General features: G+C 42.3%; 2 protein-coding genes across 4 annotated transcripts in view; both read left to right on the top strand.

The window, feature by feature from the left end:
* gxylt2 (glucoside xylosyltransferase 2) overlaps positions 1–15410 on the top strand; it is a 65799-nt gene extending 50389 nt beyond the window's left edge. Inside the window, exon 7 of the mRNA XM_068051502.1 lies at positions 445–15410. Within this exon, the coding sequence (XP_067907603.1) occupies positions 445–609 (165 nt within the window). The 3' untranslated portion in view covers positions 610–15410. The remainder of the gene's footprint in view (positions 1–444) is intronic.
* Positions 15411–25971: 10561 nt separating this feature from the next.
* Positions 25972–92650, top strand: LOC137380020 (serine/threonine-protein phosphatase 4 regulatory subunit 2-like). 3 transcript variants are annotated; one of them, XM_068051499.1, is made up of 9 exons: positions 25973–26117; positions 26265–26346; positions 58899–59069; positions 84165–84258; positions 86260–86297; positions 86396–86476; positions 88143–88283; positions 89075–89328; positions 91168–92650. In XM_068051499.1, exons 1-9 carry the CDS (start codon positions 26084–26086, stop codon positions 91458–91460), a joined length of 1188 nt encoding a protein of 395 aa, XP_067907600.1. In that variant the 5' UTR covers positions 25973–26083; the 3' UTR covers positions 91461–92650. The 3 variants fall into 3 exon arrangements, with proteins under 3 accessions (XP_067907602.1, XP_067907600.1, XP_067907601.1); XM_068051500.1 differs by having other exon boundaries at positions 25994–26117; positions 26265–26350; XM_068051501.1 differs by lacking the exon at positions 58899–59069 and having other exon boundaries at positions 25972–26117.
* The last annotated feature ends 51529 nt before the right edge of the window (positions 92651–144179 follow it).

Below are 144179 nucleotides of genomic sequence, written 5' to 3'. Positions count from 1 at the left end.
GCTGAAAATGAATAATTCAGAGCACTTGACAGTTGGAGCTATCGCTTAACTGTCAGCATTACACACTGTGCACAAGAGCAGTCAAAGGTGCATAATTAATATTGTGTTGTCAGTATGGCATTCGTGCGTGAAAGAACAATCATGGTATATTTCTTGTTTGTCTTTTCACAAGAATGAGGATATTGTCGTCATGCTCCTTTCATGTCAGAATGTTCAATTTCTGTTTCTGAAAAAAAAACAACTGAACAATTAACTAAGTTTGCAGAAGACAGGTGGTCAAAATTAGGAAGCCAATGCACTGTGATGCTGATGTGTTGGCCTTCCTCATGTATGATGTAAAATGATGTACAGTTCCATTGATAAATGTGTAGTGCTGTTCTGGAACTATTCAAATTTACATTAAAGCAAAAAAGTTGATCAAAACCTTTTTTTTTTGTCTTTCAGTTTCCCTTTGAAGAAAATTTGTTTCATTCTCTATATTTCCCACTCCAAAACAGCTTTTTGAAAACTGTACACACTTTATGTGGGAGACTTCCACAAGTGTTCCTTAAACAGATTGAACAAGCCATGAGAAAAGCGTATGAGCTACGTGTCATTCATGTAGGATAACAACTGAAAGTGGAAGATATTTTTGTGTTCCCTGCACGGTAACTCAAAGGGAATTCTTAGATTTGTATTTTCCAGTTTTATTTTGCCTGGATTTTTGTTTCTGTTCTATTATTGTACAAGTTTTATACAGCAAAAGCCCCACATGATTTCTACTTTTGACCCGTGATGCACTTTTTAATCATGCAGAAGAGCTGTCCTGTCATTGGTGTCCAGATGCGAGGTTGCACATGTCACTTGGCTTGTGATGCACCCTTATATCATTCTATACATTTGGTTAACTGTGAAGCCAGGAAGTATATAATGAATCCAGCCAAGTGCATCAAAACATCAGGCTGGCATTTACGGTTTTGAACACCTGTTGTGTGGGTGATGGTATCCAGCACCATTTTAGGCTGTAGTTGTTAAATGCATGAATCCTCTGGACACCAAGGAGGATTCTGAGGTTGAAGAAATAGTGAGTGTTGTCGACTGTGTGGGCATTGAATGTGGTAGGTTTGTACTTTTGTTTCCCCTTTTACCCCTTGTAGAAACCAACAATGGGTATTTAAAATCTGTTTGAGAACTCATAATATGCTTAAGTTCTTTATCAAATAAGTTGTTGGTATTCAAACCAGTGCTCTTTGTACTGCAAAAACATTCCATGGGGCAGATGCTGTGAGGTACTTATCAGCACGACTGAATATTCTCTGAGCAGCTCCCCTATCATGTCATAGGTAAAGGTGGTACCTGAGGAAAATCTAAGCTATACAGAGCAGAAGGTTGCAGGTTTGATTCCTGGTCTGTGCTGAGGTTAGCTGGTGTGCCAGTGGGGGCCACAGTTGGCCTCAGTGCCCTTGTGCCTTTTCAAGGGAAGGAAAAGCAAATCGGGTTCTCCTGATCCGACTGGAAATCCACATGCATGGATGTTGGATTAGAACTGGACTGCTAATAGCCACTGTGGTTAAATAGCCTACTGACAGAAAATGTTCAGATAGTGGAGGTACCATAGAATTGTACCCCAGCATGAGTTGGCACTTTTAAGGAGAGGTAGAAAATTGCAAGGGGGTGGGGAAGGGAGGGTTATGTGGTACCAAAAATATTGAGTTGAAAATGAACCTTTACACAAATAGGAATTTTCCTTTACTCTAGAAATGAAAATATTGACTACAATTATCCAGATACTGATCAGCAACGGTATAAGTCAACAGGGTCATTTTGCTATTGTGACTCTCGTCTTAATACATCAGTTTAGTTTCTGTGAGCAAATCAGCTTAGGAGTAGGAGCTTGAGTGATAATATTGTGTCCTGAACCTGGTTCACGTAGTTTAGTTTAGAGATACAGCACTGAAACAGGCCCTTCGGCCCACCGAGTCTGTGCCAACCATCAACCACCCATTTATACTAATCCTACACTAATTCCATATTCCTACCACATCCCCACCTATCCCTATATTTCCCTACCACCTACCTATACTAGGGGCAATTTATAATGGCCAATTTACCTATCAACCTGCAAGTCTTTGGCATGTGGGAGGAAACCGGAGCACCCGGAGGAAACCCACGCAGACAGAGGGAGAACTTGCAAACTCCACACAGGCAGTACCCAGAATTGAACCCGGATCGCTGGAGCTGTGAGGCTGCGGTGCTAACCACTGTGCTGTTAAAAAGCTTGAATCCACCAGACCAACTAAAGGTTTGCAGACATTCTTTCCTTTTAAAATAATCTAAAACTGAAGGGACTGTAGTATAAGGGTCTGAAAGGGTTAATCTTGAGATAGTGTAAAGAACACCTCCAACTATAATGATGTGAGATCACATATGAGAGAGACTCGAGAATAGATGCAGTATGGCTTTTGGAGGAGTCACACAGGCTAGTGTGGAGTGTAAATAGTAATAACGAAATAAAGATTATTGTTTATCTACTACAGACAAAGAATCTCTCTTGCTAGGCTAAATAACGTTGCAGTATACCGAACCAACATATAACATGATGGCAGCGCTGGGATCGAGAACAACATAAGTTCTTGCCATCCTACACCCAGAAGAAAAATTTGAAGCAACTAGCTGAAAAGGTCTGACCTGGAGAAAAGCACCAAAAAACTGCAGATCTCGAGAAGAGGCTGAGTAAAGCTCCGGCGCTGTGGTGAAAGACAGGCTACTCCACAGAACAGAAGTATGGTTGCCTGCAAATTATAACATCGAGCGGATGAGTTAAAGTGCCGACAGTCAAGGAATCACATTCAAGGGATTTGAAGGGCTTAAAGTAATTTTATGAGCTGTGGTTATCCACACACTTCCTGCAACTGACAGAAACTCAGTTACATGGCCCAGGAGCGGTTGAACGTGAAGTAAAGGGGAAGTTACAGGCAACACTTCAGTACAAGGGAAGGCATATATTAGAAACACTGTCCTCAGAAATCAGGAGTTCTCACTCTTAAGTACAAGAGCTTGTACTGACCTTCATCTAAAAGAGAAAGAAGTTGTTCAACAACAAGAATCCAGGAATCACTTTCAGGAGGAATTCCTGATATTATTACATACCAAACATACATATGAACACATGAATTAGGAGCAGGAGTAGGCCACTCGGCCCTTCGAGCCTGCTCTGCCATTCAATAGGTTCATCGCTGAAGTGATTACTCCACGTTTCCACCTACCCCCGATAACCTTCCACCCCCTTGCTTATCAAGAATCTATCGACCTCTGCCTTAAAAATATTCCAAGACTCCTCTTCCTCTAAAAGCGGTGGAAGCAAATTCCAAAGACTCATGACCCTCAGAAAAAATTTCTCCTCATCTCTGTCTTAAATGGGTGACTCTTATTTTTAAACAGTGACCCCTAGTTTAGATTCTCCCACAAGTGGAAACATCCTTTCGACATCTACCCAGTCAAGGCCCCTCAGGATCTTATGTTTCAATCAAGCCGCCTCTTACTCTTCTTAATTCCAGCGGATACAAGCCTAGCCTGTGCAATGTTTCCGCGTAAGACAGCCGCCCATTTCAGTTATTAGTCTAGTTTTCTGGTCTAGGGAGACTGAGCCAGGACAGAGGGAGAGCCCCCTACCCCGACCGGAGAACTGCAAAGAGTCCAGACTCAGCCAGACAGCCCGCCCAATGGGAAAGAGAACCCGCACAGCACAGCATGCCATGCTGCCCAAAGACTACCTGAGTGAGAAAGGGAAATGCAGCAAGTTCCTACAGGAGTGCTACACGGACAGAGAACTCAAAGAAGCAAGTCCAACAAATTCGTCAGGCGCAGAGGCAAGATGAAGATTCATTCTATATCTGCCAAAATTGCGAGCAAGGTTGGCCACAACAGAGTCCCAATGGTAAGAGGATGAAAATCTTCTCCGAGCATAGAAGACACTTTACCATAGTGGATAATTTGCTGGTATGTGACAAGAGACTGATGATTCCAGAGTCATTCAGAGTAGATAGCTTGGAGGGTGTTAAATATTCCTGGATAAGGAGAGCATTGCAGTGCTGGAGAAAAAGAATGTCCCAGAGGGGTAGAGGTCAGAATCAATTTGGCTAGAGCGAAGGAACAAAAAAGGTGCAGTTACATTGCCCGGCGCTGTCTATCGGCCACCAGCTAGTGGGAAGGACGTGGAGGAACAAATTTGCAAGGAAATTACAGAGAGGTGCAAAAATTATAAGGTAGTTATAATGGGGGACTTCAATTATCCAAACATAGACTGGGATAATAATAGTGTGAAGGGCAAGAGTTCCCACAGTGTGTTCAGGAAAATTTTCTACAATATGTTGCAAGTCCAACAAGAAAGGAGGCACTGCTGGACCTGGTTCTTGGGAATGAGGTGGGCCAAGTGGATCAGTTATTAGTAGGAGAGCATTTCGGGGATAGTGATCATATTGTATCATAAGGTTTAGGCTGACTATGGAAAAGGACAAACAGCAATCTGCGGTAAGAATAATTAACTGGGGGAAGGGCAACTTCAATGGGGTAAGAATGGAGCTGGGGCAAATAAATTGGAGTCAAAAACCGGTAGATGAACAATGGACTATCTTCAAAGAAGAGAGAGTTCGGGCACAGTCAAGGTATGTTCCCTCAAAGGGGAAAAGTAGAGCAAACAAACCCAGATAAAGAAGAAAAAGTGTGCTTATGACATACCAGGTAGAAAATACTATTGAGAACTGGCTAAATATAGAAGGTCCAGAGGGGAAGTGAAAAAGCAAATAAGAGAAGTCGAGAGAGAGCCGGAAAAGAGACTGGCAGCTAGCATTAAAAGAAATCTCAAAGTTTTCTATAGGCATATAAATAGTAAAAGGAGGAGTGGGGGCGATTAGAGACCAGAAAGGGGATTTACACATGGAGGCAGAGGACATAGCATAGGTATTAAATGAATACTTTGCATCTGTCTTTATCAAGGAAGAAGATGCAACCCAGGCAATGTTGAAAGAAGAGGGAAGTCAGACACTAGAGGGGTTTAAAATTGATAGAGGAAGTATTAGATAGGCTGTCTGAACTTAGTGGATAAAGCACTAGGACCAGATGAGATGCATCCAAGGATACTGAGGGAGGTGAGGGTGGAAATCGCGAGACACTGGCCATAATTTTTCAGTCTTCCTTAGACTAGGGGTGGGGGGGGGGATGCCAGAGGTGTGGAGAATTTCAAACTAGTCCGTTGTTCAAAAAAGGGTGTAAAGATAAACCCAGCAACTACAGGCCAGACAGTTTAACTTCAGTGGTGGGAAACTTGTAGAAAAAAATAATTCAGACAAAATCAACAGTCACAACGACAAATGCAAGTTTATTAAGGAAAGCCAGCATGGATTTCTTAAGGGAAAATTATGTTTAATTAACTTGCTAGATCTTTTGAGGAGGTAACAGAGAGTTGATGAGGGCAATGCTGTTGATGTATTGTACATAGACTTTCAAAAGGCGTTTGATACAGTGCCACACAACAGACTTGTGAGCAAACTTGCAGCTCATGGAATAAAAGGGACAGTAGCAACATGGATACGAAAATGGCTGAGTGACAGGAAACAAAGAGTAGTGATTAATGGATGCTTTTCGGGCTGGAGGAAGGATTGTAGTGGAGTTCCCCAGGGATCAGTGTTGGGACCCTTGCTTTTCCTGATAAAAAATAAATAAACAAATGGGGAGAAGCAAAAGTGACACAAGGAAAAACTTTTTCACGCAGCGAGTGGTTAAGGTCAGGAATGCGCTGCCTGAGAAAGTGGTGGAGGCAGGTTCAATTGAAGCATTCAAAAGGGAATTATACAGTTATATGAAAAGGAAGAATTTGCAGGATTATGGGGAAAAGCTAGGGGAATGGGATTGAGGTAATTACTCTTTGAGAGCCAGTGCGGACATGATGGGCTGAATGGCCTCCTTCTGCGCTATAACGATTCTGTGAAAATACACCAGGGTCATATGGGCATAACTAAATGTAAAGCATGGGCTCAGGCGTCCATGTGGTGGCCAAGAATCTCGAAGGATATCGAAGAACTGATTCTGAATTGTGATGTATGTGCAGTTCACAGACAGGATCAGAGAGAACCTCTGGTTTCAACCCAATTTCCAACTAGACCATGGGAACGGAGGTGATGCATTTATTCATCTTTGATGGAAGATCCTATCTAATTATAATTGATTACTTCTCAAGATGGATCGGGTTTGAACAGATGTACACAACAACTGAAATAGACATCAGAGTTTTCCAAGAGGTTTTCGCAACACATGGTATACCTGACCAGATAGTATCTGATAATGAACCGCAATTTGCAAATGATTACTTCACGCACTTTGCGGAAAATGTACATTTGTTTATCTAACAGGTTTTCCTAGGTATCCACAACCAAATGGAGAAGCTGAGCGAACAGTCAGAACCATTAAAGCTATGTTGAAGAAAAATCAAGATTTCCAATTAGCACTACTATTCCACTATTCAGATTAGCACCATCCGAACTCTTAATGGGGCAAAAAAACTCCAAACGCAACTTCAAATTCTACCCATGAAATTACTTCCAGAGTTACAAAGCAAGGATTATCACTGAGTACAAGACAAAGTCTTACCTAAAGAAACAAGCATATAATTATAACAGGAAATACCGTACCTGAAACCTACTGACATTGTCAGAAGGGCAGAAGGTATGGGTACGAGACCAAAACAGAAGGTGTAATTCTCCAGAAAGAAGAGAATCAACAGCGATCTTATGAACTAAGAACTTCAGAAGGTACTATAAGAACAAATAGAAATTTTATTCCTTTACATCAAAGACGTCAATTGGTCATACATTTGGACGAATCAGATGTTGAACCGGAAATTCAGAAAGCACCGAATACTACAAACCTCAACGAAGGCCATCCAAGTCAAGAGACGAGTTCAGAGAAAGACTACCAATCTTCCGCATTAGATTAGATTAGAGATACAGCACTGAAACAGGCCCTTCGGCCCACCGAGTCTGTGTCGAACATCAACCACCCATTTATACTAATCCTACACTAATCCCATATTCCTACCAAACATCCCCACCTGTTCCTATATTTCCTGACCACCTACCTATACTAGTGACAATTTATAATGGCCAATTTACCTATCAACCTGTAAGTCTTTTGGCTTGTGGGAGGAAACCGGAGCACCCGGAGAAAACCCACGCAGACACCGGGAGAACTTGCAAACTCCACACAGGCAGTACCAGGAATCGAACCCGGGTCCCTGGAGCTGTGAGGCTGCGGTGCATCTGACGACAACAAGATCAGGGAGAATTGTGAAGCCTCCTGATAGATTCAATCTATGAAGTCAGAGTCTTGGAGGGAGATGGGGTAGTATGTAAATAAAAATAAAGTAAATGTATTTAAATATATATTTGGATAAAGACTTGGGCGGGGGGGGGGGGGGTGGTGGGAGATGTAGTATGAAGAACTGAAAGTGTTAATCTTGAGAGAGTGTAAAAAATAACTCCTACCATGATGATGTAAGAGATCACATGTGAGAGACTCGAGAATAGATGCAGCATGGCTTTTGGCGGAATCAGACAGGCTAGTGAGGAGTGTCAGTAGTTACAAGGAAATAAAGATTAATGTTTAACTACTACAGACTAAGAATCTCTCTGGCGAGACTAAATAAGGTGGCAACATACCAAACAAACATAACAGGGACCATGTTTGGAGAACAGTTTTTGACCTGTTGGGGATCTTGGATGTATTGCAGAATATCTTGCTTTTTTGAAAGTGAGGTTTTATGTCTTTGACTTTTAGTATATACTTTTAAAATTATGTAATATGCTCAAATTGTTGCAATACTTGAATATCAGCACTTTACAGAAAACAGTAAGGTATGTGAAGCTGGCAATATCATTCCAGATCATTAGAATCATCCTATGGTATCCATGAAGATGATCATTTTTTGGGTCTATTGCTCAATGCATGATGTAGGTAGTACCAAAAGAAAACAAAAAATTAATACTCTTCCAAAGATTTCTACCATAACCATGAATTGGTTCTCAGAGCAGTTGTATTTCAGGTACAAATTATTTTTTTGTAATGTGACACATAATTCCCAATACTTAAACATGTTTTGAATAAAAGGCAATATTTTGTGAATAGAAATGTTTGAATAAAATGGGGTCGTCTCTCTGGTGTGTGTCCAGTTGGCGATTCCAGTGCAAATTATGCCCATTTTGAAAAGTAATTTTCTTTCTCTGCGATTTTGCTCAAATTCCTTTGCATATTGCCGAATGTAAAATCTGCCCTGAACCAGTGCAATCGGGCAATGTTTTAAAATGTAATTTTCAAAAATATTGTTTACTTTAAAATATTTCTTGATAATATTTGAGAGATAATTAGGAAAAGCTTGATTGATACAGCTGAAAATGGATTTACTACAAAAAATAAACATTTTAAATCACATGTCAATCCACCATCTGTGAGTTACCCGATTTTAAATTACTGAAAATGACTTTTGTTTATATATACTAAACAATTTCTAGTTTGATTGGGGTATTAAACCTATACAGGTGGTCAGTAAATTTAACTCAAAATTTAAAACCTTACAAAACATACCTATTGGTGTCTTTGCACCCTAAAGTTAAAGCTTAATTTTTTAATCCTTGAAGGCCTGCAAATAAGTGCCATTAGTAGAAACTCCCATAGGTGATTAATGTGCCTGGGGGCACGGCCAGTTTTGTGGGTGGGGCCTGCTTCTCACAAGATGTTTTTAAGATGAGGGCAAAAGATCGGAGAAACCCGCATTCTGAAGGAAGGTCATTAACCTGAAACATTGGGCAGAATTTATGATTCCTGTCACACGGGCTCGGAGGCAAGAAGGCCCGAAAATTGGATTCAGTGTGTGGCATACCAAGTTGCCAGCAAATTCCCGCCCTTGTGCCATTTTCCTTCGGGGAGGAGCGGGGGGTGCGGCGGCGGCGGTCACTGACACTATATACAAAGAGAGCAGGTCGAGTGAGCATGTGGCTTTCCCATGGAGTAAGATAATATTGGCTGCATGCATGTTGCTTTGTAGGTACTGGGTGTAAATTCGGAAATGAATCACAACTGCTAAAGCTTCCACTCCCTCAGTGTCCAGCTTGTGTGAGACCTTAGTGCATCATTCAGGTCAGTGTCCGATATCCTGGAAGCAGCCTTGATACCTTTATTCTGTGCTAGTCCATTAACCTATCGATATTTGAGCCTCCATAAGAAACCAGCGAATGGCTACTGGGTAACAAGGGCTATTTGTTGACCACCTGGTTCATGACTCCATTGTGCTGCCCACAGACAGGGGAGCATGCATATAATGAGAGCCATGCTACCACACAAAATAGCATCGAGCAGACCATTGAGGTACGTAAGCAATGCTTCCGCTGCCTGGACCACTTCGAAGGAGCTCTGGAGTACTCAGCAGAGCTTGTGTCGTGGTCTGCTGCCTCCTTTGGCAGCAACTTCCAAACCTGTGACCTCTACCACATAGAAGGACAAAGGCAGCAAATGCATGGGAACACCACCTCTGCAAGTTCCCCTCCAAGCCACACACCACACTGACTTGGAATTATATCACTGTTCCTTAACTGTCGCTGGATCTAAAACCTGCAACTCCCTTTCTAATAGCACTGTGGGTGTACCTACCCCACATGGAGTGCCGTGGTTCAAGAAGGCAGCTCACCAGAACCTTTTCAAGGGCAATTAGGGATGTGCAACAAATGCTGGCCTAGTCAGCGACACCCACACCCCATAAAGAATAGAAAAAAGTCTTGCACAACCTCGTCATCATGAGGGCACAGCCATTGATACTGGTGTATGGCAAGCAGCTGAGGAGGAAGAGAGGAGGCAATCAACACATAACCTTTCCAGCCGAGCTGTCCATCATCAGCTCATCCGACTGCAGTACCAGTGAGCACAACCCCAATTTCCTGTTCAACAGTCCCACACCCTCCCTTCCCTTCATTACTGACCATCACAGTGGGAGGTAGTGGTATCGTAGTAATGTCTTTCGGCTAGTAATCCAGAAGGCCAGTCTAATTGCCTGGGGACATGGGTTCAAATCCCACCATGGCAGCTGGTAGGATTTAAATTCAATTACTTAATAAAGTTAATTAATTTTTTAAAAATATGGAATTGAAAGCTAGTTTCGGTATGGTGCCATGAAACTATCGTCGATTGTTGTAAAAACCCATTGGGGAGGCGGTGGTGTAGTGGTAATGTCACTAGACTAGTAATCCAGAAAGCCAGGCTAATTGCCTGGGGACATGGGTTTGAATCCTATCACAGCAGATGGTGGAATTAAAAGCTAGTCTAAAGGTGACTTTGCTGATTGTTGTAAAAACCCATGTAGTTCACTAATGTCCTTCCTTTAGGGAAGGAATTCTGCCTACATGTGACTCCAGACCCACAGTAATGTGGTTGACTCTTAAAATGCTCTCTGAATTAGCCTAGCAAGCCACTCAGTTCAAGGGCAATTAGGGATGGGCAATAAATGCTGGCAAAGTCAGTGACGCTTCCCACAAAACAGAATAGAAAAAAAATATAATAGGTAACAAATGCTGGCCTTGTCAGTGATGCTCACATTCCATGAAAGAATAAAAAAAAGAATTAATTACAATTTAAATTTTCTTGGAAGCATTGTGAACTGTGAGGGCGATAGTGTCAAACTGCAAAAGGACATAGACAAGTTTGTGGAATGGGCGGATACGTGACAGATGAAGTTCATGCAGAGAAATGTGAAGTGATTCATTTTGGTAGGAAGGACATGGGGAGAATATAAAATAAAGGGTACAATTCTAAAGAGGGGACAGCAGCAGAGGAACCTGGGTATATATGTGCATAAGTCATTGAAGGTGGCAGGACAGGTTCAGAGAGCGGTTAATAAAGCATACAGTATCCTGGGCTTTATTAATAGGGGCATAAAGTACAAGAGCAAGGAAGTTATGTTGAACTTATATAAGGTTTGGAACTCTCCCACAAACAGCAGTTGAAGCTAGAACAGTTGTTAATTTTAAATCTGAGATCGATAGATTTTTGTTAAGCAAAGATATTAAGGGATATGGGCCAAAGGCAGGTATATAGAGTTAGACCGCAGATCAGCCATGATCTCATTGAATGGTGGGACAGGCTCGAGAGACTGAATGGCCTACTCCTGTTCCTATGTTTTCCTTGGAGAAGAGGAGGCTGAGAGGTGATTTGATAGAGGTGTTCAAAATCATGAGGGGTCTGGGGAGTGGTTCAGTTGCAAAGATATGGCATTTGAAGATGCATTCACTCAACTCGACCACTCATGTGAGATCACTGAACTTTTTGTGGCACTGCATCCAGGTGCTTCAGGCTACACTGCTGGCATTGAGCATGACAGCTATCTGTCCCACTGCCTTTGCAGTATCTGTCTGCCGGGCCTCCTGTGCCTCCAGAGGATTGAGGTTCTCTCTCCTCCTGTCCACTGCCTGCGCCAAGGCCTCCAGTGCTGCGTCACAGAATCTTCTAGCATGCTTTCTGCCCTGTTACACAATTTCAAGTGTTCTTCCTGCTCAGACACTCGTTCCCAGCAACTTCCAGCACCTGCTCCAGTCAAAATGCACCTCCCCTTTAAGTGGTACAAGCTGGCTTTAAATAGTGCAAACGAGCTTTAAGTGGTGCTAGTTTGTCATGATTTTGCACCCTGTGCTCAGACATGGAGCTACTCAACAGTGCTGGTTACACACTACAATCATGGCAATGAGCTGACGGCATGAAGTTTGTGTCCTACCTGCATCAGAAGGAATGTCTGACTGTTAATTGCACGTTGTGATCCCCACACCTGTTTTTTAGGCCTTATCGAATTTCATGGCAGTTCTGTTTGAGATAGGTTTGTCAGTTCTGGAGAACTGGACCAAAGGGTCCGCTGTTTTCTGCTGGGGAGTTGGAAGAGAGTTGTGAATGGATTTAGTAGGTACTTCATGACAGGATTTCTGGAACATTAAAAAAATGTTTTGAAAACATGAAATGTAACTTTACAAATGTATGTATAGGGATTGGTAAATTGGTTCAATGTTTGTACAACCATCTGTGCAAAGATTGAGTATCTGGCCCCATTGAAGAAGTGCTCACCTTTTACGCATATATTATGAAAGGTATTTGTAATTACTGCTTCTATGAAAAGTGCACTTGGCAACATTGTGTATTTCTAGGTATTATTGGAAATGCCAATCATATTCTTAATGTCTGAATAAATTATTTGGGGCTTAGTTCTTCAGGTTTTGCAATGAGCTAGTATTGTGAACATTGTACATTCTTTTACTTGTATTGTGGAGTTTACTCTTAGTAAGTGGTTACAGTGACTGTTTTAGTTTCCTGTTCCTTCATACGAACATTCAAAATTGATGGGCAGGAAAATACCAGCTGACCCATCAAGCCTGCACCACACTCATGGTGGCTGGATCCATGATGCAGCGATTCAGAAGATAAATTGTTGTTTGAACAAATGCTGGTAAAAATTAAGGGGGAAAAAAGGTTGTAAAGAAAGATATAGCATCTTTCACAAGCTCAGGATGTCCCAAAGCACTTTACAGCCAATTAAATATTTTTCAAGTGTAGTTACTGTTGTCATGTAGGAAACACAACAGCCAAATTGTACACAGCAAAGCCACATCACCCAAACACATTGCACCACACTCTCACACTTCCCTCTCTTGCAGGTCAAGGACACTTGGATAATAATGATCTAATTGGGCATAGTCAACATGGATTTTTGAATGAGAAATCATGTTTGATGAACCTGTTGGAGTTTTTGAGGATGTTACTAACAGAATTGATAAAAGCAGAGTCATTGAACGTAGTATACTTGGATTTTCAGAAGGCTTTTGATAAAGTCCTCCGTAGGAGGTTGGTTAGCAAAATTAAAGCACATAGGATAGAGATTATATGCTGGCACGGATTAAGAATTGGTTAACAGGCAGAAAACAGAGAGTAGGAATAAATGGGTCATTCTCACATTGGCAGGTGTGACTGGTGGGGTACCACAAGGATCAGTATTTGGGCCCCAGCTGTTCACAATATATATCAATGATTTGGATGTGGTGACCAAATGTAATATTTCCAAGTTTGCAGATGGCATGAAACTAGGTGGGAATGTGTGTTGTGAAGAAGATACAAAGTGGCTTCAAAGGGATTTGGACAGAGTTGGTGAGTGGGCAAGAACGTGGCAGATGAAATATAATGTGGAAAAATGTGAGGTTATCCTCTTTGGTAGGAGGAATAGATGTGCAGAGTATTTCTTAGATTGTCAGAGATTAGAAAGTGTAGATGTACAAAAGGATCTGGGTGTCGTCGATAAGTCACTGAAAGCTAACAAGCAGGTGCAGCAAGCAATTAGGAAGGCTAATGGTATGTTAGCTTTTATTGCAAGAGGATTTGAATACAGGAGTAATGAAGTCTTGCTTCAATTGTATAGAACCTTGGTTAGACTGTACCTGGAGTACTGTGTGCAGTTTTGGTCCCCTTACCTTAGGAAGGATATTATTGCCATAGAGGAAGTGCAATGAAGGTTCATCAGACTTGTTCCCAGGTTGGTAGGACTGTCCTATGAAGAGAGATTGGGGAAACTGGGTCTGTATTCTCTCGAGTTTCCAAGAATGAGAGATGATCTAATTGAAACCTACAAAATACTTAAAGGAATAGACTGGGTAGATGCAGCTAAGATGTTTCCCCTGGTTGGGGAATCTCGAACCATGGGACACAATTTCAAAATAAGGGGGAGAAATTTCTTTACTCAGAGGGTTGTGAATCTTTGGAATTCTTTACCCCAGAGGGCTGTGGAAGCTCAGCCATTGAGTATGTTTAAAGTTGAGATTGACAGATTTCTAAATACCAATGACATAAAGGAATATGGGGATAGTGTGGGAAAAAGGCATTGAAGTGGATGATCAGCCCTGATCGTATTGAATGGTGGAACAGGCTCGATGGGCTGAATGGCCTACTCGTGCTCCTATGTTCCGCACAAACAGCAATGTGATGATGACCAAATAATCTGTTTTAGTGATGTTGGTTGAGGGAAAAGTATTATTCGGGTCACTGGAGAGCACTCCTCTGCTTTTCGTTGAAAAGTATTGAAATGGGATCTTTTACATCCACCTGAGAAGGTTGACAGAGCCTAGGTTGAACGTTTCATCCAAAATCAGCACATCTGAGTGCAGCACTCCCTCAGTACTGCACTGGAATTCCAGTTTAGATTTTGTGCTCTAGTCTCTGGAATGTGACTTCAACCCACAACATTCTGATTTAGAGGTGTGAGTGCTATTAACTAAGCCAAGGATGACACCCTAACCTGCATTTATTAAGTATCTTTAACACTGAAAAGGCCCATGGAGATTCATAAATCAATATAAGAATGGGAAACAGACATCAAGCCAAGAAAGGAGAAATTGTGAGCAGTGACCAGACGCTTGGTTGAAAAGGTATGTTTTTAAAGCTTGAGAGAGGTGAAGAGTTTTAGGGAAGAAGTTCCATAGGGAAAGGTGAGGCAACTGATAGCTCTGCCACCAGTGATACTCCTCTGTTTTATGTGAATATCCCCATTAATCCATACATTTTTAAAAGCATAACAGCTGTTAATAAAGTGTAAAAAGGAATATCATACTAATCGATAAATAGAGTGTTCAAACCAATTGCTCATATGCCCAACAGTAATTTCTGGGCTTTCGTTTTAAAATGAATCACTTAGAATAGTATCCTTCAGTTAGTAACCCTTACACTCGAAGAGCATTGAAATCAATGTCAAATGGTTTATCAGCAGTGTCTATTATTCCAGATTTGTCCCCCATAACCTCTCTCAACCTGTTATGACAAGCACATCTAAAGGACCTAGCATTTCCTCGGCCTAATAATGGGTACAGTCATAGGAGATTTCGGAGTAATGTAAAAAGAATCTTCTCATTGTTGTAACTTTCAGAGAGTCCGACAGTCACCATTAGAAGACGGCTGCTGTTTTGTATATGTTGCAACCAGGACCTAATTTACTATTTTTGGATCCCATTGTTGTGTGACTTTTCATGGAAATTTGATAAAAGTGTTGTCATAGGTCCTTAAGTGGCCCATAGTCAAACTTAAATCCAGTTAAGTATCCCATTTGGGATGTGTGTTTGTATAATGCATTTATCTGTAAATTGGTAAGTCCCATTTTTCATCAGCTGTGTGAGCATCTAATACAATTTTCACATTTGATTGAATTACAGTGTGATTGTTACTTGTTACTGGGCTGCAGTCATTGCCATTTATAAAACACCAGTCATTAGAGCAGAGGAAGACATGATGAGATAAGCATAGTGGTGCAAAAATATTTATACCTCTTCACATACACATTTATTTTAAAGGAGCAAGTAATTCCATACCCAAAAGGTTTTCAATTTGAATTTGTTCCGATTCACATTTCTCATGATTCATCAGCACATGTGAAGCTGCCTCGTAAAGTATGTACTTTACAGACTGATTATTTCAGTGCTGTAGAGGGGTTTATCTTCACCATAGTCCAGGGATGTGAAGGCCCGAAGAAAAAAAAAGACTAACAGCTTAATAAACTGAGAGAGTTAAACCCTCAACCTATATTATTTAACAACAACGTGCTTTTGTAATGTGCCTGTAATGTAGAAAAAATATCTCAAGGTGCTTCACAGAGGCGCAATTGGAAACCATTGACATCAATGGAAATAAAAGTCGGGAAAGATGTAAAAGGGACTGCCAATTCATAATGCTGTCATCTGTTTCACAATCTAGTGTAAAAATACTTGTTTGGAGGAGGGCCAATTTTAGTGTGTTGAGAATGGACCTGCCCTGGGTAAATTGGAATAAAAGATTGGCAGGCAAAATTGTAACAGAACAATGGGTTGCCTTTAAAGTGGAGATGGTTCGGGTACATTCCCATGAGAAGCAAAGGTATGGCAAATAAAATCAGAGCTCCCTGGATGAGGAACAAGACACAGAGTAAGATTAATCAGAAAAGTGGGTGGGAGGGGGTGCGTATGACAGATGTCAGGTTGATAATTCAAGTGAGAACCAGGTTGAATATAGAAAGTTTAGAGAGGAGGTGAAGAGAGTAGAAAAAGAGATTTGCAGTTAACATAAAAGGGAATCCAAAAGCCTTCTACAAGCATATAAATAGTTAAAAGGTAGTAAGAGGAGGGGTGGGGGCAATTAGGGGCCAAAAAGGGGATCTGAATATGCATGGAGGCAGAGGACATGGCTGAAGTACGAAATGAGTATTTTGCATCTGTCTTTACCAAGGAAGATGATACTGCCAGAGTCAGAGTAAACGAGGAGATAGCCAAGATACTGGATGGGCTAAAAACTGATAAAGAGGAGGTATTAGAAAGGCTGGCTGTCCTCAAAGTTAATAAGTCATCAAGACCAGATGGGATGCATTTGAGGATGCTGAAGGAAGTATAGGTGGAAATTGTGGAGGTACTGGCTATAATCTTCCAGTGCTTCTTGGATACAAGGGGTGGTGCCAATGGACTGGTGAATTGCAAATGTTATAACCTTGTTCAAATAAGGGTGCAAGGATAAAGCCAGCAACTACAGGCCAATCAGTTTAACTTCAGTGGTGGGAAAGCCTTTAGAAACGATGCTCCAGGACAAAATTAACAGTCACTTGGACAAATGTGGATTAATTAAGGAAAGCCAGTACAGATTTGTTAAAGGCAACTTGACTGAGTTTTTGATGAGGAAACAGAGGGTTGATGAGGGTAATGTGGTTGATGTGCGGGGAACATGGGCTTCCAAAAGGCGTTTGAAAAAGTGCCACATAACAGGCCTGCCAGCAATGTTGAAGTCCAGGGAATTAAAGGGACAGTGGCAGCAGGATTACAGAATTGGCTGAGTGACAGGGAACAGACAGTAGTGGTGAATGGTTGTTTTTTGGACTGGAGGAAGGTATACAGTTGTGTTCCCCAGGGGTCAGTACTCAGACCATTGTTTTTCTTGATATATATTAATGACTTAGACTTGGGGCACAATTTCAAAATATGCACAAGACTTGGAAGTATTGTGTACTGTGAGGAGGATAGTGATAGACTTCAAGAAGATGTGGGCTGGTGGAATCGGTGGACACATGGCAGAATGAAATTTAATGCAGAGACTTGTGAAGTGATATATTTTGGTAGGAAGAATGAAGAGAGGTAATATAAGCTAAAGGGTGCAATTCTAAAGGGGGTGCAGGAGCAAAGAGACCTGGGGCATATGTGTACAAACTGTTGAAGGTGGCAGGCAAGTTGAGAATGTCGTTAAAAAGGCAGACAGGATCCTGGGCTTTATTATTAAAGGCATAGAGTACAAGAGCAAGGAAGTTATGGCGAACCTTTATAAAACACTGTTTCAGCCTCGACTATAGTATTGCCAATTCTGGGCACCGCACTTTAGGAAGGATGTGAAGTTTTAGAGGGTGCAGAAAAGATTTACAAGAATAGTTCCAGGGATGAGGGACATCAATTACATGGATAGATTGGAGAAGCTGGGGTTGTTCTTCTGAGAGAAGAGAAGGTTGAGAGGAGATTTGTTAGAGGCGTTCAAAATCATAAGGGGTCTAGAAAGAGCAGACAGAGAGAAATTGTTCCCATTGGTGGACTTGTCGAGAAGCAGAGGACACCAATTTAAGATTGGCAAAAGAACCAAAGGCAACATAAGGAAAAACTTTTGTTTGGTTGTTTCCACCAAATACTATGGGCTGCATTCTCCTGCCACAATTGGTGTCTCAGTTTTACTTCTCCCGACGCCTCAGCCTGTGCTACATAATAACATAAGAAATAGGTGCAGGGGTAGGCCATTCAGCCCTTCAAGCCTGCTCCGCATTCAATGAGATCATGGCTGATCCTCTACTTCACTATCCCCGTATCCCTTGATGTTTTTAATATGTAGAAATCTATCAATCTCAGTCTTGAATATAATCAACGACTGAGCCTCCACAGCCTTCTGGAGCAGAGAATTCCAAACATTCAGCACCCTCTGAGTGAAGAAATTCCTCCTCATCTCAGGCTTAAATGGCCTGCCCCTTATTCTGAGACTGTGTTCCCTGGTTCTAGACTCCCCAGCCAGAGGAAACAAGCTTCCTGCATCTACCCTGTCGAGCTCTGTAAGAATTTTGCATGTTTCAATGAGATCACTTCTCTTACTTCTAAACTCCAGAGAATAAAGACACAGTCTATTTAATCTTTCCTCACAGGACAATCCCTCCATCCCACGAATTAGTTTGGTGAACCTTTGTTGCATTCCCTCAATGGCAAGTACATCTTTCCTTAGGGAAGGAGACCAAAACTGCACACAATACTCCAGGTGCAGTCTCACCAAGGCTCTATAACTGCAGAGAAACTCCTATGCTCTAAACAATGCTACTCCTCTACTTGACAAACTGTAATAGATTTTGCTATTTAACTAGAATTACTATTTGTTCTCCTGTAAACTAAAGAATATAGTCTCTTTCTTACCTATCTCTGCTCTCTGCATGTTGATGTTCTTCTCTCTATCTCACCTCTCCTAACCATGAGTTGTTCAGATCTGGAATGGACTTCCTGAGAGTGTGATAAAGGCAGATTCAATTCCTTTTAGAAGGAAATTTGATAAGCACCTGAAGAGAAAATAATTGCAGGGCCATGGGGAAAGGGCAGGGAGTGGAACTAGCTAAACTGCTCTTGTAGAAATAAAAACAAGAAATGCTGGAAATATTCAGCAGGTCTGGTAGCATCTGTGGAGAGAGAAGCAGAGTTAACGTGTCAGGTCAGTGACTCTTCATCAGAATTCTTGCAGAGAGCTGGCATGGACTCAACAGGCCAAATGGCCTCCTTCAGTGCTGTAACCATTCTATGATTCTGTGATTCAACAATATCACACAAAGTCAAGATCTACCCCATTGAATCAAACAGGTAGGAAGAAAAGGTGAAGGACAAAAATTGAGAGTGGGGATGTGTGTCTCATCTCTCTCCACTTAACTTTGCGGAGAGAGAGCAGAAGTAGATGGAGGGTTAAGGGTGAAGTGAGTGACAACAGATTAAGGAAAAGGTAGGATATAGGAATTGAGTGAGCAGTTCCAAGGGGAAGACCTTGGCATAGTGATGGGAATGAGAGGGTTGAGGGAGGGTGAGGGGATAAGGGGACACAATGGGAGTGACAGGGTGGAAGAAGCACAAGTGATTGGGGGCTGGGGCTAATGAGAAGGAAACCAACATGGACTACAATTTCTTCACAAACCCAATCACAAATGCAGCCTGCAACCTCTAGTGGCCCCACCTGAAAGCAAAGTGAAGAGTATAAGAGGGCAGAAGGAAAATAAAAAATGATTTAAAGAGAGGGAAGCAGAAGAGAAGAGAGAGAGGAATATCAACAAACTGAGAGCCGAGAAGAAAGAGAGAAGTAAGAGAGAAACTATATTCTTCAACTCACAGGAGCACAAGTAGTAATTCTAGTTAAATAACAAAACCTATTGCAGTTTGGGAAGTAGAGGAGTAGCATTGTTTGGAGCATAGGAGTTTCTGTGCAGCACAGGCTGAGGTGTCAGGAGAAGTAAAACGGAGGTATTAAAGTACCAATGGCGGCAGGAGAATGCAGCACATAGTATTTGATGGAAACAAGTATGTAGTTTGTATCCAAATCTTCATTTTGTTTAACTGAAGTAAAACTGAGCTTAGTATATTTGTCCAGCCTCACTCAATTTTCTTTTGGACTAAAAATGTTGGAGTAAAGGAAAGTACAAACTACCCCTCCTGTGGTGTGAGAATGGAGGATAAATTCTTATTTGATCAACATTTAATACTGATCCCTTCTGGATTTTTTTTTTGAGGTCATAACTAACAGCGATAATTGCAGATTGACTGAAAATATTGTGTATAAGGATTTATATCTTTCTTAGAAGTATCGAATAATGTTTTATTGTAAAGTATTAAATAATGTCTCAACATAAATAAAGATCTGAAGAGGTGATGAAAAAAAAAAACTGCTGGGATGTTGTAGATGCTCTCTCCCTGGCTTACTGTCTGCAGCTGAAACAGACTGTTTGTGACCTTGGCGTGCTAATTGAGCCTGAGCTAAGCATCCGACCCCATATCCTCTCCATCACCAAGATGGTGTACTTCCAGCTCCTGTCTCCGCTCCGGCTTCAGCTCATCTGCTGTTGAAACCCTCATCTCTGGCTTTATTACCTCTAAACCCGACTGTTCCAATGTTCTCCTAGCCAGCCTCCCATCTTGCCACCTCAGTAAACTTTAGCTCATCCAAAACTCTGCTGCCCGTACCTTAACCTGCATCGGTTCCTGTTCATCCATCGCCTCTGTGCGCTCTAACCTATATTGGTTCCCAGTCCAGTAACACATCAATTTTTAAATTCTCATCCTTGTTTTTAAGTCTTTTGCTATCTCTATAACCTCCCCCAGACCTACAACCTTTCGAGAACTCTGTGCTCCTCCAATTCTGTCCTCTTGTGCATCCCTGATTTTTGTTTCTTCACTGTTGTTGGCTGTGTCTTCAGTTGCTTATGCCCTCCGCTCCGGAATTTCCTCCCTAAACCTCTTGCCTTTCTTCCTCTCTCTCTTCCTTTAAGATGCTTCTTAAAACCTCCCTCCATGACCAAGCCTTTGATAACCTGTCCTAATATCTCCTTACATTGCCCAGTGTCAAATTTTGTTTGATAATGCTCCTCGGAAGCATTTTACTACTTTAAAGGCACTATATAAATGCAAGATGTTGTTGCTATTGTTTGTTTCTGAGACTCTGTTGTCTGACTGCACAGTTCCAGCCCACCCTCTCCCATCTTTTCACTCTCCTGCACTGTCACCTGCAGAATGCCCCAGGATCTCCTGTTGCTCCCCGCCTCTTCTCCATCTGCATGCTGCTAGTCAGTGACAGAAGTCATTGACAAAACTGATGAAAGGTTATTGACCGGAAATGTTAACTCTGTTTCTCTCTCCACAGTTGCTGCCTTACCTGCTGAGTATTTCCTGACTGTTCATAACTTTGGTGTCATATTTGACCACGAGATGATCTTCCAACCACATATCTGTGCCATCACTAGGACTGCCTATTTCCATCTTTGTAACATCGACCAACACCAACTCCACCCCTGCCTCAGCTCATCAGCTGCTGAAACCCTCATCCATGCCTTTGTTACCTGTAGACTTGATATTCTAATGTAGTCCTGGCCGGCCTCCCATGTTCTTCTTGAGAGTATCCAAAACTCTGGTACCTGTGTCCCAACTCGCACAAAATCACAAGTCACCCATCACCCTGTGCTCACTGACCTACACAGGCTCCTGGTTAAGCAATGCCTTGATTTCAAAATTCTCATCCTTGTTTTCAAATCCCTCCATGGTCTCGTCCCTTTTTACCTCTGTTTTCTCCTCTAGCACCATAACCCTCTGAGATTTCTGCACTCATCTATTTCTGGCCTCTTCCCTCCACGGTTTTAATGACTCCACCATTGGTGGTTGTGCTTCAGCTGCCTGGGCCCCATATTCTGAATTCCCCACCTTAAAACTTTCCACCTTTCTATCTCACTTTCATCCAATAAGACATTCCTTAAAAGGTCGGCACAATGGCGCAGCGGTTGGGCGGCACAGTGGCTAGCACCGCAGCCTCACAGCTCCAGCGACCCGGGTTCAGTTCTGGGTACTGCCTATGCGGATTTGCAAGTTCTCCCTGTGATTGCGTGGGTTTCTGCCGGGTGCTCCAGTTTTCTCCAACAGCCAAAAGCCTTGCAGGTTGATAGGTAAATTGGTCATTGTAAATTGCCCCTAGTGTAGGTGGGTGGTAGGAGAATGGTGGGGATGTGGCAGGGAATATGGGATTAATGTAGGATTAGTATAAATGGGTGGTTGTTGGTCAGCACAGACTCGGTGGGATGAAGGGTCTGTTTCAGTGCTATATCGCGAATTAAATAAATAAAAATAAAAACATCTCTTTGACAAAGCTGTTGGTCATATGTTTAATATCTCCCGTTGTGGTTTGATTTCATACTTTGCTTGATAATGCGCATGTGAAGTGCCCTGGGACATTTTATTACATTAAAAGTATGATATAAATGAATGTTCTATGAAGAACTCCATAATATCATTAGTAGCATCCCCAATACTGAACATCTGTTCCTGCTGGGGGACTTTAATGCCAGGGTTGGGGCCGACCATGTCTCATGGCCCTCCTGCCTTGGGCGCTATGGCATTGGAAGGATGAATAAGAATGGACAGAGACTGCTTGAGATGTGTACCTATCATAACCTCTGCATCACCAATTCGTTCTTTCATACTAAACCCTGTCACCGGGTTTCTTGGAGGCACCCAAGATCATGTCATTGGCACTAGCTGGACCTCATCGTCACAAGGCGAGCCTCTTTAAACAGCGTTCAAATCACACGCAGCTTCCACAGTGCAGACTGCGACACTGACCACTCCCTAGTGTGCAGCAAGGTTAGACTCAAACCAAAGAAGCTGCAGCACTCCAAGCAGAAGGGCCGCCCGCGCATCAACACTAGCAGAATTTCTTATCCATATGTTACATAAGTTTCTAAATTCACTTGAAAAAGCCCTTCAAAACACTCCTACAGGGGATGCAGAGACCAAATGGGCCCACATCAGCCATCTATGACTCAGCAATGACGACCTATGGCAAACGTGTGAAGCAGAATGCAGCCTGGTTTCAATCTCACTTTGAAGAGCTGGAACCTGTCATAGCCGCTAAGCGCATTGCACTGTTGAACTACAAGAAAGCCCCGAGCGAGTTAACATCCGTAGCACTTAAAGCAGCCAGAAGCGCTGCACAAAGAACAGCCAGGTGCTGCGCAAATGACTACTGGAAACACCTATGCAGTCATATTCAGCTGGCCTCCGACACCGGAAACATCAGAGGAATGTATGATGGCATTAAGAGAGCTTTTGGGCCAACCATCAAGAAGATCGCCCCCCTCAATTCTAAATCAGGGGACACAATCACTGACCAACGCAAGCAAATGGACCGTTGGGTGGAGCACGACCTAGAACTGTACTCCAGGGAAAATGTTGTCACTGAGACCACCCTCAATGCAGCCCAGTCTCTGCCAGTCATGGCTGAACTGGACGTACAGCCAACAAAATCGAAACTCAGTGATGCCATTGATTCTTTAGACAGCGGAAAAGCCCCTGGGAAGGACGGCATTACCTGTGAAATAATCAAGAGTGCCAAGCCTGCTATAATTTCAGCACTGTACGAACTGCTTTGCCTGTGTTGGGACGAGGGAGCAATACCACAGGACATGCACGATGCCAGTATCATCACCCTCGATAAGAACAAGGGTGACCGCAGTGACTGCAACAACTATCGTGGAATCTCCCTGCTCAGCATAGTGGGGAAAGTCTTCGCTCGAGTCGCTTTAAACAGGCTCCAGAAGCTAGCTGAGCGTGTCTACCCTGAGGCACAGTGTGTCTTTCGAGCAGAGAGATCCACCATTGACCTGCTGTTCTCCCTTCGCCAGCTACAGGAGAAATGCCGTGAACAACAGATGCCCCTCTACGTTGCTTTCATTGTTCTCACCAAAGCCTTTGACCTCGTCAGCAGACGTGGTCTCTTCAGACTACGAGAAAAGATCGGATGTCCACCAAAGCTACTAAGTATCATCACCTCATTCCATGACAATATGAAAGGCACAATTCAACATGGTGGCTCCTCATCAGAGCCCTTTCCTATCCTGAGTGGTGTGAAACAGGGCTGTGTTCTCGCACCTACATTTTTGGAATCTTCTTCTTCCTGCTGCTCTCACATGTGTTCAAGTCTTCAGAAGAAGGAATTTTCCTCCACACAAGATCAGGTGGCAGGTTGTTCAACCTTGCCCGTCTAAGAGCGAAGACCAAAGTACAGAAAGTCCTCACCAGGGAACTCCTCTTTGCTGACGATGCTGCTTTAACATCTCACACTGAAGAGTGTCTGCAGAGACTCATCAACAGGATTGCGACTGCCTGCAACGCATTTCGCCTAACCATCAGCCTCAAGAAAACAAACATCATGGGACAAGATGTCAGAAATGCTCTATCCATCAATATCGGTGACCACGCTCTGGAAGTGGTTCAAGAGTTTACCTATCTAGGCTCAACTATCACCAGTAACCTGTCTCTCGATGCAGAAATCAATAAGCGCACGGGAAAGGCTTCCACGGATATGTCCAGACTGGCCAAGAGAGTGTGGGAAAATGGCGCACTGGAATGGAACACAAAAGTCCGAGTGTATCAAGCCTGTGTCCTCAGTACCTTGCTCGACGGCAGCGAGGCCTGGACAACGTATGACAACCAAGAGTGACGTCTCAATTCATTCCATCTTCGCTGCCTCCGGAGAATCCTTGGCATCAGGTGGCAGGAACGTATCTCCAACACAGAAGTACTCGAGGCGGCCAACATCCCCAGCATATACACCCTACTGAGCCAGCGGCACTTGAGATGGCTTGACCATGTGAGCCGCATGGAAGATGGCAGGATCCCCAACGACATATTGTACAGCGAGCTCGTCACTGGTATCAGACCCAGCGGCTATCCATGTCTCTGCTTTAAAGACGTCTGGAAACGCGACATGAAGTCCTGTGACATTGACCACAAGTCTTGGGAGTCAATTGCCAGCGATCGCCAGAGCTGGTGGGCAGCCATAAAGGCGGGGCTAAAGTGAGGCGAGTCGAAGAGACTTAGCAGTTAGCAGGAAAAAAGACAGAAGCGCAAGGGGAGAGCCAACTGTGTAACAGCCCTGACAACCAATTTTATCTGCAGCACCTGTGGAAGAGTCTGTCACTCTAGAATTGGCCTTTTAGCCACTCCAGGCGCTGCTTCACAAACCATTGACCAGCTCCAGGCGCTTACCCATTGTCTCGCGAGACAAGGAGGCCAAAGAAGAAGATGATAAATGAATGTTGTTGAAGCCGTCTAAATCTATGTGCAAGGATTGCTCATTTTTGCATGTATAATTATAATAATTGTGTGGATGTGCATGCGTTAGAAGCATGACAAAGCATCGTTGCAGCAAAAGTATTGGTTAGATGAACATGGTTCTGATATAAAACTGTACAGTAAGAAATATATTTTTGCCACTTTTGCATAAGCCTATTTTTGTTGTGATAGCAGGAAGACAGAAAAAACACACGACTCAGTACATTCCTAAGTCACGCAGATCAATGGAAATGATAAGGATGGCTTCCTCCGTGTCACACCCGATCCGTACAACATTGGAGAAGTGTGACTCTGTCTAAAACCACGACTGGAGCAGCACCACAAATATAGCTAACGCAGACAATAATATTACTGCCGGGAACTCGGGATGTGAGTTAGTTGAACATGAATTATTTTAAAGTCAAAAACAAACAAGTCTGAATTGAATAGCAGTGGCGAAGGTTCACACGTTGAATCGCTTGTGTGTATGAAACTTTTCCTTGGAAAGAGAAGCAGAGTTAACGTTTCGGGTCAGTGACCCTTCGAAATATACATTCGATTGTGCCAAATCTGTGGCTTGGTACACCAGTACAATTTCTCAAAGTCTTTCCACTCTGGATCAAATTTTAGAAGTTTCACATCAAAGCTATGCTAATCGAACCAATATTTTTTGCCGCCCTTATGCTTTATCGTGCTTCTAACTCAAGCGCACCCGCACAATTACGATTATAATTATGCAAGCAAAACATAACGAGAAATATGTGTCCTTGTGACAGTTGTCTTCAGCTGCATTTTTGTTATTATGGCATATAGAAAAAATAATTAAAAACCTATTTTCTAATGACGCCTTCTGTATCAAAATACACATTGATGCACGCATTGCTTCTTTAATTCATGGTCAGGGCACAGGTTGAGTTGACTGCACTGAAGTTTACTCATGTCACTGTTCCCAGTGTTTGCAGCGTGCGCGCCGCTGTCTGCCGACCTTGAGTCTCGCGGCCCGGTTTGGGCGGGGCGGGGCTGACGTCAGCGGATGGCGCCATGTTGTGCGTCTCACTCAGTGCCGGACCCACTGACTGGCGCGGGGGGGAACTTTATCTGGCGGTACTCTAGTTCCCGCTAACTGGCGCGGGGGGGACGGTTTCAGTTGCACCTCTAAGATGGAGCCCGAAAGCGTTTTGGAAGCTTTGGCAGGTCAGTGGCTTCGGACGATTAGTTATTGGTGATTTCTGCCTGCACCGGGCAGTAATCTGCTGTTGACAGTGGGCTGGAAAACCTCGGCTTCCCCTTACCCGCGCCCCCCCTTGATAACTGGCGCTCTGTCTGTTTCCCCACCAGCAGATTTCGAGAAGAAATCCAAGAAGGAAGTGTCGTCGCTGTTGGACCAGTTCCTTTGTCATGTCGCAAAGACGGGAGAAACCCTGTGAGTGAGTGTGTGGGGTATGCGGGGGAGGGGGGAGTTGGGCAGGGAACTGAGGCCAACTCTCAGTCCGAGTACTGGGCTCGGGTTTGAATCTCTGCGGGATGTGCTTGGCCTGACTTCGCCCTGTCGAGCAGTTTGGGTTGGAGGAAGGCAGCGCGAGTGTTATAAGCGGCAGGATTACTTTCAGTTTAGCTCAGGACCTGAGAGTCTCGGGTTTGAATTCCACTCGGAAATCTCATTTTCCCAGGTAAATAACAAGGGCATGATATCATGGGATGGTGGGAAAGGGGGTGGGTGGAGGGGAAGTTTGGTGGACCGAGGTGTGTGTGTGGGGGTTGGGGGTTGAAGGTTGGTGGGGCGGGGGTGGAAAGGTTGGTGGCCTGAGGGGCGGGGTGTGTGTGTGTGGTGTTGGGGGGGTGGGGGGTGGTGGTGGAAAGGTTGGTGGCCTGAGGGGCAGGAAGGGGGCTTGGGACGGTGTGGTGGGGGGGGGGGGGGGGGGGAAACGGACCTGGCCCGAGGGGCAACCAACAGAGAGAGGGGGTGGTGGCTCGAGGGTCAGGGCAGGTGGTGAGGCCCAAGGGGCGGAGGGAGGGAGAGGTGGCACAAGGGGCGTAGGTTACCCAGCGGCTGGGAGGGGGGGGGGGGTTGAAGAGTGACAGAAGGGGCATGGGACGGAGTTGGTGGCCGGTGGTGGGGCAGGATGGGCAAGGGGTGGAGGGGAGGGCGCGGTGGCCCGTGGGGTGGAGGGCGGCTTAGCTGGTGGCAGGGTCGGTGGCCCGAGGGGCAGGGGTCGGGGGGATGGGGTAGGCCGAGGGGCTTGGGTTGATGAGGGGGGTCGGTTGAGTCCCGGTTGTCATTTTAATCTGTATAGACTTTAGCCTCTACTGGCTGTTTGATAGGGGAACAATAACTATCATCCAATGCAAACAGATGAGATTTGCGCTTAAAGCCGACTACCAGTCTTTGTGGAAAAATTCCCTTTTCGGCTGATTCTTATTCCCCACATAAGAGAATCAACTGGCAGCCTTGGTGTAGCAGGATGCACTGAAACACTTGTCAACAGGAGACGTTTCCAGAATCGAGAATTGTGTCCAATTGTGGAGCAGAAACGTGAAACATATTTTGAAATATAAAGAGTTTGTGTTGATGGCCTTTTAAGTGGGTTAAGAAGTTAGTTTCCCAAAGGGGTTAAATCAGCTCGGGCTTCCCCGTCCCAAGTTATAAATATTTTAAGTGAGAACCCCAAATCAGTGTGTTTTTTTTTAAACTGGCTTTGTGTCTTCAGTCTGGTTATAAATTACACAGGAAATGGAGGTCAATGGGAAGCCTTTGAACTTTATTTCTCTTTCTCTCGCCTCCCTCGGTCCTCGGGGCCCGCCTGAAGCTTGAACTATTTGAGGGGAAACCTGTAAAACAAACTTGATGGATGGTTGAATGATTTAAACTTGAATTCATTACTCCCTCCCCGGGGACTCTACTCGTTGAACCAAATAGGGGCCTCAGCGAGCGGGTTAGACGCTGGGATGAAATGCCCGGGCCGGGCTGTTCCGCCCCCCCCCCCGGGCCGGATTTGCCTGAACTTTTTCCCGAGGATGCCGTGGGCTTCGGCTCCTTTCGTTGGGCCGCTGTTGCTGGGCCCGGTTGCTGGGAGGGAAAGCGCTCTCTGTCTCTCTCTTTCTCTTGTCTCCGCTCTCAGCGCCACCGTTTGTGTCACACAGGATTCCGGGCCTAAAGCGAGGCCTGAAACTAGTATTTACATTTTAAAATGCGACGGAAACTGCGGCTTCTGCTCCCATGTAAACTCCCGGTCTGTGCCGGGGCCGTGTGAGGTGAAGGCCACAGCAGGAGGGAGGAAGCCATGGGCCGCGACTTCTGGGCACATTGACGGAGACCGAACCGCAGCCCGGGCTCCGGCTCCCCTTGCCCCGGGTTTGGGTTCAGGCCGGATACCCAGCCCTTGTTGAACGGGGTGGCCCGGTGCCGCATTGCGCAAACGCCCCGATTTCTAAACCCGCCAGAAAATGTTCCGCGCTGGTCAGCTGCATGTGGCTTCACTGTTGGTAATTTTCTAAGTTCAGTATCCATGCTTCCTTCACTGGCAACATCTCAAACACATTCCGGATGGACAGGGGCACAAGATGGCCTTACCGCCGAGTTGTTTTGAAAGATTGTGCGATACTGTATTTTATAGATTCACAGCAAATCTAGGGTTTGTTAGGTTATTTTCGCTCTTCTATCGAGAAGCAATAAAATATATATATATTTTTTTGTTTCCTGAGTGTTTTGAGTTGGAAGCTTCAATTTGTATATTAAAGATTTGGGTATCTTTAGGATTCATTTGGTCTCTGCAGGAAATCTGGCATGTATTTGCTAATCATTTTTTGTTTACATTTAAATTAACTTTGTTAGTTTTAAAAGTGCAGACCATGTTGTGTGGACACCATTGGAGGGATTGTTGACCTCATGTGAGGAAGCAGGATTATCGATTCAAGTAGGAGCTCTAATAGTTTGATCAGAACAATCTAACTATTGATAATTAATCTTTCTCACTGGCTCAGATATATGCCTAACTTTCTTACTGTTCGCAATACAGCGTGTTTTCATGAAACCTGGCAAATATTTCATGGATGAATTTGTATTCTTTTGCCTTAAAACAACTGAAGTCTGCTAACTCGGAAGCAATGCAGCATAAGAGTAAAATGGGTACATTATTTTCTACGTTGTTTTTGTCAGTGTAGGTGAGGAAAGATTAGGGTAAGTTGCCTACAGGGGTGATGGTGAGCAGTAATAATCATTTATTAGATATTTGGGTTTTAGGTATTGAGTCGGTAACCCTGTTTTCTGATCAGGACTTGAAGTGCTTTGTGCCTCTGACCCAGGGTGGATGTGGATCCAGTTCACTTTAGAGCTTGGTAGATTGTTGGACTTGTTACAAAAAATTACGTTCGATTTGCCTTGGATTTTAAACACGTCCCATGTCTTTTTGTGGAACAAAGCTGGTGGTTAATGTTGCTTGGTTTTCAATTATTTGGTGTCATCTTGTTGCAGTTGATAACCCTTTGGTCTATTAAATCTGAAGTTTGCCAATTGTAATCCCACTGTAGCATTTGACATCTTGGTTAACATGCTGTACATAAAATGAAGTGTCATAGTGACACCTGTCAGTCTAAGTGGACATTGAAGATCCCATGACACTTTTTTTCAGGAAGAACAGTGAGATCTGTGTTGTGGCCAAACATTCTTTCTCAACCAAAATAGATTAGCTGTATTGTAGTAAGATGTCATACTTGATTTCTGACTTAGTTGATTTCACCTGTACATTGGTCCAAGTGCAAGTGTCCGCTTCAGTGCAGTCTGAACAGCAGTCGAGGGAAAATTGACCTGGAACCTCACTCCTAATTGCTATCCAGTAAGCCATCCTGCAAAGTGTGCATTTTAGGAAAGACAGGATTAGGCTTATCTGCTAATGGTGTCTGTAAACCTCTCCGGGAGAGCAAGGTGAGGAGAGGAGGTTAGCACCTGCTTTATTGGCAGACTTAAGGGACATTTGAGAGTTCTTGTAAGGCAGTTAAAGACATTGTTTTGAACATAGTAAACACCAATATTCAGGTATTCCCACATGCTAACATGTCTCCGGAGAGTTTCAGCTTTGCACCTGAGCAATTACACTGCTATTTCATAGAATCACTGAAAGAATCAACACAGGAGGAGACCATTCAGCTCATCGTGCCTGTGCCAGCTATTTGCAAGAGCTATCCAACTAATTCCATTCCTCTGTTCTTTCCACATAGCCCTGTAAATGTTTTCCCTTCAAATATTTATCAAATTAATGCCTCTGTTGAAAAGTTTCCTCATGTTACCTTTAGTTCTTTTGCCAATTTCCTTAAATTTTTGTCCTTTGGTTACTGATCCTTGTAACCCTGGAAACAGTTTCTCCTTTGCTCTGTCAAAACCATTCATTATTTTGAACATCTCTGTTAAATCCTGCCCTTAACCTTCCCTGCCTTTAAGGAGAACAGCCACAGATTGTACAGTCTATCCTCATAACAAAGGTCCCTCATCCCTGGTTCCATTCTAGTAAATCTCTTGTGCACCCTCAAGTTTTGACGCCCTTCTTAAAATATGGTGCCCAGAATTGAACACCGTACTCCAGCTGGAGCCTAACAAGTCTTTTATAAAACTTTAGCATAACTTCCTTGCTTTTGTACTGTTTGTTTAACAGCCTTCTCAATTTGTCGCACCACCTTGAAAGGTTGGTCCGTATACACCCCAGGTGTCTCGGTTCTTGCACCCTTTAAAATTATACAATTAAGTTCATGTTGCCTCTCCTCATTCTTCCCACCAAAATGCGTCACTTCACACTACTGCTTGAATTTTCATCTGCCATGTGTCTGCACATTTTCAGTATAGTCCTCCTGAAGTCTGTTATCTTCATTGTTTACTACACTTCCAATTTTGAAATTATACACCCAACTTTGTATACATAAGTCCAGGTCAGTAATATATTAAAAAGAGCAGTGGTCTTAATATTGACCCCTGTGGCACACGACTGTAAACTCCGTTTCGTCTGAAAAGCAATCATTTTCCAAGACTCTTGTTTTTCGTCCCTTAGTCAAATGTGTATACATGCTGCCACTGATCTATTAATCTTATGGGTTTTAGTTTCGCTAAGAAGTCTATTTAGGGCAACTTCATCAAAGTCCTTTTGAAAGTCCGTATACACAACATTAACCACATTACAGCCATCATCCCTTTCTATTACTTGCTCAAAGAATTGGATCGTGAGTCAAACATGATTTGCCTTTAACAAATCTGTGCTGACTGTCACTCATTCGCCCCCATTTCTCCAAATCCCTTTTAGTCTGTCCTGGATTATTGTCTCTAAAGTTTCTTCACCACCGTTATTAGGCCGATTGACCTGAAGTTGCCAAGTTTATCCCTTTTCCTCTTTTAAATAGTGATGTCACATTTGCAGTCCTCTGGTCCCACATCCAAGGAGGATTGGAAGATTGTGGTCAGAGCCGCCTCAATTTTTACCCAGACCACCCTCAATGAACAAAGAACAGTACAGCACAGGAACAGGCCATTCGGCCCTCCAAGCCTGCGCCAATCTTGATGCCTGCCTAAACTAAAACCTTCTGCACTTCCGGGGTCCGTATCCCTCTATTCCCATCCTATTCATGTATTTGTCAAGATGCCTCTTAAACGTCTCTATGGTACCTGCTTCCACCATCTCGCCCGGCAACAAGTTCCAGGCATTCACCACCCTCTGTGTAAAGAACTTGCCTCGCACATCCCCTCTAAACTTTGCCCCTCTCACCTTAAACCTATGTCCCCTAGCAACTGACTCTTCCACCCTGGGAAAAAGCTTCTGACTATCCACTCTGTCCATGCCGCTCATAATTTTGTAAACCTCTACCATGTCGCCCCTCCACCTCCGTCGTTCCAATGAAAACAATCCGAGTTTATCCAACCTCTCCTCATAGCTAATGCCCTCCAGACCAGGCAACATCCTGGTAAACCTCTTCTGTACCCTCTCCAAAGCCTCCACGTCCTTCTGGTAGTGTGGCGACCAGAATTGCACGCAATATTCCAAGTGTGGCCTAACTAAGTTTCTGTACAGCTGCAACATGACTTGCCAATTTTTATACTCTATGCCCCGACCGATGAAGGCAAGCATGCCGTATGCCTTCTTGACTACCTTAACCACCTGCGTTGCCACTTTCAGTGACCTGTGGACCTGTACGCCCAGATCTCTCTGCCTGTCAATACTCCTAAGGGTTCTGCCATTTACTGTATACTTCCCACCTGCATTAAACCTTCCAAAATGCATTACCTCACATTTGTCCGGATTAAACTCCATCTGCCATTTCTCCGCCCAAGTCTCCAACCGATCCTGCTGTATCCTCTGACTATCCTCATCACTGTCTGCAACTCCACCAACCTTTGTGTCATCCGCAAACTTACTAATCAGACCAGCTACATTTTCCTCCAAATCATTTATATATACTACAAACAGCAAAGGTCCCAACACTGATCCCTGCGGAACACCACTAGTCGCATCCCTCCATTCAGAAAAGCACCCTTCCACTGCTTCCTTCTGTCTTCTATGACCGAGCCAGTTCTGTATCCATCTTGCCAGCTCCCCTCTGATCCAATGTGACTTCACCTTTTGTATCAGTCTGCCATGAGGGACCTTGTCAAAGGCTTTACTGAAGTCCATATAGATAACATCCACTGCCCTTCTTTCATCAATCATCTTTGTCACTTCCTCAAAAAACTCAATCAAATTAGTGAGACACGACCTCCCCTTCACAAAACCATGCTGCCTCTCGCTAATAAGTCCATTTGTTTCCAAATGGGAGTGAATCCTCTTCAGTAATTTCCCCACCACTGACGTAAGGCTCACCGGCCTATAATTTCCTGGATTATCCTTGCTACCCTTCTTAAACAAAGGAACAACATTGGCTATTCTCCAGTCCTCTGGCACCTCACCTGTAGCCAATGAGGATGCAAAGATTTCTGTCAAGGCCCCAGCAATTTCTTCCCTTGCCTCCCTCAGTATTCTGGGGTAGATCCCATCAGGCCCTGGGGACCTATCTACTTTAATGCTTTGCAAGACACCCAACACCTCCTCCTTTTTGATAATGAGATGACTGAGACTATCTGCAGTCCCTTCCCGAGGTTCATCATCCACCAAGTCCTTCTCCTTGGTGAATACTGATGCAAAGTACTCACTTAGTACCTCGCCCATTTCCTCTGGCTCCACACATAGATTCCCATCTCTGTCCTTGAGTGGGCCAACCCTTTCCCTGGTTACCCTCTTGCTCTTTATATACGTATAAAAAGCCTTGGGATTTTCCTTAATCCTGTTTGCCAATGACTTCTCATAACCCCTTTTAGCCCTCCTGACTCCTTGCTTAAGTTCCTTCCTGCTGTCTTTATATTCCTCAAGGGATTCGTCTGTTCCTAGCCTTCCAGCCCTTACGAATGCTTCCTTTTTCTTTTTGACGAGGCTCGCAATATCCCGCGTTATCCAAGGTTCCCGAAACTTGCCAAAGTTATCCTCCTTCCTCAGGAACATGCTGGTCCTGGATTCTAATCAACTGACGTTTGAAAGACTCCTACATGTCAGATGTTGATTTACCCTCAAACAGCCACCCCCAATCTAAATTCTTCAGTTCCTGCCTACTATTGTTATAATTAGCCTTCCCCCAATTTAGCACCTTCACCCGAGGACGACGATTATCCTTATCCACAAGTGCCTTAAAACTTATGGAATTATGGTCACTGTTCCCGGAATGCTCCCCTACCGAAACTTCGACCACCTGGCCGGTCTCATTCCCCAATACCAGGTCCAGAATGGCCCCATCCCTAGTTGGACTATCTACGTATTGTTTCAAGAAGCCCTCCAAGATGCTCCTTACAAATTCTGCCCCATCCAAGCCCCGAGCACTAAGTGAGTCCCAGTCAATTAGGGGAAGTTAAAATCACCCACCACTACAACCCTGTTACCTTTACATCTTTCCAAAATCTGTCTACATATCTGCTCCTCTACCTCCCGCTGGCTGTTGGGAGGCCTGTAGAAAACCCCCAACATCGTGACTGCACCCTTCCTATTCCTGAGCTCCACCCATATTGCCTTGCTGCACGACCCCTCCGAGGTGTCCTCCCGCAGTACAGCTGTGATATTCTCCTTAACCAGTAATGCAACTCCCCCACCCCTTTTACATACCCCTCTATCCCGCCTGAAGCTTCTAAATCCTGGAACATTTAGCTGCCAATCCTGTCCTTCCATCAACCAAGTCTCTGTAATCGCAACAACATATTTCCAAGTACTAATCCAAGCTCTAAGTTCATCTGCCTTACCTGTTATACTTCTTGCATTGAAACAATTGCACTTCAGACCACCAGTCCTGCTGTGCTCCACAACATCTCCCTGCCTGCTCTTCCTCTTAGTCTTACTGGCCTTATTTACTAGTTCCCCCTCATTTATTTCACTTGCTGTCCTCCTGCTCTGGTTCCCACCCCCCTGCCACACTAGTTTAAATCCTCCCGAGTGACGCTAGCAAACCTTGCAGCCAGGATATTCGTGCCCCTCCAGTTTAGATGCAACCCGTCCTTCTTGTGCAGTGACTGAAGATGCATCCCATCCAGACTGGGTGACTTTTCTATTGTGAGGACTGCTAACTTTTTAATTACATCCTCTTTATCTATTTTTTACTGTATCCAGTATTGCTCCTGCAAGTTATTTATTTACATTGATGCTTCATTTCTTCACTAAGATTTTGCTTTGAGCAATGTTTGTAAGAAACAGACGGGATGATACATTATAGCGAAATGTACAATACAAGACAGAGCATTTGGCAATATTAGCCATAAAAATAGCTTTTTAGCATTCATGCTTTAGCAAGTGTCAAACTAAATATCAATCACCATACGATTACACTGGTCCAATAAACTATTTTGTTTTTGGGGCTTTGACTTATCCTGTTATTCTGCTTAAGCATCCATGTAACTTTTAAATTCAGTTTTCTAATTGTGCTATTTTTGTCACAGGCAGGTAATATTTTGGCTTGTTACTGACCATTTCAGTAACTTTCTCATTCTGTGATCTAAACCCAACCTGTAATAACTTGTGTTAGCTATGCCATCTTTAAACTAGCATTTGGGCAGGTCTGAAGTGAATCACATGACCTACATTATAAGCATAATCCCTGGGTGTGACGAGAAACCTGCAATCTTGTGAATAGAATGTAAAGTGGATCATTTAAGGAAGACATTGACTTTGTTTGATAAATGGTAGGTATATTTCATGATTAATTAGTTCTCTTAGGCTCATTGCATGACTTGCTAGGTAAATACACTATGTTGCAATGGAATTGGACACCAGCAAAGTCCCAAATTCTTTTCTGTATGCTGCCCACTGTAGCTCCCAGCAGAACTTTGTCGGCATTTCACCGATATGATCTGTTTCAAAGTGCATATTTATTTACTGAGAGCAGCTTTGATTGTCATGAAGAGTTGGCTCACAGCCTTTTTTTAGCCAGATGGTCATGGCCATTACTAGCTGTTTACTGAAATGACAAGGAAATGTAGGAGTTGCACGTATGAAGTTAATTTTGATGTTTCTTTGCTCCACCCGTGAGTGCAAAATGGAATATATAGTCTCCTTAATAATTCTACTTTAAAACTTCCCCCATGTTGCCCATAATTTTCTTCTGTATTTGGCCAGATAAATGATATCTGGTGATGAATGCTGCTGCTGATTTCTCTCAGTAAGTACAGACTGAGTGGATGGTGAGAAAAATAAGCTGTTGCTTGGAGCTAGATTTTTTTTTTTAAGTTTCCCTTTTTAAGTGTGGTCTTTTAGACAAATGTCATTTTCTTTCAGTCAATTTATAGACACCAGTTCTTGCGTTAGTAAATGGTCAAACTTTCAATGTCGCCTAAAGGAGAAGGTCAACTCAAGTTTCCTACCTTGTATGTTTTTTTAATCAGCTTCTGTGATGAATGTGTTTGGCGTGCTAGCTGCTAATTAATGCATTGGATCCCTGTAGAGTTGCACCGATAAGTGGACCCCAGTCTTGCCCACTACTGTTGATTGCAACCTGCTACTTGTGTGATTTTAGCTAATTGCCTAGCTAGTTTAACACCTGCCCTATAATACTGTGTCATCTTTGTTAAGAGCCATAAATGTTACATTTTATCAAATGCATTTTATAAGAACTCCATCAAATTACTGATGCAGGGTTACATTTCAAGCCATGTCAGGTATCCTAATAGTTGATGACTCAATGATACCTCCCAGTCAGTGTTTTCCAACTATGTGCCAACTACCAATTAGAAATTTAGCTTTTCTGACTTAGAAAAAAAATTCATTCGTAGGATGTGGGCATCATTGGCAAGGCCAGCATTTCCTGCCCAACCATAATTGCCTTTGAAGGTGGTGGTGAGCTGCTGCCTTGAACCACTACAATCCATGTTGCATAGGTACACCCACAGTGTTGTTAGGGAGGGAGTTCTGGATTTTCTTCCAAAGAAGGAATGACTGTTTCCAAGTCAGCATGGTCTGTGACTTGGAGGGGAGCTTGCAGGTGGCGCTGTTCCCTTGCGCTGGCTGCCCATGTTCGTTTAGGTGTTAGAGGTTGCAGCTTTAGAAGGAGCCCTGTCAAGTTGCTGCAGTGCATCTTGCAGATGGTACACACTGCTGCCACTGTGTACTGGTCGTGGAGGAAGTCAGTGTTTTAAGGTGGTGGATTGGATGCCAATCAAATGGGCTTTTCTGTCCCGGGTGGCGTTGAGCTTATTGAACGTTGGAGCTGCACTCTTCGAGGCAAGTGGAGAGTATCCCAACACATGCTTCACTTGCACCTTTATAGATGGTGGACAGGCTTTGGGTAGTCAGGAGGTGAGTTATTCATCACAGAATTCCCAGCCTCTGACCTGCTCTTGTAGTGACTGTATTATGGCTCGTCCAGTTCAGTTTCTGGTCGGTGGTAGCCCCCGGAATTTTGCCAATGGTGAGGGATTCAGCAATGGTAAAGCAGTTGAATGTCAAGGGAGATGGTTTGATTCTGTCTTTTTGAAGGTCGTTATTGCCTGCCACTTCAGTGGCGCAAATGTTCGTTGCCACTTATTAGCCCAAGCCTGAATGTTGTCCAGATCTTGCTGCATGTAGGCACGGACTGCTTCAGTATCTGAGGAGTTGTGAATGGATCTGAACGCTCTGTAATCATCAGCAAACATCCTCACTTCTGACCTTATGGGCAGAAGGTCATTGATGAAGCTATGCAGATGATTGGGCCTAGGACACTACCCGGAGAAACTACTGCAATGATGTCCTGGGGTTGAGATGTTTGGCCTCCAACAACCACCACCATGTTCCTTTGTGCTAGCTATGACAGCAGCTAGTGGAGCATTCTCCCACCATCCCCCAACCCCGATTGCCATTGACTTCAATTTTACTCTGACTCCTTGATGCCACGCTTTGTCAAATACTGTCTTGCTGTCAAGGGCAGTCACTCTCCCCTCTGGAATTCAGCTCTTTTGTCCATGTTTCAACCATTCCCTTAATCAGATCTCGAGCCAAGTGGCCCCACTGGAACTCAAATTGATAACGGGGAGTGAAACTACGTAAATTGCTCTATTGGAGAGCCGGCACAGACACAACTGGCTGAATGGCCTCCTGTGCTTTGGCAATTCTGTGATTCAGTTGAGTACATTGTCAACAGTATTCGGTTGCCTCTGCAACTGAAGTCCAGCAACGCAGTCGTTACTATTTTCCAAGTTCTTCCATCACCATCTTGCTGCTGAACAGACTTGTGTTTTTGGGGAAAAGTGGGTCATTAGTTGAAGCAGAGGAAGCTGTCTTGCTATGAGGACATACGAACATACAAATTGGAGCAGGAGTAGGCCACTCGGCCCCTCGATCCTGCTCCGCCATTCAATAAGATCATGGCTGATCTGATTGTAACCTCAACACCACATTCTTGCCTACCCCCAATAACCTTTCACCCCCTTGCTTATCAAAAAGCTATCTACCTCTGCCTTAAAAATATTCCAAGATTCTGTTTCCACCACTTTTAGAGGAAGAGAATTCCAAAGACTCACGACCGTCAGAGAAGAAAATTCTATCATCTGTCTTAAATAGGTGACCCCTCATTTTTAAACAGTGACCCCTAGTTCTAGATTCTCCCACAAGGGGCAGTGTCCTTTCCACATCCACCCTGTCGAGACCCCTCAGGATCTTGTATGATTCAATCAAGTCGCCTCTTGCTCTTCTAAATTCCAGTGGATACAAACCTAGCATGTCCAATCTTTCTTAGTAAGACAGGCCACCTATTCCAGTTATTAGTCTAGTAAACCTTTTCTGTACTGCCTCCAACGCATTTACATCCTTCCTTAAATGAGACCAGTACTGTACACAGTATTCCAGATGCGGGTCTCACTAATGCCCTGTATAGCTGAAGCATAACCTCCAACTTTTGTATTCAATTCCCCTTGCGAAGTGACAATGAACTAGTGGGATTAGTTTAAGATTGCAGTTTAAATGAGTTAGCATGGACACAATTGGTAGAATGGCAGCCTCTTGTGCTCTAAACCTTCTTGGTTTTAAGTGCGAAATCTAATGAATTATCTTCCTTTTATATCCTTGCATTAAATAAGAAATTGATCATTTTCCATATTAAATAATTCAGTCTTTCCTTCTGTACTTGACTACCCCATTTGGTATTACAAAAAAGCTCATGAAAATTCCTCACAATTCAACACTTTGTCTCTACTTTCTTTGAAGTTTCCTGTCATGTTCCATCTGGTACCCTAGTGGATCAAATTTGCACCAACCTCATGTTCCAGGAGCACCAAAATTGTGACTGGACCTATCTTTTTGAAATATTGTTATAACTTCTTAAATGCAGTTCTATCCACTGCTGTTATCTAACCAGGTTTCAGAGATAAAAGCAAAATACTGCAAATGCTGGACATCTTAAATAAAAACCAAAGTGCTGGATATTCTCAGCAGGCCAGGGAACATCTGTAGAGAGAGAAGCAGAAATAACACTAATCTGAAATGGTAACTTTCAGGTTCTGATGAAAGGTCAGAGACCTGAAATGTTAACTCTGCTTCTCTCTTCACAAATGCTGCCTGACCACCTGATCTCCAGCACTTTGTTTTTATTTTAGGTTTAAGAGTTGTCAGTTGTATCTAAATGTTCTATGAAAGTACATGCCTGTGGTAATTCTAACATAAAATGAAGAAATTCCATGCATGCCTTGTGCTTCATATCTCTGATTTGACTTTCCTAAGAACATAAGAAATAGGTGCTTGAGTAAGCCTTTGAGCTTGCTCCACCATTCAGCAAGAACGTGGAAGCCTTCCTATACTATATATTCCTGTGTCCCTTAATTCCCTTAGTATCCCAAAATCTTTCGACCTCTGTCTTGAATATATTCAACTAGCATCCACAGCTCTCTGGGGTAAAGAACTCCAAAGCTGCGTGATCCTTTGAGTGAAGAAATTTCTCCTCGTCTCGGTCCTAACCGGCCGACCCCTTATTCTGAGATTGTCACCCCATGTTCTAGGTTCCCCAGCCAGGGTTAACATTTTCTCAGCATCTACTCTGTCAAGCTCCTTAAGAGTTTTATATGCTTTAGTTAGATCACTTCTAATTTTTCTAATGTTACAACCGATCTCTCCAGTCAAAGCCCCCAATCAAAATATACGATTTTAATTGTGGTGGGAGCGACGCACTGATAATTCAATCCCGTTGCTCCAAGGATCGCCTGACATATCGTTTAAAACTTGCCAAATTCAAAGACCCAGCCAAATTGTACAGTCTATTAATCCCCGAATGAGGCTAACCAAACCAGGTGTCTTTAAATCAACAAATTAACTTTGTTTAAGAATTTAGTTCTTTTAATTATTCTCATTTTTCTATTTTTAAATGTTCAGAGTCCTTGCAGATTTACAGTCCAAAGTTGTTCCAAGTCCTTGCAGAATGTCAACAAGACTTGCAAACGCTTTCAATGGAATCAAGCTGATTTGAGCTTTTGAGGGATAAAAGATTGTCATGGTCTAACTTCCCTTTCTTCAATTTAAATTACAAGAGATCACTGTCTTGGCTTGACTTTTTGAATTTTGAGAGCTAATAATTAAACAGACAAAAATCCTATTTCCTTCAGTTTAAATGGTTGAGAGCTCTTTTTCAGTGCTGACACCGCAGCTGTCTGTGTCTTGTCTCTGTGTTCAGTTAGGGCAAATTGTTTTCCACTGCCAGTTCAAAACTGTATTGTAACAAATGTATCACATCAGGCTCACTCCCAGTGGCTGTTTCCATGGTATTGAGCATACACCCTTTGAATCGCAGTCTCCAAATGGCTGTTTCTAAGACAATGAAAATGCACCTTCCTATAACTCCTAAGGCTTGCTGGCTCTTAAAGCAATGCTGATGCCTTGCAAGCCTTAAAGGCAAACTGCATGTTTTGGAAAAAAAAGTACAGGATCATGACACTAAACTCCAGGGAATATAGGCTCAATCGCTCCTCATAGGACAATCCTCTCATCCAAAGAACTAGTAGAGTCAACCTTTGTGGTAAAAGGGAGTGTTGGCCCATTAAAGATGAATGCAGACAAGACAATAGTTAGTAAGGAAATGACTGAATTTTTAGTGATTATCGCTTCTTTGCCTCCCAGTCACAAATCACTTAGTCCAAAACCTCCCAGTATATTATTTCAGCTGTAAATTAGAACTGTACTAAAAATAGTATTCTCAGGATGTTAATTCCAAGATTCTGCTTCAGGTTGAGCATTTTTCTCATAGTTGCTACCTATCCCAGGTTGTTTCAAGTTCGAGCACAATCTAAAATTATTTATTTTTGAAGTAGTTGCGGATCACCGTTCCCATTTTTCATTGAGAAAGCTTAAAAGGAATTCTGCGTTGACATCAGATTAGACGCCATGACATTTTTGTTTATTTTCTATTTTTCTTTCCTCTGAAAGAATTAACTCACTGGAGTATTGTTCTATAAGTGCAAATTTATCTCTGGTACCTAATCCAAATATTTATTCCTAGTACTGATAGGCTTTTGGATTGTGGAAGTCACATTGGATACCAATCTTTGATTCACTGGATGTTGGTGGAAACTATTTCTCAGCAGAATTCCCTGGATAATGGTCAGGAGTATGAACCAGGGCTAATTAAATTTATCATTACCCAGTTGGAAGTTTGGCTGAAATCAGCGAAGTGAGCACAGACTGAGGATCTGTACCACACCAGATAGTGCATTATCTCATTGGAAAAGTTAGAGTCCCTTATTTAGCCCATGCGATAAACATTTTCTAGCCATATGTGTCTGAAGTGTGTGCTTCCAAGCTTGCTTCGATTAATATTGACCAAGTCCTCATTTTTGATTTCCACCCAACTCGAGGGGAGGTGAGAGTGACCGCCCTTGACATCAAGACAGCATTTGACTGAGTCTGGCATCAAGGAGCCCAAGCAAAACTGGAGTCAATGGGAATTGGGGGGAAAAGTCTCCACTGGTTTGTGCGAGATAAGACTCCAAGGAAGATGGTTGTGGTTGTTGGAGGTCAGTCATCTCAGCCCCAGGACATCACTGCAGGAGTTCCTCAGGGTAGTGTCCTCGGCCCAACCATCCTCAGCTGCTTCATCAGTGACCTTCCCTCCATCATTAGGTCAGAAGTGGGGATGTTCTTTGCACAATGTTCAGCACCATTTGCGATTCCTGAGATACTGAGGCAGTTTGTGCCTATATGCAGCGAGACCTGGGCGACATTCAGGCTTGGGCTGATCAGTGGTAACTAACATTTGTGCCACAGAAGTGGCAGGCAATGACCATCTCCAACAAGAGAGAATCTATCCATCTCCCCTTGACATTCATTGGCATTAATGATCGCTGAATTCTTCGCTACCAACATCCTGGGGGGGCGGTACCATTGACTAGAAACTGAACTGGACAAGCCATACAAGTACTGTGGCTACAAGAACAGGTCAGAGGCTGGGAATGCTGTGGCAACTAACTCTCTTCGACTCCCAAAGGCTGTCGACCATCTACAAGGCACAGGTCAGGAGTGTGATGCAGTACTCTACATGCCTGGATGAGTGCAGCTCCAACAACACTCATGAAGCTCAACGCCATCCAGGGTAAAGCAGCCCGCTTGATTGGCACCCCATCCACCACATTCAACTTTCATTCTCTCCAACACTGACGCACAGTAGCAGCACTGTGTACTATATACAAGATGCACTGCAGCAACTCACCAAGGCTCGCTCGACCATACCTTCCAAAGCTCTACCATCTGGAAGGGCGAGCAGCAGGTGCATGGGAAGACCACTACCTGCAAGTTCCCCTTCAAGCCACACACCATCCTGACTTGGAGCTATTTTGCCGTTCCTTTACTGTCGCTGGGTCAAAATCCTGAATCTCCCTTCCTAACAACACTGTGGGTGTACCTACACCACATGGACTGCAGTGTTCAAGAATGCAGCTCACCACCATCTTCTTGAGGGCAATTAGGGATGGGCGATAAATGCTGACCTAGCCATCGATGCCCACCTCTCTCGAAATAATTTTTTTTAAAAACCTTGTGTTTGTGTTCTCCCAAAGCAATGTAAACTGATAAGCTAATGGGTGTGCAAGAGAACAGTATTTGACTGTTTTGATCTCTTTAATGAAAAGGCGTCACATCAGAAAAATTTGGTTTTCAGAGAAATTTGAAACTGTTAATGTAGAGTTTCAGCTGCTAATCTGCTCTGACTGTGCACCATATGGTGACATGAGTCCCGAAATAACTTTTTTTTTTACACTTTCTGTTGACTTTTGTCTTTTTAAAACAAGTGGATCACAATTTTATAGGTGTCAATCCATAACTGATTCTTACCCCTTCCTGGTGAGGTAATTAAACATTTTCAATTTGAAATGAATCTCAATTGAAGAACCATCAATTTCTCAACTTGAAATTTATATGTGCACAATGCTAAGATGGTGAGTTGAATTTGAATATTCTGAATATAGCTTTGTAATATGAAGAGAAAATGCTGGAAAAACTCAGGTCCGGCAACAGCTATGGAGGGAGAAACAGAATCATGTTACAGGTTGATGACCTTTCATCATAATGGTAAAATGCTGTTACCTTTTCACCAATGACTGAAGGAGAGACCTGAGTTTGAGTTCTGTTACTGCGGAAAGTAAAAACTGGGTATGAGAAACTATTATGCATGAAGAGCATTGGGTGAAGGATATTTGGCATATGATGCAAGACCAACATCATTGTTTCAAGTATCATGTCTCTTTCTCTCTTGAAATGTTTCTCTCCATTGTGCTATTGCTGTCTTTCCATTGATCTATTTTTCTATATATGTATATGGAGGATGAAGGCATGGAAAATCATTACAGCAGTAGTGAGGAAGATATTTGAATAGAAGTAAGTGATAATTCAAATTTAGGAATAAACAGTCTTAGCAATAGACCGAGGGGTTTGCAGCTTTGTTCAGGTTGCGCAGGATGTTTTGTTCAAGTTGAGCAAACACTTGGTGTGAGGACATAATTTTTATTTCTCCAACAGAAAAAAACAGTTTCCAAAGCTCTTTTTTTTTTCAAAATGACTGCTGTCTAAAGTACGCTAACTGTTAACTTGGGAATCATTGAATTGTTCCATCAGTATTCCTGCTTCATTGTAAAATCAACATGCATTAATAGATTGTGAAATTGCAATCGAGGAAGAATAGTTATTGCCAGCAAGCTTGCCAATGTGGGGTGGTGAGCTGCCTATTGGTGGTTGGGACAGCTGTAGACACTTTGAAGTGTGCAGCAAATGAATATGACCCTTTTTTTCCTTTATTCGTTCAGGGGATGTGGGCGTCATTGGCTAAATTTTCAAAACATTTATTTCATTGGCTTTTTATGTGTGTATATATAAATATATTAAACGCCCATGGATTTTTAAAATTGGTGTATTTCAGAAGAGTGAGGAATTGTCGAAGTTCTTTTGATCAAGGGTTTTTTCTTCAACTGTATTGGCATCTAGTACCTTGTTGGTACTCGTGTATAAAATTTGACAGTTAGTGTTAGTTTCCATAGCTAATGGTATTCCATCACATCTGAGCTAGATCCTGTTCTTACTAGACAGCTATGCACGGCCACTTCTGGTCGTAATGCAATTCCATTAGAAATGGGAACTCAATTTTTCCCATCCAACCTAGGGACATTGAGGCCAGTCAGAATATTACAGTTAAAACCGACCTTTGGTTGGACCATGAATCTCACCTAAGATTTTCCTAAACTGTATATCTGAGCTGTTCAGGTAAAAAACACTTTGGGGGAAAATGCTGACAAAAGCTACTTCAAATGTAAAACTACTGTATATCCTGGTTGGTACCAAGCATTATGGCACAAACAGATTGTTGTAATAGCTGTAACAACTTCACTTGGAAATATGTTTTTAATGATGTAGATTAGTGATTTTAAAAACTGGTGTTCGGACTGTAATTATTGTCCCAACTTCTGAAGAAGATTGGCACCACCCAAAGGAGGACATTGCTGGCAAATACAGAAGGTAATGACAAATGGGTAGCAATGAGGATCCTTTCTCTTAGCTCTTCAGGCCCAGGGATTCTAGGATGAAAGCCATTGATCTCAATTGAATTAGAGCTGCGAGTCCGAAGCTATGATTTGGAATATTTTGAGAATTGAAACTTTCTTTTCACTGGGGCATAGAACTAAGTTATTAGAGCACTATAATCTCAATGGGAAATTTCAGCAATCTCATTGGAACTTGGCTTTTTTTAAATGTGGCACAAAATCCATTATTTTAAACTTGCTTGCCATACTCTTTGCCTGCAGCAGGCCAGTTTGTAAGTTCTTGGGGATTCCAGTGAATTTTTGTCATATCTATGATATCTCCAAAATAAACTTTCTCCCCTGCTCAGTATTGGGAACTTTGCTCAAATAGCATGCTACTCTTGTTTTAAATGGACACTCAGACTCTAGCACAAGCATGCAATATAATTTAAGCAGGAGACCTTGAATGCAATTTTTTGGTTTAGTGCTGCAGTTGTGCCTATGCCAGATCCTCCTCATGGCTGAGGCACTTGCATCTTAATTTAGGGACATTTTAATACTTCACCACCCCACCCCACCATTAACTTTCAAAGCAGTATATACAGGTTTTACTTGTGTTGACTTGTATTGGGTTTATGAAATCGTCTGGCCTTTATCCTATTTAGGATCAAGTAATTGATTCAATTCCTAAGCCAGACAAATCCAATTTGTTTTTTTTTTACCCTCCCATCTAGTCCCAATGATGTGTCTTGGCTGACTGGGTTCTAAAACATAGACCTTTTTTACAGTAATTTTGTCTTTAATTGACATTTTTCAGTTTAATATTTCGGCAGTAAGTGACCAGTGGAGAGTCCTATTTTTTTGGCCTTTTCCTCGGATGCCAGCATCAACATAAATTGACAAGCAATAATTGCTGCACCTCTTCATCTGAAGCATAATTCTTGTGTTCTTGCATTTGGCTAATTGGTTAGTCTGTATGTTCCATTCAGGCATTCGTCAGCTGGTGCCTGGGAGGTGATCTATGCTTTCTAAGCCTTTGCTCAATTACAAAGGCAGAGCTGGACTCCTAAAAGGATCTTGTGTTTTGTTGCAGTGTAGTTATATACTATCCACGCACAGCGTGCTCCTGTCTAGATGCAGTCTTGTGGTGCTCAGATCGAGTGTACCCCTCTTCCCCACCCAAAAGGCTCCCCTTCAGAGAAACACAGCCAATGTTTTTCTATGGATATTGGGGTCTGTGGCAGCTGTCAATTGGTGGTTTGCCCATTAAAGCCCAAAATTACATTTGCTGAGGTGTTGATCAGGTGGTGGTATCTCGTTCAGGCTGTCAGCATTAGATTTCTCGGGGACATGGGACAAAGCTTTACAAGGGATTCTTCAGTCATAGTCATCTCCCTCTCAGTTCATAATGTCAGGATGGGGTTTTCAATTCTGAGAAAAATGAGTAAGAGGCAATTGACATTCCTTCCATTTACGTGATGCTCCTTGTGGCTTGCAAATTCTTGCTGTTTGCTGGTGTGATAGTTTTTTATTCATATCTTCTCGGGAACAATGCTGTGCTTCTTGACCATGCATTGCATTAACAAATGGAGACTCATGTCTTTATTGTCTTGGGACATGATGTGGCTAATATGGTAACTAGCACAAGGGATATCTGTCTCAGACTTGATTTGGACGTAGACTGTCCCAGTGGAAGATCCATCATCAGATGGTTTGAGTAATACTTCACATCTGGTGTGCCCAGTGATCAAAATGATTACACTTCCAGATAATCAGCAGCTCTTCTGCTGCACGAGCATAGCTTCTCTCCTGAAAAACAGTTAAGTATTGGTATGTTTTCTTCCCATTTCTCCTGATCCCTTTAATGCTGCAGAAGTCGGATGCAGGCCATCTGAAATTTACCTGGCACTATCATAGTCAGCCATGGTTCTGTGATTTTGGTAGTTTACAGGGCTATTACTTTGTCCTGCATGAGGAGTGCATCGCTTTCTTCATCCAGAGTTAAAAAACTGGTGGCATGGTTATTTTGTGGAGTCAGCTTCTTGAAAGCCCATAACTGTTTGTGGCTGTAGTGGTGACCTCAAACTATGAGCTTCATGTATGGTTGTCATCGCTTCCTGTCTTGTGTGAGTTATACAGAAGCAGCATCTAAGTGTTTAGTTCATCATGAGACCTTAAACAGTGGGTACTTCTTGTGATTTCAAGTGTCTTACATGGAAGACAGAATAAGTAGTACCCTTTTTTTTTGTGTTGACTGAACTCGGGACTTTACAAAATTTCAACAAATATTCATGTGTAGAATGGAGATCTTTGATAAACTGAGAAAACAGCGTGCAGTAAAATGACTAATAGTATCATCTCTGTTTTATCATTCAGCCATTAAATGTCCAAGGTCCTGTTCAGGGCCATTAATCTTGTCCCACGGTTACTACCTGGACTTATTTTGATTAGGTTTCCATTAACTGTGCCTTTAAAGACAGCTACATGGAATACCCTTCACAAATTTGCCAGATATGACTGCTAACAAATATGGGAAACATCTGATATGCTTACAGTGAATCATTTTTGCTACTGTGGCTCGGACTACCTTGGTTATGGCCTCCCTACTTCTAAATTGCATGAGTTCGTATGGCTTCTGTGGTATATTAGGGATGTCTGAATCATTAAAAAAAAAGTCACATAACTTGTACGGTGTTCATTCTTCGAATGATAGTGTCATCACTCACCACAATCCCTCCTGGCCCATTCTCTCGTGTTGGGGTTGTTGTAGTTTTATGGTTGGGCAGTTTTGAAACAGTTTTTGCAATGATGGACATCAAAAAAAGTAGGCTATCTGTCAGCTCTGAGGGCTCAACAAAAGTTGGCAGCAGGAACTCGTGTGGAAGCAGTCCTTAAAATATTTGGACAAAAAATAATTCAGAACCAGTTAAAATTGAATAAGTTCCAACACTTGCACCTTTAAAACTGTAGGAAGAGTGATTTAATATCCAACAAGATGGACAATACTTGCTTAAGTGAGTTGGAATTTGAGCAGTCAATACAGTATTTTAGTGACCTGTTTGGTACAGTCTGCATCTCTGATTATTTGGACAGTTTTAAGCATGAGTGATATTTGGGAAGAAGTGAAAATTGTTTCATGAACATGTTGAAATAATTTTACTGTAGCACACACTAAAGTTGTTAGTATTTTTGCATATTAAATAGTACGCTACAAATTAACTTGCACCACCAGTACAGTATCCAAGTAAGGCATTAAGTATGGAATATCCACCAATCCAAACAGCAGGACTAAACTGTGCTTAAGTTTGGGTGTTTTTCTATTTCCCCCATGAAAGCAGGATAATGTGCTTGATGGTTTATATTCAGTTTATTGGCTTTGCATTGATGTCTGCTGAAATAATTACACCCGGTAAATTGAAACTCATCAGAACAGTTTATACAAGAAACTTGAATTGTACGGACGGCCATCTTTTCCTTTTCATTTTGTTGTATTTCATTTATCATGGGTGTCCTGATGCAACTTTGGGTTGTGTTATAGAAATGCTCAGAAGTTGCAACATTTGATGCCCAGCTAGTCCATGTCAGCGTGGTCTTAAAAATTAGCCTTACCTCCAATTTTGGTATCATTTGCAAATCTTGACCCCACGTCCTGTAGGCATATAACCAAATCAGTGATCGAAACAGTGAACAGAACCTTGAAGGGCACTAATACCCACTTCCAAACCTAAATTGTGGCGAGTCGAAGAGACTTAGTAGTTGGCAGGAAAAAAGACAGAGGCGCAAGGGGAGAGCCAACTGTGCAACAGCCCCAACAAACAAATTTCTCTGCAGCACCTGTGGAAGAGCCTGTCACTCCAGAATTGGCCTTTATAGCCACTCCAGGCGCTGCTTCACAAACCACTGACCACCTCCAGGCGCGTATCCATTGTCTCTCGAGATAAGGAGGCCCAAAAGAAAACACTCAGTGATGAGCTCCTACACTGTTTTGTCCCCCTAATTAAAACCTGGTCATTTCCTTATTTAGCTGAGTTGCTGGGCCAGTATTGTTAGCTGTCGCCATGCAGATTGTGTTTTGGTTTTTTAATTAAATATTTGCCATTTGTGTTTTGATTAAGAATGGGGTTCCACATCTGTCTGTCTAGAAATATCACCATTACAAACAGGAGGAAACTATAAGTTCTGTCTCTTGCACCCACCTTCAAATAAATTTGTTCAAAATTGGGATAAGGCTTCTCTCATCATTGCAAATTGCAATGAGAGAACTAGAGTACAGTTTTGGAAGGGAGTGTCAGGATAATAGCAGTCGCAGGCAGTCTACTCCTGTTTGGCTTTGCTGTTAATTCAGCCCTTGGAGCTTGTCAGTATCGAGTGGCAGCAACTGGGTTATTTGTAATAAATAAAAGCCACCAGACATGTGGGTTTTGTTTGAAATTGATTAAATCTGACATTTATTGTATACAGCAGCTACAGCATCTTTTTTTAAGACTACAACAGAGTTGTGGAAGCAAGTGTAATAAAATTGTAAATCGTGAATTGCATCAATTTTATTTTTCCCTTAAAGGAAGCTTAAATACCAATTGTTCAGTGTGTTTTTACTGAATGAAAATACGACTGCATTTTCTGTCATGGACCTATTGCTATGTCATATAGACATTTATCAAGGAATTATGGAGGAGCTTCGTTCAACCTTGCTTTCCTTCCAAATGACAGAATTCTACTCCCAGTAGCACTATGCAACAGGCCAGAAATAACCTGGAACAGCAAGGAAGCTTTAATTAACTGGAACCTTGCAAAACATCAATTTACAGGCTTTAGCTGTGCCAGTGCCATATAATTTTGAAGTGCAGAGATTATGCTGCTATTTTCCTGTATGTATTTTTGTGCAGCATTTTAACAATTGCACAAATTATATGTTTGATGAGTGAATAGCTAAGTTACAAATTTATAGTAATAAATCAAAATACTACGGATGCTGGAAATCTCAAATAAAAACCAAGTCCTGGAAATACTCAGCAGGTCAGGCAGCATCTGTGGAAAGAGAAGCAGAGTTAACGTTTCAGGTCAGTGACCTTTAATCAGAAATGTGGGGGTGGGGGAAAAGAAGAAAAGGGAAGGTGTGTGATTAACTGACCAGGAGACCATGGGGCAAAGTGTGTTGAACGACAAAGCATTAGTGCAGAGAGAGTGTTAATGACAGAATAATGAGCAGTTCTAGCCAAAAGCACAAATATGGAAAAAAAAATGGCTGACACGTGGTAAACAAAATAAAAAAAGTGCCAGTTATGCTCTGAAATTATTGAACACAAGGTTCAGTCCGGTAGGCTGTAGTGTGCCTAATCAGAAAATGAGGTGCTGTTCCTCGAGCTTGCGTTGATTTTCACTGGAACACTGCAGTTGGCCCAGAACGGGGATGTCTGAATGAGAGCAGGGGGCGAGTGTTGAAATGACAAGCGACCGGAAACTCGTGGTCATGTTTTCGGACTGAGTGGAGGTATTCCTCAAAGCGGTCACCCAATCTGTGTTTCTCCTCCCCAGTGTAGATGAGACCACATTGTGAGCAGAGAATGCAGTATGCTAAATTGAAAGTACAAGTAAATTGCTGCTTCACCTAAAAGGAGTGTTTGGGCCTTGGATAGTGAGGAGAGAGGAGGTAAAAGGACAGGTATCACACCTCCTGTGATTGCATGGGAAGGGGACGAGGTGTCGGGGGTAATGGAGGAGTGGACCAGGGTGTTGCGGAGGGACTGATACCTTCTGCATGCTGACGGGAGGGGAAGATGCGTTTGGTGGCATCACGCTGGAGGTGGTGGAAATGGCGACAAATGATCCTTTGGATGTGTAGACTAGTGTCGTGGAAAGTGAGGACAAGGGGAACCCTGTCACGGTTCTGGGGGGGAGGCGAAGGGGTGACTGCACAAGTGCGGGAAATGGATCGGACATGATTGAGGCCCTGGTCAACCATGGTGGTGGGGGGAATCCTCAGTTGAGAAAGGTAAACCTATCCGAAGCGCTGTTGGAGAAGGTTGCATCATCAGAGTAGATGTGTCGGAGACAGAGGAATTGGGAGAATGGAATGGAGTCCTTAAAGGAAGCCGGGTGTGAGGAAGTGTATTCGAGGTTGCTGTGGGAATCGTGGGCTTAAAGTTCTGGGCATGAGCAGGAAACTGCACCGATGTAGTCATCAATGTACCAGAAAAGGAGTTTGGGTAGGCGGCCTAAGTAGGAATGAAACAAGGAATGTTCAACACACCCCACAACAAGACGGATATAACTAGGACCCATACGGGTACCCATAGCAACACCTTTTTATTTGAAGGCAGTGAGTGGAGTTGAAGGAGAAGTTGTTCAAATGTGAGCAAGTTCAGCTAGGCAGAGGAGGGTGGTGGTGGATGGCGACTGGTTGGGCCTTTGTTCAAGGAAGAAGCAGAGAACCCTCCGACCGTCCTGGTGGGAGATGGAGGTGTAGAGAGATTGGACTTCCATAGTGAAGAGGAGGCTGTTGGGGCCAGCAAACTGGAAATTGTCAAAATGACATAGGGCATCAGAAGAGTCCTGGACGTAGGTGGCAAGAGGCTGGACTGGGGAGAAAAGATAGTTAATATAGGAAGAAAGAAGTCCTGTGGGGCAGGAACAGGCTGAAACGATGGGTCTACCAAGACAGTCTTGTTGGTGGATTTTGGAAGGAAGTAGAAGCGGGCTGTCCAGGGTTGTGGGACTGAGGTTGGAAGCTGTCGAGGGAAAATCTCCAGAGGAGATGAGGTCAGTGACAGTCCTGTGGACAGTAGCTTGATATTTTGTGGTGGGGTCATGGTCCAGGGGGAGGTAGGAAGAAATGTCGGAGTTTGTGCTCTGCCTCTGCAAGGTAGAGGTTGGTGTGCCAGATGACAACAACAGCACCACCCTTGTCTGCAGGTTTGATCACAAAGTCAGGGTTAGACCTGAGAGAGCAGAGGGAGACAGGTTAGAGTGAGTGAGGGGAGCGGAGAAATTGAAACGGCCGATGTCTCACTAACCGTTATCAATGAAAAGATCAAGAGCGGGTAAGAGGCCAGAGGGAGGGGTCCAGGTGGAGGGAAAATGCTGCAGGTGGGTGAATGGGTCTGTTCGTCGGGCGGGGGGAGGACTCCTGGTCAAAGAAGTGAGCCCAAAGGAGAACTCAACGTCATGCCGAGAGTGCAATTCATTGAGGTGGAGGCATAAGGGGATAACTGTACTCCTTTGATAACTGTACTCACTTACTTCAACTGTACATCCCCTAAGGGGATGCAGAAGTAATTCAGTCTCCATTTTAAAGTCAGACAATTTGTCAGTTATATAATTGGATTTGGCAATTTTCACAGCAACATAGCAAAATTTAAGGCAAACTTGAATTGATTAGAAAGTTAGAGTTTCTCTACAATACGAATGGAAGCGTGGTGGGGATGGGTGGGGTACAAAGGTCAAGTGCTCCTGTATCACCATTTGCAAAAGGGTGTAATTACAGCATGGCAAATTTATGTCAGTAGTTGCTAGTATAAATGTGGCCATAGGAATTTATAATGGAGGTGATGTGTCAAACAGAACAATCGGAAATCAGGATTTTTGGAATAGAATGTGAATGCAAACAAATTTTTGACGATAGATGGCATGCCTGGTTACTTTCTTGGAAAAAATGGGTGTGCTGTTTCTCAGACGACTACTACAGGTAACAATTTTTTTTAAATTGCAAAGCCGCATGCCAATTGGGAAGCGAACGAAAGTTTGATTTTAGATTTTGAGTTTGGAATATTTAGGTTGGATTTATCTGTGCTAAATTGCGAACTCCGCTGGAATTCAGTTTGATTTTAGCTTTAGGTTTTGGAGACTAGACCTAATGAGTACTTTTTTCTGGGATGTGGGCATTGCTAGCAGGATAAGCATTTGTTGTCTATCCCTAATTACCCTTGAGTAGGCGGTGGTGCACTGTCTTGACATGCTGCAGTCTGTGTGGTGAAGCTGTTCCCACAGTGCAGTTCGGTCAGCAATTAGATTTTGATGAACGAGCAGTGATACAGTTACAGGTCAGGATGGTGTGTGACTTGGAGGGGAACATGCATGTTGTGGTCTCCTCATGTGCCTGCTGCCCTTCTCCATCCAGGCAGTAGAGGTTGTGAATTTTGGAAGTGGCATCAAAGAAATTGTCAATGGAACATGCTGCCACAGTGCCCAGGTGTTGGAGAGAGTGAATGTTTAAGTTGGTGAATGGGGTGCCAATCAAGCAGGCTGCTTTGTCCTGGATGGTGTGGAGCTTCTTGAATGTTGCTGGAGTTGTACTCATCCAGGTAAGTGGGTGCATCACACTCCTGATTTGTGCCTTTTTAAGATGGCGGAGAGGCTTTGGAGATTCAGTTGCTTCAATCGCTGCAGAATAGCCACAGTATTTTGTGGCTGGTCCAGTTCAAGATTCTGGTCAGTGGTGACCCCAGGATATTATTGGTGGGGAATTCAAAGATGATCGTGCCGTTGAATCAAGAGAAGGTGGGTAGACTCTCTTGTTGGAATTGGTCATTGCCTGGCAGTTGTCTGGTGCACATATTACTTGCCAGTTATCAGTCTAAGCCTGAATGTTGCATGAGGGGCAGAAGCTGAGGAGTTGCAAATGAAAGTGAACACTGCAATCATCAGACATCCCCAGTTCTGACCTTAGGATGGTAGGTGGGTAATTGCTGAAATTGCTCGATAGTTTGAGGACACTGCCCTGAGGGACTCATGCAGTGATATTCTGAGTCTGAGATGATCAGCCTCCAACAGCCATGACATTCTTTCTTTGTGTTAGTTGAGACTCCAGCCAGTGGAGGGTTTTTCCCTCTGATTCCCGTGGACTTCAATTTTACTAAGACTCTTTGATGCCTCACTTGGTGAAATGCTGCCTTGATGTAAATGGCAGTCATTCTCACCTCACAGCTCTTGTGTTCATGTTTGGACCAAGGCTGTAATGAGTTCTGGAGTTGTGGTCCTGGTGGAACCCGAATTGAGGTACAGTTAGTCGGCTATTGTTGAGTAAGTGCCACTTAATATAACTGTCAGTGAGGCCCTCCATCACTTTGAGGATTAAATGTGGGCAAATTTGTGGGTGGCGCAGTGATTAGCACTGCAGCCTCACAGCTCCAGCGACCCGGGTTCAATTCTGGGTACTGCCTGTGTGGAGTTTGCAAGTTCTCCCTGTGACCGCATGGGTTTCCGCCAGGTGCTCCAGTTTCCTCCCATAGCCAAAGACTTGCAGGTTGATGGGTAAATTGGCCATTGTAAATTGTCCCTAGTGTAGGTAGGTGGTAGGAGAATGGTGGGAAAGTGGGGATGTGGTAGGGAATATGGGATTAATGTAGGATTAGTATAAATGGGTGGTTGATGGTCAGCACAGACTTGGTGGGCTGAAGAGCTTGTTTCATTGCTGTATCTCTGACTCTAATGGGACAGCAATTGGTTGGGTTGGGTTTGTCTTTTTGTGGGCACAACTTAACTGGGAAATTTCCCATTTTGTTGGGTAGATGCCAGTATTGTAGCTGTATTGGAACAGGTTGGAGGTGAGGCTTGTTCTGGAGCACGTCTTCACTACAGCTGGGCTATTGTCGAGGCCAATAGCCTTTGCTGTAACCAGTGCGCTCAGCCATTTTTTGCTATTGTTAGGTATGAGTTGAATTATCTGAAGACTGGCTTTTGTAATGGTGGGACCTCAAGATGAGGCCAAGAGGGATCATCCACTCAGCACTTGCGGCTGAAGATGGTTACAAACACTTCAGCCTTGTCTATTGTGCTCGTGCTGTGCTCAGCTGTCATTTGCGGATCGGGATGTTTATGGAATTTTCACCTTTTGGTTAGTTTTCAAACTGACGACCATCTTTGATGCCTGGATATGGCAGGACTGTAGAGCTTTGATCAGATCTGTTTCTCCTTTCATCTTTTGTGCTCGGTATGACTCCATCCAGTTAATATTTTTTCCTGATTCCCATTGACAACAATTATACTAGTCTTGATGCCACACTCTATCAAATACTGTCTTGAAGCTTGATGCTTCTTCTGGCATACGCTTCTGCAGTCCTATTGAACCAACTTGGTCTCCTGCCTTGATGTTAATAGCAGAATGAGGGATATGCCGAGCCAAGAGGTTACAGATTGTGGTGGGAAACAATTCTTCCGATGTCCACAGTGCCTCATGGATGCCCAGTTTTGAGCTGCTGGATCTGTTCTGAATCGATAAAGTAAAGAGTGCAGTTCTAAAGGGGATGAAGGAGCAGAGGGACCTGGTGTATATGTGCATAAATCATTGAAGGTGGCAGGATAGGTTCAGAGAGCATTCTAGCCTTTGTTTATAGGGGCCTAGAGTACAAAAGCAACAAAGTTATGTTAAATCTCTATAGAACACAGTTTCAGCCTCAACTAGAGTATTGTGTCCAGTTCTGGGCACCACAGTGGCGCAGTGGTTAGCATCGCAGCCTCACAGCTCCAGGGACCCGGGTTCAATTCTGGGTACTGCCTGTGCGGAGTTTGCAAGTTCTCCCTGTGTCTGCGTGAGTTTCCTCCGGGTGCTCCGGTTTCCTCCCACATGCCAAAGACTTGCAGGTTGATAGGTTAATTGGCCATTATAAATTGCCCCTAGTATAGGTAGGTGGTAGGGAAATATATAGGGACAGGTGGGGATGTGGTAGGAATATGGGATTAGTGTAGGATTAGTATAAATGGGTGGTTGATGGTCGGCACAGACTCAGTGGGCCGAAGGGCCTGTTTCAGTGCTGTATCTCTTATTAAAAAAAAACACTTCAGGAAAGATGTGAAGACATTAGAATGCAGACAAGATTCCAGGGATGATGAACTTCATTGAGGTAGATCGATTTAGAGAAGTTGGGACTGTTTTCCTTGGAGTAGAGAAGTTTGAGGGGAGATTTAATTAAGGTATTCAAAATTGCGAGGGGTCTGGACAGAGTATCCAGAACAAGCGGGGAAAGATTTAAGGTAATTGGCAAAAAACAGCAATGGCAGCAGGAAAATTTTTTTCATGCAGCGAGTGGTTAGGATTCAGAATGCACTGCCTGGGTGTAGTGGAGGCACGTTCTCAGTTTATTCAAGCGGGAATTGGATTGTTATCTGAAGAACGTGCAGGGCTGTGGGGAGAAGGTGGTGGAGTGTCACCAAGTAAATAACTCCTTCAGAGAGCCAGCATTAACATTTTTTTATTCCATCACGGGATGTGGCCCTCGCTGGCGAGGCCACCATTTATTGCCCATCCCTAATTGCCTTTGAGAAGGTAGTGGTGAGCTGCCTTCTTGAACCGCTGCATTCCATGTGGGCTAGGTACACCAACAGTGCTGTTAGGAAGGGAGTTCCAGTATTTTGATCCAGTGACAGTCAAGGAACGGCGAATAGTTCCAAGTCAGGATGGTGTGTTACTTGGAGGGGGACCTGCAGGTGGTGGTGTTCCCATGCATTTGCTGCCCTTGTCCTTCTAGTTGGTAGAGGTTGCGGGTTTGGAAGGTGCTGTCGAAGCAGCCTTGGTGCGTTGCTGCAGTGCATCTTGTAGATGGTACATACTGCTGTCACTGTGCGTTGGTGGTGGAGGGAGTGAATATTTGTGGACAGGGTGCCAATCAAGCGGGCTGCTTTGTTTTGGGTGGTGGAGCTTCTCGAGTGTTGGAGCTGCACCCATCCAGGCAAGTGGAGAGTATTCCATCACATTCCGGACTTGTTCCTTGTAGATGGTGGACAGGCTTTGGTGAGTCAGGAGGTAAGTTACTTGCCGCAGGATTCCTCGCCTCTGAAATGCTCTTGTAACCACGGTATTAATATGGCTACTCCAGTTCAGTTTCTGGTCCATGGTAGCTCCTAGGATGTTGACAGTGTGGGCTTCAGCGATGGTAATGCCATTGAATGTCAAGGTGAGATGGTTAGATTCTCGTTGGAGATGGTCATTGCCTAGCACTTAAGTGGCAAGTAACATTTGCACCACACAACAGCCCAAACCTGGATATTGTCCCGATCTTGGTGCACTTCTACACGGACTACTTAAGTATCTGAGGAGTCGCAAATGGTGCTGAACATTGTGCAATCATCAGCGAGCATCCCCACTTTTGACCTTATGATTGAAGGTAGGTCATTGAAGAAGCAGCTGAAGATGGTTGGGCCTAGGACACGACTCTGAGGAACTTCTGCAGTGATGTCCTGGAGCTGAGATAATTGACATCCAACAACCACAACCATCTTCCTTTGCACTCGTTATGACTGCAACCAGCCGAGAGTTTTCCTCCTAATTCCCATTGACTTCTGTTTTGTTAGGGCTCCTTGATGCCATACTTGGTCAAATGCTGCCTTGATGTCCAGGGCAGTCACTCACCTCACCTCGATTTCAGCTTTTTTGTTGATGTTTGAATCAAGGCTGTAATGAAGTCAGGAGCTGAGTGGCCCTGGCAGAACCCAAACTGAGTGCTGAGCAGGTTGTTGCTGAGCAAGTGGCACTTGATGGCGCTGTTGATGACAGCTTCCATCACTTTACTGATGATCGAGAGTAGGCTGATGGGGCGGTAATTGGCTGGGTTGGACTTGTCCTGCTATTTGTGGACAAGACCTACCTGGACAATTTTCCACATTGCTGGGTAGATGCCAGTGTTGTAGCTGTACTGGAACAGCTTGGCTAGGGGCGTGGCAAGTTCTGGAGCACAGGTCTTCAGTACTATTGCTGGAATATTGTCAGGGCCCATAGCCTTTTCAGTATCCAGTGCCTTCAGTCGTTTCTTGATATCACGTGGAGTGAATCGAATTGGCTGAAGTCTGGCATCTGTGGTGCTGGGAACTTCAGGAGGAGGCAGAGATGGATCATCAACTTGGCACTTCTGGCTGAAGATTGTTGCAAACGGTTCAGCCTTATCTTTTGCACTGATGTGCTGGGCTCCCCCATCATTGAGGATGGGGATATTTGTGGAGCCACCTCTTCCAGTTAGTTGTTTAATTGTCCACCACTATTCACGGCTGGATGTGGCAGGCCTGCAGAGCTCAGATCTGATTCGTTGGTTATGGAACCGCTTAGCTCTGTCTATCTCGTCACTCCTACCAATACTGTCAAGGGCCGATGCATCAGTGGTGGGCAGATTGGTGAGGACGAGGTCAAGTATGTTTTTCCCTCTTGGTTCCCTCACCAACTGCCACATACCCAGTCTAGCAGCTATGTCCTTTAGGACGTAGTCAGCTCGGTCAGTAGTGGTGCTACCGAGCCACTTTTGGTGATGGACATTGAAGTCCCCCACCCAGAGTACATTCTGGGCTCTTGCCACCCTCAGTGCTTCCTCCAAATGGTGTTCAACATGGAGGAGTACTGACTCATCAGCTGAGGGAGGGCGGTAGGTGGTAATCAGCAGGAGGTCTCCTTGCTCATGTTTGACCTCATGACATGAGGCCTCATGGGGTCTGGAGTTGGTGTTGAGGACTTGAAGGGCAAGTGCCTCCTGACTGTATACCACTGTGCTGCCACCTCTGCTGGCTATGTCCTGCTGGTGGGACAGGTCATACCCAGGGATGGTGATGGCAGTGTCTGGGACATTGTCTGTAAGGTATGATTCCGTGAGTATGACTATGTCAGGCTGTTGCTTAACTAGTCTGTGGGACAGCTCTCCCAACTTTGGCACAAGCCCCCAGATGTTAGTAAGGAGGACTTTTCAGGGTCAACGGGGCTTACTTTGCCGTAGTCGTTTCAGGTGCCGAGGTGGATGCCGGATGGTCTCGGTTTCATTTTTTTTTTATTGACTTCGTAGTGGTTAGATGCAACTGAGTGGCTTGCTAGGCCATGTGAGAGGGCATGCAAGAGTCAACCACATTGTTGTGGGTCTAGAGTCACGTGTAGGCCAGACCAGGTAAGGATAGCAGAGCAAAACCCTGGGTATCTGGATTACTAGTTCAGAGACAATACCACTATGACACAGGCATATGGGCTGAATAGCCTCCTTTTATGAATGTAATGATGAGTTTACAGAGTTGGCTGGCCAGGTCTGCTTTTGTCATATCTGGGTCTTGGGTGGTCCAACTGGTTTTTTTAGTTTTTCACAGTAGTTTGATACAACTGACTAAATTCAGCGGCAGTTAAGTCAGCCGCATTGCCTGCCAGGAGTCACATCTTTGCTCGGAAGGTAAGAGTGGCAAATTTCCTTCCGTAAAGGACATTAGTGAACCAGATGGGATTATACGATGATCCAATGGTTTCACGTCACCGTTGCTGATAGCTGTTTGTTCCGGATTTGTTTACTTAACAGAATTTAAATTTCTCCAGCTGCCATGGTGGAATTTGAACTCATGCCTCTGGATCACTAGCTCAGGTCTCTGGATTACTAGTCCAGTAGCATTACCACTTTGCTACTGTACTTGTCAAGAGTATGTCTGAAGGTATTCTGTTGTCCAGTCTAATTTAAGATAAATTATTCTTAATTTAGCCCACACATATTTTGTACACTAATTTACCTCCTGGGTTGTAATTTCAGGATTCCTTGGTCACAGTTTAAAAGCTACTTTGTATTCAAATTGGAGAAAGTCATGGATGACTTCAGAGCCTCAGCCCCTGAACCCAGAGCTCCGCCCAATCCAAATGTGGAATATGTTCCCTATGAAGAAATGAAGAACCGAATTCTTAAAATCGTTAATGGGTTTACGGGGTAAGTTGGTCACTGATTTTTAACAAATTTTTGCTAATTAATTCATATTTCATTTAAAATGTAGGAACAACTCAAAGTTGCAGAAATACTTGTGCGTCAGTTATGCTACCATTCTAGAGTTGAATCAAAGATACTATTACCTCTGATTCCTTTAAGTAATCTCTGCACCCAAATTAATTGTTTCCAGGGACTTTTTTTCCAATTGTGGGGTTACTTCTAATAAAGCAGCTCAACGCTACTTTCCAAAATTGTACAATTTATTGCATTTGTATTTATATTCCAAAGAATGCTGAATTTAACTAATTTTAGGCTGTAAAATGTCAGTCAAGTTTTATTGAACGGCTGTTTGCTGTTGAATAAAATGCAACTGATGGTCCTTTTATTGGATACCTGCTTCCTATTGGTTCACAACTTCATTCAATTGTGTTGCTATTGCAGGTATTTTCAGCAACAGCTCAGTTGACTTTAAAACAGTTTTGCATTTATAAATGGTGCATTTGTTTCGCACTCAATGAAATAATTTCCTTACTTTGCTAACACTTTTTTGTCTTGTCAAATCAGAAACTGATAGGGATGAACAGCTGCCATTATGAGGAGAGACTTGAGATACTAGGGTTATTTCCACTGGATCAGAGAATTTTGACAAGATTTCAGGGTTTTAAAATAATTAATAGCTTTCATTGAGAGACTGTTTCTTGTAGTTAGTGTTAAGGTGTCATCCATCTATTATAAATTTTCTGCTATTGTGAGGAGAGAGGTTGAGAATTAGCACTGTAAACTGAGTTTTTGGTGCATGGAATGTTTTGTCAAAGGGAATGATTGAGGCATGAATTATTAAATCTTTTAAGAGAAAAGTAGATGCATATTTGAAACTGAGGAAGATGGCAATCTATGGGGAGAGTGGGGTTTTTGGATTAATTATGGATTGCCATTCCAGTGAGCTAGTATGCATGCAAAGGGCCAAATCTCCTTGTTTCTGTGAGGTAAAACTTGTATGGTTCTATGAACATTTAGTAAACTGTTACGGTCAAGTGAGGAGGGGTTGAAGGATTTCCCTCTTTCCTTCTCCTTGATTGACCACAACAGGTTTAATTCTTAAAGTGGATGTAGTGGCCAATTCAGTCGGTGTTTGATTACTTGCATCTTAAGAAAACCTGTACAATTGGTTCTTGAGTTTAACGAAGAAAAAGCTAACATTATTGTACCTAAACCGTTATAATAATAAAAAATGTGCCAACTTTCATTCTGTCACACACTGGAGATTTACACATGCACAGATAGGTTACAGAGTGGGGAAAGGTAGGTTGGTTGAGTTATAGTCCATTTAAAAAAAAAGGTACACAATCTGTGGTGGTGGTTCGGCTGCCTTCTAGCTGCATTTGGTGGTCCTGAGGTTTTGAGTTTGAAGAGGTAGATAACTGATCTGGTGGGTCTCCTGGAGCTAGCGATGTGGATGATCTCCAATGGGGTTTCTGATTTAAGTTGATAAGTCAACAGGTAGGATTTGAAAGCTTTCAAGCTGGAATAGAGAGAGACCCCCAATCGGGTCGGCATGTCAGAGTTGCTTCTCCCCTCTCTGCTGCAGCAAGCAAGAAAAAAAAAGCAAAAAAAAAAAGACACAAGCTTACAACCACAGATGGGGAGGGGCTTGTCACATGACAGTGACTCAGTCATTCAAACATAGTTCACAGTATTTCTGTCTTGCTAAAAAGAATAGGTAGTTCCTTTTAACCTCCTGGGTCTTGGTTATTGCTGGGGCATGAGCAGACATTTGTTTCCCTCCTCACAAGCATTGCAGTGTAGGATACAGTGTTGCAAGTTAGGTAGCCATTTTAAGCTGCCAGCAAAGTCATCCTTTTAGCTGATCTTTTAAAAATGTCTTTTTTTTTAAAAAAAAAATTCAGATCTCCTGTCATGGTCAGAGAGATACAGCACCGAAACAGGCCCTTCGGCCGACCGAGTCCATCCCAACCATCAACCACCCATTTATACTAATCCTACATTAATCCCATTTTTCCCTAGCATCCTTCCCTCAATTCTCCTACCACCTACGTACACTCAGGGCAATTTTTTACAATGGCCAATTTACCTATCAACCGCAGGTCTTTGGCAGTCATTGGATTACAGAAAATTATCAGTAAACAAAGCACATTGGCATAACACTGTTCTAAAAATATCTGAAGTTAAAATAGAAGCTAGCTTTTTTTAACAGTTAAAATGAGAAATCATAACTTAGTTGTTCGCAGGGTATATCAGGTTGATCTGTAAATTAGTAATCGAGGAAATGGTTGGATGCCAACTAATTTGTACTTAGTTGAAGCATTAACAGTTCCAAGATAAATGACTGATATGTAAACATCTCATACGTTATTCCGAACAATTGTTTGTTCAACTGTGTCCTTTAATCTTGGTTGGTTGATGGCTATCATTGGGACCTTGGGTCTGAAATAGATACTGGATATTTCTTCCTTTCCGAAGTGCTGTGTAGTTTTCAGCATGTGCGGATTGCTGATCTTGTACTATCCATTATCAACCATACAGGGTCACAGTAGACTATTTTACCCACAAGTTTTGTCAGTTGTCATGCTGCTCAAGGAATACATTCTAGAAAGAGTATTTTAATTATTGTGAACTGAATGTCCATGACTTGACGCGATCCATACCCAATTCTGTGTTAAGAATTTGCCAATAAAACTGGCTGCTGCCTCCTGGGATAATGGGCTTCCCTGGAAGCAGCACCTACTGGACTCATGACTGAAGATTTCTAACCTTATACCCAGTTTTCTCAGATGCTAACAAACCTCATTGTCCCAAGTTGATGGTATGTGAGAAACACCAAACTAAATGGGCGCTGCCTCCAGTTTGCATTCCTTGAATGTATGCTCTGTGGACTTAGTCTGTTGAGATAAATTGAAGTGAATAGCAATATCGTAATGTCAATTACTGGGGGAGGGGGGAGTAAACCTTCGACTAGAGGTTAAAATTAAAAAATAGAGAAGTCATGGTCAACCTGTATCGAAGTTTATTTAGACCACACTTCAAATACTATATACTTTTGTGGTTGCCACATTATAAAATGGATATGCAGGCACTGGAGAGAGCGCAAAAAGATTTACAAGGATGATACTAGAACTGTAAGGTTATACCAATCAGGAAAGGATGAAGGCTGGGTCTCGTTTGAACAGAGATGGCTGAGGGGTGACCTAATAGAGCTTGAAAATTTGAAATGTTTTGCCAGAGTCGACACAAGAGCTAGAGCCATCAATATCAGATGTCACCAAGAAATCAAACGGGGAATTCAGAAGAAACTACTTTATCCAGAAACTGGTGAGACTGTGGAGCTCACTTCCACATGGAGTAGTTGGGAGTAATGGTGTAGATATATTTAAGGGGAAGCTGGATAAGCATATGAAGGAGAAGGAAATAGACTGTTGTGCTGATAGTTAGATGAGGAAAGATAGGAGAACCTGGAGTGAAGCATAAATGCGAGCTGACCTTTTGTGCTGTATATTCTATGTAATTCTGTAAATTCCTTATCGGTCAAACAGAAATCCAAATTGTTACAACTTTCTCCCTCTTTTTTAAAAAAAATTTCATTCATGGGATGTAGGCGTTGCTGGCCAGGCCATTATTTATGCCCATCCCTAATTGCCCTTGAGAAGGTGGTGGTGAGCTGCCTTCTTGAACTGCTGCAGTCCGTGTGGGGTATGTACACTCACAGTGCTGTTAGGAAGGGAGTTCCAGGATTTTGACCCAGCGACAGTGAAGGAACGGCGATATAGTTCCAAGTCAGGATGGTGTGTGACTTGGAAGGGAACTTGCAGGTGGGGTGGTGCCATGCATTTGCTGCCCTTGTCCTTCTAGGTGGTAGAGGTCGCGGGTTTGGAAGGTGCTGTCTAAGGAGCCTTGGTGCATTGTTGCAGTGCATCTTGTAGATGGTGTACACTGCTGCCACTGTGTCGGTGGTGGAGGGAGTGAATGTTTGTGGATGGGGTGCCAATCAAGCAGGCTGCTTTGTTCTGGATGGTGTCGAGCTTCTTGAGTGTTGTTGGAGCTGCACCCATCCAGGCAAGTGGAGAGTATTCCATCACGCTCCTGACTTGTGCCTTAAAACATGGTGGACAGGCTTTGGGGAGTCAGGAGGTGAGTTACTCACCGCAGGATTCATAGCCTCTGACCTGCTCTTGTAGCCATGGTATTTATATAGCTACTCCAGTTCAGTTTCTGGTCAGTGGTAGCGCCTAGGATGTTAGTGAGGGTTTCAGCGATGGTAATGCCATTGAATGTCATTGGGTGATGGTTAGATTCTCTCTTGTTGGAGATGGTCATTGCCTGGCACTTGTGTGGCTCGAATGTTACTTGCCACTTATCAGCCCAAGCCTGGATATTGTCCAGGTCTTGCTGCATTTCTACACGGACTGCTTCAGTATCTGAGGAGTCACGAATGGTGCTGAACATTGTGCAATCATCAGCGAACATCCCCACTTCTGACCTTTTATGATTGAGGAAGGTCATTGATGAAGCAGCTGAAGTTGGTTGGGCCTGGGAAACTATCCTGAGGAACTCCTGCAGTGATGTCCTGGAGCTGAAATGATTGACCTGCAACAACCACAACCATCTTCCTTTGCGCTAGTTATGACTCCAGCCTCGTCATACATTTTTATCCTCATGTCCGCCTTCCCTGCCCGAGGAGAGGTCTTTAACAAATTTATCCAGTTCGGGAAGGCTGTGCACCCTGTCACCATGCTGTTATGACTGAATATCTTCCTGGGCTCTACAGTTACATCGGTTGTGAAATCTTGCTGGAGAGATGTGCCACTGCTGTGCCTGGCATGTCGTCTTGTTTATTTCAACGGTTACTTGTATTGTGCAGAAGGGTCTGTCTGCTCTGGCTAACTAGTTCTAAATTGTCTGCTAGATTCCTGTAGCTGAGCCATCTGTAACCTCCATTCTTCATCTGAGTGCAACTGGGAGCTGCTGCTTGGTTTCCCATGTGTCCACCTCACAGTATGTTGTCTTGCTGAACAAATGAAGCCTGTGTCACATTGGCTGTTGCTTTCTTGAGCAGCTTGTCCATAACGCCTTTTGATATTCATACTATTTCCAATCAATACCTCAAATGTCATGGAAAAGTAGACTTCCAGTTCTTTCACTATTGCTTTCGTGAAATATTCAATCCAATTTAGGTCATGTATGTCTTTGTGGGTTTTGGTTTGGTTTTACGCTCCTATTTGTCTTTTGTTTTTACTTTCAGATGGCAGCTGTTCTTCATTCTGCCATTCACACATTTTCCAGACACACCTTTTGTTTCTTCACTTGTCCCATTGCCACTCTCTTTGACCCTGCACCAACTCTTGTCATTTAATCTCTCCTGCCTTTCACCCGATCAGAAACCTTCCCTTTTCCTTTTTCCATCCTCAACCACGCAGCACCCCCCCTGCCCCCCGCCCTTGCAAAGCTTAAAACCTAATTTTGTAACCTTTCCCAGTTCTGATGAAAGGTCATTGACCTGAAACGTTAACTGTTTCTCTCTTCAAAGATGCTGCCTGACTTGAGTATTTCCAGCATTTTCTGTTTTTGTTTTAGGTTATGCATATTTCTGATTTTATGAAATCCCTGAATGGGGCATCTTTGCCTCTTTGCGACGGTGTATGCCGAACTGTAAGCTTTCCACTGACATGAAGCAGTAGCTGGTATCCTGTAACTCCTTTCATCTCATTGATTGACGTGAGTTTGGGTGAAGGGTAGTGAGTCAGGTTATCTGTTCCTGCAGTTACCACATAACCAGCTATCTCATCCTTTCCAAGGTCTTGTGGATTTCTAAAAGACGAGTAGAGGCTCTCCTTACGACCTTCCTTTCTACATTTTAGCACACCTGATTTAATTATCTTCAGTCTTTGCAATTCTGTTTGGGTACTCTGATCCAGACTTGCTTTGTACAGGTTGAGCAGCTGGCTCAAAATGGTTCATCTGTGGGATGGTGTGAGGCATTTGGTTTCCCAACATGTAACAGCTCATCTATGCTTGAGATCATAAGTTGCTTGATATGTTTACCTAGCTGTTTTATGTTAATGATCAAGTAACCAAGTAACTAAATTCTGCAATTATTTCCAGAAACCTCCCCTTGTTCGTGAGGGTGATAAATTCCTTTTGTAATGTCAAATTTTTACTTTTTGACTAAAGCTTCTGTAAGTCTTAGGATTCAATATGTTTGTGTACTGAACATAATTTTCTTAAGCTCCTGTCAATATGCTTTTTTGTTGAATCATATGCATTAAGAGCAGCAAATATTCTAAACTCTGCTGCTTGACCAATCTCTGGTGACCAGCTAATCATTTGAATGCCTGAACACCTGTCACACTGCCTTAAATATAAGCAAATTGTTCTATACATTTGCTTTGTGGATTCGCTGTTGTGTTTCTCTGCCAGTTCTACTTTTTTCCCTTCTTGACCTCTTTCTGGCATTGTTTCTCTGCCATTGATTTTAAATTTACATTTGTTTTCTCGCTATGTGTTCTTGGATGTCACTCCCAACTTCAGTTAGAACTTAGTATTTTCCACAGCCAATCAAACAACTCAATCTGTCTCTTGATCTATCAACATTTTTGAATATCATAGTTTAAACATGAATGGTCAGTAACATTCAACATTTTAAATTGTGAGCCTGTCAGCAGTGCAACTCAGTATCCCAGGTCACTGCCATCAGTTTTTACCAACTTGAGGCCTGCGCAAGAGTCTCTGGGGTTCATTGCTGTTGCTCTGATTTCAGCAGTGATTAATTGTGGGCATTTGAATTTTTCATGCAAAACACCAACAATTCAATTTAATTCTGTCTTTCCAAATTTACTTTGTTTTGAAAGTATTTTAAAGCATATAAGGGCGGAAGATATTGCACTAGGGTTAGAAGTTTGTCACTAGTGACGGAAGCAATTTAACATGGTGAATTAAGAGTATTGTACATAGTTAAAGCATGTTGGCTTGAATGCGATAACCTAAATCAACCCTGTGATATTGCTAGTTGAGAACAAACTAAAAGATTTGGATCAAGGCTTGCATACTGATTGAAGTACTGATGGCAGCTGTAATACTCCCGATCACTCCACTGGTTAAGAGCTACTTCAGCACAGAGCAGTGATTGAACCAGGGAACGCACTGGTCTGAATGCTTCGATTATGTTTTGTTTCTCAGCTGAATTAGTGCACAAGCCGCAAAATGAATTCTTCTCAAAATTTCAATATAGATTTGGCCAGATGGCAGAGCTTGCTTTAGTAAGTGGAACATTTCTGTCCAGTACCAGCAACACCCTTTTGGTGATGTCAAAGTCTGCATGCATTTCTGCTGTGACTCTTCTATGCATACTAGATTTCAATGCTCCATCCTCTGTTGATGAGTGAAACTGCAGCTACTGTAAAATCATGTTTGCAATCTTAAAATAACTCTTTCCTCATCCCTCCTTTTGAGCAATATTAGCATTAGATATATTGGCTTTGAGTTCTCTTGTGTCAAGGAGTGGGTAATAGGTGAGAATTCCCATTGCTGATTGCACTTTAAAAATAACAACTTAAAATGCATGTTTGTGGCTGTGGATTGTTGAGCTCTGTTCTTATGGTGCCTGTGTTCAAATGGCCCCCTACTGTTCATTATCGAAGGCTACATGTGAAGAGTAGTTATTTGGGCAAGGTATAGAAGGTACTGCCTGTAAAATCATGCTGTAATGTACTTCATCTTAGGGAGAGGAAAAATCAATACGATTGTACTTCATTTGCAGGTTGATTAATTGGTTGAGATGTTTTGATTGTGAATCAGACCAATGCTACTTTGATTTAACTAGTTAACTACTGATGGATACAGAGGAACTTTATTTTCAGCCCACCGTTGTGGTGATACAATATAATTCATGAGGAAAAGATTGATGTCATAAAAGTAACATAATTTGGCAAGGCGCAACATAAACATCAATCTTGTGTTCTGTTAATTGCACTATATTTTTAACCTTTCACTGGACATCATTTTGCACTAGATTTAAAATATCCTTTTATAGCCTGAATTTTGTGGTCGGGGTGGGCAAACTGCACTTAGCATTCATGACTCTTTTAGACTTGCCCCACACTTTCTGTGGGCCTTCACACTGTGATTTGCACCAGTTAAGAGAGCCGAAACAGCACAGTACCTTCTACAGTGGATTTGGGACCTGTGAACAGGGCAAGCAACAGCATGTCTCTGCAAACATTTAGCTTGAAGAATTCTTGGAGAAATGCAGAGTCTAAACCAGCAAGCATAAATTAGATTATTTAATTCAATGTGAAAATCGTGTACAGAAAGTTAAATAGATTTGAGGGAGAGATAGACAGAAACATTGAATTTAATTTTTTTAAATATCCAATAATTAACTGTAAGAATGAGACTCTACACTTTTAAAAGTAAATTTTCCACTGCCAAAGCAGTTGTTTGGAATAGTTAAGACTTGGTATGCTGTTAAAAATTCTCTCAACATTTGGATTCTCTGTCCTTTTTCTAGTGTGTTTAGTGAGTATCTAGTTGCTAACTGCCACAACATCACTCCTTTATATGTGTGTGGATGCTAAGTAAGCAAGGTACCAGTATAGTGAAGCTTGTGAAAGAGTCGACTAACTTGGGCAGCCACTAATTAATTCCTGTCTTTAACTGCACATGTGCACATGTGCAGATGTGGGAAGTTGCTGCCTGAGTCACCTTGTTCCTCCACAAGCTTCGCTACCTTGATACTTGGCTGCCAGACTCCATGTTTTTTGTTTCGTAATGTTGAGCGCTGATAGCCTGTCTGTATTTATTGCAAACTCCATGCCAATGTTCTCTGAATTTTCCCATTTAAAAAAAAAATACTTTTAAATCTTCGAGTCCCAGAGAGATACAGCACCGAAACAGGCCCTTCGGCCCACCGAGTCCATGCCGACCATCAACCTCCCATTTATATTAATCCTACATTAATCCCATTTTTCCCCCTCACATCCCCACCTTCCCTCAATTCTCCTACCACCTACCTACACTAGGGACAATTTTATACCATGGCCAATTTACCTATCAACCTGCAAGTCTTTGGCATGTGGGAGGAAACCCACACGGTCACAGGAAGAACTTGCAAACTCCGCACAGGCAGTACCCAGAACCGAACCCGGGTTGCTGGAGCTGAGAGGCTGCGGTACTTGCCGCTGCTTATTTTTTATTTGTGATCGCTCCCCATCACTCAATTTGGAGGCTGGATACTTGGCTTTCAATGAGTAAAGCTGACTTTTATCCAGCCCAAATTCAGTCTTTGAAAATTGAGATGAGATGTGAATTGATCTTCAACATGGTTTTCTGCATCATACCAAGGTGGTTACTAAAGTATTCCTTGAAACTGGTGGAGCTCTACAGTTCAGACAAGTATACGTGTGCTCAAAGAATTCATGTAATTTCATGCTTGCTAAAGTTGACCTTTTTCATTACTGTAGAAGGCAGATCATTTTTACACCAACAATATTGCAATGAAGACTTGTTTCTGAACATCTGTTCATCCATCCTTCTCATTTATAATGTAGATATGTTTTGTAGCACTGGAGCAGCAGCCAAACTGTTGTACATGTGTAACTTGTGCATAAAGTTGTGGTTGTTAATTTATTTTGAACCAGCAATTTGAAAGCTAAACTGCCAGGAGTGGTTGGTTGTTCACTGCACTGGCAAATTCTCTGCCAACTCCCAAACTTGGCCTGGATGTGCATCCTACTGCCTGAGGAGGTGCTTTCTGTGGGTATTGCTGTCTCAATTACTTCAGTGCTGCTGTGCCAATATTGCCAAAATGATATCTCAACATGGCTTTGGTTCATAGTTTATGTTTCTGTGTGTGCCTTACAAATAGTGCATGTTCTGTTTGATCAGATTTTTAAAAAATGTAGAATATACAGTACAGAAACAAGTTATCAACTTGATTTATAGCTGGTGTTTGTATTCCACTGAGTGTCCTCCCATCCACCTCATCTCAGCCTTTCGATGTACCTTCCTATTCCCTTTTCCCTTCGTTGAGTTTCCTTTACAGAGCATCTAACTTATCTGCCTCAACCACTTCCTGTCGTAGCGAGTTCCATTTTCTAACCACTCGTGTTTAAAAATTCTCCTCATTTTCCCTTTTGGATTTTTTGATGACTATCTTGTATTTTTCGCCCCTAGTTTTGGATTCTCTGCACATCTATCTTGTCTAACTTATTCATATTTTTACAGACCTCTATCTTCAAATTTAGAACTGAATTGAATTATATCGTTTTGCGATTTGCTGGCACCATGTTTCACGGACTATTTTGTGGGTATTTAAGAAAAATGGTTAAATTTGGAACATTTTGCTTAAACTGTAGCATTCCTGTTCAGTAGTACTTAGTGGTAGAGTATTCAATATTTTCAAACATGTCGATGTAACACTAAAATGGATACACTTAAAACCATGTTTTTTGTCTTCCATTTGCTTTATTTTAATTTTGTTCTGGCAAGCTTACAGAACAACGCACTGAAAACAAAATACTGCAGATGCTGGAAATCTCAAATAAAAGCAAAGTTCTGGAAATACTTTGCAGGTCTGGCAGCATCTGTCGAGAGATAAAGAGTTAACCTTTAGGTCTGTGACCTTTCACCATAGTTGATGCCATAGGCATCTGCTCTCGGTGAGTAGATGCTACTCTGACACTATTGTTGTCTCCTTCAAGCATTTATCTGAATGGGAATATGCTGAGGGGCAGTAATTGGCTACATTAGATTAGTTTGTTTTTTGTGGCTAGGGCATACTGGGCAATCTCTCAAATTATTGGGTAGCTGCCAGTATCATAGCTGTATGGGAACAGTTTGGTTAGTGAAACCGAGAATTCTAGTGCTTATTAACGTTACTTAAAGACGTTTAGTTGGTTATTAATGCACCATATGCCAGATTAAGATTAACAATGTTACAACTGAGGCAATTGACTGAAGGATGGCAAACTGCCAATAAAGTGATCACTACAGCTGATGATTATAAGACTTGCAATAAGGTATCACCTGGACAGTATCAGATGGATAGTTTTAGCAAGCACATTTTGATTACAAGCTATGATCAATAAAATAATTCCATAGTAACCATAGAAATTGATTTTTTTTAAAGCCCATTGTATATAATTTTTTTAACTGTTAGTGATGCATTATGTAGTATGTGTGAACCCTGAGATCTGAGCCTTTGGTTCACAATGAAAGGTAGAAAAAGGCTTCCATTTATATAGTGCATTATGTCTTAAAAGTGTCAGCACTTTATACGCAATACGTTATTTCACATTTTATTTTACATAGTGCTTACAGCAAAGAAATAGGCTGATTGGCCCAATAGGTCCAAGGGTGTTTGTGCGCCACAAGTCTCCTCTCACCCTTCTTTGTCTAACCCCATCACCATCATCCTACTTCCCTATCATGTATTTATGGGAAAGCTAGATATACACATCAATGCTAGTCACATCAAGTATTGCTTGTGGTAGTGAATTTCACGTTCTATCCACTCACTGGGTAAAGTTGCTCCTGAATTCCCTACTGGATTTATTAGTCAATTATCTTAAATTGATGGCCCTAGTTCTGGTCTCCCCAGCAAGTTGTAACATCTTTTCCACAGCTATCCTATCAAATGCTTTCATACGCCTGAAGACATCTATCCGGTTACATCTCAGTCTTTTCTCTCCTTGAGAGAGCCCCAGCTTATTCCAAGCATTTTATGCACAGCAAGATTCCAATGAGTTGACCAGCTAATCTTTTAAGTGGTTTTGGTCAAGGGTAGGATGTTCAAGATGTTGAGTAAAATCCTTTCTTTTCAGATAGTGCTGTCAGATCTTTAGTGGCCTCTTTAACAGGTAAATGTGAATTTTTTTTTTTGTTTCACATTTCATGAAATGGATGGCACCTCTAAAGCTGAAGAACTCCTTAGTAGTGCACTGAAGTATTGGTGTACTTCACAAGTGCTCACGTTTGTAGCAATAGCCAAAATGTGCCTGTAAATGGACACATGTATTAAGATTACGTGGGCATGATGAACGTTAGAGTTTTGTTAGTTGTAAACAGAGGGCAGGGAGGAGACAGTATTTGAGTCCAAAGTATAATTTTGAGGGTGTGGTACGATGAATTTGACTTAGACAGGGCTCAATTGACGAACTAATAAATCATTATCCAGGTTTGGCTATATTTGCAGGGAGAGTCTGAATCCAGGAGCTGATCAAGTGGCAAAAGTATCATTGGGTATACTGCTAGAGGTTTCCCAGATGAAGATGTAACATACGTACTTCTCCACTTTACTGATGGTTATAATTTTAAGCTAGGACTAACTCTCTTCAACTCTGCTTACAAAACTGTGTCTGTGTGGGTCATCTTGCTGACTGCACTGAAATACTTGGCCTAACACAAAATGGGTTTTCTAAGTGCAGTTCAGATGCATGAGGAGCTGGAACACAACAGTTCCCTGCTATAATGCCTGGAACGTAGAAACAAAATGAGTGGCTGTGAAATGTCTGAGCACTTAGGATTGTGCATGTCAGTGCTCGTGGGCTTTAGAAGTACGTGCTGTCAGTCAATGGCTGGCACGGCTTTGGCCAAAACAGTGAGATCCCAGCAACAAATCACTCTTGGCTATCTTTCCTAATCCAAGCAATTAGAACATTACTGCGCAGTACAGGCCCTTCGGCCCTCGATGTTGCGCCGACCTGTGAAACCATCTGACCTACACTATTCCATTTTCATCCATATGTCTATCCAATGACCACTTAAATGCCCTTAAAGTTGGCGAGTCTACTACTGTTGCAGGCAGGGCGTTCCACGCCCCTACTACTCTCTGAGCAAAGAAACTACCTCTAACATCTGTCCTATATCTATCACCCCTCAACTTAAAGCTATGTCCCCTCGTGTTTGCCATCACCATCCGAGGAAAAAGACTCACTATCCACCCTATCTAACCCTCTGATTATCTTATATGTCTCTATTAAGTCACCTCTCCTCCTCCTTCTCTCCAACGAAAACAACCTCAAGTCCCTCAGCCTTTCCTCGCAAGACCTTCCCTCCATACCAGGCAACATCCTAGTAAATCTCCTCTGCACCCTTTCCAAAGCTTCCACATCCTTCCTATAATGCGGTGACCAGAACTGCACGCAATACTCCAGGTGCGGCCTCACCAGAGTTTTGTACAGCTGCAGCATGACCTCGTGGCTCCGAAACTCGATCCCCCTACTAATAAAAGCTAACACACCATATGCCTTCTTAACAGCCCTATTAACCTGGGTAGCAACTTTCAGGGATTTATGTACCTGGACACCAAGATCTCTCTGCTCATCTACACTACCAAGAATCTTCCCATTAGCCCAGTACTCTGCATTCCTGTTACTCCTTCCAAAGTGAATCACCTCACACTTTTCCGCATTAAACTCCATTTGCCATCTCTCAGCCCAGCTCTGCAGCCCATCTATGTCCCACTGTACCCTACAACATCCTTCGGCACTATCCACAACTCCACCGACCTTCGTGTCATCCGCAAATTTACTAACCCACCCTTCTACAGCCTCTTCCAGGTCATTTATAAAAATGACAAACAGCAGTGGCCCCAAAACAGATCCTTGCGGTACACCACTATTAACTAAACTCCAGGATGAACATTTACCATCAACCATCACCCTCTGTCTTCTTTCAGCTACCCAATTTCTGATCCAAAGCTCTAAATCACCTTCAAACCCATACTTCCGTATTTTCTGCAATAGCCTACCGTGGGGAACCTTATCAAACGCCTTACTGAAATCCATATACACCACATCCACTGCTTTACCCTCATCCACCTGTTTGGTCACCTTCTCGAAAAACTCAATAAGGTTTGTGAGGCACGACCTACCCTTCACAAAACCGTGCTGACTATCGCTAATGAACTTATTCTTTTGAAGATGATTATAAATCCTATCTCTTATAACCTTTTCCAACATTTTACCCACAACCGAAGTAAGGCTCACAGGTCTATAATTACCAGGGCTGTCTCTACTCCCCTTCTTGAACAAGGGGACAACATTTGCTATCCTCCAGTCTTCCGGCACTATTCCTGTCGACAATGACGACATAAAGATCAAGGACAAAGGCTCTGCAATCTCCTCCCTAGCTTCCCAGAGAATCCTAGGATAAATCCCATCTGGCCCAGGGGACTTATCTATTTTCACACTTTCCAAAATTGCTAACACCTCCTCCTTGTGAACCTTAATCCCATCTAGCCTAGTAGTCTGAATCTCAGTATTCTCCTCGACAACATTTTCTTTCTCTACTGTAAATACTGACGAAAAATATTCATTTAACGCTTCCCCTATCTCCTCTGATTCCACACACAACTTCCCACTACTATCCTTGATTGGCCCTAATCTAACTCTAGTCATTCTTTTATTCCTGATATACCTATAGAAAGCCTTAGGGTTTTCTTTGATCCTATCCGCCAATGACTTCTCGTGTTCTCTCCTCGCTCTTCTTAGCTCTCCCTTTAGATCCTTCCTGGCTAGCTTGTAACTCTCAAGCGCCCTAACTGAGCCTTCACGTCTCATCCTAACATAAGCCGCCGCCTTCCTCTTGACAAGCGCTTCAACTTCTTTAGTAAACCACGTCTTCCTCGCTCGACAACTTCCTCCCTGCCTGACAGGTACATACTTATCAAGGACACGCAGTAGCTGCTCCTTGAATAAGCTCCACATTTCGATTGTGCCCATCCCCTGCAGTTTCCTTCCCCATCCTACGCATCCTAAATCTTGCCTAATCGCAACATAATTTCCTTTCCCCCAGCTATAATTTTTGCCCTGTGGTATGTACCTGTCCCTGCCCATCGCTAAGGTAAACCTAACCGAATTATGATCACTATCACCAAAGTGCTCACCTACATCTAAATCTAACACCTGGCCGGGTTCATTACCCAGTACCAAATCCAATGTGGCATCGCCCCTGGTTGGCCTGTCTACATACTGTGTCAGAAAACCCTCCTGCGCACACTGGACAAAAACTGACCCATCTAAAGTACTCGAACTATAGTATTTCCAGTCAATATTTGGAAATATTGATTGTTAGAAGATGATGAGAATAAGTTCTAGTGTTATACATTCCTCCACAGTCCCTCTCTCCTGTTCTGACCTTGACCCCACACACAAAAAAAAACTGACAGTCCTCTAGTTCAGCAGCATATTCTTTACCAAAGAGCTCAAGGTAACTGGTCATCCTACAGGCTGTGGCGAGAAATGTTCAATGAGTTAATGAATTATCCACTACCTTGATCTTGCCACTAGAGAACTCTGTTTGAACAATTCATATTCTTTGAGATTTAATTAAGATAATGCATGCAACAAATTCTTCCTGGCTTATTGTCAATATTTTTTGCCATTTTGGACCCAAAGCCAACATTTTTAAAACAAAATATTCAAATCATTTTTTATATTGAGTAACATACATCAATGACTAAAGCCCATTATCCAGCACCCTCAAAGTTTATAAGTGAAAAATCAGTGGCTCGTTCTCTCTTTTTGGTTGAACCCCTTTACATATGAACTAGTAATCATGGACCCTCGACATCTAAATTATAATGCCATCTAATACTTGATATAAAAGTACTGCATGTAAAGAATGTCCTAATGCTTTCAAGAAAACAGATGTTTAGTTGTCAGTGAGATGGATGTGCTGCTTACTGCAGAATCTGTCGTCTGTGATTGACACTCGTAAAGTAATCTCCACTTTCAGATGGGATCTGAACTTGTATTTTCATGCTGTTTGATTTTTAAGTATGGAGTGCTCACCTGGTACCCACTACCAGCCTTGGTAACAACAGGTCTGCCTGGTTATTCACTCTGTTCTCAGCACTCCCCACTGTATGCTTCCCTCCTAGGCCCTGTGCTGCACACCTGGTGGCCACACTCTGCTCCTGCTTCCTGGCTTGCACCAATGACCACTGTTCACTCGTTTACTCTTGACCACAGTGCACTGGGCATTTGCCCACCTTTTAAGGCCAGCTCTGCTTGTTAAGCATGAAAAGTTGCTGCAGACCCCAAGGCATCAGTGGACCCCAATTTGAGAACTATTGTACAAGAAGCTAGAAGATAAATCAAGTAGTGGTGTTTGGGTTTCCACCAAGCTTTTTGATTTTGGAACCCTGTAAAAGAAAGCAAGATGGGGAGGTTATGAATTCCACTGTTTTGAGGTACTGAAAGGTTACACAATGAACTTTGTGCACAAGCTCCTTTGTATATTTTAGGAAGACATTTTTATCATTGGGTGGGATTTAGTCACTGAAAAGTGTAAGTTGATGAGCTGTGAACAGATAAAAATGCTGAAGACTAGAGAGCATACTGTTGCACCACTGTTGATCCCTTTCTGTCTTCCATTATGAAGTACTTCAGGTCTGGTATAGCATGGGGAAGATCCTGAGTAACCAACTCTTATTGAGCTTATATTATGCTGAAATAAAACTCTTCCTTCCAGTATAGGGCAGTCATCCTGCTTATGTCACTGGGTTTTCCATGATAGCTAGGTATGAATTGAATTAGCCAGCAGTGTAAGAATTGCTTCAATCTGAACACTCAGACCTTTTGGAAAATGTTTACTGCTCCTCAGTTTGTTCAGTCATTGACTTCCATACAAGTGAGTGATTGCACAGGAAGAGTCAAGAGAATGTCAGTCATTGAGGTTGACTGGTGCCATTTCTCTTTACAACATTTATCTTCAATTCAAGTGCTGCTGCTATTAAATGTAGGTGTCAAATCTCCAGGCTGCTTCCAGAACCAGTGTTCCAATAAATGAGACCTTCATGATCTACTTTCTCATGTCAAATTCACTCCATTTATGTTTTGAGGCTGATTTGGGAACACTTGGCACAAAAGCCAAAACCTGACTTGAGTATTTTGGTTGCAAATCTTTACTGGTTGGGGAATTGGACCTACAGTTCAGAATTTCAAAGTTGTAATGTTCACTCGTACAGCTCAGTCTAGCTGTGCACCATTAAAAATGGTAACCCGACAGCAAATAGTGGCATCTCGTAGAATCATCGATATTTACTGTACATAAGGAGGCCTTTCTGCTTGTCAAGCCTGTATGATTCTTTGAAAGAGGGGTCATGCTTAGCCCCACATCCCTTCTTTTGTAATCATTCATGGGATGTGGGCGTTGCTGGCCAGGCCAGCATTTATTGCCCATCCCTAATTGCCCTTGAGAAGTTGGTGGTGAGCTGCCTTGAACCGCTGCAGTCCATTTGGAGTAGATACCCACAGTGCTGTTTGGCGAGGAATTCCAGGATTTTGACCCTGTTGTCCATAATCCTGTACATTCCACATTTGCATGTACCTGTTCAAATCCTGTTTAAAATTATTTCTCTAATCAGCTTCCACAGATAGAGCATTCCATATAACACTGGAATCCTGATAACACTAGAATGAAATCATTTGGATACATCTCTCCTTTCGATCTTTTCTCAATGACTTTGAATCTATGATTTCTAGTCTTTGAATCGCTCATCGGAGAAATATTTTTTCACTGGTCTGTCAACACCTCTCATCTTAAAACCTGTTGGGTCACCACTTAACCTCTGTTCTAAGGACCACAGCCATGACTTTTCTGACCTCTCCTGATGATTGAAGTCTCTTATCCCTGGTCTACCACTTCTCCACCCTTTAGAAGACCTTTACATCTTTCCTGAAATGTGCTACCTAGAGTTGTTCGCAGTCCTCCAGCTGAGGCTTAACCAGTGATTTATAATGTTCCAGCATGATCTCTTTGTTTTTATATTTTATGTCTCTATTTTTTTTATAAATCCAAGCAACCCATATGCTTTTTTAACCACAATCATTCAAAGGCCCTACCGTCTTTAATAATTTGTGTATACGGACAAGGTCTCTGCTCATTTACACTTTTCAAAATCGTTCCATTTATAGTGTACTGTCTTTCCATATTTGTCCCCTCAAAGTCCATCACTGCAAACTTCTCTGCATTGAATTCCATTTGCTTCTTCTGCCCATTTCACCATCCTGTCTGTCACCTTGAAGCCTATAACTATCCTCATCTACTTTGCCGTGTTTTGTATCATCTGTGAACTTTATAATGCTGGTTGCTACACCCGGGTCTAGGCCATTTAGAAAAATAGCAAAAATTAATGGACCCAAAACTGACCCTTGGGAAGCACCACTGCAAACCACCTCCCAGTCTGAAAAAACTCCATCCACCACCAACCTTTGCTTCTTGCCACTGAGCCAATTTTGTTTCCATACTACCACTTTCCCCTTAATTCCATGAACTTCCATCATCTTAACCCTTCTAAATGGCTTTTTGTCAAATGGCTTCCAAAAATCCATTTATACATATACTGCACTACCTTGATCAATCACCTCAAAGAATTCAATCAAGTGAGTCAAACACCGTTTACCTTTACCGAGTCCATGCTGACTCTCTCTTCCAAATGCAAGTTTATTTTGTCCCTGATAATGGTTTCTAATAACTTTCCCACCGCCAGTATTAGGCTGGCTGTCTGTAGTTGCCTCTCCCCTCTCTTGAATAGCGGAATAACGTTAGCAATTGTCCAGTCGTCTGGCAGTACTGCTGTATCCAATGAGGCTTGAAAGATTGGGATCAGTGTCTCTATTTCTAATTTTGCTCTTGTCAGCCACCTAGGTTATATTCTGTCTGGACCAGGGGAATACCAACATTTAGTAATGCAAATCTTTAGTACATCTTCTCTCATACTATCTTGTCCATAACTTTTGTGTCTCTTTTTAGTTTATCACATCATTTGCTTGCTTTGTGAAGACAGATGCAAAGTGCCTATTTTAATACTTTCTGCCTACTTGTTAATAGGCCGATTTATTTATTTTTTCCTAGCCAAGTGCTAATACTTTATATGTTTATAAAATGTTTTAGGATTCAATTTAATGTTTGCTTATCTTTCCTGTAATCTCTTTGCCTGCCATATTAACTTGATCTTTTTCCCCCTTGTACTTTCCATCTTTCTGATTATTCACTGAATCTTGCTCCTGACGTTTTTTTCTTGAACCTTTTTTTGTTCTATTGATTCTCTTAGTCACCAGGACTGCTCTACTTTTCCCTTCGGAATATACATAAAAACTCAGTTATATCTCATTCAACAAGGTGCAACTTTCTCAAGGGTCTTTACAGCGAGACTGAGCTTTGGACTGGAAGCTCTCATCAGTTCAAAGATTTGTCATTGATTACAGCACGCCCTCTGGGGAAACAGAATCATTGACAGCAATTTCTGAATTTGTGTCGAACTGCGCATATACAGACTTCGGAAGTTACTTTCTGTTTCAGAGGAGTAATGATGAATGCTGACAGTTTCCTCGTCATTCCCACTGCAAATTCCGGGGCATTAGGTTTTTCCCCAGCTGTAGTTTGTTTCTGGATGTAGGGATCCAAAGCACTTGGTATTCATGAAAGTGTGTATGCTAACTGATTTGCATCGCAGTCCTCCTGGTGGTAGCATTGAAAGTAAAGGCTGTTAGCTGTGTTCTAAGCACAAGTATGAGCGATAAAATTTTCTGTACTTGCTAAATTAATGTCGGCATTTGATATCTAATTAAATTTTAGGCTTTAGCTTCATCGGATTAGGTTTCAGTGTTCAACTATTAGGACAGCGCATTGCTTTTAATAGGCTCAAACTTGAGCTGTTTGAAATTTTCTTCTACTCTTGCTTAAAAACTCCAGAGCATTGCTGAACACTTTGTGGTGAAGTGAGCAGTTTGATTGTATAAATACTGTATTGAGCCACGTGTGGGTTGTTCCTGGTCCTGTGCATAACTTCTCCACCCCACCTCCCCTTCCCTTGGCCTGGAAATAATAGTCTTGCTAAAACTTTTGTAGTTTTGAAAGATAACTTAAACTAAGGTTGTTTGTCCCAGCCAATTGTTAGTACATGCAAAGCATCCCTAAATAGGTTGTTTCCAACTGTGCTCATTATTGCCATTCATTGGCCATCCTTCCTGGTGTTACAACTAAATCAGTGTTGCATTGACAAATTAACCTTAACAGTTAATATTCCGTGGCAGATACCACATTTGTGTTGTATGGCACCTTTGCTGTACAATATTCATTCCCATATTGAATCCTGTCCTTCAGCCCTGTTGGAACTATTAGTATATACCAGCTGGCTGGTAGCTTTAGTTTCGCTATTGTCAACAACATTGCTGTGACTGGCATATTCTAATGTGTTGGCTTTCAGTTACTTTTGATATAGTGATATTCAAGCACTTTGCGTTCACTATGGTGTTTCTGGACATCTGTAGTACATGGCAGTTTCATCTATGTTACCCATTTGGTCTAATGAATACTGATTACACAGCCCAAAGTTAAGCTTTTTTGACCTAAGCATCTAGCAGGTGTTAGTTATTTGTTGTACAGTGTTGCAATGGCAAACTGGTGAGCTTATGAAACAATACACCTGTCCTCTGCTTGCATCAAGCTCCTTGTCGTGGACATTTTTGTTTAATGCACTTTGCCTTGTTTTGGCCTAATAAGCCTCAATTGACATCATGTAATAGTTTCTTGCACAAACTACTTTGCTCCATTGATACCATCTAAGTGCTTAACATTACATGGATATGGTAGCAGTTTGTTTTCTGTTTCTGAAAACAGTGTCCAATTTTCAATTCTCAGATGGCTGAACAAATGCTTGATATTTCTTTGTGTTGGTGAAGCTTGCAGTTTTTGTCTATATTTGCAAATTTGTTCAGCTGCTTTATCAACCAAGTTGCTCGAGCTTCATGTCTGCATTGCTCTTAACATTGCACCATAGGTCGGAGAGGGCTTGTGAAGGTGTTAGAAATTGAATCTAATTACAAATTGACCCTCTAATTTTGGCTGATTTTTAATATGTATTACGTGGTTTAGTTGGTCATCGTAACATTTATTGTAACTTTTTTACATGTCTGGATGAGCCAACAGCTGCAGGTGGGAGGGAAGATCTAATTGCCAATATGATTTAATTATTATAAATAGCTTTCCTTTTGGAGACAGAATCTTGCCAGTTCAAAATTATAGGGTGGGAAAATGTTCATCTTTGCAACTGTAATTTGCTGTCATTCAGTGATAGTTGCCTCTTCAGTTTTGAGATGTGCATTAGATTGAACATAATTTAATCTTTAAGTCGTCATGTTTAATTACTTAACCAGTCATGTTAAATTTGTGCATCCAAAATTTGCACTCCTATTGAAAATTAAGTTTAAATTGTTCATTAACTGAAAGCTGGTGAAAAATTCAGATGGCTTCAGTAAATTTATTTTCATTTGGAAAGTGGGTTAAATTTGTTTAATTGGAGTATTTCTGAAGAAAATGTCAATTCTGTTTCTATATTGGAAATGTGCATTACTTTCTCCGGCAGAAAGGCTAAGTACTTCTCGTGGCTACTAACACTCTTAGAAACAAATTGCATACCTTTTTCAGTGAATGTGTAAAACAGCATGAGCTGAAATGAAATACTTGTAGGAGATTTGAGAAAGGAAGCAGTTTTGAAGAAGTGAACAGAACTGCAACTTGTCTTCTCTGAACTGTTGAAATTTTTGATCATGTTGCCTCTGAATTTTTTTCTTGTGTGGAGTAATGGAATTTACTTAGTTGTAAGATGTAAGCTGGAGAGGTGTTTAGGCTGAATATTAGTTTTATTCTGTAACCAGCTGACCAATTTACTTTTGTTTGGCATGATTGTCTCTCCAGAAGAATACATTAGGAGCATTGTTCTGTTCGAAAGTGCTTTCAAGGGAGTCTCAAAAGTTCTTAATAATTTTGTACTATTTTTGTTAGCACTACCGAATAAGAGGAAGAGTTATGAGATATACCCTGTAAAAGAAAATTTGATCCTCTTTATTTGTTAACTTCCTCTTTTTGACTTTTGGTTAGATTTCAACAAAAGTTCCTATCATCACGCTGAATTTCTTTTGCAAGTGAGCATGTTGGGACTGTGTACAAAATGACTTGATCCATATTACCCATGAGCTATGTTAAAAGAAAGACGTGCATTTTTATAGCATTTGTCACGACCACCGGACATCTCTAAGCACTCTACAGTCAATGAAGTACATTTGAAGTGTTGTAATGTAGGAAACACAGCAGCCATTTTGCACGCATGTTATGCCTTTGGGGGAGGGAGAAGTAAAGATGACTAGGAAAAAATGGCAAATGGCCATAGATGCCAAATACCTGAAATTTTGAAAGTTTGAGTGTTTGTTGATTTGTTTTACTTTTTTTTTAAATGAATTTGAGCCAATTGGAATACCTTGGGCTCCACAGATATGTTCCATACAACAAAAACAAAACTTTGTTATATAGCCTGGTTCTTTAATAGAATCAGTGTTCCAAAGTGCTTTACTCTTCTATGCCAGAATAATTGAATATTGTAATAACATTTCTAGCATAGACTATATTTAAATGTACAAATGCATTCCAGAAATGGTTCCACTCAATATACTTTTGCTGTCAAAGCAATATTTTATAACTTTCGTACTCATTGGACACTTCCTAAAATGTGAATTGCTTTGGCTACTTTTCAAAGTGGATTATTTTTATAAGCATTACTCTAATTTAGAAGCTATGGCACAGTTGGTAGCACTGTGGCTTCTGAGTCAGAGGTTGTGGGTTGATGTCCCAGTGCAGAGATTCGAGCACAAAAAATCTAGGCCTGATTCTTCAGTGCAGTACTGAGGGAGTGCTGCAATGTTGGAGGTGCCATGTTTCGTATGAGGTATTAAATGGAAGCTCTGTCAGCCCCCCTCAGGTAGACATTAAAACGCCAACGGCACTATTTTGAACAAGAGCAGAGGAGTTCTCATCAGTGTCCTGGCCAATATTTATCCCTGAACTAACACATTTAAAAAAAAAAATAATTAGCTGGTTATTGTGTTTGAAGCTTGCAGTGCACAAATCTAATGCTGTTTGCACTGCATTACAAGAGTGACTACGTTTCATTGGTTGTAAAGTGATTTGGGATGTCCTGAGGTCATGAAAGGTGCTATATTAATGCAAGCATGTCTTTCTAATTTGGTGTAAAGATTGCAGTCTATTGAAACACATCTGCCTTTCTGTTTGTGATTTTGTTTCTGCTGCTTGAAATAAATTTGAATTATATAGGCATCTTTCTCAGTTGCTGATTTCAAGTTCAGTGAAATTTTGTTCCTGGTCCATACAAATTCCAATACATGAAAATACTGAAATTTCACGTGTCCCTGCCACCTTGCTTGAGGTGTATTTTTTATTTTTTTTGCATGGTGGATGGATTCTAATTGGAAACGCTCACACTAGAGTAGTGCAACTTTTTTGTAGCAAGTTGAAAGTAAACGCTTCAAAACTGCAAGTTTTTGTTTGTGTATTTTTCTGAGGAGTTGTGCCAAATTCGGAGGCAGCGAAGATGAAATGAGTTGAGACGTTGCTCTTAGCTGACATACGTTGTCCAGGCCTTGCTGTCGTAGAGCAAGGTACTGAGCCTGTGTCCTCAGTACCTTGCTCTACGACAGCAAGGCCTGGACAACGTATGTTAGTCAAGAGCGATGTCTCGACTCGTTCCATCTTCGATGCCTACGAAGAATCCTTGGCATCAGGTGGCAGGACCGTATCTCCAACGCAGGAGTCCTCGAGGCGGCCAACATCCCCAGCATACACCGTACTGAGCCAGCGGTGCTTGAGATGGCTTGGCCATGTGAACTGCATGAAAGATGGCAGGATCCACAGGGACGCATTGTACAGCGAGCTCGTCACCGGCATCAGACCCACCAGCCGTCCATGTCCCCGCTTTAAGACGTCTGTAAACACGACATGAAGTCCTGTCACATTGACCACAAGTCATGGGAGTCAGTTGCCAGTGATCGTCAGAGCTGGCGGACAGCCATAAAGGCGGGGCGAAAGAGTGGCGAGTCGAAGAGACTTAGCAGTTGGCAGGAAAAAAGACAGAAGCGCAAGGGGAGAGCCAACTGTGTAACAGCCCCGACAACCTACTTTATCTGCAGCGCCTGTGGAAGAGTCTGTCACTCTAGAATTGACCTTTTATAGCCACTCCAGGTGCTGCTCCACAAACCACTGACCACCTCCAGGCGCTTACCCATTGTCTCTAGAGACAAGGAGGCCAAACAAAGAATGTAATGTGCCAAATTGGGATTGAGTGGCAATCTGTATGCAAGTTATTATAGTACCTATGGGATTGGTCTCAAAACTTTGTCAAGAAAATTCACAATACTGTAGACTGCACAATAAAAGTAAAAAAAAAAGGCTTGCAATTATGTCGTGCTTTTCATGTCATGAAGATGCCCTGGGCCCTACACAGCCATTGAATTACTTTTAAAACGTTATCACTGTTGTAAGGTGAAGGTGACAGTCAAATTGTGCATAGGAAGGTCCCACAAACAGTAATGAGTTGAATGACCAGCTAATTTGTTTGTTGTGATGCTGGTTGGGAGACGTTGGCCAGAATATTGGGAGAGCATATAAAAGACCCCATGACACAATTTTGTCCACCCAAGTAGCTTGATTTGAAGTTTCATTTTAAAAAACAGTGCTCTTGAGTACTGCACTGAAGTGGCAGTGTGCCTTAAACGCTGAGGTCCTGAAATGTTGCTTAAATGCATGACCTTCCAACTCTGAAGTGATTGTGCTGCCACTGAGAAGTTGACATTAACAGTTAATGTGTGATGGAGTAATTCAAGACATCGAGCAACAGTTCACAGAAATGGAAAGGAGATTGGTGGAATTATCAGATTGTCACTTTACTGTACAGCTGTATTGACTTTTCTGTTCTCCACTAGGTCGGTTGGGGATTTTACTTAGCTTGCATAGCAACTAGGACAAGTCATCTAGATCAGTAGATTAGTTTGAGAGGGGAGGCAGGTTTAGGATTGGGAATATGGGAATTCAAGTTCACACTTCTAATCTAGAACTCAGATGTTGGAACTTTTTAAATGAGTAAATGTTAAAAGATATTTCCACACAAGCTTAAAATGTTACTCTTTTGTAAACCTCTTTCATAGCTCCCAAACACAATTTTATCCCCTACCCCAGCTCTCTTTGTTGCATGTTCTAGTTAATGCATAACATACTTGTTTGTGTCTGCAGTATTCCCTTCACTATCCAGCGTTTATGCGAGCTGCTTACAGATCCCAAGAAGAATTACACTGGGACAGACAAATTTCTCAGGGGAGTTGAAAAGGTAACCAATAATCTAGAAACTGGTATTCGCCTTATTGCTAACCACTTTGTCGACTATCTACCCTTTCTAGCATTAAACCTGGGATTTATCAGTTGCAGCCTTTTCAAGTTGTCAAAGGATTGAGGGTGGTAATAAGTGAAATAACATCCATGAGGCTTGAAATAAGAGTTCTGTTTCTTCCATATTTTTCTTTCTCCAACTACCTTTAGAAAACAGTATGTTTATTCAGAGGTTTGTGTCTTTATTTTAATTAGCATTTCCTGTTGAATAAATTAGCTTGATTTCATTGCTCAGAAACTGTCTTTTATATTAGTCTTTTAATATTTGCAGTAAAACCAAATGCTGACACCTGGATTCCAGCTCTGCTGAGTGTAAATCGGGGATTTATCACTTAATCTGAAATAAGATTTTAAACAAATGCTCCACTGATTTCCTTTAGAAGAATTATGGCCTTTCACCCACAAAGAAAACTACCCACAACTAGAAAAAAAATAAAAACAAATTATTATTGTAGCTTTTTAAAAAAAACTCGCATGAAGTTGTTTTATGTTGGAAATGGTTTTGAAATTCTAGCAACATAGGACTAGGAGTAGGCCATTCAGCCCCTCAAATCTGCTGTGCCATTTATTGGGTTGTGGCTGATCTCCGCCTCAACTCCATTTGCTTACTCTTAACTTTAGCAAAGAAAAATCTATCTCCCCCCTTGAGAGGGGAGTTCCAGATTTCCATTACCCTATGCACGAAGAGCTGTTTACTGATCTCACTCCTGAATGGTCTAGCTCTAATTGTAAGATTATGACTCTTTGCCTGGATTCTCCCACCAAAGAAAATTATTTCTCTCTATCTAAACTATGGAATCTCTATCTTTTTAAACACCTTGATGAGACCACCCTCAACTCGAGGGAATATAAGCCAAGTTTGAAACCTGCCCTCATAATTCTAACTCTTTAAACTCCGGTACAATTCTGGTGAACCTGCGATGTACCCACTTCAAGTCCAGAGGTGTGGTGCCTGAAACTGAGTGCTGCATGCCAGATGGGCCTAACTAAGATCATGTGCAATTGAAGCATCATTTCCTCACCTTTTTTGAATTTGTTTATGTGCACTAACTTTGAGAGTTGTGTACATGAATGCTCAAATCCTTTTGCTTCTTAATTCCTGCTCTCTTTTTGATTTGTCTTTCTCATGTCCAATATAGATGACCTCACACTTCCCAGCTGAACTCCATCTGTCCCAATCATTTAATTGATTTATGGCACGTGAACACTTCCTACTTCATCCATGCAATTTACTGTGCCTCCTAACTTGGTCTCATATTTGGAAACTTGCATGTGTAACTATATATTCCTTCACCTAAGTCATACCTATAATATATTAAAAAATACATATAAAAAATGGTGAAAAACTGAGGCCCCAGTACAGATTCTTGTGGAACACCTTTTTATCTCTACATTTTCCTTTATCCATACATTGTGTCTGTACCTCCCAAATAATTATTGGCCCATAATACAAGGTGACCTCCCATGCCCTGCAATTTCATTTATCATCTTTTATGCAGAACCTTATCAAATGCATTCTAATAATCTATATCACTGCTCCCCTATCCAGCAGGTTGGTGATCTCAAATTCAACTGGAGTTGTCAGGTTGCTAACTGTATGTATACTATTGTCAAATGACGATTTTGAAAATTTCCTTCCCTGTTGTTTTCTAAGATACTCCTGTTTAACCAACAGATTGTGACTCATTGCCACCTCCTTGCTGTTTTTGAACTAGGCATGAGGCGTATCTGAACAAAGCAAGTTATCTTATTATTGGGAAGAGATTTTTCATCAGACCTCTTGATACCAACTAGAATATTTGGGAAAGTCAGGAGTTCGCTATCTCAAAGACTCTAACTGAAATGTTTTACAATTAATGAACTATGAGGGTTTATATAGTAAGATTTTAGGTGCAGAAATTTCTTGTACTTGGACTCATGTACTCTCTTTGTAAATTTACAGAATGTTATGGTTGTCAGCTGTGTGCATCCCTCTACAGAGTAAGTAAAAAAAAATTAAAATACTTTATGGTGTAAGCTTTTTATTTCAAGAATTGTTTAATACTTCAAGCGTTTAAAAATTCTGATTATTTCTTTAGGAAGTACAACTTTGGCTCGAATACTTTGAATCGAGTGAATGGCATCATGCTATCAGGAAGCCATACTGGTTATACAGACAGGTGAGCCACAGTGTTAGTTTTCCTTTTGGTATTGTCAATTGTTTGCAAAAATTGCCTTTTTTAATTCCCTTAGTTGAGAAAGTAGCTGGTCCAGGCTGAAAACAACCAGTGATGCTTGATCCTTTTTCTTGAAGGCATGCTTACAAGGCCACCAGGGTGAGAAATGTTGACTTTGTCCCAAATGTGGCAGTTAATAAGTAGTTGTGGGCTATAGCTCCAAATTAATGCAAGTCTTTGTCTACTATTCACCCTATAAATTGAACCTATTCACATACTTTCTATTTCTATTAGTTGAATATTCAAACTGAGAACGTTTTAGAAATAGCTGTCACATTTTATATCATGCTGTTAATTAAACAGGAAAAGCTGAAATTTGAGTTGTTAAACAACTGTGGGAGTTTGTGAAAAGTGCCTTCCTGGTTGCCCAATTACAGTTTGCCTCTTGAGGACTCTAAAACATTAGGTTGTTACTGAGCAGGAAATTGTCACAGACCATTCATACCTGTGGCCCTTCCTATGCACTTTCTCTGTGCTTGTTAGCAAGAGGAAAATAGAAACCTAGGAAAGGAAATGTGACCATATTTAAAAACAGCAGTTGAGGATGAAACGTTATGTAACTTTCAGTGAAAGTAGTGAAATCCGCTTTAAAGACGTCTGCAAACGCGACATGAAGTCCTGTGACATTGATCACAAGTCGTGGGAATCAGTTGCCAGCGTTCGCCAGAGCTGGCGGGCAGCCATAAAGGCGGGGCTAAAGTGTGGCGAGTCGAAGAGACTTAGCAGTTGGCAGGAAAAAAGACAGAGGCGCAAGGGAAGAGCCAACTGTGTAACAGCCCCGACAAACAAATTTTTCTGCAGCGCCTGTGGAAGAGCCTGTCACTCTAGAATTGGCCTTTATAGCCACTCCAGGCGCTGCTCCACACACCACTGACCACCTCCAGGCGCTTACCCATTGTCTCTCGAGATAAGGAGGCCAAAGAAGAGTGAAATACAAGTATAAAACAGATATGGGAGAGTGCAATGCAAATGGTGGTCTTAACTGTCAGTTACTGTCATTTGTAACACAAAATCTGATCATCTCATGATGCCAGCGATAACTTCAACATTGTGCAGAGGGTTGTGGCATGCCATAGTTTAAACCTTCGTGAACTTTGCATCGTTCCTCTGAGCCGGAAAATAAGATGCATATATTAAAACTTAAATAGATTTTCATTTTATTTGAGCTTCTGGACTTTGTTATATTAAATCCCTCACTGTGAATAAGACTGTGCTGCATGAAATTCCAGGTGTTTTTCCCATTGAGGGAAAAAAGAATCCATGAGGCCCTCTAGTGGTAACATGGATTGGAGAACTGAATTCACTTCAGTTTGGGATGGTGCTCAACAAATGCCTGGGTGGATTTTTTTTCAAAATAATTAAGCCGAAGTAACTGGATTCAAGTTTTTTAAAAACATGTTATTGAATGTGGAGCACTATTTAGTTTTGGAGGCAAATTAACTTGGTGAAATGCTGAAAGTTGGCTTGAAAATTCAGAATGTGCACTAACATTTCAATCATTAGTTCCTGGTGTACAATTGTTTGTCTAACTGGATCATATGAGTTGTTTGTATGTTTACTTGATGTATTTCAGCAGAATCTAAATTTGGAGTACTTGATTTGCTTTCAGATCAAATATAAATGGTCCTGGTACTCCAAGGCCTCTGAGTCGATCAAAGGTTTCATTATCAAGCCCTTTAACAACAAACGGTTTGCCGGACAGCTCTGATAGAGAAGTAAATGTGCAACAAACGGAAGACCAATCACCCAGGTATATTTTCCAAATCCATGAACACAGTTGGTAATCTTTATTCAGAATGCTGAAAAGATGGAACATTCACTTTGGTAGGATGTATGAAAGTGTTAATCTACTGAAGTTCTTTCCAGTATTGGGGACTAATGTAAATTATTAATTTCTGCTGAAAACAATAATTGAATGCTAAAAGTGCCACAGCTTTCATCTGTTTTCCTTTCTTTTTACAATAGTGTTTGTTGTGTGGATAAAAGTTTTATGCAACATTTGAAGCCATTCACTTGTTGAGAATTATATGTTGTACTTTATGATTTTTTTTTTACCTCCTGAGGGCTTTAGAATTATCCACACTCTACCAACTTGCTGAAAGTTGGTGTGTTCTTTATTATGCTCTGGCAGTCCTATATTTAATGAAATAATATCTAGTTGCAGAAAGCAACTTTGTCAACTTTTGATTTTTCTTCGTTGTAATCTAAACTAATTAGTTTTGGATCAGTTATGTTTCATTTTCTCTGGCACTGAAGTATGGTAAATATTCAACTGAGCAGCTACTTCAGAACCTAAATGTGTGAACTAGTAATGGCATTGAACAGCAATGAATTGTAGGCACATTTGCTTCTAATATGCACACTAGGCCAAAGGTAACAAGTCTGCTATAAGAGTTAAGCCTATGGGTTTGGGGAGAATGAAGGGGAGGGTCTCAACTATTCAAGTTGATTGTGTTCTTATGCCCATTGACACGTTTAAGTTCTCTTTTGACTTGTATAGGAATTGTTACAGTGGCTGCACATTTTATTGTTTTTAAACAGTGATTCAGCTCCATCACATGGCGAAGACGTTCAGAGTAACTGTTCAAAAAATAAACATTTAGAGGACACAATGGAAGCTGAGGCACCAGAGGTAAAACGACTGAAATTTGACAAAGAAAATGAGGAGGAGGAGGAAGAGCCTGTACATTCTGAGAGTTCTTCAGAAATGCCTGAAGAAACTGAGAACATAGAAAAGCAGGAAGAAGCCAAAGACGAGAGTGAATGGACTGATCCAGCGATTGCAGATAAACAAGGTACTGTATACCTTCCTGAATATATACAGTAGTACAATAGCCAGCTAGCATCACCTTTTTTAATAAGCAAATTTGCTGCTTCATTCTACTGACAGTGCAGCTTTGTTGGCATATCATTTTTTAAGTACACTCAAGCCTAGTGAAAAATATAAAACTGCGATTATGCCTTAAATACAGGCCAAAGTTCAGTAAGTAATCTTGTATCACTTGGGCTTACATCAGGCTGTAGTTGTACTGATTCTAATGTGTAGCTAAGTCAAAAATATTAATATTTGTATTTAAGGAATTTTTGTCAAATGAAATGTTCCCCATTTTCTTCTACCATTTAAAAATGTAACCGGTTAGCAAGCAAAGTTTTCTACATATTTGCTTGCACCCAATATGAAAGTACAAAACCGGCATTAAAAGACCAGCTGCCCCCTTTAACCTGTCCAACACCATGATGCTCGGACTATCACGGCTGAACAATTCTTCTCTCCTTAGCAGCCGTGTAATTTCCTGCGAGAGTTTAAAAAAAAAAATTGAGGAATTCCTTTTCCCTTTAGGCATCAGTGATGTGTGGCCATTCAGTGCACTTGGCAAATGTTGGTCGAAGAGCAGTACTTGTAGTGTAAAGGTCATGAAGACAGAATTGAATCCAGCTCTCTGGGTTCCTTTGTCTTCCAGTATCATCTCCAACTTTCTAGCTCATGAATGCACAATACACAATCTTGATATGATTTACTTAATGGCTGCATTTTATAGTTCATAGATTGTGAATGGTCTTGTGTCATCAGCAGTGATATTCTAGCAATGTTATCTGCTTTTGTTTATTACATGAAATAAACTGAGTTTTGAAACCTTTTGAATTTTTTGTTTTGTTTAGTAATGCTGGTTTCCACAGTGATTTAAATACTCATTTGATTTGCTGTTTGCAATTTCTGGCAGGGCTTCATCATATCATAGATTCTTAGTGCAGAAAGAGGCCATTTGGCCATCATGCCTGTGCCCCCCTCAGGTGTTGCATTCCTTTTTTTTAACTGCAATTAAATGTTGAGGTGTAACTTGCTGTTGTAGTGTTTGGATTCACTAACCTTAAGATCCACTAAATACAATTTCTTTCTGCTTAAAATTCTAGTTAGTATATATTAACACGTCAAACTTCATTGGCTTTTCAAAGACTTTTAATGCTTAACCCACCGAGCGATGCAAGGAATTGACTAGATTCCAGGCTTGACCATTGTGTAAAATCTCAATTTATGTATTTTAATAATGGAACAAGTAGATCAATGAAGTCCTTGCATGCTTCTACTGGCTGTTGCCTACCATTTTAAGAATAAAGCAAGGATTGACTTTTCTTTGTGAATAAATTGGAAGCCTAAAGGGAAGTGATTTAGTGTAGTAGCAGGCATCTGGAAACAAGTGTACCTATTCTCATTTAATATTGCATTATCAAATTGTTAGGATTTCTGGGCCTAAGTTCATGAACATCTTGGAAGTTTAACATTTTAACATGCCCTTTTGAGCTACCAATAACTTTGCTTATTTGTCAGCTGTCCACAACTAAACTGACATGTAAAAGCAGGCCAATCTATTTTTATGTCAAGTATAAATCTTCTGAATTAATTTGTGCTGTTTCTCCTTTCCTGTGCACACTTTCATGTCGCAAACATGTGTGCTAATCTATTAGAAATTCTGGAATTAAACGGTCATATATGAAATCTCTTGCACACCAATTTGCTTTTCAATGGTTATGTCCCTTTGATTGCAATGGTTTCAATTTATTTCTCTGACTGAAAATTGGCAGCTGCGCAGTGCTGGAGAACAAGTAACGTCTAATGGCATTTTGTGTATTTACAGAGCCCTCCAGCATATCAGTGAAAGCCGTGTTTGAATCTGTTCAGGAGAAAATTGAAGTGTCATCTGAAAATGTCAAATCTTCGGATGAAAACCAAATGGACCAATCTGAGCCAACCAAGACACTAACTTCTAAGACAAGTGAAATCAGTGAAAGCACTGATGCTGTTAGTAACAGTGTGGACTGCAGTGATAGAGAAAAACCAGATACACCTCCTGAAACTCCAGAAATGCCTTCTGAGAGCCCAATGGAGAACAGTGCAGATGCCACAGAAGAACCAATGGAACAGGACTAAATGAGATACTCTGCAGTATTTTCCATGAGGTGTTGATTTTACACTGTATAAAATTTTATGTAATAAAGTGGACCTTTGTTTTCCAGGAGAAGGGTCACAAACCTTCTCCAAGAAATACCTGGAAGAGCTGTACAAGATGAGAACTGTGAAACCAGCTCCTTCAGGTCTCATCTACTGCTCCCTTTTTTTTGTTTGGTCAAATCAGTGGTTTTGTGTATAGATATTTTTATTTAGAGAGTTTTTAAACTGGAAAGTAAAACTATAATTGTCAAGTTGTTTTCCAATTCATTGGACTAGGCCATTTACCATAGTTTTTTGTCTAGTTTTTAAACCTCTTCAAAATTTAATTTCTTATGGTCACTCTTTCAACATTTAATACATTAAACACTGCTGAAACAACAGGTTACGACATTCCAGGATAAACCCAAAACAATACATCGCTTTCATGTACTTCTGATCCTGTATTGATGGAATTCATTAATCAAAAGGGAGTGTGTGGTTCACAATGTGAAACAGCAAAGTGTAGGACTTTCAATATCAGTTTGTTTTGGTTGCAGAATAAATGCTTTTTTTGATTCACTGTTCAAGCAGAAAAAGGTGGGAGGTAATCACTCAATTTATGCTCTGGTTAGAAAATTGCGAATATTTGAGGAAGTTCCTTTCAGTTGCATTTTTTGTTTGTAGCGTGCAGACAGCATTGTTGCACACACACTGACTGCGTTGAAGAGCTATTGCAGTTGACCTGTTAATTTAGTCTTGTGCCAGGTCTTGTGTACTGGTAATGCAATTTTAGGGGGTGCATTGAACCACCATGATTTGTACAAAATTTTGAAGTGAATGAAATATTTTTGAACATGCTACTACATTTTGACAGCCAGTGGTTGTACATTTTTGGAGATGAGAACTCAAAGCACAAATCATAATCTGTACTTCTGATTTCTGATATCCAGCTTGTAAATTCAAAACCCTTTAACTGTTCAGTCACAATTACTGGCTGTCAAGTTTGTACTTGTTTCTGGCAACTGTAATTTTTGATATTTAGAATTTTTAAATTTCTGTAAGTAGATTTTGTAGATTGTAATTGTTCACTGCCTTTGTGAAACGTTATATAATTGTATAATTTGTGTGTAAACTGAATGCTTTGGCTTTCAATACAGTATTCATATAAAGCAATAAATGTTATATCTGGACACAGCGTCTGGAGATACACTCCAGTTCCCGTTGATAAAATTTGCACTGGGTTGCCAGAGGCCATAATGACTGCACGTAACTGACAATCTGTAAGATTGACAGTTTTGACTTTCCTGTGAATGTAGTATTTTGCACTTGTTAGTGAATATTCTAAAAAATATATATATAGTTTTGTGGGATCTTAAATTCACTTTGAGAAAATTAAGAGTCTTCTTCCTAACCAGTATGTAAAATTTTTACAGGATGCATAAGCGCTGTAACATTGTTTCTCTTCAGTGCTGTGCTTGGGAAGAAAATGCATCTTAAGTTGCTAATTAAACAATAGTTTTCACAAGTTTTTACCAATCTGATCAGCAGAAATGTTTTTGAATCCTAATCTTGTTGTCCATGTCAGTAGTAGAACTTGAACAGTATAAGAGATATGAATTTTTTCCCCTTTCTAAAGTATCTACTAATTTTGCTTGTAAATGCCAAGTTCATGTTTTGTGCTTGGGTATGGGGAAGAAGGGCAAATTTCTTGTTGAAATCTTTATTGCACCAGCGTGACTTACAACCTAGTTTTTCACTGTGTAGCATATTTGAACTTTATTCCACAGCCTAGTTTTCATAAGCTGTTTGCTTGTGATCCAGTTCAGTAGAAAACCTGGGCTGGGGAGTTGGTTGTGTTAAGATTGTAAATGTGACAAAAAATAATATGGAAGAGGGCAAAAGGAAGGTGGATGAAGGTTGAAATGAACTTTTCCCCATTCCTCCTCCTGAAAGTTTGTCTTTTTTGCTTTGAAGGAAGAAATTAAATTTGTAGAAATTGTAACGTTGCTGAACATTATTTGGAAAGATTCTAAATGAGAATTTTCTTTTCACCTTCAAGAAAGCTTTAATTGGTATCTAAAATGTATATTAATTAAATCTTAGAATCTTTCAGCCTCACCTGTGCTGGCACTCAAAGCTTCCCACTTCGTCCCATTTCCCTACCTCTTCCCAATCCACTTTTACAGTTTTTTTTTCAAATGTGTTCACTGCCCTTTTTTTAAAAAAAAAAGTTGGATTCTGCTTCCACCATGCTTCTCCGCTGCCTTAATTAACCCAAGTTGGCTTTGTGTGACTATTTTGTAGCTTAGCTTCTTTACCCTCTACTGTTTTGGGCTGGCTGGCCGATAGTTAGCCAACTTCTATTTTTCTTTGTTTGCAAGAATAAATTTTCCATGACAAGCCTGCAGTCAAGTTTGTCAGCTTCAATTGCATTTTTTCCTGCTTTTGCTTACACCTGATGGATTGGGGTAAGTTATTCAGACTCTCAAAGGCTGCTTGTTTAATTCTGAGGCTAGTTATGTGATCTGATCAGGCCAAATTTATCTTGCTTTCAAGATGGTATATTTGAAGTATTAGTGAATGTGAAAACATTAAATTTAGGAGACGGTGTTACTTGAACATTCATGTGTTTAGTCTATGTATTTTGAGGTTAGGTTTGCACATTGGCTGCAGAGTCTGATGATTGGCATATGTCTCACAGGTTCTTAATTTACTTTGAAGGGTAGGAGGGAAGTATGTAATTTCACCTTTTTAGCAGCAAATCATGGCAGTCTTTGAACACACAGGGATGGGCCCAGCAAACAGGCAAATATGTCTGAGGACATCACTGAAACAGATTGTGAAGCAATCTACTAAGATGCTCCAGAGATCAGATATTATTGGTTTTGTGCACCTATTGCCTGCCAATTAGAAAATTGGAGAGATTGGCACCTGAGCATATTTTTCCTCACAAAGGACTGGATAAATTGAGTAGTTTAAAATCAGGTATTTTTCGATAAGGGTGGTTAAATACTTACTCATTGCAGGGAGCTCCCTACCCAATTCAGTTATTCTAAAAGTAAACTTTCACTAGATTTGCTTTGAGATTTACAATCTGAATTTCTTGTGTTGAATAACAATTATTTTTTTTTAAAGTTTCTCCCCGAATTTGGAGTGTTCACTTCAAGACCCCTCCTCTAACTCCATTATACAGTTTCACGGAATGCTTTACTTACACGTTTCTAAAACATTTCTAGCTTCTGCAGTTTTCTATTGACCAGGAGTGTATGGGAGGGTGCATTAAGTGCCAATCTACCTTGCTAAATCTCAGGTTAATTAAGTTGTTTGTTCTCGGTGTTTTTATAAGATGTCTTCTTTATCTCTCAAATTAAATAGGACCAAAAGTAATGTTTAATCTTTTATATTTTTGTTACTATTAAAATTATTGATAGGTTGTATCTCTTATTCTCAGCTGAAGCAAAAATTTGTTCTTTTTGCCTTGTTTTTTTAATTCTCTCCTCCAGCCAAATGATTTGTTGTGTTGACTTAATTTCTGTTTAAAATGTTGAAAATTGAGTTAAATTAATGATTAGAGTTCTGCTAGAATCGGTAAGTGCTGATGTTACAGCACTGGTCTTCCGAGTTATATTCACTTAAAAACTGTTGTGTTGAATCTTAATGTTATTCCCTCAATGTATTGATTCCTTGATTTCAGTTGGACAGTAATAGAAATGCAGTTTTTCAGTCCAGTGAACATGCAAAAAGGCTAAGGTTCCTAACATGACTTATAGTCAAGTTGTCAGGATTAAACAGTGGGTGATTGACCCAATGGGCTGCTGTAGAATGTCAACTTCATAGAAACTAGAAAGTAACAGAGTGCACTACAGCAATGGAAATACAGAAAATAGTGTAAACGTTGACCACCATCTGAGAGATGACAGGATGCACGCCGAAAATGCTGAGTTTTCTTTCTCCACTGGTGGTGCCTGGTCTGATATGTTCCACCATGTTCTATTATTTGATTTCCAGCAGCTGTAGTATTTTACTTTCTTAATGAACCAGTTCACTGGGTGATGTGGGTGTGGTGGGGACTGGGTTCTGGTGTTGCCTCGCTAATTCTAGGGAGGCAGATAGGCATATTCATCCAAATTCCTAATGGCTGCTGCAGATGGGAAGGGATGGCGATCCATGCCAAGAATTGCTAACTTGCTTCTAAGCATGAGAACAGATTCTGTTTGAACGCATGCATATTTGTGATGCCTTCAACTGTCTGGGTCACATTCAGGAAATGAAGGTGGGGAAATAATTATTTGCAATTATAATTAAACTATTAAAAAATGAGGTAATTGTGTTTGGTATGAGGGACTTTTTGTTTGAGGGGAACCTAATGTTTATGTTGTGGGGGGGGGGGGTGGTGGTGGGAGTCGTTGTGGTGCAGGAGAAGAATGTTGAACAGTTTTGATGCAGAGTTCAAGTATTAGAGCCAATGTGAGGCAGTTTAGCCCTGATATGGCAAATGACCATTTGTTCATGTGCTTTTGCTGCTGACGTAATGGGAAAATATTCCTGGAGAATGCTACAGTGGCCTAAGCAAGGACCACAACTCCATCATGGGAAGTGAAGGGAGGATTTTTTTTTCCCTCAGTTATTGGCATGAATAGAAAAGATGAGGATTTTGGGGAGGGATCAGGAAAGAAACAATTTGCACTTGACTTATACCAGAAATAAGTGGTTATACTTATGGAGTAAGTCTACAAAGATTGACTCTTCACTGGAACAGAGAAAGTTATGGAAGGCTTTTAAAATGATGTAAAATTTTGAGTTGATATAGTTGCTACTTGTTGGGGGCATAAACTCAAACAAAACATGCAGGAAATACATTCGCCGCTACTGCCAGATTTGGTAAGTATGAAAGGAAAGTTAGTAAGATTTTCAAAATTACAGTTGTGCGTGCTCTACAAGTGGCTACTAGGACAGAAGCTGTAATATCTAAAAAGGAATTGGATGTGTTTGAAAAGGAAGGATATAAAAGGATTGGGAGAAAGGATGGGGAAATAGGATTACAGTAGATAGCTGTAGTTGAGTCCGTGTTAGCACAGGAATGGGCTGACAGATCCATAAGCAGCTTTTGTAAAGTTGTAAAAATTAGTATCAGCAAGGTAATTTTTATGCCAGTCACCTTTGCAGTATGTTGCTTCAGTAAATTTGCTTTCGCAATCGGCTAAGCATCGTAACAAGATAGTTGTCATTTGGTCCATCCATCTAGAATGACCCTAAAGTCTCTCCATTGCTGCATGCAGCTGATTCTTAAATATTCCAGGGTTTTTGCCTCCACAGCTTTGAGAGTCCATTCCATAGATCAATCACTTTCAGGAGATCTTTGACATCAATGTTAAATTTACCTTTTACTATTGGTTTAAACCGGTGACAGCTCATCCTAATCACAATTCAAATTAATATCTGTATTTACCTTTTCCATACCATTTACAATCTTGGATATCTCTTAGGAATTCAGATTTTCTTTTCAAGATTAAGGATCCCAGCCTTTTCCTTTCTTTCCTTAGCACTGTGACCGGCACAACTAGTAATTGTCTTTATGGTTTTTGGCGTCATCTCCATGATTTGAATGTCTTCCTGGCATCATGCTGATCAGAACCAATAGTCAACATGTGATTTAAGTAGGATTCTGGTTTAATCATTTCCTATGGTTTGTATTTCCTGTTTACAGTTTACGTTCAATTGTTTTTTGTTTGCTGCTCTGCAGTGTTTAACATTTTGACCACAGACTTTTAGATCTTTTCTTACGTCATGCTGTTATTTCAAGACAGCTCATGGGACCACTTCTATTAACTTTCTCTTTGCTATATGTAGTCTGTATAAAAAATTTTAAGTCTTGCCCAATTATCTCTCTTGTTCAGCGGTCTCCTTTGATTTCAGTGACTCCTTGTTTTGGTTTTATCTACAAACTTAACTGATTTTCTTTAAGGTTCTGAATCAAAGTCACTGGCATAAATTCCCCTCCCATCACCTTTTTTTCTTGTGCTCTCTCTCGCTCTCATCTCTTTCCTCTCCCCCTTAACACCTCTAAGAAGCACCTCTTATTTATTTTTCAGCTGCGTTGCTTTATGCCATAGCTGTGATCTTAACTAATAGACTTCTTTATGAAGCATTGTCAAGCAGGATCATCGTAAACATGAGAATACATGTGAACTATATCATGGGAGAAATCATGATCATATAAAACGTGGTACTGAAACACAAATGCCTTATTACAGTAAGGGTGTGATGTTTCTCAGCATGCAAGTACCAAACATCTTAACAGTTGACTTGGCATTAATATCAATAACTTGCATTTATGTAACATCCTTACAATAAGTTGTCCTAACCAAATTTGACAGCCCCATGTGCTATTAGGGCAGATAACTAAAAGCTTGGCCATAGCGATACGTTCTAAGGCGTGCCATAATAGAGCAAAGATGTTAAGGAAGGAAATTCTGCAACTGAGGGCTTTGGCAGCTGCATGCATGGCTCCCACTGGTGAAGCATTTAACAGCAAAGATGCACAAGAGACCAGCATTGGAGGAGCGCAGAGGTAGGTTCGGATTGAAAACCTGGCTGAGAGTTTTTAAATTGCTTAACAGGCAGTGAAAGTAGGTCAGCGAGTATGGGGATGATGTGGGATCGGATTTGGTGAGAATTTTGGATAAAGTTTATGGGAATCATGAAAATTCCTTAATTGAATTGTATCATGCTAATAATTATGTTGGAGGTTAACAGAATGGGGCATGTGAGTATGCCGTGACAATTCTTGGATATGAACAAGGTACCCTCTTTTTATTATTGTATGCCCCATTCGTTTAATTGCACGGCTCTTTAACTTCTTTTGCACGGCTGTGCGTGTGCGGTAACTTAAAAGGGCCGACTTGTGCTCAGCCTATGATGGAACCTTTGGCTAACTGCGCTGCCATGCAGCTTGGAGAGAACATTCAGTGCAGATAATTTTAAAGCACTTGTGTTCTAGCTATTACGTTTCAAATATGAAAAATATTGATTAGTGCAATTATAATCGTCAACATAAGTTTTATCAAAGTCGCCATTAATGTTATGAGCACTAATTTGACATGAATGTTCTGTGGCTTTGGACATTTCGTTGATTCTGGGTTTAGAACTGCTCTTGCCCTTTAGATTTAATTTACTTTTTATTCAAAGAAATAGAAATGTGTTTGGTTGCTAGTTATTAATGCATTTTATAAAATATATATTTTCAACTGACACTATACCTAAAAGTTGCTATAAAGGTTGATGACAAACAGACTTAATCCTGTAGTTGCAGATTGGAGAGGCACAAGATAATACTGCTAAAGCTAGACATAGGGCGGCGCAGTGGTTAGCACTGCAGCCTCACAGCTCCAGCAACCCGGGTTCTGTTCTGGGTACTGCCTGTGCGGAGTTTGCAAGTTCTCCCTGTGTCTGCGTGGGTTTCCGCCCACCTCCAAAGACTTGCAGGTTGATAGGTAAATTGGCCATTGTAAGTTGCCATTAGTGTAGGTAGGTGGTAGGAGAATGGTGGGGATGTGGTAGAGAATATGGGGTTACTGTAGGATTAGTATAAATGGATGGTTGTTGGTCGGCACAGACTCGGTGGGCCGAAGGGCCTGTTTCAGTGCTGTATCTCTAAATAAAATAAATAAATACAATAGTTGAGACATTCCAGTAATATACCGACCTACAGCAGCTAAGCATCTATTTTCACTTAACGCATCTTTCGCTTCCATAGCTAATGAAGTATTTCTGAACTATTGTAGACCAACATAGCAGCTACTTTGGGCATAGCAATTCGTTAAGTGGCCGCATAATATTTTTTGATAGTGGCGATTGACCCATAAACCAGACAACTTTGTAATGAAAGTTCAGATCTTGAAAAAACTTGCATTTTAACGCACCTTTCTGGACCACAGGACGCCCCAAAGCCATGCAGTACTTTTGAAGCGTAGTCAGGGTTGTAATTTAGGAAAGGTGGCTGCTAATTTGTGCACAGCAAGCTCCCATAAACAGCATTGTGATAATGACCAGTAAATCTGTTTAGTGATTTTGACTGAGGGATAGATATTGACCAGGGCAATGGTGATGACTCCTCTGCTCTTGGAAATAATGCAATGGGCAGTTCTGCGACCACGTGAGAGGGCAGACATGGCCTTTTTTAATGTCTCATCGGAATGAACTAGTTGACAGTTTGCACATGACATAATTGACATCGATTTCCAACAGTTTTCAGTGTGGACCAGTAGAAATAAGCAGGAACCCACTCGGACCATAAGCTTTAATGTTCTGTTTTATTGTTTTAATCTACGACTGTACAGGATAGTGCAGTTTGTATGAGTTGCTGAGCTTAAATCCTTGGAGAGGAACTTGTAAATAATTAAGAGTCTAAGTAATATACCATTTGAATGTTATTGATACAATAAAAGTGAGAACTGGTGTTTGATTTTAGTCTTACTGCATTGTACATACCATCAGGGAGATCAGCATTATTTTTAATTTATTTTGGAATTTGCTTACGGTCTCCGAGGAAATAAATCAAAGTTACAGGTATTATCTTAATGCCGTGTGCCATTGCTAGCCATTTAACTACAGACTTTGAACATTAGTCTCCAAGGAAATAAAATAAGGCCACTGGTGATCATCTGCTATGTGGTTTATGGTAACTAGTAATTTAATATGAATAAATAAATGTCCAAAGTTATTAAAGATTTGCATTTTACATACCAATAAGATTCAAATAAAACCAGAAGCTGACAATGAAAACCAAAGAAAGCATTGCACCAAGCTTTTTTTTATTGCAGACTGACTGAAAATAAATCTGAACATAAACATTGATTTAAGAAGCTTTTTTTCAATCACATTTTAGGTAGTCTTAAAAAAAAAAGTTCTAATTTCTACAGCATTGTTACTCATATTTGTAACCAGTCTTCAAATGCATTTTTGGAGCACTTTTATGGGAAATTTATACTTGTGTTTTATGTGGCAAAACTTCGCGACAGAAGCTGTGCTGTTTAAACTATGTCTACATAAATAAACGTTGCACGAAGAAAATTAAAATTGTTTTTTAAACAGCCGGTCAAGTTCTGGCTGCTCTGATTCACATTCGCATTCAGATATGTTTCATCAGGGTGCCCATTCTCCCAGGACTTCACCTGACTAATGAACCATTCATGGAACAAGCAGTTGGCAGCAGAGATGTCAAGGGAATGAAGGCTGTTACAACCTTCAGCTCATGATTTGTTCAAAAGGGCAAGCATTTTGTGACAAATACACGGAACTATGGTACTGAAAGTAAACTCCAATTCTGAGTGAACAAATAATTACCTCATTTTTACAGACATGTCAGTGCGCTGTCTAACCCAGAACAGTTGGAATTGTTTATTTAATGGCTTTATTTAATGAAAGTACTTTTTTTTTAAAAAAGTGTTTTATAAGTTGTTTTTAAGCCTGCTACTTTTTATGGTTCCACAAAGTTTTTACAGTATATTTTTTTAAAAACTATTTTAAACTGCAGCATTCAGTTTAAAAGCAGGTGCATGTAGGTAATGTTGATACATCTGGACTGCATTTTTAATAACTAGCAACAACCTCTCTTTTATTTCGTGGTCTGTCTTATTTTCTGAAGACATGTTTTATTCCTTGGAGTTGGAGAGCCTATTCCCGGTCCAATGCCAATATTGCTGGTCGAGGTAAACTGTTATGTGAATTGAGAGCATTTCATTTAAGACTCTGCACCTTAATTTTGTTAACATATTATGTCATAAGCGTTCATTGTTTACCGGTACTCAAAGTTTTATTGGTGGACGTAACAAAAAGGAAGCTGCAAGTTCTGATAGTCGGGTTATACTTATAATAACTATGTGGGGTCTTCAGTTGAGCATATTTGGGAATTATTTGTAGTGTGGACCAGGTATTTTAGAATTTGTGAGCAGAAGATTATACATACAAGAACAGTTAATGGTATATTGCATGGCTGCAAGATCTAACTGACATCATAGAGATGTTAAGTGCAATAGTCTAACTTTTAAACTGAGCTTTCAATTATCAAGCTGCAAATGTAAGAAGGTGAAAGTGAAATTTTGGTTCTTATTTTAAAAGCATAATGAATGGTTATTCAATGTTCCTTGGAAACTGACAAAGGGAACGGTTTGAATTGCCGATAGTAGTAACCCTGCATAATATAATTAGATAAAAACAATTACTCAGCACTGAACATTAAGTTTAATAACTTCGGAGCATGATGGGCCTGTTTTTAAAAAAAATTATTTTTTAACCATGTGCCTGCTTTTCATGTAGTCAGAGCTGTTCATTATTCTGCTATTAACACTCTCTCTGGACTAATGCTTTGTGTTTCACCACAAGCATTAACATACTCTTTGCCTTTGTCCCAGGACAGCTTTGTTATTTAATAACAAACACCTTCCCCTTAGTTCTATCCCCCACCCCCCTCCCCTTCACTTGCTTAAAACCTAATTCTTTTCTAACCTTTGCCAGTTCTGATGAAAGGTCACAGACCTGAAACGTTAACTTTGCTTCTCTCTCCACAGATGCTGCCAGACCTGCTGAGTAATTCCAGCACTTTTTGTTTTTATTTCAGATTTCCAGCATTTGTCATATTTTGCTTTTATTATAATATAAATTGGAAATAAAAACCTGTTGTTTGAGTGTTATCAGTAATTTTTCTCCACTAAATTTCTTTGGGTTTTTTTTAAGTACCCTTCCCTCACTTCTATTTTTAGGTTTGGCTTGTAACTTGGAAAGTTGGATTATCAAGGTTGTTGAATAATCTACAACACATTTAGTTCTTTCCTGCACCATGGATAAGACAAACTTGTCAGTGTTTGATGGACAGGATATAGGTCTTGTCCAGTGAGGATACCATTGTTTGCTGTGCAGCTGAGAACTGACTTAAATTTATTGCATATAATGTAGCTGACTTTGTGTTGGCTGCCTCTGGGACTCCAACACAAGGTCTCAGGTGCTGTCATGAAAATCTGCTCTGTTAGTCATTATATTGCAAGTGATCTAATTTTTCAGTAACATTTTAATTGTGTTTACCTCCCCTGCAAACTCTCTTTTTCAGCCCCTGCTTTTATACACAAAATACAGTTCTGAATATTTGCTGGAAATAACGCTAATGTAATCATTAAATCTGTGTTACGTTATAACTACTCTCATTCCCTTACAAGAAATAAAGTCGGCATAACACCCCCTTGAAAAATTAATTTATTGTCACATTTGTATATAACATACATCTGTTTTCTGCACCTGAGAGGGATTTCTTATACATACCAGTTTGGATAGTGTTGTTCGGTTTTGCAATGTTAATTTCTTAGGAATTAGAGCCATTTTAACAACAATGGGTGTCCCATTTCAAAATCAAGGTGTATGAGAAGAATTGAGTTCTCAGTGAAACTTGAAGATTTCAAATATATGGTCACGATTTAATTTTGCATCCTCTTAGCAACATGAAGTTTATTAACACTTGGTTAAATCCAGAAAATGATTGAAAACTTTCACCATACTGCTTAATCAAGGAAAAGAGAAAGAAAGACTTGCTTTTATACGGTGCGTTTCACAACCCAACCCAAAACAATTCACGGACAATTATGCACTTTTGAAGTGTTGTAACGTTGGAAATGTGGCAGCCAATTTGCACACAACAAACTCCCACAAACAGCAATGTGATCATGACCAGATAATCTATTTTTAGTGATGATTGAAAAATATTTATAGGGTACCACATCCCACCCTCATACAATAAATATCATGGCACACCATAGATTCCAATTACAATTAACTGTGATTGTTGGTTTAAACAGAAAATTGAGCATGAAATACCTAGGACATCATGTCATCTAGTAATTTCATAAAACGTTACCAAGCTAAATTTCATTAACATTAAATCCTTTTTGTGGTGATACTTACTTCCTGGCTCATGATTGAAAAAACACTAGGCTGAGGTGTTTAAGATGTTTAAAATGAATACTTTCAACTCCATACCTTTGTTAACTCTAGAGTTCATTATTCCAATACACTTCTGGTTGGTTTCTCACATTCAGCCCTCTAAATCTGAGGTCATCCAAAACTCCGTTGCCCGTGTCCCAACTCTCATCAGTCCAGTTCATCTATTGCCCCTGTGCCCGCTGATGGTGCACACTGCTGCCACTGTACATTGATAGTCAAGGGAGTGAATGTTGAAGGTGGTGGATGGGGTGCCAGTCAAGTGGGCTGCTTTGTCCTGGATGGTTTTTAGTTTCTTGAGTGTTGTTGGAGCTGCACCCATCCAGCCAAGTGGAGAGTATTCCATCACACTCTGACTTGTGCCTTGTAGATGGTGGACAGGCTTTGGAAAGTCGGGAGGTGGGTTACTCGCCACAGGATTCCTAGCCTCTGATCTGCTCTTATAGCCATGGTATTTATATGTCTAACCCAGTTCAGTTTCTGATCAATGGTAACCCCCAGCATATTGATATTGGGGGATTCAGTGCTGGTAATGCCATTGAACGTCAAGGGGAGATAGTCAGATTCTCTCTTGTTGGAGATGGTTATTGCCTGGCACTTGTGTGGCATGAATGTTACTTGCCAATCATCAGCCCAAGCTGAGGTTGTCCAGGTCTTGCTGCAGATGGACACGAGCTGCTTCAGTATCTGAGGAGTCACTCATGGTGCTGAACATTGTGCAATCATGAGCAAACATCCTCACTTCTGACATTATGATGGAGGGAACTCGTGCAGTGATGTCCTGGAACTGAGATGATTGACCTCCAACAACCTCAACCATCTTCCTCTGTGCCAGCACAGAGTTTTTCCCCCTGATTTCCCATTGACTCCAGTTTTTGCTCGGGCCCTTGTTGCCATACTTGGTCAAATGCTACTGTAATGTCAAGGGTAGTCACTCTCACCTCACCTCCTTGAGTTCAGCTCTTTTGTCCATGTTTGAACCAAGGCTGCAATGAGGTCAGGAGCTGAGTGTCCCTGGCAGAACCCAAACTGAGCGTCAGTGAGCAGGTTATTGCTAAACAAGTGCAACTTGATAGCACCGTCGATGACACCTTCCTTCACCAAAAATATTCTGCTTTTCTATTCTTACAACCAAAGTGAATAACTTCACACTTCCCCACATTATATTCCTCTGCCACCTTGTTTCCCAGTCAGTTAATCTGCCAGATTTCTTTGTGCCCTCCTCACTGCTTGCATTCCCACCTAGCTTTGTATTGTCAGCAAACTTAGAAACATTACTCTTGGTTTCTTCATCCAAGTCGTTAATATAGATTGTGAATAGCTGAGACCCCAGCACTGATCCTTGCAGCATTCCACTGGACACTGCCTGCTGACTTGAAAATTCCCCATTTATCCCTACTTTTGTTTCCTTTCCATGAACCAATCCTCTATCCATGCTAATATATTACCCCCAACTCCATGAACCCTATCTTATTGACCTTTATATGTTGACCTTTTGTGTAATGGCCTTTTGGAAATCCATGTATACTACATCTGGTTCCCCTTTAGCTACATTTTCAAAAAAAACTCTAATAAATTTTTCAAACACAATTTCCCTTTCTTAAAACCATGTTGACTTTGTCTGATCACACTATGATTTTCTACATGATTTGTTACGACTTTCTTAATAGATTCCAGTATGTTCCTGATGACTGACATCAGGCTAACTGGCCTATAATACCCTGTTTTCTCTCTCCCTCCTTTCTTCAATACCAGTGTTACATTTGCTAACTTCCAATCTGCTGGGACCTTTCCAGAATCCAGTGACATTTGGAAAATCATAACCAGTGCATCCACTATCTCTGTAGATATCTCTTTTAGAACCCTAGGATGTAGGCCATCAGGTCCTGGGGATTTGTCAGATTTTTGTCTCAAGGACAGGTGAATCTAATGGTCTGTCTTGGTAATTGCCGGCTGTTGTGGTAATGTCCTTCTAAGTGGCCTTGGTGCAAAGGCTGGAGAACTCGAGTTCTTTCCTGTCGGACAATGATTCATATCATGTAACTTTCAGACGTTGCTTTTCTATCCATTTGAAGTTTTGATATGTAAAGCTGTATATTTCCTCTAACTTAAGCATTGGTATCAAAAATTTGGGGGTTCATAATCAAAACATTGTGAATCATAAAACTGTAGCAGGTATATTACTTCTCCATTCCTTTCAAATTTAATCTTTGTTGCATGGTAATAGATAAACCAATTTCTCTATGAAAACATTTGTCATGTCTATGTTGTATTTGTAATCTATTGCATTAGAAACACTGCTGTAATACGTAATTTATCTGTTGAAGGAATTCAAATGATGCATCATAAGTGGACTATAAAATCTAATAAATGTATTCAGGTAGTAAATACTGTTCAAAAATGATGTACTGTTTGTCACTAATATAGTTCACCCTAATAAAATGACATGGGAAAGATATTCTGGCAGTTTCCAAAAGATACTGCTGTTTTACAATGTTCTTAATTTCTTAAAATTCAACTAATGAAAAGGTGGAAGTGAATTGCCGATAGTTTGACATCATATGTGAATGAGCTCTGAGAAACAATTCAGTGTAACAGTGAACATTTTTGAAGGACAATGGTAATTGGAACTAAGTGATTGGACTGTAGCCAGACTCTAACTGTTACTGAAATAAAAATAAAAAATGCTGGAAATACTCAGTAGGTCTGGCAGCATCTGTAGCGAGAATTAACATTTCAGGTTGATGACCTTGCATCAGAAGTGGAAAAAGTTAGCGATGTAGCAGGCTTTAAGCAAGTACAGAGAGTCAAGGAAAGGGGAGAGGTGCGGGGAAGGTCTGTGATGGTGTGGAAGGCAGGAGAGGCTAAAAAAACAGGAATGATGATACAAGACAAGGGGAAATGGTAACGGGGGCTAGTCTTACCAGTGTAGAGGAGACAGCATTGTGAGCAGTGAATACAGTACACTGAATTGAAAGAAGTACAACTAAATTGCTGTTTCACTAGGAAGGAGTGCTTAGGGCCTTGGATGGTGAAAAGGGAGGAGATAAAAGGGCAGGTGTTGCATCTACTGCGCTTGTATAACAGCGGGAGGGAGTGCTGGGGATGATTGAGGAATGGACCAGAGTGTCACAGAGGGAACAGTCCCTTTGGAATGCTGAAAGAGGAGAGGAAGGGACGATGCATTTAGTGGTGGCATCATGCTTGATTTGGCGGAAATGGCGGAAGATGACATGGTGAATGTCGAGACTAGTAGGGTGGGAGGTGAGGACTTGAACGGAGGCCCAACCAGTCCCCATCCACCACCTTCCACCTGGATGAACTTGTTCTCAGATTGAACAACTCATTTAACTCCACTCACTTCCTCAAAATAAAATGTGTTGCTATAGGAATCCATGTGGGTCCTGGCTATGCCTGCCTTTTCATGGGAAAAATGGAACATTCTTTGTTCCAGTCCTCCTCAGGTCACCTCCCTCACCTTGTTTTCTGGTACAATGGTGATTGTGTCAATATTGTTTCCTGTTCTCACCCAAAACTGGCAAATTTCATCAACTTTGCTTCCAATTTCCACCCTTTCCTCAGCTTCACACAGTCCATCTCTGACTCTTCCCTTCCTCAACTTAACCTATCCCCAGAAATGAAGACCGTGATCAACCAATATCTACTATAAGCCCATTGACTCCCACAGCAACCTCAGCTACACTTTCTGATGCCCCACGTCCTGTAAGGACTCTATTCCATTCTCCCAGTTTAACCATTTCTGTCGCATCTCTTCTGATGATGCCGCCTTCCATGCCAACGCTTCTGATATGTCTTCCTTTTTCCACAACTGAGGATTTCCTGCACTTCTGCTCTCATCCCCCCTTTTTTCCCACCTCCTCTCAGAACCAAGATAGGGTTCCCCTTGTCCTCAACTTCCACCCCATCAGCCTCCACATTCAATGGATCATCATCCACCATTTCTGCCACCTCAAGTGTGATTCTGCCATGAAGCACACATTCCCCTCACCTTCCCTCCCCTGCCCTTTCAACATTCCAAAGGGACTATTCCTTCTGCAACACCCTGGTCCACGCCTTAATCTTCCCCAACATTCCCTCCCCTTCCCACAGCACCTTTCCATGCAAGCACAGGTGATGCAATACCTGCTTTATTACTTCCTCCCTTCTCAATATCCAAGGCCCCAAAGACTCCCTCCAGGTAAAACAGCAATTTAATTGTACCTCTTTAAATTTAGTACATTATATTCACTGCTCATTAAGCAGTCTCTTCTATGTTGGGGAGATTAAATTCAGCTTGGGTGACTGCTTTGTGGAACACCTCCGTTCAATTTGAAGGTATAACTGCAAGCTTCTGGTCACCTGTAATTTTCATTCTCCAGTCTGCTTCACTCTGACCTCACTGTCCTTTGTCTCCTGCACTGTTCCAATGAAGTTTAATGTTAGCTCGAGGAATAGCACTTCATTTTTCAATTAGGCACTTCACAATCTTCTGGACTCGACATTGAGTTCCACAATTTCAGATTGTAACCTTAGCCCCACTTTTTGCATTTTTTATGCTTTTAGATAGCAGTTGTTGGTGATAATTCAGCTGTTTACACCTCCTTCAGTCACACCTTTTTGTTTCTTTACTTGTTCCATTAACCATTTCCCTTTTGTCTTGCACCATCATCCCTTTTGTCATTTAATCTCTCCCGCCTTCCACAATATCAGAAACCTTCCCTTTTGTTTTTCTCGGACCTTAATACACCCCCCACCCACACACCCAAACCCCTTTCCCTGCCTTTCGTACTTAAAGACTGTTACATTGCTAACTGTTTTCTAGTTCTAACAAAAGGTCGACCTGAAACGTTAACCTTGTTTCTCTCCCAACTGCTTGACCTGAGTATTTCCACCATTTTCTGTTTCATTTCAGATTTCCAGTATCCACAATACTTTGCTGTTCTAATTCTTATTGAGCAAATTTGTCTGCTTCCTACAGCCCCAACAAATTCTATATTTACACCTGTAAAATTATGCCCATCTATGAACATCTGTGCCCTTTTGTTCCATCCTTTACCAAATTTTAATTTTTGAAGCAGCTAATCTGGAAAATATGACATGTTGATAGCAAAAATAATAATGTTGGATTGACCAATTCTTCTTGGTGCTGAGCACAAGGAGTTGCTGACTGACCTCCATCCCTAAAAGACATACAACCACATCCAGCAACCATTTACTTCACTTCCTCATCCCATCCGCTGAACCGCTTAGAAGGTAGGAGAAGACACACAATACACACTTTCACCAAGTCTGGCTTTGGAGCAAAGCCTACAAAGCACACTTGTATTATAAAATGGAGAATTTTACTTCCATGGGAATGTGATCCGGAGGCCTGACAGATTTTAAATGCAGGGCCTCATTTAATGCCACTGGTCAGCTGCTCAGCCATTTCAAGCAGAAATTGATAGCTGGCCAGCAGGGGAGAATGAAAATCCACGCTATCTATTTACATGGTCGCCCTGGGCAGTCCATACCATTTGTTTATCAGCCTCTGGTTAAATTAGTTAAATTTAAACTGTCTTCACACTTTGCATGTTCCGAGCTCCATCCCATATCCCTGGTTTTACAATTTCTGTTGAAAGTTGCAGTGCCCATTCTACATGAGCATTTAGTATACTGGGCATTGTTCAAGCGCAGCAGTCATATTATAAGGGCCTCCATGTTGAAATTGGGCTATAAATGAGCTTTATTAACAGTGCATGCCTCTGATTACATTGTTGGCCTTTTTGTTTGTTTTTGATCAAATATAAAACCTAGAATAATGCTTTTTTCCCAAGAACTCAGTAAATTAAAATAGGTGCAGCTGTAGTCAATTCAGCCCCTCAAATCTCACCATTCAATGAGATCTGTATCACAACTCCATTTACCTTCCATATCCCTTGATGCCCTTTACTCAAGAAAAGTCTATCCATCAACACTGATATGTTTTAAGGCTGATGGTCTGTGTTTATGAACCATTTCTTGGAACTCTGCTGATAAAGCCTTTTAGTGGAATTCTTTCTTCACTAAGTCGTAAATAGTCTCTGTTAATGGCAAGCAATTGACTACCTCATCCATTCCTTGTATGACCTAGTAAAGAACAGCAGAAGCAATATTTTTAATTCTGTGGAAATGGTGGATCATGCATTGTACAAGGAAGTTTGGGTTTTATGATTGCTTACATTGATTTATATATATTACAGCTGTCTGATGCAATTATAACATATGAGATATGCTCTTCTCTTTCTCCCCATGAATACCGTAAAGGAAAATTTATGGCTATGGTTTAATAATGACCATGTAATATTTAAAAGGATTATTGAAATGATTTTGCAAATTGTCTTTTTCTGCAGCTTATATCTGCTCATTAAAATGAGAATTTAACCTACTTAGAAACTGACCTTTATAAACAATTTCAAGTTCATTTACTCTGATTGCTAATTACTTTATGGTGAAAAAGTGTACCATTTTAGTTTGTTAATTAAAAAAAAAATTCAAGTCTTGCATTGAATGAAATTGCATTTTTCAAAGAGTTGTTGAGGTAAAATTACACTTGCAGGGTCATGATCAAGTGGCCCACAGGAGATGCAACTGTAGTCTGGTTTACGTTAGAACTGTCCTGTATGGACTGCAACTAACAGGTCAATTCTGCTTAAATCCTTATTACACTGAAATAAATTAATTTCCAGTCACCCTCTGTGCATTGCTGGCTCGATTTAGCAGACTTTCATATGTTATCTGCTTGATCATATGTATAATGTCTCAAGATTCCGATACAGCTTGAGTGATTCAAAAATCTGGTTTATTACAAAAGGATGTTCAGCTTATATAAGTTCTAGTTTTTTACTGAAAGCAGCAGGGGGTAATTAGGATTCAGTGGTAGAATATTGGTGTCTGTGTGTATGTATGTTTTGTTTAAGCCCTTCTAATATCTATCATGCTGCATGGGGTTTGGCACCCTGATTCAAATAGTTCTAATGGGGATCAGTATGGCCAACATAGATTCAGAAATGGAAGATCCTGTGCCCAACCTCTTCTTTTTTGAGGAATTAACATTCCAAGTGGACTATGGGAAGCTAAATGATGTGTTGCACTGAGGCTTCAAAAGTTCCACATAAAAGTCTTTAGTTATGCTCAAAGATGTGGGCGCACTTAAGAATGGATAAGAAAATGGCTGAAGGATAGAAAACAAAGATTACTTGTTAGGAGAGTTATATCAGGGAATTACAAAGTGGGTGTCCCAAGGCTCAATCTTCGAATGACTACTGATTCTAATTTACATCAGTGACTTGTGTTCAGAAACTGCTATTCACTGATATTCTGAACTTTGCAGACTACAGACTAACGTTATAAGTGCAATAATAAACTTAGTGGTATAATCCAGTAAATGAAATGAACGATACAGACTCCCTGATAGAATGCAATTAAAATATTATTACTAGAAAATTCTGCAATGCATGTATGCCCTTTGAAGAATTATTATCTCTATGGGAGTTCCATAAGAGAAGTGATGCAGGTTCTCCATTAGTCACTTGGGGGACAGAGATTCCATAAATGTTGTTACAAGTGCTTCCATTTTTTTTGTTACATTATGAGGATTTGTGAGTTAAAACTGAAAAAGATTCCATAGATATTGGAACTTTGTTATTTTACAAGAAGTCATCAGAAGGTCTTTTGAACTGAGCTTGTAAACAAGCCCTTACTTGAAGTAACCTATCTTCAGATAATTACCCAGCAGGGGATTTTTGACTTGGGAAAATATGTTTACAAAAAAGTGACAGCTCAAGATTTATAGTGGTCCTGAGATGTTTTTTGTTTTGTTTTGGACAGGGAGTTGGGATCTGGACAATGGTTTGAAAAGGAGTTCAAGAATCAACCTGCTAAAGGACGAGCCCCAGCTCAGCCGGTTCCAGCTCTTTGAAAAACCTGCCACTTTTTCCAACTCTTTGAGAAGCTCTGAGAAGCAAGTGTAAGAAACTGCCTAAAACCCCCATTGCTGCATTTTTCCAGGAAAACCTTCCCAAACTAATCTTCCACGTCACCTGATAAGAACTGTTCTAGGAAGATCCCTGTGACAGCCGTCTACGCGTACTTGGGACACCAAACCAAAACAAAGGACATCTGACATCTTTCCTCCTTTTTTCTTCAAGAATTAGCAAGTATTTGGCCAAAATATTCTTTTCCTTTTTGTAATAGAGCTCTGAAGAGTAAATCTCTATTTTTCAGTTATCCGGTATATGTAAAAATGTGTGCATGTGTGAGGGGCTAAAGTAAAAATGGAACTTTTATATTTCAATCTGTGGGTTTATGCTTTGCTTCATTACTGGTTAAGACTTGTTTTATAATAAACCGCTAATTTTATTATTTAGTAAAGACATCTGGTTGGTGTATTCTATTCTGGCATAAGAATAGAGTCTATGATTGACCGTATCGGTAACTGTGAAAAAATTTTAATATATGTTGTGACCTGTGAAGAAGTGGAACTAGAAAAACAGCGTACTCCTCCTGCCTTGGTCGTAACAATGTGGAATGAGGATTGGGACCCGTAAGACACATAAGGAAGCCAGACGAAGAGGTAATGGAAATGCAGAAACATGTTCCTAAGCAGAGGCCAAGGAAAAGACAGCCCTTGGCTAAAGAGTATTTGGATGATGATCTCAAGGACCCTGCCATGAAAAGAAGGACTCTAGCAAAGCATGAAACTCAAACAAAGGCACAGCAATGCCTCTAAAAATGTGGAGCAGATAGGGCGCGCAGCAGAGTCAGTACCCTCCTTTGTTATAACATGAGAGAAGGCTTCTTAGCAATGTAGAGCAAACTGCTGTGAGCAGTAGCTGCTGAAGTCCCACAAATGCCTGGAGTAAAATCTTTATCTCCAAAGTGTAGATTTTGACTGTTGATGGACCAGAGATAATTGAAAGAGCAATATTTATCAGATTTCCATATCTCCAGGGCATCATTTTGGAGGGTTTGCAAGATAACAAAAGAGAACACCAGAGTTCCAGACCAGGGTTTCCACCCCTCCTCCTCAAGACCGAAGCAGTCTGTGTAGAAATGCAGCAAGACCTGGACAATATTCAGGCTTGGGCTGATAAGTGCCAAGTAACATTTGTGTCACACAAGTGTCAGGTAATGACCATCTCCAACAAGAGAGAATCTAACCATCTCCCCTTGACATCCAATGGCATTACCATCGCTGAATACCCCAATAGCAAAATCCTGGGGATTACCATTGACCAGAAACTGAACTGGGTTAGCCATATAAATACCATGGCTACAAGAGCAGACCAGATGCTAGGAATTCTGCAGTGAGTAACTCACCTCCTGACTCCCCTAAACCTGTCCACCATCTACAAGGCATAAGTCAGGAGTGTGATGGAATAAAGGCCTGCTACCTGACCTGAACCCGATGGGACCTGACGACGCATTGGGTTCGGAACGGGTCAGGTTGCACTTCCGGGTCCGGCATTTGGGCTTGGGTCGGGCCGGGTTGGACACGCTCTATCACAGGTAAGTGGCTCCACTGTTAATTAAATTTTTTGACTAGAAAGGTGGTTTTGTTAGTTATTTTAAGCTTATGCAGATCAGCAATAAAGTGAAAAACCGAAATCAAGTTAACTGATGGTCGGGCATGGGAAAAAAAGGTAGGACTTGGGCCAGTTCGGGTCAGGGTTTTTTTTTTTTTTTTGCAGCCCCGAGCAGGCCTTTATGATGGAATACTCTCCACTTGCCTGGATGGGTGGAGCTTCAACAACACAAGATGCTCGACACCATCCAGTACAAAGCAGCCTGCTTGATTGGCAGCTCATCCACAAACGTTCACTCCCTCTACCACTGGCGCACAGTGGCAGCAGTGTGTACCATCTACAAGATGCACTGCAGCAATGCACCAAAGCTCCTTAGACAGCACCTTCCAAATCTGCGAACTCTACCACCTAGAAGGGCAGCAGATGCATGGGAACACAACCACTTGCAAGTTCCCCTTCAGGCCACACACCATCCTGACTTGGAACTATATCGCTGTTCCTTCACTGTTGATGGGTCAAAATCCTGGAACTCCCTTCTTAACAGCACTGTAGGTTTACCTACCCCACATGGACTGCAATGCTTCAAGAGGGCAGCTCACCATCACCTGCTCTAGGGCAATTAGGGATGGGCAATAAATGCTGGCCTTGTCAGCGACACCCATATCCCAGGAATGAATTTAAAAAAAAGACATACACACTCTCCCAGCAATCAAAGGATGCTGTCATTCCATAATGTCAATTTGCCTGCAGATTAATGGAAACCAATTGTCTGATCCCCTGCCAATGGAAGAATAGATTAGGGCTATGACAATTTTGTCTTAACTTAGGATTGTAGCATCAAATGCTTTCACAGTAGAAGAAATGAATTGCTCTATGTGACCATCTGACCAAATTCCATTTAAGGACTCTGGACAATTTAAATTGAGGGTAATTGGAATGCTGTTTTTAAGCATTAAATTTATACTCCTCTACCGCCCTTAGGATTTAGGGTTATCGGCTTTCTTGGCTGGGTTTGAACACCTTTGTAGAGAGATTTCTTGGGCTTGTTCCTGGCTTGCTAGCAGCAGTACATGTGAGAGCAACCTGTAATTCTCGGAAACTCAGAGTCAATGCAGGAGGGGTGGAAACCCTGGTCTGATTTCTGGTGTTATCTTTTTTGCTACTCTTCCTCTTCTCCAACTTGTATATCCTAAAGGTAGGACTTGCCATTGGGAGTCCCACACTGCAGCATAATGCACTTTACTTTTTGTTTGGGAAATTTCTTTAGTCAAGTTGGAGATTTACAAATGAAGTTAGGAGCTTCCAACAACAATAACAATAAATTCTATTTATATAGCACCTTTAATGTAATAAAATGTTCCAAGGTGCTTCACAGGAGCATTCTAAAACCAAATATGACAGCAAGAAATAAAAGCAGATATTGGGCTGGATTTTCATCATGGAGGCGGGAAACAGAAACTGGGTCTGGTTTTGGGTCAGATTGCATTTTTCAAATGGATAAGCCCTTAATTGGTATGGAGACAGGTTTCCTGTCCTCTTAGAGACAGTGGGATTGAAAATGGCAGTGGGTCTGATCAAGTGTTGGTTCATGTAGACTTCCACAGCAGCCATCATTGATGCCCACCTGGATCTATACTGGAGGAAAGGAAGGAGGTCCTTTTCCTAAAGGGTGGCAGGAGGGGGCCACCTTGTGCAGCAAAGGCACTTCTCTTTTCAGTGTTATGCCCCTCCACCCCCTCTTCCTCCTCCTCACTTACCTCCTGCTCCTCTCCCGATGAGCTGTCTCCTTCCAGGGCCTCACTCAAGGTCCACACCTCTATGGGGGGCCATGTTACAGAGAGTGCAGCAGCCCACCACAATGACTGAGACCATTGCAGGAGGGCACTGGAGGGTACTACTTAACCAATCCAGGCACCGGAAATGCATCTTCAGAAACTTGATGGCCAGCTTAATGGTTGGCCTATTGAGCAGGAGGCACCTCTGTGCCTCCGTCTGGAGTCAGTAACCATCTGTTCAAGGGATTTCCCTTGTCCCCTTCCACTTGGGGGATGAAGTGAAGATCCGAGGCAGCCTGGACTGGTGGAGGATGAAGGAGTCATGGCAGCTGCCAGGAAAGTTGCACACATAGAGGAAGCTCCTCTCTCCTCACTATACAAGGCCCCAAACACTCCTTTCAGGTGAAGCAGCGATTTACTTGTACTTTTCATTTAGTATACTGTATTCGCTGCTCACAATGCGGTCTCCTCTCCACTGGGGAGACCAGACACAGATTGGGTGACCACTTTGCTGAACGCCTCCACTCTCCGAAAGCATAACCCCCAAGCTTCCGGTTGCTTGCCATTTCAACACTTCCCCCAGCTCTCATGCCGACATTTCTGTCTTTGGCCTGCTCCAGTGTTCCAGTGAACATCAACACAAGCTCGAGGAACAGCACTTGATCTTTCGATTAGGCACTCTACATCCTTGCAGACTGAACATTGAGTTCAATAACATCAGAGCATAACTGGCCTTTTTTAAATATTTTATTTTTTAACCATGTTTCTGCTTTTCATGTAGTCAGAGCTGCTCATTATTCCACTATTCACACTCTATCTGGACGAATGCTTTGTCTTTCACCACAAGCATTAACACCCGCTTTACCTTTTGTACCAGGACAGTTTTGTTATTTAATCTCTCCTGCCCTATCAAACACCTTCCCCTTTGTTCTCTCCCCTACCCCCCACCTCCCTCCCATTCACATGCTTAAAATTTAATTCTTTTCTGACCTTTGCCAGTTCTGATGAAAGGTCGCAGACCTGAAACGTTAACTTTGCTTCTCTCTCCACAGATGCTGCCAGACCTGCTGAGTATTTCCAGCACTTTTTGTTTGTGTTTGTGTTAGAGGAAGCTCTTGTTGTGGTCACACACCAGTTGGATGCTGAGGGAGTAGAAGCCCTTCCTTTCTCCTTGGGCTGTGCACCCAAGATCTTGAGTAGGGCCTTCCTCCCCTTGCAGCTCCCTGCTGTGTTTCTCTCCTCCTGCTGTCCAGGAGGTTGCATCTGCCACAGCTCATCCTGGCTGCTCTGTCCAATGTCAGAGTAGCCTGTTCCCATCCGAACTGCTTAAGCTGGGCTTTGTGCATTCCCCAGGCCTTCTCCTGCCCATCCCAGCTGCCCAAATGATGCCAGCAGCCTCATGTCCCTCTCCTGTTTCCTGCCATTCACCACTGAGAAAAGCAAGTCTTACAGGTGCAGCAATGGCCACTCTGTGGCACGTTTGAAGCAGTTGAGCTTTTTTCGGGCCTCTGCATTATCTTAATCAGCCCTTATCATAGCCCTCTTGGCCCCCCGCTGTGTTCACATCTTGAACACACTGTCATGTTCCCTCTCCACGTTCCCAGCCTTTGAAAATTAAAAACTGCTGCTAACAAGAATGCTTCCACTGAACCAATGGTGAGCGATTAAAATCAGGGATGCTCAAGAGGCTGGGATTAGAGGATTGCAGATATCTTGGAGAGTTGTGGGGCTGGAGAAGATTAGAAATAGGGAGGGTCGAGGCCATGGAGGGATTTGAAAACAAGGATGGGAATTTTAAAATCAAGACATTGTTTGACTGGGAGCTAATGTAGATTAACGAGCAGAGGAGTGATTGGCGAACAGGACTTGGTGCAAATTAAGACAGGGGCAGCACAGTTTTGGATGACCTCAAGTTTATGTAGAGTAGAATGTGGGAGACCAGCCAGGAGTGCATTAGAATAGTCAAGTCTAGAGATAATGAGGGCATAAACGAGGGTTTCAGCAGCAGATGAGCTGAAACAGGGGCAAAGTCGGGCAATGTTACGGAGGTGGAAAAAGGCGATCTGAGTGATGGCAAGAGCATGTGGTCGGAAGCTCATCTCGGGGTCAAATGTGACACCAGGCTGCGAACAGACTAGCTTAATCTCAGACTGTTATCCGGGAGAGGGATGGAGTCAGTAGCTAGAGAATGCAGTTTTGACCGTGGATTGAAAACATTGGCTTCAGTCTTCCCAATATTTAATTGGAGGAAATCTCTGCTCATCTGGTCTTGGATGTCGGATAAGTAGTCTGATAATTTAGTAACAGAGGAGGAGTTGAGAGAAGTGGCGGTGAGATAGAGCTGGGTGTCATCAGCTGCATGTGAAAACTAACACTATGTTTTCGGTTGATGTCACGAAGGGGCAACACGTAGATGAGAAATAGGAGGGGGTCAAGGATAGATCCTTAGGGAACACCAGATGTAATGGTGCAGGAGCAGGAACAGAAGCAATTGCAAGTGATTCTCTGTCCATGAGATAGATAAGGATGGAACCCGGTGAGAGCAGTCCCACCCAGCTGGATGACAGTGAAAAGGCATTGGAGGAGAATGGTGTGGTCAACTGTGTCAAAGACTGCAGATAGGTAGAGAAGGACAAGGAGGGAAAGTTTACCTTTGTCACAGTCACATAGCATGTTATTTAAATTCAAATAAAATTCAAACAAAAAAACCCAAAAATGTTGACAATACCAATCCAAGATTAAGTTCTTAGTCTCTACGTAAGAGCACAATGAAATTCAACTTTAAAATTGCAGCATCAACCTTCCATAACTGCTGTTGATGCACTGGCCTTATCATGGCGTAAGTTTGATGGGCAGCTCTTGAAGTGGAAATGACAGCATTTAGGACTGGCAATATCATCCTGTCTGCACTCTTGTCAGTGTGGCATATTTTACGCCCTCCTTCAACTCAGGCAGAATTTAGGGTAAAATCTAAATTGGGCATAAAACTGGCAGATCATCTTTCCTCCCCAAAATTGTAACCACCTCTCCCAATAGATCTGCTGAGTTTCCAGCAAAGCAATCTACAGGGGCTTGTATCTTTAATTTAAGAGGAAGGCAATTCAAGTGGTGAATATTTACCTGACTGGTTATTAAGTAATTTTCTTTTCAGCCAGCTTACTTTGAAAAAAATGCTTCAGCAGCAGCTACCTATGGCAGATGCACTTGGGTTAATGTAAGTCAATGAGCTTTCCCTGGAATCTGTCTGCTTCTGACTGTCATTTGTCCTTTCATGCCCAGACGTTCTCATTAACTTATTCTCTTCAGTAAATTCTGATTAAAAGTATGAAATTGTTGAAATATTAATGTTTAGGTGGAAAAAATTCTACTGCATATTGAGTGGTATGTACATTTATTGTTGAAAATGTTTCAATACTGCCATTCATTTCCAATGCTACTGAATGGATTAATGTACTCACTGTAATAAATCTTCAATATGCCAAGAATGAAAATGAATTATTAAATATTCTGTTTTTCACACAAGAAGCAATTGTTATGACCAGGTGAGAAAGAGGTCTAGAGTTCCTTTTCAGCCTTCACCGGGTCTTATTGTAACAGGGTTTAATTTTAAACAGTGTTTTTAGCTCCCCCCTTGGTGAATCCTTGTTCACTGCTTTCCAATTATAAGGTAAAGAAACCAGCACAAACAGGCTTTCTTAGGTTTAAAGAAGAAAAGGTGAAATTTATTAAACTTAAACTCTAATTCGGTTAATGCCTATGGATACATGACATGCCCATGCTAGCATGCATACATGATGCACACATGCAGATAGGGACAGAAAGAGCAGAAAAAAATAAAGTGGAAAAGTTTGAGGCAATCTCTGAAGAGGGTTTTTTGTTATTGTGCTTAGAGCGTGCTGTCGAGTCTTTGATTGTAGGTAGATCTTTCTTTTCATTGGGGCCAAGTATTCTTCTTAAACCTTGTACACTGTAGGAGACTTTTTTCTCTTGGGGTTCATGTGTCTTCAGTGGGCTTTGGAGCTCTTGTGAGAAAGAGAAGGGAGCAGACAGACAGGAGGTCTTCAGTCCAGGTGCATTCTGTGTTCTGCAGGCTCACAGTTCAAACTGTACAATTCAGAAACCCCCAGGTTGCCAAGCAGGTTAGTCATGTGACTAACTGGTCTGACTACGTCTTGGCTCTGTGTATTATATCATCTTAGCAGTGAATGGAATGTGCTTCCATGCCTTCAATGTCTGTTAGTATGTGAAAAGAATTCCAGCCGAGGTCTGGCAGTCCTTACAGGTCTTCTCCTCTTCCCAGCAATAATTTGAAATTTCATGTCCATGTGGTAAAATTAATATGCCTCATTCTTGGTAGGTGGGGGCCTCCATGACACCTCCACACCCAGGAGAATGAAATGCGATTTGAGAAAAGCACATTTCATTAAAACATTGAGAGAAAATATAAGACACAGAAAAAAGCATGCATTTCTCATTCATTTCCATTCATTCATAAATCCTAAAGCTTATTAAGATTGCCTGTCTTTTCTTGGTGCCAGTGCTGCTTTAATTGTCCCCTTTTTGGCATCCCAGTAAACATGTGGGTCTTGGGGAAATTTTCTTCAGTCCATCTATTTCCATGACTGCCGTGGACTTTTGTTCCCGCTAAGGTCTGCCAAGGGGTGTCGGGGTGGGGCAGTTAGATTTAATTAGTCCTAAGGTGGAATTTACTTTTCCCAAGAGAGTCACTGAACACTCTTTCAGTGCTTTGCTAAGTCATGCAAAGGCTTTTGACTTTAGGGGGTGGGTGGTTTTCCTTTTACTGACTCCAGGGGAGGATTCTTTGCAAATCTCCCCTTTGTCCTCTGGGACACTCCTGCCTGCAGGTATTTGTGCAGACTTTACTGCATACCCCTGTGGCACTTTGACTAGGTGAGGCATCACCCTCACAGTTCCTGTGCCCCCTAGAGGTCTTTCTTTGTTTCTGCAGGTACCTGTAAATGCTGTGAGCAACACTGGTGGGATGCTTCTAGTGTCTGCATTTACATAGGAGGATGTGGGGTCTAACCTTTTCGGGGTTGGCTGACCGGACAGTAGGCGTTATCATCCGGGATTCCTCCCGGACTTCCTTTAACCTGTCCTCTAGGTCACTTTTTTCCCCCTTCCCTGTCTAAACTTTTGCCAGCTGTATGCTTCCCTGTCCCTTTTTGTTCTCAGCAGGGGTCCCTTACAGTTCACCAGCCCTCTCTTGGAGGGTCCTCCAGTACAGGACTTAGGGGTGCAGGTTTCACTGTAGTTTGGGGTTTGCCCTCAACCTGGCACATCTGGCAGCTCTTGCAGTACTCCAACACATCTTTGTGGAGTTTTGGCTAATCAACTGCTGTCTTATGCGGGCTTTGGTGTTTTGTATACCGACATGTACAGCCATTGTAGTCTCGTAGGCCCTTCTAAATATTTCTCTCCGGTACCTCTGCGGCACCACTAACTGGTGAACTACTATCCACTCCTTGCTCTCAGGTCTGTGAGGAGAACTCCATTTCCTCATCAGTACCTCATTCTTTAAATGGTAGTAATCAGGGACTCCCTCTGCTTCACTTTCAGACTGGGCAGCCTGTGCTAACTCTCGCAATACTGGGTCTGGATCTGAGCCTCAGCTAGGGAAAATCAATTTAATTCATTCCCTGGGTTTCCTGACTTTCCAAAGAAAGTCTCAGACAGACAGACCTCATGGTCACCTGCCTGCAGTGCTAATTCAGTCTCCTCTGGGGGAGCTGGTTTGATCATGGCCTGATCCACTACACATTCAGGGAAACTGCAGGGATCCGTCTCCTGCCACGGCCCTGTCTCTCTTACCTCCTGCGGTCTTTCTTTCACTACTAGGGGGCTATTACCTTCGCCCCTGCCAGATCATTACCTGAGAGCAGGTCAGCCCCCTCCACAGGCAAACTAGAGCAATCCGTACGGTCACCTGTCCCAAAACTAGGTCGCACTCCAAGTGCACCCGGTGTACCTGTGCAGGCATACACTGCCCTCCAATACCATTCACCTCCATTTAGATGTTCACTGCACTCTCTGGGGGTAAGGTCAGGCCTTTTTCCAGTAAAAGGGGTCCAGTGGCCCCTGTGTCCCTGAGAATTACTAAGGGGTTGCTTGTCTCACTTGAGGAGCGTGGGGCTACTTTCCCTTCAGACAAAAAACCTTGATAACCTTCAGGAATCCTATTAAATTTCCTGCACTTGCAGCTGTAAACTTCTTGGGTCTCACTGTTACTGCAGTTAAAGCCACAGCTTGTTCTGCTGTGCTTTCCATCAGGGTCTCTTCACTGAGCGGGTGTGCCCTGATTAACCCTACCAGCTTTCCCTTTAGTTTCCTTTCAGGAAAGTCAGCTTTTAAATGCCCTGCTTTATTACAACGGGAGCACACAAGTCTCCAGGTCTCAGTCTTGCTTACAGAACCTTACTTTTTGGCTAGAGGAGGCCCCCCTGTGTCTCCTGCTTTGCTTTCTCGCCCAGGACTCCTGGGCTGCTATCATCTAACCACCCTTTGCCCTTTTTGGATTTGTGGAGGTGATTAGGAAAGGTTCTCCCCGGGATACCTATTAAAAAATTAAAGCAAACTCATCAGTTAGAACAGCCGCTTGCCAGGCTTTCTGAACCCACTGCTCCTCTACATGGGTCTTTGTGGAGTGTGGGAGAGAGTGTTTAAATTCCTGCAACAGAATTACGTCTCTGAGATTCTCATAGCTGAGCTGTATTTTTTTTTAATTCATTCATGGGATGTGGGCGTCGCTGGCCTGGCCAGCATTTATTGCCCATCCCTAATTGCCCTTGAGAAGGTGGTGATGAGCTGCCATCTTGAACCGCTGCAGTCCATGTGGGGTAGGTACACCCACAGTGCTGTTAGGAAGGGAGTTCCAGGATTTTGACCCAGCGACAGTGAAGGAACGGTGATATAGTTCCAAGTCAGGATGGTGTGTGACTTGGAGGGGAAAATGCGGGTGGTGGTGTTCCCATGTACGTGCTGCCCTTGTCCTTCTAGTTGGTAGAGGTTGTGGGTTTGGAAGGTGCTGTCTAAGGAGCCTGGGTGCATTGCTGCAGTGCATCTTGTAAATGGTACACACTGCTGCCACTGTGTGTCGGTGGTGCAGGGAGTGAATGTTTGTCGATGGGGTGCCAATCAAGCGGGCTGCTTTGTCCTAGATGGTGTCGAGCTTCTTGAGTGTTGTTGGAGCTGCACCCATCCAGGCAAGTGCCTTGTGCCTTGTAGATGGTGGACAGGCTTTGGGGAGTCAGGAGGTGGGTTACTCGCCTCAGGATTCCTAGCCTCTGACCTGCTCTTGCAGCCATGGTATTTATATGGCTACTCCAGTTCAGTTTCTGGTCAATGGTATCCCCTAGGATGTTGATAGTGGGGGATTCAGCGATGGTAATGCCATTGAATGTCAAGGGGAGATGGTTAGATTATCTCTTGTTGGAGATGGTCATTGCCTGGCACTTGTGTGGCTCGAATGTTATTTGCCACTTATCAGCCCAAGCCTGGATATTGTCCAGGTCTTGCTGCATTTCTACACGGACTGCTTCAGTGTCTGAGGAGTCACGAATGGTGCTGAACATTGTGCAATCATCAGTGAACATCCCCACTTCTGACCTTATGATTGAAGGAAGGTCATTGATGAAGCAGCTGGAGATGGTTGGGCCTAGGACACTACCCTGAGGAACTCCTGCAGTGATGTCCTGGAGCTCAGATGATTGATCTCCAACAACCAGAACCATTTTCCTTTGTGCTAGGTATGACTCCAGCCAGCGGAGGGTTTTCCCCCCTGATTCCCATTGACTCCGGTTTTGCTAGGGCTCGTTGATGCCATACTCTGTCAAATGCTGCCTTGATGTCAAGGGCAGTCATTCTCACCTCACTTCTTGAGTTCAGCTCTTTTGTCCATGTTTGAACCAAGGCTGTAATGAGGTCAGGAGCTGAGTGGCCCTGGCGGAACCCAAACTGAGCGTCACTAAGCAGGTTGTTGCTAAGCAAGTGCCGCTTGATGGCACTGTTGATGACACCTTCCATCACTTTACTGATTGAGAGTAGGCTAATGGGGCGGTAGTTGGCCAGATTGGATTTGTCCTGCTTTTTGTGTGCAGGACATACCTGGGCAATTTTCCACATTGCTGGGTAGATGCCAGTGTTGTAGCTGTACTGGAACAGCTTGGCTAGGGGCGTGGCAAGTTCTGGAGCACAGGTCTTCAGTACTATTGCCGGAATATTGTCAGGGCCCATAGCTTTTGCAGTATCCAGTGCCTTCAGTCGTTTCTTGATATCACATGGAGTGAATCGAATTGGCTGAAGTCTGGCATCTGTGATGCTGGGGACTTCAGGAGGAGGCCAAGATGGATCATCAACTCGGCACTTCTGGCTGAAGATTGTTGCGTATGCTTCAGCCTTATCTTTCGCACAGATGTGCTGGGCTCCCCCATAATTGAGGATGAGGATATTTGTGGAGCCACCTCCACCAGTTAGTTGTTTAATTGTCCACCACCATTCTCGGCTGGATGTGGCAGGCCTGCAGAGCTTAGATCTGATCCGTTGGTATGGGGATCGCCTAGCTCTGTCTTTCGCATGCTGCTTACGCAGTTTGGCATGCAAGTAGTCCTGGGTTGTAGCTTAACCAGGTTGACACTTCATTTTGAGGTATGCCTGGTGCTGCTCCTGGCATGCCCTCCTGCACTCTTCATTGAACAAGGGTTGGTCTCCTGGCTTGAGGGTAATTTAGTTTAGTTTAATTTAGAGATACAGCACTGAAACAGGCCCTTCGGCCCACTGAGTCTGTGCCGACCATCAACCACCCATTTATACTAATCCTACACTAATTCCATATTCCTACCACATCCCCACCTGTCCCTATATTCCCCTACCTAACTGGAAACTGGAGGACCTGGAGGAAACCCACGCAGACACAAGGAGAACTTGCAAACTCCACACAGGCAGTACCCAGAATCGAACCCGGGTCGCTGGAGCTGTGAGGCTGCGGTGCTAATCAGTGCGCCATTGTGCCGCCCATAACACTGAGGAGAACATAGTGTAATTTTTATAGTGCATGAATTAGATTTTAAGTTAAAGAAACCAATGTTAAGTTTTAAAAAATCAGTTTTAGGGGCATATTTTGTTGTGGTTCTATGTAATTCATGTCTGTAGACTGTCTGCTGCATCAAATCTTAACAGTTCGTTTTTCAAGGTTTTTGGGTGCAGAGACATTCCTTCTTTAAAAGATATCTAATCACAATAGAAAAAAAGTCATATGCTCACTGAAGTTAGACCATTCGTAGTGCTCCGTTCTCCATGCTGGTTACTTCATATGCAACACGTCACATCTGCATACATAGCAGTATTCCAAGATCATGCAGCATGAGATATCCAGTACTATGAATTAAAAGATCATGGGCTTGGATGTGTTTGATTAGAATCCATGCCTTGCATGATCCCAATGTTTCGGGTAGTGGCCACGCTGTGAAATATATTTTCCTGATTGTTAAATATAGGCAAGGTCACAACCATTTGCAAGAGAAAGCTAGCAATTAAATGATATCAGTGATAGTTTCCTGACCTTTGCTAGTTAGTATATTGATTCTAGAATTTACCTTTTGGTGGATTGTGCACAGGTGATTGCTGTTTCTTCCTGACCGCTCAGTTCAGTTCATTGTGCAATTCACCAATATTGCCCATGACCACCCAGGACAATGAGTTGGTGATGCAGTTTTCCTGTTTCTACTTTATTCACTCACTTACTTCCTTGTGTCCAATTAAGCTATATGTGCACAATAGATTACCATAAAATCTTGCCATCGTATCTTGGTCATGAGCTCTGGAGGAACCTAACCATACAGTAGTTACACACACATTTTTAATATGGTTGTTTATTACATTTTCCATTAAACACAATAATTTCTTTCACAGCCTGGTCCAATGTGTCATTACTACTTTTACTTATTTTATTAAACCCTTCTTGAAACTCAAATATCATGTCATTTCTGGATGGCATGGATAATGTACATCATTTTTCATGATTACTGCAAATCTGACAGGAAAGGATTTTAAAGCATTTGAATTGGAAAGCTTTAAGAGCAGAGTGCTGTGTGTCTTGACAAAACATCACTATTGACTGACAGATGTTAATGCTGAGTCTAACCGTTTGATTAAAAAAAGGAAACCACATGAATTGTAATCCTGAAACTCATCATATATTAGATCTATTTATATATATTTTTTTTAAAAGCTCCAGAGACTTCAATAAAAGTCATTTTCAGTTTGGGAGGTGACCAGCCAATTAACCAAATATTTCATAATACAGTCTGATTGAGGGGCTGGCTCCTGTGGGAGAACTGAAACCAAAGTATTCAAACTAAGAGATTCAAACAATGTATATATTAAGATTAAATGCTTTGTAGTTGGAGGCATTGTTTTTAATGAATCTGTAATGTGCATTCATTGTGTCATGAAGGCCCCCACCTGCCAAGAATGAGGCATATTAATTTAACCACATGGACATGCAATTTCAAATTGTTGCTGGGAAGAAGAGAAGGCTTGTTACAAGGACTGCCAGACCTTGGCTGGGAAAAAAACATTTACATACTAACAGACATTGAAGGCAGGGAAGCACATTCCATTCCCTGCTTAGATGATGCAATGCACAGAGCCAAGACGTGGTCAGACCAATTAATCACATGACTAACCTGCTTGGCAACCTGGGGGTTTCTGAATTATACAGTTTGAACTGAGAGCCTGCAGCAAGCAGATTGCTCCTAGACTGAAGACCTCCTGTTTGTCTGTCTGCTCCCAACTTTTTTTCATGGAACTCCAACACCCACTGAAGACACATGAACCCCAAGAGAACAAAGTCTCCTACGGTGAACAAGGTTTAAGAAGAATACTTGGCCCCAGTGAAAAGCAAGATCTACGTACAATCAAGGACTATACAGTGAGCTCGAAGCACAGTAACAAAAAACCCTCTTCTGAGATTGCCTCAAACTTTTCCACTTTATTTTTCTTCTACTCCTTCTGTCCCTATCTGCATGTATGTATCACGTATGCATGCTAGCTTGGGCGACTCGTGTATCCGTAGACATTAACCGAATTAGAGTTTAAGTTTAATAAACTTCAATGTTTCTTCTTTAAACCTAAGAAAGCCTGTTTGTGCTGGTTTCTTTGCCTTATAATTGGAAAGTGGTGAACAAGATTCACCAAGGGGGAGCTAAAAACAGTGTGTTTAAAATTAAACCCTGTTACAGTAAGACCAGGCGAAGGCTGAAAAGGAACTCTAGACCTCTTTTTCACCTGGTCGTAACAGAAGTTTAGGTGCTAGCATCCAGAATTGACCCACAGACAAAGGAAATTGGAAGTGGGAAACCAAATTGTTCCCAATCAAAAAAGAGGAAGATTAATACAGGTTTTCTTGTGGTTGTGTGAGATTGAATACTAACATGTCTCCAAGCCAGGCTGTAGTAACTTGGGATAAGCTAAAAGCACTACCTTTGGAGGAATCGAGGAAAATGGCTGAGCAGTGTGGGATCACTGTATGTGGCAAGACTAGGAAGTCTGAACTCTGAAGAATAGTGGCCAACCATTTTTCCCTTGAATCTGAGGAAACAGAAACATGGTTAGAAGTAGATCCTGACAGGGCATGGCTAGAAAAGCTACAATTGGAACTGACAATTAGAGGATAAAAAAGAGAGAGAGGCAGGAGAGGGAGAAAGAGAAAGCCTTCCAAAAGGAATGTGAAGAAAGAGAGCAAAGGTGGCTTGAGTTAACTAGGGGGTGAGAGTAACCCCAGTGAAAGCATAGCCAATATGGAGGAGCATAATTCAGGGCTGGGTACAGAATTGTTAAAACTAGCTTAATTAATTCCAAAATTCAATGAGGAAGATGTAGAAGGATTATTCGTGTGCTTTGGGAAACTGGCAAGGCAGCTAAAATGGCCAGCTGAGACCTGGCCTCTTTTACTACAAAGCAAGCTAACTGGAAAAGCCCATGAGGTTTATTACCTGTTGCCAGATGAGAGTACATCAAATTATGAACTGACCAAAAATGCTTTCCTTGGGGCATATGAATTAGTACCCGAAGCCTTTCTCAAAAGTTTAGAAGCCTCAATAAGCAAGCTAATCAAACTTATCTGGAGTTTGAAAGAAGTAAGCAGCTGGCTTTTGACCAATGGCTGAGGGCTTTTAAAATATGGGGTAGGCGGTGGCATAGTGGTATTATCACTGGACTAGTTACCCAGAGACCCAGGGTATTCCTCTGGGGACATGGGTTCGAATCCCACCACAGCAGAAGGTGGAATTTGAATTTAATTAATAAATCTGGAATTAAAACTAGTCTAATGATGGCCATGAAACCATTGTTGATTGTTGTAAAAACCCATCTGGTTCACTGATGTCCTTTAGGGAAGGAAATCTGCTGTCCTTACCTGGTCTGGCCTGCATGTGACTCTAGACCCACAGCAATGTGGTTAACTCTTACATGCCCTCTGAAATGGCCTAGCAAGCCACTCAGTTGTACCTAACCGCTACAAAGTCTATAAAAACGAATGAAACTGGACGGACCACCTGGCATCGACCTAGGCACCGGAAACGACAACGGCAAACCCAGCCCTGTCGACTCTGCAAAGTCCTCCTTACTAACATCTGGAAGCTTGTGCCAAAGTTGGGAGAGCTGTCCCACAGACTAGTCAAGCAACAACCTGACATAGTCATACTCACGGAATCATACCTTACAGACAATGTCCCAGACACTGCCATCACCATCCCCGGGTACGTCCTGTCCCACCGGCAGGACAGACCCAGCAGAGGTGGTGGCACAGTGGTATACAATTGGGAGGGAGTTGCCCTGGGAATCCTCAACATCGATTCCGGATCCCATGAAGTCTCATGGCATCAGGTCAAACATGGGCAAGGTAACCTCCTACTGATTACCACCTACCGCCCTCCCTCAGCTGATGACTCAGTACTCCTCCATGTTGAACACCACTTGGAGGAAGCACTGAGGGTGGCAAGGGCACAAAATGTACTCTGGGTGGGGGACTTCAATGTTGATCACCAAGAGTAGCTTGATAGCACCACTACTGACCGAGCTGGCCGAATCCTAAAGGACATGGCTGCTAGACTGGGTCTGCGGCAGGTGGTGGGGGAACCAACACGAGGGAAGAACATACTCGACCTCGTCCTCACCAATCTGCCTGCCGCAGATGCACCTGTCCATGACAGTATTGGTAGGAGTGACCACCGCACAGTCTTTGTGGAGACGAAGTCCCGCCTTCATATTGAGGATACCGTCCATCGTGTTGTGTGGCACTATCACCGTGCTGAATGGGATAGATTTCGAACAGATCTAGCAATGCAAAACTGGGCATCCATGAGGCGCTGTGGGCCATCAGCAGCAGCAGAATTGTACTCAATCACAATCTGTAACCTCATGGCCTGGCATATCCCCCACTCTACCATTACCATTTGGGTGGCGCAGTGGTTAGCACCGCTGCCTCACAGCTCCAGCGACCCGGGTTCAATTCTGGGTACTGCCTGTGTGGAGTTTGCAAGTTCTCCCTGTGTCTGCGTGGGTTTTCTCCGGGTGCTCCGGTTTCCTCCCACATGCCAAAGACTTGCAGGTTGATTGGTAAATTGGCCATTAGCCCTTCGGCCCACCGAGTCTGTGCCGACCATTAACCACCCATTTATACTAATCCTACACTAATCCCATATTCCTACCACATCCTCACCTGTCCCTATATTCCCCTACCACTTAACAATACTAGGGGCAATTTATAATGGCCAATTTACCTACCAACCTGCAAGTCTTTTGGCTGTGGGAGGAAACCCGAACACCCGGAGGAAACCCACGCAGACACAGGGAGAACTTGCAAACTCCACACAGGCAGTACCCAGAATTGAACCCAGGTTGCTGGAGCTGTGAGGCTGCGGTGCTAACCACTGCGCCACCCTATATCATGAGCTTTTATTTTCTGCAATAACCTTTGATGTGGCACCTTATCAAATGCCTTCTCGAAATCTAAGTGCAATACATCCACTGGTTCCCCTTTATCCACAGCACATGTTACTTCTTCAAAGAACTCCAATAAATTGGTTAAACATGATTTCCCTTTCACAAAACCATGTTGACTCTGTCTGATTACCTTAAATTTTTCTAAATGTCCTGCTAGAATGTCTTTCATAATAGCTTCTAACATTTCCCTAGACAGATATTAAGCTAACTGGCCTGTAATTTCCTGCTTTTGGTCTCCCTCACTTTTTGAAGAAAGGAGCTGCATTCTACATTTTACAATCTAGCGGAACTCATGGATAATAAGGAGATGGCAGATGAACAGATATTTTGCATCGGTCTTCACTCTTGTGGATACAAGTAACATCCCAGTATTAGCTGTAAGTCAGGAAATGGATGGGAGGGAGGAACTCAAGAAAATTACAATCACCACTGAAGTGGTACTGAACAAATTGTTAGAGCTGCGGGCTGACAAGTCCCCGGGTCCTGATGGACTTTATCCTAGGGTCTTAAAAATGCTCGTGAGATAGTTGATCCTTTCCAAGAAATAATCAAAAACATTCTCTGTACTGCTCATCTAGGCTACCTCTGCCCACCTGATTTTTCCAGTCTATATGTAGATTATCTAACAACCCTTAAAAACAGTTAAAGCACTTCGGATTAGTAAAAAAAAACCTTAGCTCGAAAATTGTGAAACGAGAGAACTGGAAGCTGGCTGCTCACTGCTCTTTGACCTCAACACCACTAATAACCTGGTTCTTCACGTCCAAAAGAAAATGAGGTTGGATAAGGCGCTGTCCAGTTCCTGGTAAGCATCAGCCCACATTACTGTCCTCAGCTACATACTTTTGGATACCAGAATACTGTATTAGGAGGGAAATACAAAGAGATAACATTGGAGCTCTCTTCCAAAATTGGAGACTGAGAAAATTAATGTTAAGAGGATCATTTTTATTTACACGTTCACCCCGAAAGTCTGACGCTATGTCACTCACTCACCGCGCGCACACACACACTCGAGAAAGAATGCTGTTAAAGGAGGGTGCAGTTTTACAAATTACAAATGAAGGAATAGTTCATAAGTCATGTGATTTGGTTGTCTTGGGGAAAAGGCATACATTGTAGGCCCGGCGAAGTAGGCGTTTTCACTCCTGAAGTGTAATTAAATGGATTCGATAGCCGGAGTCGTACATTGAAGTCGTTAAACGATTCTCTCGAAGGTGTGGATTTTCAGCTGTTAACGAAGTTAGTTGCTTGTAGACTTATTACTAGGAGGTTGCTTTACTGTACTGGTGGACTTGAAACGGAACAGGCTTGGATGCCTTAAGATGTAGTAGTCTCCAGTTTTAGGACATAGGTGTTTTGCCTTTGCTGCTGTTTCTGCAGTTGTTTGCAGACTGTCCAGTCTCTCCCTGGTGCTTGGAGTAATAAGATTCAATACCTGTTGATTATTTACAGTCGGGTGACCACCTGATCAATACTTCTATTGTCTACCCAGAATAATTTGAAGTTCAAAGCCATTACTATACAATGGGGGATGGATGGTGGCCATTCACACCTACTTATGATTTAACTGGTTTCTTACAGCTCTCTTTGTTAAGTTTCAAGCTCAGAGACAGTGAGTCAAGGACCACAAACTATAGGAGGTATGAATTCCACAAAGCATTTTGTCTTGTTATGTCCATTCAAGGGAGGCACTCCACCCATGGTCATTCAGTTAGGAACTTTCTGGAGGCTTGAGGTACTTCTGAGTCTGGACCGAAATTACAAAAATCACCTGACCCTCGGCAGCCATCTTATGCAGTATTTTAATGTCCATTGTGGTTCACCTCAAAAGAAAATACAGCTCCAGAAACTTCTATGCTGAATGCAGTCCATGTTTAAAGTTATGAATAAGACATTCCTTTACTGAGCATAACTTTAGATAATAAATAAGAAAACAATGAAATACACTTCTAAATTATTTCACAACCTGTTCTTTATTCCTAATAAAATATTTATATAAAACCCTCTGAAATGCACTTGATGTTTCTCATTGTCTATTTTATGTGACCCGACTAGGTGGTTAAAAGAGGTGATTTTCATGATTTTCTTGAATGCCATGTTCATTTGTTCAGTACCTAAAACTTCAGGTTATGACCGTAGTTAATGAACATTATCAAAAGTCAAATTTAGTTCCAAGTTCAGCAATGAAAATGTTCGGCACTAAACTTGGGATGCATGATATATATACACAGAGGAAACTCACTTCTGATGTGAGCCAATATAAATATGAAAGTCTTGTCTAGATAAACTTGTTTTCATGTTATATGCAGTCAATTTCACATTTTACCTGTAAGTGATGAATTTTTAATCAGCTGTAAAATCCAATATAATGTTGTTTAATGACCTGAATTGAGTTGCATTATTATCAGAACTGCTTGCATAATGTTTTAGAATGTATCTTCATAAAATTACTTTTAATATTCTCCTGCCCTGTGGCTGTAGAGATGGTGGGAGCCGTTATTCTTTTGAGTGATTCTCACTTCTGAGATATGAAATTTTGGTGCCTAAAACTGCTCAAACTGCTATGTGATTTTGATATGGTGGCTGGAATTTTACACCACCCCACCCCCTCCCTCGCCGGGAGTAGGCTGGGAGGTGGAGGCACGTAAAATCGGGTGGCATGGTGGGGTGGTGCTCTGCCTGTTGCCTACCTCCGACCCCACTTACCTTCTTCTCCGGCCTCCATTGTTGGCTGGGTCTAGGGACTGCTGCAGTCCCAGCAGTGGCCACCACTCCCGGTAGTGCTGCTGGGACTGAAGAGCTTCTGGCCAGCATTTCTTAGAGGTGGGACATCCTGCCTCAGGGGGTGGAAGCGATGACTGCAGGCAGTTAATTGCCTGAGGACCATAAAATACAGTCGTGACTCTCAGGCCTGATGGAGGCAGTCCCGCCCTGGCTTTTCAGCCGGTGGGCAGGATCACTGCCTCCTCATAAAATCCTGGCCGGTATCTCTCATTAGAGAGAAAACCTGAAGATCATTTGTGAATGCCTTTTGTATAATTTATTTCAAAAAGCCTTTGAGGATTTGGTGTGTATGATTATTGTAGAAATTATGAATGTTCCAAATTATCTTTGATCTCAACTAATTATTATGTTTCAAACTTGGTAAAAGAAGGCTTTTGGGTTTTTGAGTATTAATGAAGACCACCACTTCCTTCACCTCTACAATACCCATTGACAGTATAAGCAAAATATTTAAAAACTAATAACATTGATTTTAATTTTGAACCAAGATGGAAGTCTTAACTCATAGAAGCAGGAAATGCTGAAGTACATTTATGGTAGATCAGCATCTGAAAAAACAAAGGCTAAGTTAATATTTTGAGGTGAAATTCTTTGTTGGAATTGGGTTACAGTTCTGATCAAGAGATTTCAACTAAAACAATTTTTAAAATGTTTTTCAAGTGCTCAAAGAACTTCTGTGTATTTCTGGCATTTCCCACTTTTATTTCAAATTTCCAACATTTGTATTTTTTTCTCCTTTTTATCCCACTTTTTTGTAAATTATTTGTGAAGGACAAATCAATGTTTATTTTTGACCATCTTGGATGTGTTTATTTGAAAACAAAGTGCTTTGACAAATGTTCAGATGTTCAAATGTTGCCCTATGTAACAATCCAGATTGGAACATTAAACCTGGCTAGAATGGTATTAATACAAAAGCAAAATACTGCAGATGCTGGAAATCTGAAATAAAAACAGAAAATGCTAGAAATACACAGCAGGGCTGGCACTATCTGTGGGGAGCGAAACAGAGTAAACGTTTCAGATAAATAACTTTTCATCAAAACTGATAACTTCAGTTCTGTTGAAAAATGGTGTTTACGTCTTTTTTTTAGGTACATTCTGGGTAATAGGTAATGATGACATTATGGTTTAGATATAGGGCAGAATCTTACCCATTTTAAAAGTAATTGCTACTTGGCACCATTTCTGGTTCCTGACCCTGTACTTGCTGGCAGTGCGTCTGCTGGCGAGATCTTACGGGAAGTGGCCTCTTAATTGACTGCTGCCATGTCCGCCATCCAATTAAAGATGGCGGATGGGTTGCTGCGGCCTGTTGCCTCGGATGAATGGCAGCCCCACCAGCAGAGGTGATGCGCGGCGGGGGTAAGAGTAGAAAGCCTTGCAGGCTCCCCAGCCAGCCACCGGCAAGCTGCCACCAGGCCACTGCGGGTTTTCGCCTCAGCAGGGGGGCTCAACTGCCACTGGGAAGTTCCTGGCGTTGTCCCCATTCTGCCCACATGTGGGTACTTACGTATTCAAATTACCTACTCGCCGCTGCTGGGCAGGTAGTCCTTGCCACTTCATCCCCTCCTCCAGCAAGATTGGCCAGAGGCGAGAACTTATTGGCCCACCGACCCGACGGCCTCCCAATCTATCTTCCTCCCGGTCCCATCGTCAAAGCTGCCCGATCGGGACCAGTAAAATTCCGCCCATAGTATATTTTAGTGTCAGCTTTAGTTCAGTGGAAGTATTCTTGGCTCCGTGGCAGAAAGTTGTAGATTGAAACCCCACAGCCAGACGTAAGCACCTAATTGAGACTGATTCTTCAGCATCGTACCGAGAGAGGGTTGCATTGTTGGAGGCGCTATCGTTTGGATGAGACATTAAACTGAGCTCCCCATCTGCCTATTCAAGTAGATGTAGAAGACCGCAAGGCACTATTCATAGGCCAGTTGGGAGTCATCTCAGTGTAGTCACCAACATTCCTGTTACAGACACATTAACTGGTTCTTCCTCTCATTCCTGTCTGTGGAACCATGCTGTGTAAAAAAAAAAAATAGATGCTATTTGCCTTCAAAACAACAGTAACTGCTCTTCAAAAGTATTTTCTTGGCTGTGAATCACTGAGCTGAATGTCGAAATCCCGGTGGGTACAGGAGTGAGTGTGCGCGCGATTTGAAAATTGCATTCTCTGAGGTCAGCCCTAGCTCCAGCAGCCTCTGGAAGGCAGTGAAGCAATTTTTGAAGGGATGCCAGGAGGGAGGGAATGGGAAGTATGGACACTTCTAGTTAGTTGGTAGTTAAACTTGTTGAGGATCTCATTGAAAAGCTTGTCATGGACAGTTTGTAATTCTCAATAGGGGTGCAAAGAGAAAACGCCATTTCTGGAACACGGCAGGGTGTAGAAGTTATGAACACTGCGGGGGCCAAGAGGGCTATTGGAAGGCTGTCCAACATATTGTAGAATGAAACTTAGCTGCTTCAAAAGTGCCACAAAAAGTGGTCATTGCTGAAACTGAAAAACTTGCATTTGCCAGTGGTGAGTATCAGGAATCTGGAGAGGGAAGTGAGGCTGCTGGCATCACTTGGGCCGCTGGGGTTGGCAGGGGAAGGTCTCATGAATGACTGTGCGTCAGCTGAGGGAAGTCAGATGGGAACAGGTTACTCTGACATTGGACAGAGCAGTCAGGATGAGCTTTAGCAGATGCAACCTCCTGGGCAGGAGGAGGCCAGAGGAGCACAGGAACGGGGGCTGCAAGGGGAAGAAGGCGCCACCCTAGACATAGGGTCTACTGTCCAAGAATCAGCTACCTGCAAATGACACAGCACAAGTGCCATAGGCTACGCTTCTCCAGGCAGTTGGTCTCGAACATTTGTGCTCCGATCTACAATGACCTGAGGCCTTGTGGGCCCCATGGCAGTCCCTCACCTGCAGCTGTGAAGGTCACCATTGGCTGAATTTCTGTGCAACTGGGTGGTCCAGCAATCAGCAATGGACCTGGATGGCATCTCAGTCGGCAGCTCATCGTGTCATCAGGGATGCTGCCTCCTGAGGTCCCCAGCATCACAGATGCCAGTCTTCAGCCAATCCTATTCACTCCACATGAAATAGCTGAAGGCACTGGATACGGCAAAGGCTATTGGCCCTGACAACATAGTACTGAAGACTTATGCTCCAGAACTAGTTGCACCCCTAACCAAACTGTTCCAGTACAGCTACAACACTGGCATCTACCAGCTATGTGGAAAATAGCCCAGGTATGTCCTGTACACAAAAAGCAGGACAAATCCAACCAGGCCAATTATCGCCCTATCAGTTTACTCTCAATCATCAGCAAAGTGATGGAAGGGGTCATCGACAGAGCTATCAAGTTGCACTTGCTCAGCAATAACCTGCTCACTGACACTCAGTTTGGGTTCCACCAGGACCACTCAGCTCCTGGCCTCATTACAGCCTTTGTCCAAACATGGACAAAAGATCTGAACTCCAGGGGTGAGATGAGTGTGACTGCTCTTGACACCAAGGGAGCATTTGACCAAGAGTGACATCAAGGAGTCCTAGCAAAACTGGACTCGATGGGAATCGGGGGAGAACTCTCCGCCATTGGAGTCATACCGAGCACAAAGGAAGATGGTTGTGATTGTTGAAGGTCAATCATCTTAGTCCCAGAACATCACTGCAGGAGTTCCTCAGGGTAGTGTCCTAGGCTCAACCAGCATCAGTTGCTTCATTAATGACCTTCCCTCCATCATAAGGTCAGAAGTGGGGATGTTTGCTGATGATTGCACAATGTTCATCATTTGCAACTCCTCAGATACTGAAGCAGCCCTTGTCCATATGCAGCAAGACCTGGCCAACATCCAAGCTGTGGCTGATAATTGGCAGGTAACATTCGTGCCACACAAGTGACCATCTCCAATAAGAGAGAATCTAACCATCTCCCCTTGACATTCAATGGCATTACCATCACTGAATCCTCCACTGTCAACATCTTGGGGGTTACTATTGATCAGAAACTGAACTGGACCAGCCACATAAATGCTATGGCTATAAGAGCAGGTCAGAGGCTGTGCATTTTGCAGTGAATAATTCATCTCCTGACTCCCTAAAGCCTGTCAACCATCTACAAGGCATAAGCCAGTAGTGTGATGGAATACTCTCCACTTGCCTGGATGGGTGCAGCTCCAACACCACTCAAGAAGCTTGACAACATCCAGGACAAAGCAGCCCACTTGATTGGCACACCATCCACAAACATTCACTCCCTCCACCACCGACTCACAGTGGCAGCAGTTTGAACCATCTACAAGATGCACTGCAACAATGCACCAAGGCTCCTTCGACAGCACCTTCCAAACATGTGACCTCTACCACCTAGAAGGTCAAGGGCAGCAGATGCATGGGAACAGCACCATCTGCACGTTCCCCTCCAAGCTACACACCATCTTGGCTTGGAACTATATCACCGTTCCTTCACTGTCGTTGGGTCAAAATCTTGGAATTCCCTTCCTAACAGCACTGTGGGTACCTATATCCCAAGGACTGCAGCGGTTCAAAAAGGCAGCTCATCACCACCTTCTCAAGGATAAGTAGGGATGAGCAATAATGCTGGCCTAGCTAGCGTCACCGACATCCCATGAAGGAATAAAAATAAAATGTCCTATTCCAGATGGCGAGGTCTATATCCACTTTGACACAGATGGGCCAGTGCAGGCACAGAGGGCATTGGGCTTAGCGGTGTACAAAGAAAACCCGACCCAAGTCCGAATGCTGGACCCAGAAGCCCGACCCGACCCGAACCCGACACATGCTGTCGGATCCCGTCAGGTCAGGTCAGGTAGCAGGCCTTTACCCATGTGCTGATGTAAAGGCCTGCCACCCAACCTGACCCCGACGGGTCCCGATGACGTGTCGGGTTTGGGTCAGGTTGGACTTCTGGGTCCGGAAATTGGGCTCACGTCGGGTTTCTTTTGCACACCTCTAATTGGGCTTTGCTGCTATCGTTGAATTTCCTCAGGGCTAAGGCATAACTGACTGCACTGACAAAGCCATCAAGGCACTGACAGACCAGCCAGTCAGATTTCTGAACAGAAAGGGCTACCACTCATTGAATGTCCAGCTGGTCTGTGACCACAGGGAGTGGATCTTGCAGTTCTGTGCCCAATTCCCAGGCAGCTGTCATGACTGTTTAGCCTGTGGTATTCCCAGGTGCCGCACCTTTTTAGGTCCACATCCAGACTCTGTGGATGGCTGCAGGGGGATAATGGTTATCCCATAAAGAACATAACATAAGAAATAGGAGCAGGAGTAGGCCATTCAGCCCCTCAAGCCTGCCCCGCCATTCAATAAGATCATGGCTGATCTGTCCCAATCCTCAACTTCTCTTTTGGGCCTGCTCTGCCTAACCCTCGACTCCCCGAGATTTCAAAAATCCATCTACCTCCTCAAATACATTTAGTGACCTAACCTCCATAACTCTTTGAGGCAGAGAATTCCAGAGATTCACCACCCTCTTAGAGAAGAAATTCCTTCACATCTCAGTTTTAAATGTGTGGCCCCTTATTCTGTAACTATGTCCCCTTGTTCGAGATTCCCCCACTAGTGGCAACATCTTCTCAACATCTACCCTGTCGAGTCCCCTTAAAATCTTTTATGTTTCTATAAGATCACCTCTCATTCTTCTAAACTCCAATGAATAAAGGCCTAACCTGTTTAGCCGTTCTTGATGAGACAGCCCCTTCATCCCATGAATCAGCCTAGTGAACCTTTTCTGAACTGCCTCCAATGCTAGTATATTCTTCGTTAAATACGGGGACCAAAACTGTACGCAGTACTCCAGGTGTGGCCTCACCAACAACCTGTACAGTTGTAACAAGACTTCCCTATTTCTAAACTGTAACTCCCTAGCAATAAAGACCAAAATTCCATTTGCCTTCCTAATTACTTGCTGCACCTGCATGCCAACCTTTTGTGTTTCATGTGCAAGAACACCCAGATCCCTCTGTACTGCAGTATTTTGTAGTCTTTCTCCATCTAACTAATAATCTGTCTTTTTATTCTTCCTACCAAAGTGGATGGACTCTCACTTTCCCACATTGAACACCATCTGCCAATTTTCTGTCCACTCACTTAACCTATCTATATCCCTTTGCAGATTCTTTGTGTCCTCATCACATATGCCTTCCCACCTATTTTTGTATCGTCAGCAAATTTGGATACACTACACTCTGTCCCTTCCTCCAAGTCATTAATGTAGATAGTAAATAGCTGAGGCCCCAGGACCTCCTAGGAGCGATGGCTCCTGGCTCCTGATTCCTGTCTGCTACCCAGACACAGATGAAGCAAGGTGCTACAACCAGAGACACCTACTAACATGGACCTGCATTTTGACGATGCACTTCTGTTGCCTTGACCTGTCAGGGGATGCCCTCCAATACAAGCCAGCTAGTGTTCTGTATTGTGGTCGTCTGCTGTGCCCTGCACAATGTGACACCACAAAGGGGCTTGGAGATGGATGAGGAGGAGGAGGACCTGGAATGCCACTCAACCTTGGGGGAGGACTGGAAGGATGAAGAAGAGGATGAAGAAGTGGAGGTAGGGGTCACTCAAAGTGGCCGATGACCAGGCAGTGGAGTCCTCCCGGCCGTGCTGTCCCAGACCTCAGGATGAATGGCAGGCTGGCATGGCCGCAAGGGCCACATTGATTCAGCAGCATTTCACCTGATGGCATCTGAGCCCTTATGACTGAAGAAACATGAACTCTTCCAGCATGGAGAGCTATCGCTCCTCGAAGATCCACATCAGTGAAGTCCCATTGCCAGCCATGACCATGGAGAATGAGGTTTCATAGAGTCATTTATAGAATCATTTATGGCTTAGAAGGAGGCTATTCAGCCCATTGAGTCCACCAACATTCTCCAACATCACAAAGCATGGAAATACAGCAATCTCTGAGCCCTATAGCCTCCCCCACTCACTCCATGAGACTCTATGCCCTTTTCACATGAGTCATCGACAACACACATATCCTTTTGATAACATAAAGATGTGATATTGCAATGAAAATGAAACAGCATACAAATGTGGAGAACAGCACCCGGGTAACCCATTAGGTGAAATCAACCGTGTGGCACCTTTCTTTCTCTACTACTTCTACGGGGTGCTTACCCTGTGGCAGAGAATGAGGTGGAGGCAGCCTGCTTCCTACTCTCTGCCACCAGCTGAGATGCCTGTGGCTTCAGTCCTCATCTTGGAGGTGCCCATGGGGGCTCCTCCACAGGCTGCCATACCTGCGACATTGCAGGGGCTGCCACTATCAGATGGCCTTGGCACACAGATGGTCCTGAGTTGGAGGGGGTGAGGGGCTGAAGGGTGATGTGTAGGCCTGAGGCCTGCAGCCACTACTTATTGCATTTTACTTCTGCCTTGCTTTTGCTTTGCTTTTGAATTTAAGAAAAAAAACCTATATTAAACCTGTAATGAATTTTTAAAGGTTACTTTGTAGACATTGATTTAAAACTAAGTGTGATTGTACTCTGATTAAGTCAAGTAATTAATCAATTATGTAATCAATAGTATGAACTTGTTTTTCCCAAGTACTTTTTCCTTTTGTTTTCATGCTGGTCAGGCCATGCACAGCTGTTGTTTTGTGTAAAGTACGGTTTTTTTCTTAACAATAACAGTTGTCTCCCAATATTTAAATAGAGTCATAGAGAGATACAGCACTGAAACAGGTCCTTCAGCCCACCAAGTCTGTGCTGACCATCAACCACCCATTTATACTAATCCTACATTAATCCTATATCCCCTCCTTCCATCAATTCTCCTACCTCCTACCTACACTAGGGACAATTTACAATGGCCAATTTACCTATCAACCGGCAAGTCTTTGGCTGAGGGAGGAAACCAGAGCACCCGGCAGAAACCCACATGGTCACAGGGAGAACTTACAAACTCTGCACAGGCAGTACCCAGAACTGAAGCCAGGTTGCTGGAGCTGTGAGGCTGCGGTGCTAACTACTGTGCCACTGTGAAATCAGTTCCTACAGTATTCGCTAACCCTTGAACTACAAGCCAGGACAATGGATAACCTTGCGCATGGCATGGTCCTCTATGGTGTGGTATCAGAAGATGGAGTTTTTTGATGGACAATATACCTAATTGATGACAGGTGAGAAACACCATCAAAGGATGTGTCAACAGCCTAAATGGCCTCATAGTGCATGTGAGAAGAATTTGTTAAGGACTCGTTGTTGTTGGACCTTTGTTTTGAGAAAGTCTGGATGGAAACCTTGGAAAACTGGAATGGAGCCAGAAATTGGACTTAAAGGGCACAACATCCAACGTTCGGGGCTGCAGCCAGAGTGAACTAGTCATCCACTGAAAACTACGGAGGAAGGGATGTCGATGAAGTAACTGACCAGAGATCCACCTCTGTTCAAGGTTCTCCGGAGACTTGGTGATGTTTGTACCAAGGGGGAACACGTTACCATTTTGGGGAGGTGTCTTGAACAGACTAATTTGGTGCTATAGCTGTTGTGCTGTAAGTTTTTTTTTGTCTTTCTATATTCTTTTCCATCCTTTTAAATATTTATATTTATTTCTTTTTTTTAATCTCTAATAATTGTTTAATAATTACTTAATAATTGCTCAATAAAGTGACTGAACACATTATTTGGTGTTGTCACTCATTCCTGTTATGTCTAGAGTATGGCTTCGAACCTAAGTGAGACGCCGCAGGGGACTCTCACGCCCTACAGATGGCAGTGCCCCCCGGAGGGGTGACCCTTCATCTGCCACTTCAACTATTTCAGCCCTTTCCTGGCGGCCTTGGATGCTGGATGAGGTCATCAGCTGGGCTACAGCTGGCATCCAATCCGAGCATCTGTGCTATCAGAGACACTGAGTGATCAATACTACAGATAAACTCACTTTTTCTGTGCATATCAGTGTACTGCTGCTCCTGCACCCACTCAGAGTGGTGCTGCATTTGGCTTTCCAAGAGGTTGTCCAATCTCTCAAAGGAAGAGCTCATGCAATCAAATCCCTGAGTCATGACGGAGCATACTCGCTGCATGGACTCCTCCATAGCCTTCCCATGGCTCCTCAAGGCCTCAGGAAACTCGGACTAAAAGGAACTTATCTGCCTCTGGTTCTCAAGGAAGACCCTCCTTGATTGTGATACCCGAGGTCCAGCATCTTCGCCCAGCGGAGCATCGCTGTGTCTGTCCTCCGTTCCTCTGAAGGCGACTGCCCGCAGGTGACTCTGCCTCACCTTCCTCCTCCTGCTCACGCATAATGCAAGCTTCACCCAGTGATCCTTGTTATATGCTAGTCTGGAGCCCAATTGAGGTGAATGTGTCTGCGCTGGTGGAAGTGCCGAGGTATGATGTGACGGTGCTGATTCCGGTGATTCCCCCCTTTCTGAGGATGACGGCGCCGATTGTGCTTGTGCCCTCTCCTCTCCCTCTGCAATTGGCCCTGTGGCATGAGACACTGTTTAATGGTCAGGGATCAATAATGACATCGAAAGGTTAGTGAGGATGTGTGAGGCATGCCAGAGCCACCAGCCACAACAATACAAAGGACCTGTACACCCTCAAAAGATTCCGTCAGTCCCTTGGTCCAAAATCGCCTATTTTCCGTTAATAGAGAAGACTTTATCATAGTCACTGATCTTTTCTCCAAATTTCCAATTATCAGACAGGTAAAAAGCGCTTCAAGTGACGTCATTGTAGACACATTAAGTGCTATATTCAGTCTATTCAGTGCACATGAAGAAATCATTTCTGACAATGGACCACAGTATACGGGCAAACCTTTCAGGGATATGTGCACCAAATGGGGCATAAACCACTACCACATTACCCTAGGCCTAATGGTTTTGCCAAGTGAATGGTTCACACAGTAAAAGCACTTATCTTAAAATGTAGGGCAACAAACAAGATTTTGCTGTTGCCATGCTCAGAGCTACACCTATGGATATGGGCTTACCGTCACCAGCAGAGATCATGTTTGGCAGAGAAGTAAGTGCAGACGACTCTGCCAAGCCATTACCTGTCCAAATTCTCTGAGGTGTAGGGGACACTGCTGGAACAACAGGGGAGAATGAAGATGGTGCATGACCAACACGCAAGGGCAGAACTACCTCAGCTACATATATGACAAAAGGCCAGGGTCATGCACACCACAATGAGAACATGGTTGTCTGGAGTGTACGGTGAGCCTAGGTCCCACGAGATTACATCTAATGGAATGGTGTTGAGAAGGAACCGAAGCCAACTGAGAGAAGTGTACAGTACTCCAATTGCGCACGGCAGTCTCGCGGGAGCACACTCCTATGGTGCAGGTGTGACAGATCAACAGGACAGCAGCCAATGCATTGACAACATGCCTGTAAACCCAGGACAGCCAAGGGTGAAATCCCCATCCCGCGAAGGTTATACCATAACCAGATCTGGAAGAGTTGTCAAATCACCGAAACGATATATGGACTCTTAAGCTGCTATATTTGTAAATTTCACAATCTCTACCCATGTGTAAATAACTTTGATATCTAACTTTATGTATTTTTACTTTTAGCATATGAGACATATCTTTGGAAAGGAGGAGAATGTTTTGTGATTGCCTTTAAGAGTGATGTCTCTTTAAGATCTTAGTATGCTAATGAGCAAGTGCCAGGATGTAGTCGTGTGAGTACAAGTAAGTCTCACTGTGCTACTGTAACACCAAGAGGCAAGTCCTGTAAATAGTTAGCTCTATACTGTATATTTTAGTTAGCTGTTTAATAAACTTGTTTGAGATCTTCAACAGCTGAACTCCACACATCTCATTTATGGTGCATCAGACAACATAAAAAGCTTCTCATTAAACACACCACCACACAATCTGGCTATTTCCTGTGTGTTACTGGCTAGCTTCTCCTGCAGGCTGAGGGGAGAATTATTCATGAGTAGGCTGCCCTCCCTCATCGCTTCCAGTATGACACATAGGGATGTCCCCCTCTGAACAGTGCCCAATATGTGATGGCTGTTGCTGTCTCATTGATGCGACTGGACACTTGATCTGACAATATTAGGGAGAACTATGGACATTCTGTGAAGTCAGCTCGTATGTATGCTGGTGTTTACAAAGTTGGTGACCTATCAGCTGGGTGCCGCTGGCCACTCACCTTACTCGACTTTATCAGGTCATTGACGTTCTTTCTGCACTGGGCCCATATACTTCTGGCCACCTCCAACCATGCCCTCTTGGTCTCTCTGGTGGGATTTCTCCTTTCAGATGTTGGGAAAAGGACATCTCTCCTGACTGCCACCGCATCCATTAATGCCTCAAGGGAGGTATCAGAAAATTGAGGTGTTGCCCAGAGACACATGCCCATGCCAGCGCTGGTCCTCTGAGCTCTCTGCTGCTCCATACCTTCAGGCAATGACAACCCCAATCATGGCTGCTGTTTGCCTTTTAACATAGTCCTCGGTTTCTAGTCCTGCCTCCAGGTCACTCCCGTCACCTCTGATTGCTCACTGAACTCGTGCCTGGACCAATTAACCCCTTTGCATTTGAAAATAGTGTGCTGACACAGTGCAGGGTTTAGACCTGGAAATGTTCCAGGCTGAAAATTCAACCCACTTATTCTGTCTTGAGAACAAAAAAGGTGCAACCTAAATGAAAGTGTTTTTTCATCATACAATTTTCTATTTGATTTATTGTGAAAATTATCAGATTTAACCTTTTCAACCTCTGTCAGATCCAGGCAAATTAAATTATCATCTCTCTGGTCTGTTTGGTTACTTGAATGGGGAAGAAAATTTAGGTACCTTAAAGTATAGGATTACGTATTCAAAATAAATATTGTCACAAAAATAAATGTTGAGAAAAATTCCTAAATTGAAATGAACTGAAGGATAAAAAGAAATCTGGAACGCGCTTAAATTGTATATTTGCACTTTTCAGTTAGGCAGATTCTTCTTCTTTGGCCCCCTTGTCTCGGGAGATAATGGGCAGATTAACACCTTTTAATAATAACACGTTTTACGGCAATTTTGAGTTGGAGAGTGCTTTTTTGTCCCCTAGTTAGGCAGGCAGAGAGGAACAAAACTGGGGTTACAACCCAAATTTGTGACTAATATGGTCATTATTTAGCCAGTTTAATCTTGTTTTTGAAAAACTGTTTCCCAACAACCTTTTCTTTCCTCATTGTTTACCCTATACATTGGCATTGTATAGCTGGAATTTTTCTAACTTTAATATTGACCCTGCTATTCAATTAAAGTGTACCCTGCAACCAGCAGTTGTAATTTATTTTAGTTCAGTACGCAACAGTGGCACAGTGGTTAGCACTGCAGCCTCACCGCTACAGCGACCTGTGTTCAATTCTGGGTGCTGCCTGTGCGGAGTTTGCAAGTTCTCCCTGTGTCTGCGTGGGTTTTCGCCGGGTGCTCCGGTTTCCTCCCACAGCCAAAAGACTTGCAGATTGATAGGTAAATTGGTCATTATAAATTGCATCTAGTATAAGTAGGTGGTAGGGGAATATAGGGACAGGTGGGGATGTGGTAGGAATATGGGATTAGTGTAGGATTAGTATAAATGGGTGGTTGATGGTTGGCACAGATTCGGTGGGCCG

This window comes from Heterodontus francisci, chromosome 19 (genome assembly GCF_036365525.1).
Source record: "Heterodontus francisci isolate sHetFra1 chromosome 19, sHetFra1.hap1, whole genome shotgun sequence".
Taxonomy (NCBI): domain Eukaryota; kingdom Metazoa; phylum Chordata; class Chondrichthyes; order Heterodontiformes; family Heterodontidae; genus Heterodontus; species Heterodontus francisci.
Note: the sequence above shows the minus strand (reverse complement) of the source record. Positions and strands in the feature narration are given on the sequence as shown.

What these genes read in the sequence shown, in the direction of transcription:
- LOC137380020 (XM_068051499.1), top strand. Translation starts at nt 26,084, where the DNA reads ATGGAGCCCGAAAGCGTTTTGGAAGCTTTGGCAG. An exon ending in ATCGTTAATGGGTTTACGGG is followed by an intron (nt 59,070 to 84,164) that starts GTAAGTTGGTCA and finishes TTGTGTCTGCAG; the next exon opens with TATTCCCTTCACTATCCAGC. An exon ending in TGTGTGCATCCCTCTACAGA is followed by an intron (nt 86,298 to 86,395) that starts GTAAGTAAAAAA and finishes TTATTTCTTTAG; the next exon opens with GAAGTACAACTTTGGCTCGA.